Raw genomic sequence first — 103,927 nt, 5'->3', positions numbered from 1 at the left:
CTCCCTTGCTCTTCCTCTGTCTCCGTCTGTCTGTCTGTCTGTCCGTGTTTCCGTCTCTCCCTCCCTCCCTTCGTCTCTGTCCCTTTCTCTTTCCTCCCACCCTCCCTCCTTCCCTCTTCTCTCTCTCTCCTTCCCTCCCTCTTCCTACCACTCTTGCTTTTCTTTCTCTCATTCTTGCCCCTTCCCTGACTCCTCGCTTCTATCCCTCTGCCCCTTGCTTCTGTCTTCTCTTTGACGATATTTATTGAACCCTGCGCTAGATGCCAGGTCCAGCAAACCCAGCACGTTGGTGACTGAAGGATTCTAATCTTAAATACAAAACAAAACAAAAACCCCTTATGTGCTGGTATGAAAAGGCCTCCAAAACTGTAACTAAAACAACATCAAAAAATATGAAACTGAGTGTATTTGTTAAGATCCATATATGGAAATAAATGTTGACATCTGGATGAAAAGGCTCCAGTGGAGCTGAAGTGGATTATTTTAGTTTTATGCTTCTCTCCATTTTTTGAAAAAATTTTCATGTGCATGTTAAATTTTTAAAAGGTTTTATTTATTTATGTATTTATTTAGAGAGATCAGGAGAGGGGGAAGGGGCATAGGGAGAAAGAGAGACTTTAGAGCAGGCTCCATGCTGGGTGAGGAGCCCAACGAGGGGCTCCATCTCAGGACTCTGAGATTATGACCTGAGCCAAAATCAAGAGTCCAGGGATCCCTGGGTGGCGCAGCGGTTTGGCGCCTGCCTTTGGCCCAGGGCGCGATCCTGGAGACCCGGGATCAAATCCCACATCAGGCTCCCGGTGCATGGAGCCTGCTTCTCCCTCTGCCTGTGTCTCTGCCTCTCTCTCTCTCTCTCTCTCTCTCTGTGACTATCATAAAAAAAAAAAAAAAAAAAAAAAGTCCAACACTTAACTGACTGAGCCACCCAGGCACCTCAATGTTAACTTTTTTTAAATAAAAGGAGAGATACAATTTAGAAATTAACTTGAAAAAAATGATGAAAATGGATCTATTGGATCTATACCAAGTGAGGGTCCAGGCTAACACCATTGCCCTGTAGATGGATATCTACTCCTTGATGCTGTTTTAAGCCTTTCTCATTCACACTTATTCTCTGGTGCTGAGTGCCTACTGGAGAGATATCCACATTTCTGTTCATTGGCATTAATATATTTTTTAAAAGACTTTATTTATTCACGAGAAACACGCACACACACACACACACACACACACACACACAGGCAGAGGGAGAACCAGGCTCCATGCAGGGAGCCGGACGTGGGACTTGATCCCGGGTCTCCAGGATCACGCCCTGGGCTGAAGGCGGCGCTAAACCGCTGGGCCACCCGGGCTTCCCAGCACTAATATAATATTTAGATGTGTTTAACACATCCAGGGATGATGGCTGCAGGGAAACAATATAATGTTGATTTTTTTTCCCATGTGACAACCTCATGAACTAGGAAGCACAGAAAGATTCTTACTCCCATTTTGCAGATGGGGAAACTGATTCCCCAGGGAAGTGAAGGAGGTTTCTAGATAGTGATAAAACCTGGATTCAAATTCAGGTTTTCTGAATTTGAATCACATACTCTTTTTACATGGAATATGGTGAAGATGTTTTGCCTGTCTCTACTTTGAACCTTATGATGCCCTGTGTATTTTCAAATAAACCCATAATCACAACCTTCTTTCAGGAAAGGATCTTAGACATTTATACTTTAGTAAGAATTTGGACCTCTGGATCACACCTCCCAGGAATGTTTGTAGCTTTAGTTCGGACTCCAGTAGTAAAATGGTAGACTTGTAGTTCAGGACCCTATGGTCAGAGTGTGACAGAAATCTGGTTTGAAGTATTTCAAGCAAACAAAGAGATTTCAAGTAAGAATATTTGCAAGTAAAGCTTGAGGATGGGAACCAGGAATTTGATGCTGTTTGGTATCTTTCTCTTTCTTCTTTGTCTTGTCTCTGTGAACATCGGGCTCCACCTCCTCCCCCCACCCCCAATATGGCTGAAAACATAGTTACCAGTAGCTGCTTCCTGATTAATGGGACAATACTGTCTTCTCTGTCAGCTTCACCCAGGAAGAAATGGCAGAGAAGGGCCCTTTTTGGCTTGGGTTGGGTCACATATTCTACCGGCCAGGGAATGGGAGATTGTTCTAGCTTGGGTACCAAGTTTACCACATGGCCAAGAGGAGTTGGAGTCTATGATGGCCAGGCCCCACAAGACCCTGATGTTTAGCCAGGGAAGATGAGATTCCTCAAATAAAGGGAGCTGCTTTTTCATGAAAGTTAAAAGCATGTGTCTGTTGCCTCCCTGGCATCCGTGGGGTGGAGTCACAGTGGGGGAAGAAGGGTTGTATTGGGGAAGAGAAGTTGCTCTGAGATCAAGCCACCATTGCCCACTACGTATAGAGCAAAGCTCAGTTCAGCTTTTCAGCTATTGGCTATAATCTTTTTGCTTTAAGGGGAATTGTGATGCCAACTCCCCTGTGGGTCTGGCCTCTGCTGCGGTGTGCCTCACTCCAGGTAGAACCTGTGAGTTTACCTCTTCACTTCCTGTCACCTGGTGTGCTTCCCCAGAGAAGGATCTGGTCTCATTGCCTTCGTTTCCATAGCACCCAGCACAGTGACCACTACTATGCAAATGCCCCTCAGAGCCAGCTCACTCTGTGTGTGTGTGTGTGTGTGTGTGTGTGTGTGTGTGTCTTTTCTCTGACCAGCCTGGCATGGAGTAAAAGGGTCTAGTTAACTATTACACACTATGGAGTGAATAACTGCCCTCCTCCCCTCAACAGAGATCCTTCATAGGTCCCAAAGTGTTCACGGCAGTGAAAAATGAGGAAGACCCTGAAGCAGAAAACACCTCACAGAAGTTCCTGGGAGATAGAAACCCTGATTAATCCAATTTTTAAGGTCCCTGCCCCAGGACAGTGTCTGGTACATAAAAGGCACCTGAAAATGCTAGTTGAACAGGACCTTGTTGTGTAGTGCAGACTCTGCAGTGACACCAGACACTCCTGCCTCCTGGTATTTATGCTCTCCACCTGAGTGTGGAAGTGTCTTGAGACTTGTTTCTAGCCAAAAGGATACGGCAAACGGGATGAGATGTCACTTCTGTGATTCAGTTACTTAAGATTGTGACTTCTGTCTTGCTAACCAATTGCATTGCCTTCTTGGGTCACATGCTTTGAGGAAGCAGGGTGCCATGTTGGAGGCGCTCACCGCAAGAAACTGAAGGCAGCCTTCAGCCAACAACTGGCAAGAACTGAGGTTGTCAGCCCCGTAGCCCCGGAGCCATTCACCCTGCCAACAGTCGCCTGAGCTTCAAAGTGAATCCTTCCTCAGTGGAGTGTTCAGATGAGAACTCAGCCCTGCCTCACACCTTGATTGCAGCCTTCAAGGGATCCTGAAGCAGACCCAGGTAAGCTATGGTCAGACTGTGGACCTGCAGAAACTGTGAGAAAATAAGTGTATATTTACTGAAACCATCAAGTTTTAGGGGAATTTGTTACACAGCAATAGATAGCTTATACAAATATTATCCTAAACAGGGAACTTTCTGAGCCTGCTGCATATCTCAATAGGGACTAAAGTGACAGCAAGGGAACAGTTGTCTGTGTAGGGTACTTGGCTGGAGTGTTGCACACACTACCTACCTCTTTTCATCCTTCTCCCAGCCTGAGGAGAGGAACACTCGTCTCTGTCCTACAGGTGAGGAAACTGGGGCCTGAGGAAGTCAGGTGGCTTATCCAAGGTCACACAGCTTGCCTAGGATCTGAATCCACACCTGCCTACCTCTAAACCCTACATTCTAATCACGAGGCCACACGGCTCTTCAGAAAAGAGCCAGAAACCTCTGAAGCTTCTCCCTCCATGTTTGGAATAGTGTCAGATGGAAACACATTCCACAAGAGGATCCGTACGCTCATATAAAACATGCAGGCACAGATGTTTGTGTGCTAAGAGGATCAGAGGATAAGTTAAAGCATGGAAATAGTTGTTATTTGCTGTTTATGGATTTTTGGGTCCTGGGAGGCTAAATGAACAAAGAGAACCCAGACAATGAAAGATGACTGCTGAACTTGTGTAATAGTGCTGTAATGGAGTTGCAGGTTTTGTGATACTTGGGTGAGGGGCACTTCAGACCCGGGCTGTGAGGGAGGCCTCTTGGCAGGTGCTAGTTGTCCCCCCTAAGGTGATGGGGCCTTCTCTCTATCTTGCTTTCCTATTGGCTAAAGAGGAAGAGGACAGTCTCGGGAGAGGACAAGGCAGATTCTATACTTTGCTTAGTCCCACCCAACTCTTTCCTACATCTGGGGGCCTCTGCCACTTACTTTTACTCCACTTTGCTGCAGCTGTCATGGATGCAGAATGGGCACATTCTCTTTCCAAGGTGGACTGATGCATTTCACCCGGCCCCTAGAACACAGCCACCAAAGCTTGGGGGATGAGTGACTGCTCTAACACCTGTTGGACATCTGCCGTGCACCCACTGCCAGCCCGTACCCTTGCTCCACGTCCTCCTCGCAGCCCCCAGAGGAGGATATAGTACGTCCATCTCAGAGGTTGGAGCTGTTGGCAATGTCAGGACCAGACTGGAACCACACAGCTAGTAGGTGAGAGTTAGAAGTGGAAGCTAGGCCTCCCTCTGAACATCAGGATTGGAGTAACATTACAGCTCTGGAGTGGGACAGACTGGCTCGTCTGGAGCTCACAGTCTGCAGCCGTGTGACCTTGGGCACATTGCGTCACCCCTCTGAAACTCAGTTGCTTGTCCTGGAACAAGAGGTGTGGCAATCAGGCCTACCACTTCATAAGGTGGTTGTTAGGACGAAAGAACATAATGTGGTCAAAATGCCAAGTATGAGACCAGATGTAGAGTAAGTGCTCAATAAATGCCAGCTGCTAATATTAATTTTGAAATATTTTGTGATCCTTTATTTTACTTTTTTAAAGACTTTATTTAGTTAGTTGACAGAGAGAGAGAGACCACAAGCAGGGGGAACAGGAGAGGGAGAAGCAGTCTCCCTGCTGAATAGAAAGCCCAATGTGGGGCTTGATCCAAGACCCTGGGATCATTACCTGAGCCCAAGGCAGACACTTAACTGTTTAACTGACGGAGCCACCCAGGTACCTCTTCTGTGATCCTTTAAAAACATAGTTGAGGTAATGTCATTGCCCTGCTCAAAACTGTTTCATGGATCCTCATCTCACTCAGAGTCAAAGCCAAATCCTTATCTTGGTTTTCAAGCCTGATCTGGCCCCCATTATCTCTCCAGCCCCACATCCTCTCACCCCTACCATCACCAGGGCTGGCCACACTGCCCTCCTCACTTACTTCTGACATACAAGCCTCCTTCTGCTCCAGGACCTCAGCCTCTGCCCTTTCCTGTGCCTACAGCACTCTCTCTTCAGCTATTGGTCTGGCTCCTGCCCTCGTGTCATCCTGATCTCCCCAGGTGACTGTCTGAGAGAAGCTTCTGGACCAGTGATCCACATAGGAGCACCTCTGGACTCCTCACCTCACGTGGCTTTGCTTGTGTTCATGGCACACATGACTAGCAACACCATGTTACATAACTCTTACGTTACATGTCCGTGTGTGTGTGTGTGTGTGTGTGTGTTAGTTCACTGTCCCCTTGGGACTCCCAGCTCCCTGAGGACAGAAATGGGGCCCACATCACTCATGGTTGTGTCCCCTACACCTACCACAGAGCTGGGCTCAACGCAGGCCCTCAAGATATATTTGTTGGATGAATGAATGAATGAATGGATAATTATACTGTTTGCGATGGGAATCCCCTCCCACTTTCTTCCCTGAGGGTCTTTTGGCTGGGGACAGGAAGTGATGGGTGGCCTCCCAGGGAGTCTGAGGAGGAGGAGGAGGAGAGAGGCAGTGAGAAACACTGGCCACGGGTCGGGGGATGACATTCCCAGGAAATAGCCTCTGCTCATCTCTCAGGGCCAGGCCTGTCTGCAGAGGACTTGTTGCCTGGTGGCTGATGTGAGGCCGTGGCAGGCCAGGCCCTTAGCAGCCCTGTTACCCTGAGGTGTTCCAGGCTTCCCCCACCCCCAGCCGGGCCTTTGGAATTTGGTGCCCCTATGGAGAGGGTGCTCTGGGGCACAGCTGCCGTCCTGGACACCTGACCCTGGAGGAGAGCGTGGCCTCCCTGGTGGGCAGTTCTGAGAGACCCAGAGGAGACTCTTCTCAGGCCTGACAGATGAAAGAGGCTTACTGGGAAGCAACCCCATGATCCCGTCAGGCTGAAAGCCCTGAATATCAGGGGCCTCCGAGACCCCCACCACTGCCCTGCTGTGTTCCTCAAAGCCCCCTCGTGCAGCTGTGAGGCCGGGCAAGGAACTCCTAAGGCCAGTTGTCCACTCACAATTACTTCTTTTGTCCTCCTTTGTGTGAATCTCAGCCTTCTCTGAGCAATGGGCCGAACCAGCCCTGGGCACCTGTGTGGTTGGCACGAGGGTCAGGGAAAGTGAGAGATGATGAAGGCCTTCCACAGCTGGAAGAACAGAAGGGAGGGGTGGGAAAGAGCTAGTTCTCCTGGATACTTCAGGGTGAAGAGGGGGTTGGGGGCACTGTACCCTCCGTCCCAGGGGGAAGGGAAGAGAGGGGGCATTCCCTGAGCCTGGGCCCTCAGCAGCTACAGCAGGTGGCCTAGTTTAGGGAGCACGGGCAGGGCCGACTGGCACTAGCCTGTTTGCATGGTGCAGAGAGGCCTCGAGGAGGCCGAGGCTGGGTCACTGGGCAGCTCTTTGGGGATGCAGTGGCCTGAGGTGATTCCCTGTGACAGGCTGTTGACAGTGCAGCTCCCGGGGTTGCTCATGATCACAGGTGGTGCTGCCCCAGCTGTCTGCCTCAGAGTGAACAAAAGGAAGGCTGCAGATGGCAGCTGTCCATGTGGCGGGCCTGTGCCTCCCCTCCCCTCATGGCCTTGGAGCTGTTTGCCGGAGGGCACTGGGCCCAAGCCATGGTGCCCGTTGCTGACAACCGGAAAAGTTATTTGGACTCAGAATCTACCAGGACAGAGAGAAACTTGGAGCCCCTGATCAAATAGGAAAGAGGAAACAGGAGCCACCTTCCTCCCTCCCTCCCCCTCCCACCCTCCCTTCATCCTATTTTCTTCAGTGCCAGGTGCTAGAACACAGTGGACGCCAAATAGACATGGTCCTGTCCGCATGAAGTTCACAATCTGGTGAGGGAGACACACACTTAACGGGTGATTGCACAGATCCATGTAGTTGACCCTTGAGCAACATGGGTTTGAGTCCATGGATCTACTATGTGCAATTTTTTTCAATACGGTATAATACTGTAAAAGTATTTTCTCTTCAGTATGATTTCCTAAATAGTTTTCTTCTTTTGAACTTACTTTGCTGTAATACATGTGCATAAATACACTTACAACTATGTGCTAATCGGTTGTTAATGTTATTGGTAAGGCTTCCAGTCAACAGCAGGCTACTCATAGTGACGTTTTTGGGGAGGACCCAAAAGTTGTATGCAGGTTTTTGACTGCTGAGGTGGGAAGGAGTCAGCACTCTTAATTCCAGAGTTGTTCAAGAGTCAACTGTATTTAGCTGGTTTTACTCATTGTTACGAAGGAACACGACAGGGTTGTGAATTGTTATGCTGTTATAAGACCCTCACACAGCCTGGGGGTTCAGGGCTCCCCGCTCAGGAAGCCACACTTGCCCTGAAGGTTGCATTTTAGGTGGGGTACCCTAGAAGCTGTTGGGGCAATCTGTTGTTGGGAGTCTGTTGGGGCACCAGAAAACATCTGGAAGGGAGTGCAAGTATCAGGGTAGGGCAGGGCAGAAGCACTGCGAGGTTGGAGCCTCAGCTTAGCCCAGTCACCCCCAGGTAGTGCAGGGAGGTGGGGTGGAGTGGGATGTACTCCGCAGAACAGCTCACTGGACTAAAGGGTAGCCCAGGTCAGGAGGAGAGGTCAGCCAAGTGGTCTTCCTGACCCCCCCAGAGCCATTCTAGTCCATGCAGGGCAATCCTCTGAAGCTGATGGTGGCTGCAGGCCCTCAGCAACCAACACTGACAGCTGCTGGAGGTGACATGACATGTCCCTGGGACAGGTGAGCTGAGGGATGCACCAAACAGCATCCACTAGCTAGGCAGAGGGATCAGCATATGCAAAGGCAGGGAAACATTTGCTGCATTCAAGGAAGTGGGAGGGCCAGTTCTGGAGCAAAAAAACCCAAAAACCAAAAAACAAAACACCCCCCCCCCAAAAAAAATGAGGGAACGCTGGGAGCAATGCCCAGAGATGAGGTTGGGCTGGGCGGGACCTCAGGAGGCATGGCGGAAATGTTCAATTTTATTTGGGGCACCACAGAAGACCGTGGAAGTGGGCACACATCCAGGTTTGCATTTAGTCAAGAGTGCTTTCTGAATGGAGAAAGGACTGTGGGTTTAGGAGACAGGGCAGGGAGAGCTAGGAGTCGAGGTGGACTTCACGATGGAGGGCTGCTGGTGGTGGCTCGGACTGCGTGCAGGCAAGGGGCTGGCGCAGTGGGATAATTTGAGAGTTATATAGGAGGAAGAATCTAAAGATGCCTGTGAATGACCCAGGAGGAGATGCTGAGCAGGAAGTTGAGTGCCTGTGTCTGGGGCTCAGGAGAGATGCTAGGTCTCCGAGGAGAGACTTTTGGTCTAGAGATGTCTTTGGAACCTCAGGAGTGAGTCAGACAACCCAGGGGGAGAAAACAGAGTGACCAAGAAGATAGAGCCTTGAGGACTTTTAATATCAAGGTCACTGGAGGATGAGGAAGCAGGAAAGGAGGCAGAAGAGTGCGAGCAGTGTGGGTGGGAGGAAGGCCAGGAGAGTGGGGCATGCCAGGAGGATGCCAGCGCCACAGCTGGCTGAGGGCATGTGGGGGAGCGAGTGACGCCAGGCTGCAGGGAGTGTGCAAGCTCTGCAGGGGTCTGTTCAGGGCTGGAAAGGGTGGATCAGATGAGTAGAATCATGCAGGCAAGAACACTGAGGTGGCGGGTGTTGGGGGTGATAGTCAGCAGCTCAGAAATAGTCCTGCAGGCGTAGTCCACCATCACTCCTGGAAACCCTGCTCTGGGAACAGAGAGTCGCTGTGTGCTGTGGCTGTGGGCTTACTCTGTGCCACTCAGATCTCTAAGTTCCCTTAGTCCTGGCTCTGCAAAAAAACAGCGTATGTCCCTTCTGCTTGTTATTTGCAGCTGCAGAAAGACTAGGCTGCTTCCTTTCAAACTTGGTTGGTTCTGGGGAACTACTTCTGATGTTGTGTCAGTGACTGATCAGGTTTTATTTTATTTTATTTTATTTTATTTTTTTTTAGGTTTTATTTTAAATATATGTGTATGTGTTAGGTTTTTCTTGACTCAGTTATTGAATTTTAAGCTTCACTCTTTCTTAATTTGCATTAACATGCCAGTTATAGATAAAATTGAAAATACAGATAGGCATAAGGAAGAAATTTTATTTTTATTTTTTTTAAAGATATATTTATTCATGAGAGACACACAGAGAGAGGCAGAGACACAGGCAGAGGGAGAAGCAGGCTCCCTGCGGGGAGCCTGGTGTAGTACTCAATTCCAGGACTCCGGGATCACACCCTGCGTTGAAGGTGGATGCTCAACCACTGAGCCACCCAGGCGTCTCATAAGGAAGAAAATTTAAATTGCTTATATTCCCACCACTGTCTTTAACATTTTGGAATATGTCATTTGAGATATTTTCCAAACCGTTTTCCAATTAGAGTTTGGTAGACATTCTCATCTTGCCTCAGGAGGTATGTTCGTGATGCTCCATTATTGCATATTCTAAAGCCTGGCTACGCAAAGTATGGTCTGTAAACTAGCTGCATTGGTGGTACTGGGGAGCTTGGGAGAAATGCAGAATTTCTGAGCTCCCCTTCAGAACTATGGAATCAGAACCTACATTTTTAACATGAGCCATGGAGATTCATATGCATGTGTTAAAGTTTGAAAGGTGCTGTCGTAGAACATTGGTGTATGCCTAGGCTTTTTATTTTCTTGGACAAGGAACAGGAAGCCTCTAGGTTAGAACAATTAGACACACACACACACACACACACACACACACGCACACACAACAATTAGACACCAAAAGGAGAGCTTTCACAAAGCCAGATATATACCTGTGTTTGTTTGTTTGCTTTTGGTTGTTGTTGATTCTTTCAGATTTTCTTTTTTTTTTTAATTTTTATTTATTTATGATAGTCACAGAGAGAGAGAGAGAGGCAGAGACACAGGCAGAGGCAGAAGCAGGCTCCATGCACCGGGAGCCCGATGTGGGATTCGATCCTGGGTCTCCAGGATCACGCCCTGGGCCAAAGGCAGGAGCTAAACCACTGCACCACCCAGGGATCCCTCTTTCAGATTTTCTACATAGATAATCATGTAAATCTGTGAACCAAGACAATTTCTTCCTTCCCAATCTGTATTTTCTTTTCCTGTCTTACTGCATTGGCTAGAACTTCCAGCATGATGTTGAAAAGGAGTGGTGGGAAGGGACAGCCTTGCCTTGTACCTGGTCTTAGAGGGAATGCTTGAGTTTCTTACCATTAAGAATGCTGTTAGCTAGCTGTAGGTTTTTTGGTAAGTATTCTTTATCAAGATGAAGAAGTTCTCCTCTATTCCTCTTTCCTGAGAGTTTTTTCTTTTTCTTTTTCTTTTTTTATTTATTTTTTATTTATTTTTATTTTTTTTCCTTTTTCTTTGTTTAAATCATGAATGGATATTGAATTTTGTCAAGCACTTTTCTGCTTCTACTGGTACGATCATGTTATTTTTCCTCTTTAGACTGCTGATGAACTACATTAAGTGATTTTTGACTGCTTAACTAGCCTTGTAATCTTGGAAAAATCCCACCAAATTGTGGAGTATAATTCTTTTATACATTATTGCATTTGATTTGCTGATATTTTGTTGAGGATTTTTGTATCTATGTTCATGAAAGAGATTGGTCTGCAGTTTTCTTTTCTTTTCTTCTTTTTTTTGTAATGTCTTTGGTTTTGGTACTGCTGGCCTCGTTGAATGAGTTAGGAAGTAGTCCCTCTGTTTCTATCCTCTGAAATTATAGAGGATTCTATATTTTTTTTTTCTTAAATGTTTGATAGGTTTCAGCAGTGAACCCATCTGGGACTGGTGCTTTCTCTTTTGGAAAGCGTTTTTTTTTGTTGTTGTTGTTGTTGTTTGTTTTGTTTTGTTTTTGTTTGTTTATTTTCTTCAGTAGGTAAGGGGCCTATTCAGATCATCTGTTCCTTCTGTGTGAGTTTGGCAAATTGTGTCCTTCAAGGAATTTGTCCATTTCATCTAGGTTTCAAATTTGTGGGAATAGAGTTGTTCACAGTATTCTTTTATTATACCTTTAATGTCCATCGGATCTGTAGTGATGCCCTCTCTTTCATTTCTGATATTAGTAGTTTCTGTCCTTGCTCTTTTTTCCCTTAGTCTCACTAGAGGCTTATTGATTTTCTTGACCTTTTCAAAGAGCTAATTTTTGTTTTCATTGATTTTCTTTGTTGATTTCGTATATAGCTAATTTTTATACCTTGGAAACAAATACATCAAAATTTGGATCTTCATTGATTCTAAAAGGTAAATGTTAAACTTTTAACTGAAAAGATAAAACACATTTGTACCAACAAGATACTGCTTTTGTTTCTTATATACAGGAGTTTTGCTTATGACTTCTTTTGAAATGAGAAGTTGCTAAAGATCTTTGAAAACCATTCCATGATATGATCTCCAGGGGCCCTTTCATGGCTCTGTGATTCAGTTAGATAAAATACTGTTGTGATCAAATGTTTAAAAAATCTCTCTCTCAGTAAACCATATAAAGTCATGCAAATTAGTCAAGTTTGGGTGTGTGGTTGGATAAAGTCATCTAGAATACAATACAGGATAAGAGCACAGCACTAGAATTCAGGATGCCTGGTTCCTACCCTTGTATCACTCAGCTTCCATTCGATAGAATGCTTTTGTTTGGTAGTATCTGAAACCTACCTCTGATGAGGCTGAGCTTCAGCTAATGCTACATCCAGGATTTCAGACTTTCTCTATCTTTTGGCTTGCTTCCTATGCACTCATCTTATTTTGAGACAGGCTCTAATGGCCCCTAACAGCTCCAGGCTGACATCCTCATAGATCCAGTTCAGAGAAAAAAGAATATTTCTTTCCCCAGTGGTCTGGCAAAAAGTCCTGGGGTTATTTGATCAAGCCAATTTAGATCTTGTGCCCCCTCTGAACCAATCACCATGAAATGGTGGGGTGGCTATAATAGTAGTAGAATTCAATGACAAGCCAAATCTTGTCTAGCCCTGGAGCCTGAGTAGGGGGTTGGCGCCACCTAAACCATATGGCCTAAATTGAGGTACCAAGAATAGTTAAGATGCTGTTACCACAGGATTGGAGAACGAATGCTGGATAGGCAAAGCAACTCAGTAGAAACAAAAACAGTTTCTAAACCCAACTCTCTACCTGTCTTGAGGGGACTTCAGTTATGAGGGCTGATGAAAGAAGGATGTGTACAATGGCGGGGGGAGAGGGGAGACTAGTAGCTGCTCTGAGATGGATGGAGCCCAGAGACACATTGCTTTGTAAACTTGGCCAGCAGGCAATACCTGGTTGAATAAAAACACATGGTATTTAACAAACACAACAGGCTTCACAAAATGTGAACTCTTGCCTCTCATGAGACTGGTCACCAATAAAGAGCAGGCAGAGAGACTCTTTCTGACTCATCACATTCTGGTTGGCCTGGTTGACTCTTGCCCTGCTCATCCGAGAGGCAAATGTGCCCATTTGCTTGGGGAAATGCCACCGGGGAAGCTCTTTCTGCTTCTTTCTCTGCTGTGATCTTGTCTTTCAGAGGCCAGTAGGGATCAGACTTGGAACTGCTGACATCGTTAGCCTCAGGAGAAAATTTGTGAGGCTCAGCCAGATCTATTTATACCAAATTTTACCATGTCATTGAGTTATTCACACTTGGAACTGCTGATGGTCTGTTGTAATTGTTTAACCCTACATGTAGGTAATTTGGAAGGTGCTGATTAATGAATGGCCATCTCTTTCTGGTTCCTAAGGCAGAAAAAGGAAAAACAAAAGTTTTCCCCTTTATTCAGGGGAGAAAAGCTTGGATTGGGGGATACAGGCTTCTCCTTCATCCCTGCCTGGTCAGCTTTCGCTTGGGTAACGTCCCGTCCTCAAAGCCTTTCTAGATGCCATTAGAAGGAAATAGCCACTCATCTGTGTGCCCTTGACATTGATTTAGCAAAAGCTACCATGTCTTTCAGCTTCCACTCTGCCCTACTCTCAATCATCCACTCTCCCCACAACAGCCAGAGGGAACTTTATGAATGTGGATGAGCTTAGCCTGTACTGTTGTCCTGTTCACAGCCCTTTGGTGGTCTCCCTTCACACTCAGATAAAACCTGAGCTTTTGTCCAGGCTCCAGGCCCCCCTCTCTGACTCATCTTGCACCATGATACCCTTGGACTCATGACACTCAGAAATAATTTTCCTAATTTTAGTCCCTTGAACGTGCTTACTCTTCTACCATGCAGGACCTCCATACAGGCTGTTCCCTTACTATGGAATGCTCTTCCCACACTCTTCATATGGCTCGCTCCTTCTCGTCTTTTACTATGTCAGAAAGATAACTCTCCAAATGAGTTAATGCTTAAATGAGTCTCCTTTTAGTTTCTTTCATAGCGCTTTATACATTTTCTTTTTCCTTTAAACATTGCATTTGTAATTACCTATTTGTTTATCAGTCTACCCATTAGACTGAGAGCTTCATGAAGGCGAGAGCTGTGTCTATTTTTCTGGTTTGTTCAGGTGCTGAATCCTCTGCACCTGACACTTAGCAGGTACATATGCACTTTTGATTAGAGGGTTGAAATGTTCTCTTATGGTAGGCAAGACTTACTTCTGTGTTCTTCTTTCTGGCCAAAACTGATTTCTTCTCCCAAGAAGGGAGTAGGGGGGTAGGGGGTTGTGTCAGTCTTACCTCTGGTTCCCTCAAAGCACTCATCACGGTGTTTAGCCCACAGTAGGGGCCTGGGGGGTGGGTGTTGCTAAGTGAATTCACATTACATGTACTCTTCCTCTCTCTCCTAAGGGAATGGCCAGCCACTCCTGAAAGAGGCATAAATAATGATCTATAGGACAAGACTTCAGAGTTGCCAAGCCACTGCTAATCTAAAACTCTCCTCTGCTGCTGTGCTGTGGTCTCTGTGTTTCTACCACAACAGAGCCAGGACAGGCTCTAAGAATCATCTTTCAAGATGCAGCACATCTGGACAGCCCTTGAGCCCATGCTCTCACTTCAAGAGGTCTTCATTAAGCAAATAGTGATTGTGTTAGGTCTGTGTGTGTGTGTGTGTGTGGGGGGGGGCTCAGACAGGAACAAGACACAGCCCCTGACCTTAGAAGGCTCAAAGGTTAGTAGAACAGGAGCACAACCTGCCCCTTTCTAGCTGTATGGCCTTGGACCCATACTTCTCCAAAGCTTCGGTTTCCTCATCTATAAAATGGGCTTAAAAATGTACCAACATCATTGCTTATAATTCAGTGAGTTGATGCGTGGAAAGTGCTGAGGACAGGGTGGGGCTCCATAAGGCGTGGCGGTAAGGACGGCAGTAGGTCTCAGCTGTTCAGGTTGGGACAGGAGTCACCTACCTGCAGCCCTCTGACCGCCTCCTGCTTACCATCATCCCTAGGCAAGGCTGCCCTCTGGTGGTAACGACGCAGAATGACCACCCGGCCTCGGCACCTGTCCGGCTCCATCCCGCCAACCATCCCAGTTTTGGCCTTTTGCTTGTCTGGTCCGAGACTCTTCCCAGACCGTCCCCTTTGCTAGGTTACCAAGGTGGCCCTTTATGGTCAAGGGGGTTCTCAGGTTGCCCAGAGCTAAGAGGCAAGGCAGGACAGAAGCAGAGCGAAGCCTCAGTGCTCAGTGGTTGCTCAGACCCATCTAGCACCAAGTTCCCTCTTTCTCAAAGAACAGGACCCCGAGTTCCGCCTGAGGCGCCTCTGTCCCCCACATGACCCAAGCCTGCCAATGAGGATACCACAGCTGCTCGGGCCAGTGATTGGCTCAGGGGTAGGCATCTGACTGGGGTCTGGCCAGTGAGAATATCACAGCCCCTGACTTAGTGATTGGTGCAGAGGTTGGGCACGTGACTAAGGCTCACCTGTGGTGGGAGGTTTTGGAGAAAAGGTTTCCTGTGAGGTCCCTAAGCTTGTAGGATGTGAGCCTAGAGCTTCTGGGGCCTGAGAATAAAGGCAACGTGGGAAAAGCAGAGCCTAGAGCCAGTATCCTGGTGACAGTACTGGAATTCCGGGATCATCAGCATCTTAGACTTTTAAATACGGTGGGAAAATAAATTTCCCTTTTGAGTTTGGCTACTTTGAACTGGATTCCTGTTATTTGCACCTCGGAGTACACACCACATGCCACACACACCCCCGACACACATCCACACTTCATTCATTGCCTCTTCTCTGGAAACTGAGCCCTGCTTATTCCCCCAGAGTCTTAGGAATGGGGGTAACAAGGCTGGCTACGCTTTCGAGAGCAGCAAGACCAGCTACATCATCTATGGGGTCCAGAGCAAAATGAAATCATGGGGTCCTTTGTTTAAAATTATTAGGAATTTCAAGATTGTCATAGCTGAACATTAAGCCAAGTGGGAATGCCTGTGTCACTGCACAGGTGGCTCGCTCATAAAAGCAGCCCTGGTTCTCAGTCCATGGCCATTTAGGCTTTTATTGAGGAAACTGCCACATAAGCCACTGTAAAATAGTTCTAGTTTAAGATGTTCTGAGGGGCCAGGGCCTTGCTCCTTAGAAATAGAATCTTTGGCAGGGAACCAGGTTTGATGAGTGCTCACCATGACAAGACCCTTGAAGGGAGGCAGCAATGAGTGGGAAATGGCACCATGTGCCCGTGGTCACAAAGGAAGACTGTCTTACCTGGAAGGGAAGAGAGGTCCTGGGACTGGAAATATCTCAAGCTTGGGCATGTGAATGGGAGCAGAGGGAAGGTGCTGGTTGGGCTCCCTGTCAGTTTTAAGGAGGAAGGAGGAAAAGATGGGGGTCCACATTTTGTAAAAAGCAGAATCAGGAGTCAAAGAAGCTTGCCAGGAGGCTTGCTGGTGTTGTGGCTCTGCCACCAGAAAGACCTGGGGTTGACTTCCACTTTGACCAGTTAGGAGCTTAGTGATCTTGGGCAAGTCACTTGACCTTTCTAAGTACAGTTTTGTGTAATGGAAAACAACAATGATATTGCCCCTAACAGGTTTGTAGTGAGCGCACAGTGGGATAATGTCTGTGAAAAACCCTTTATAAACTAAACTATAAAAATGTGGCCACCATATATCAATTCTAAGATTTTTTTTAACATTTCATATTTCTGAAATTGGGATGAATTGCAATCTATGGTACAACATAATTTAATTGGTGACTTTTGGTTTTTCTTGGTGATTCATAAAATAATTGTGTATTGGAATCAGTGGCATCTCATGAACAGATTTGATGGATCATAGTTGAAATAGTAATCAATGTCCTTTCCTCCACCTCTGCTACCCTTGCCCATGAACTCTCAGAGAATGGAAATGACACTTTTCATGTGTGTGTGCCTCCTTTGAGCCTGGCACAACATCTGGCAGAGTCAGTGCTCCATTAATGCTTTATATTCTGATAAGGGCAAGTGCCCAGCTAAAAGTTTTGGCTGGGAGGACTTTGGACAAGCCAAAGGCAACCTTCTCACCTTCCAATTCATTTGGCAGTGTGGGCATAAGGAACGGTCATTGGCATGTTTTTCTTGCCACCCAGTATCTATTCACCTTTCTTTTTTTTTTTAAGTTTTTATTCATTTATTCAAAGGAGGGAGGGAGGGAGAAATAGAGATAGAGATAGAGATAGAGATAGAGATAGAGAGAGAGAGAGAGAGAGAGAAAGGTGCAGAGGGAGAAGCAGGCTCCCAACTGAGCAGGGAGCCCAATGTAAGGCTTGATCCCAGGACCCTGGGATCATGATCTGAACTGAAGGCAGACAATTAACTCACTGAGCCACCCAGGTGCCCCCACTGCATCCTTGACACCCCTCATGCCCCCACTCCACCATCTCCCCACTTCAAACTAATTCAATTAGCAGAGGACATGCCTCTGGCCTCAGTGATAGGTCCAGGGACAAACATGATCCAATCAGAACCTTGGAGATGCCATGAGATTTTTGCTGGTGTAGCAGCCTCTGTCTGTGCCCCCACCATAGCCCTTTGGCATTTGACATTTCCATGAACACTGGCTGAGATTCCAACTGCCAGTCCTTGGGACTCTGCCTGAGGGCTCTCTCAGGCTCCTTGACCCCTCTGTGTTCAGGCATGCAGCAGGCCAGAGGGTCAGGGGGTCAGTGCCATCAAGGAGAAGCCAGGGCTGGGGCCAAGGTGAGGCAAATGAAGTGCCTAGGGTGCAAGATGTGAGGAGTCCTGGATCCCATCTGGAGCAGCCCTCAAGCAGTGCCGATGGAGACTGGTGGATAAATGCTGTGATTCCCTTTGGGGTGCATGCCTGACCCGGTCTCTCATAGCTCCCTGGTGTGATCAGGCTCTGGCCGCCCACACAGATAACTGGCTCCAGAGCACACCCTTTATTGACTTCATTCCCTACCAGTGTTTCCTGTGATCACGTCCCAGCAAACCACTCGTCCTCAAATCCTTGTCTCAGTGTTTGCTTCAGGGCGGGCCCAAACCAAGACACAAGGACTCCTCCTGTTGGCTGTGGTTAAGGAAGGATGCAGCTCTAGGAGCTGCCAGCAGCTGTCTTGCTAGCCGTGAGGGGCAACACCTCCAAGAATATGCTGACATGGAGGAGAGCAGAGCTGAGAAATGGCAAGTGATGTGATTTTAATGAAGTTTTGCTCTAAGGATCACACATTGCAGTTCAGACACTTTATGAAATGCCCCATTAGATCTCTCTGTGCGACTGTTTTGTTTTTTTTTTTTTTTTCTCTTATAGCCTCACGACAGAATTAGTCTCCTTTGGGATTCACCGTTTTGGAAATCGTTCAGATGTGGGTGGGGAATTGTAAAGAAAAAGTAGAAAAGAGTGCATGCATGTTAGGGTGGGATGTGGTGTGCATGTGTGGCATGTGTGTACGCATGTTTGTGCTTCTTGGCCAGACTCATCTCATGGGCTCCAAAGTCAGGAGATGCAGTACAGCCTTGTCTACTGGGAAATCACATGGGAACCCAAAACCCATCAGTGGAGGCCTCCTCCCCCTCTCTCATCTTTTTTTTTTTTTTCTTGCAGCAACTTTGTGTCTGTCTCATCTCTGCTGTTCTCACTCATCTGTCTCTTTCTCCTTCCCTCTGCCTCCCTCCACCACTCTTTGAGGCCAAATATGATCATCAATCCTCACTGCCTGACAGCTTGACCCCCAGTTCAAATTCTCCGCTGAGAACCTGACAGGCTCTGTTCATCTGCCAATAGATAAGCTTCCCTAGTGCCACGTCCTACCCCTTGTCCAATCAGCTGTGGCCATGGTGCTGGGGCAGGGCCTCAGGGAGCGCGGCCAATGAAATATCCCCCACGGCTCCACCCCTTACAGGTGCCTGCTTCGGAAGCCTCAGGGCAGCATCTGGGAGGGAAGATAATAATGATAAAAATAAGAGCCATTTCTTTAAATCAAGCAAAGTAGGCATGAGACACTTATTACCTCTTTTATAATAAAATTTTATTTAAGTATAACAGGTGCACAGATCTTAAGTGTACAGCTGAACACGTGTATTACTTTTTTTTTTTTTTTTTTTTTTTTAGCTCTGATGTAGCCTCAGGATACAGGTGTAGTTACTATCGTCTCCGATGTGCCGGCCTGAAAAGAGGCTCCATGCAATCCATCGACTCCCCTACGTAGTGGATCTAGGATTTGAATCCAGGCAGTTCAGCCCTAGCATCTGAGTGCACAACCCATCACTGCATGCTGCTTGTGTCACAGGTCACCTTCAGGGATGGGCATAATGTGTGGTCCCTGGGCAGCCGCAGGGAGACAGAGCAGGTGACGTTAACTTCCGAAGTGTGCAAGGTGGTGGGTGGAGGAACTACCTACCGAGCCCGGCTCCCCCGTCTAAGCGGTCCTTCCCTCTGCCCCTCCTGGTCACTTGGTGCCTTCCTCTGCTTTGCCCGGGGAGCACAGGCGCAGCTGGAGGCAGCCTCTGGGAACCACTGAGCGGCTTTATGATGTGCAGATGGTGTTTCCGCTGAGCCCCTCGCTTTTTATGTCGGTGGCCTCTGGGAGCTGGGCCAGGCCAGATGTCCCTGATCGTGAGAAAGCCTCCCCTGGCAAGGCTGGCATAAGATACCAGCGACTGGGGCCTCAGGCCAGCTCTGGCTCGGATTCTTTCGTGAGGGGGCTTGGCTCGATGCTTGCGAGGTGATGATTCTGTGTCATTTGTGTCCAGCCCTGTGGATTTCTATGGTGTGTCTGCAAAGCCAGGAATATCACTTCTGAGTCTACAGACAGAGATACTGCACAGCTAGCTTTTCAAAGCGACTCTACATTGATCTCTTTTTTCCATATATGTTGTTTTATCTGACTCTCAAGCTATCTATGGGCACAGACTGCCTCTCCCATCAGAGGAGGTGCCCTCCTGGGACAGGAATACCCCCCCCCCATCAGTGATAGACTGGTCCAAGATCAAGAGCTGTGTGTCTCCTCCATCAGACTGGGAATTCCACAATCAGAGATAAATGTGTCTCTCCCATCAAACTAAGAGCCACTGGTATCAGGGAAAATGTGACTTTGCTATCTGTTCTCAGACTGGAAGTTCCCCAAATCAGGTAATTGTGACTCTCCCAACAAACTAGGAGTTTCCAAGGTTGATAACTATGTCTGTCTCTTCCATCAGACTGAAAATTCCCCCTGCATCCCCCTCCAGGGATGAGATTAGTGTCTTCCCTATCAGATCAGGAGCTCCCTGAGAATGGGAGGATGGCACCTCTTTATTTCTCCCCCCCACCCTGAGTGTTCGACAAGGCTCTGCCTACAGAAGACACCTATTGTAGGAGAGAGGTCTGCTGATGACCCCAAGAGGCAGGCAACTTCCAGCCTGAACTTAGCAGACCTGCCCTTGGCCCAACTACCCGAGAAGGGTAAGGGCAGCGTGGACCAAAGTGAGTACTGCAGATACAAAGGTGAGGAAGACCAGCCGTGAAATGTATGGGCATCAGATAGTGTCTGTCTCGTGACCTACTCTAGCACCCAGCTTCTGGCTCAGGGCTTGCTCCTCTACAGGGGCTCAGTGATGGTGGCGGAATGAATGAGTGAATGAATGGGATGGGTGAATGAATTAATGAGAGAGTGAATGAAGACCTGGTTCCTGCCCTTGAGAAGCTCATACTCTATGAGGGAAGGAATGAAGTTCACTTCCTCTGTGTGCCTATATGAGTTGGACAGAATTTTCAGCTCTTTCACATATATCATCTTATCTAATCCTTAAAACAACCCTAGGGGATAAGTTCTATGTTCCCTATTTTATAAATGAGGACATTGGGGCTCAGAGAGGAAAAGTGACCTGTTCAAGGTCGCACAGCTGAGATTTGAACAGAGAAGCTTTGGTTTCCAGACATGTGCCCTCTTCCTGGAAAAATTATTTCCATTTAATTTCAGAGTTTCCCGAGACAGATGTGGATGAAATGGCTCATGAACTGAGAGAGAAGGAAGCTCAGAAAGGCTTTAAAGAAGGAGTGACATTGGGAATGGGTTCTGAAGCATGAATAGGAGTTCACCGGGTAGAGAAAGGAGGGACTACTCCAGAAGACTCTCTTCAGGGTTTGGTGGGCAGGATGCCCATTCCCACATGTGCTCATCTGTGGCCCTGCCTCTCCCAGAGCTTCACTTCCTTCCTCTCTTTGGGACGACATACAGAGGGAAGCCTAATCTCATGTTGGCACATCACTGCCAAGGTGCCAGGAAATTTCTGCTGTGAGCCTCCCACCCTGGCGCCAGCTGTGCTCTTCGGAGGAAGGAAGGGTGGTTGGGCCAGCTGTGATGGAAAGGAAACCGAGAAGTTTCCTCTTTGGACCGTCTGAAAGGGGTGGTGTGGTGCAGGAGGAGCTGGGACCCTGGTCCTGCATCTGGCCAGAGGGAAGAGGCAAAGAGAGATGGGAGTAGGTGAATTGTCCCCAGGCCTGTGACCAGTGGCCATCTCTCTCTCTCTGGTTTAGAAAGCGGATGGTGATTTATCAAATCCCCTGTGAGAATCACCATCCCTTAGATTTCCGGGTCTGCGGTTTGAGGACAGGCAGGTGTTACATTCTCTTGGGTGGGAGTGCAGAGTAGGTTTTCAATAGATACTTGGTTGCTGATGGATGGTCAGACTTTATGAGCTCATCATTTTGCTAAAACTGGATAGAATGAAGTTTGGCTCTTAGCTGAGCTCATTGGGGTCTGATGAGAATCACAGATTCAAGGAGGTCAGAAAGAAGGAGCAGGCCCTCTTGACCTGTGGCTTTTAAACAATATGTGCGTTTTAATCAGTAGGACCTTAAAAAAAAAAAAAAAGTTGGAGATTTTTACCTGAAGCCTGATGTGTAAGAGCTGAAAGCTCTGTGTGAAGGGAGGTGGGGGACCCAGAGGAGTACCTGCTTCGTCTCTCCTTGGCCCCTCAGGAATGGTCATGGAACCCCATCTCTCCCCAGCACCTGAATATCTCTGGAGTATTCCAACTCCTGAATGTCACCACGAGGATGGCTGAGGCACTGAGAGGGGAATGATTTGCCTGAGGTCGTGTCACTAGTAGGCGTGTGGGGTAGGGCCCCCCCAGATTCCTGCAATGAAGCTCAGGTTTTAGGGTGTGTCTGTTCAGTTGTGTTGCTGGCTCTGCAACCATCGCCTCCAGGCTCCCGTCCAGGCCGGAGGAGCGCCTATGACCCAAAGCTTCTGGCTCTGGGCACTGCTCCCCAATAGGATAAGAGAGACTCTGCCCATGAGCATGGACTAGGTCTGTTTTGTAGGAGGGCAAACCGAGCCCAGCAGGGGCCAGGCTCCAGGTAACACGGGGCAGGTGGGGTGTGCAGGCACGGTTGGGTCAGAGCCGCCTTTGGTTCTGTCCCTCCAGGGTCTTTGCTCGTGGCAGGCTCAGTCAGCCAAGGGAGAGCCTCCCCGGGGCCCCGGCAGACAGCCGGAAGCCGCGAGAAGCAGGTTCCGATATGGAAGCTGCCAGGGCGTTACTAACGGGCTGTCGCTTGCAATTAGGGCCTCGGCCTTTCATCTCCCTGCCGCTCCCCTCCTGCTCAGGACAGCCTCACATCAGCTTCCGGGCCTGATTCAATCTGGCCGGTGTCAGGCGCCTCTGCTGAGATGGGACACCGGGCGGTGGGTGGGGGGCCCCGAGGCCAGCAGCCAGGGCCCGGCTCTGGGATCCAACGGTTGAGTTTCCCGGGGCTCATGTCCAGAGGCCTCGGGTCCATCCCTCAGCCCCCGGGAGCCGCCGGGGCCCCTCGCTCCCAGCCTTGTCCCCGGAAGGCTCCGTCCGCTCCGTCCGCTCCAGCGAGGCCTGCCCGAGATGACCTAGGTGTTCTGGTGACTTCTGAGGGCCTGGCATGAAAGATAACACCCAAATCAACCGATCTGCCATTGTGGCTTTGAAGAGCCAGTCTCCATCACTTTATTTTGTCTTTCTGTCAGGTTTGCCAGATGGCTTGGGTCTTTCTGAGGCCCTGTACCGAGGGGGCGCAGAGAGAACTGGTACAGCTTCAAAGCTCCTTTTTAATCTTTAGCAACATCACAGCGGCTGGGAAACTGCCTGGGTTCCCACAAGTCTCTCCCACAAAAGAGGCGCGGCCGAGGCTCTAATGAAAGCCACATAAAGGGATGGCTGGAATCAGAAACAGAGGGAAGAGACCAGTCGCTAGTCTTTCTTGTAGCTGTTTCAAAAGAAATTCTAAGACAAATTATGGCTTTGGGTGTTTTTCTAAAAGGACTGACAGAGTGAGGAGCCGGGGGAGGATGCTTTGACCCCTCGGCACCCTTCCCCTTGCATAAAAGGCACAGGAGACTGAACAAAAGGCCGAAATACAACAATAAACTTGCGGCGTGCGCGCGTGGGGATGAAAGCCTCGCTGGCATAATTATGGGCGAGGGTGCGCCGGAGCGGGCGGGTGGCTTTACCTTGCCGCCAGCGCTATTAATGATGAGGCCCCCTCCTTTCTCTTCTCTGGAAGGGGTGCCTTTGGTTTTCGGGGACGGGTGGGGGGCGCTGCGCCACGCGGCTGACATCTGGCGCAGGCAGTGGTTCTGGGCTGCGACGCTCCCCAGCGCCCTCCCCGGCTGCCACCGCCCAGTCATCCGTTAGCCGGGGACACGTGTGCCACGGGTCATCCTCCCTCCCCACCTGGCCTCCTGGCAGGCTGCGCGTCTGTCTCTTGGGATCTTGGGAACCTGCGGTTCCAGCACCCCGCTGATCTTTTGCGGATCAGCCCTAGTCTACGGAATCAGGGGGGTGGGGAAGCCCGCACGGTCTTAACCCCCCACCAATGGCCAAAAGGCCAGGCCCGTCTGGTGCCGCTGTGTTCTCCCGTAGGGGTGGCACCGTCTGTCGCACTTTCTGCCTCCCCGCTGGTCATCTTACTAGTTTGCCGGGATGGCTGGTCAGCTTTTCGTAAGGCCTGGAGGCAATGGGACAGCTAAGATTTCTAGAAAGAGGTGGGAAATTGGACAGGACAGGGGGCCTTCCAGAAGAAGGGCCAGGTGGACAGTTGGGGGTTGCTGAGCAGCATCCTCGTGAAAGCACCACTGCCTCACCACTGGTGAGGACTAGCAGAGTCACAGGACCGCAGAGATGGCAGACTGAGGTCTTTGAAAGGGCAGAGGGTAATCAAGGTCAAAGCCAGACCTCCAGTTCCTGTTCCACAAGAGGAATCAGATATCCTGAGAGAACGGGGGTCTTATGTGAGGTGGGCTCAGAAGAGAATTCAGATCCCATGGCGGGAGATGGGCAGGGCCTGGCAGGGATCCCTCTGCCTTCTTTTGCCACTTTGCAGGGCTCAGTGGCCATGGGCCTTGGCTTCTGGAGCTTGACTGGAAGGTATTCCTGGGGCTCTCTGAGTATTGGGCCCGTGGCCCAAAGTAGGGTCAAGTGAGGGGCATCCCCCATGGGAGTCTCTCTTCACTCACTTTGCCTCTGGAAGCTCTTACTCTGCATCAGGGGCTTGAGGGGAATTTTAACTGAAGAAATACAGCTGCAGAACTCGCACTGCCTGATTGGTGAGGTCATGTCACCTCCCCTTCTTGCTTCCAGCTCTGGAGAGGAGAGTTAGATGTGTTGACAGTGGGTGCCTGTGGGAAGGGCAAGGGAGGACACGCCCCTATCTCCATCCCCTGCTTTCTGCTTTGCTCTCTTTCTGTGTGTCTCCCACTTTCTTCTTCTTTCTGTCTGCCTGTCTGTCTGTCTTCTCTCTATGCCTCTCCAGTGCTGGCCTGGCCTGGGGCTCTGGTTTCTGCTCTTGTCCCTGGAGGCCTTCATGGCCTCCTGTCTCCTGCAGGCCCCTGTTGCCTCATCTCCCTGTCACATCTGTCACTGGGTGAGGAGCTCAGGGTGCCTAGGAGTGGAGAACCCTGGCTGACCGAGGAGTCGAGGCGAGCTGGTGAGGGCTGGTGAGCTGATAAGGGTTGGGTGTCATATCATCATATCATGCTTTCCTTCCTTGGGGCAGAGCCAGGCAGAAGCTGCCTGCCAGGCCCTTGGGCTATTTTAATGAAGAATACCTTGGGCAGATTGGAGGTTGTAACCACATGGGTGCAGGTTTCTCTGGCTCTCCTATACACCCAGTGTGTGCTGTCCACCGCCAAGCTCCCCTTGTCCAAGGCATTGTGCAGTGGGGAGGGCATAGGTTCTGGGACTGTGCTCCTGAGTTTTCAATCCTGGCTCCTCATCTTCTTAGCCTGGGAGCCTTGGGCAAGTGACTTACCCTTTTGAGGCCTTACTTTTCTCACCTGTAGAATGGGACTCATAATTGTACTTAGCTCAGTGGGTTGTCATGAGAAACAAGTGAGTTAATACACAGAAGTGCTTAGAATGGTATTTGGCACACTCAACAAACGTGAGCTATGTTGTTCTCCCCAGCCAGATCTCTTTAGCTATCATTGCCGGCAACAACGAAGTGGCTATTCCACTACATGGACCAGTCCTCATGCTTGGGTGTTGTGGGGGTTCTATGGCTAATGATTGTCTTTTTTTCTTTCTTTTTGTCTTCTGGCAGCCAGCACTCTTTCCTGGGTGTGTGTGTGTGTGTGTGGGGGGGGAGGCGGCTATTACATGGAGCTGTAAAGATGGGGCAAAGGTGGGGCAAAAGTGAGGCAGGTGACCTTGGCCATGTGACACAGGCCTGGCCAGTCAAGAACCCTATTCCTCAGGCCACAGGGATTGATTGGCTCTGGGAAGGTCATATGACCTGAGGCCAGACAGTGACCTCCTCAGAATTTTGCTGCCTGAAGTGTTAGGGAAGATGGTTTTCCATTCTCCAAGATCCCAAATTCTAAGGGTGACCTAAGCTGGAATCACTAGAAGCCTCCTTCTCCAGCTGCATGAAGGAAACTACAGTATGAAGAAGGGAAGCCATTACATCAAGAACAGTAGAAAGAAGATAAGAAGAGAAAGGGGAGGGGTGGAGAGAGAGAGAGAGAGAGAGAGAGAGAGAGAGAGAGAGAAAGGTACCTTGAATCCAGTCATGCTGGCACCTGTTCTGTGTGTGCTTACTGCTCAGCCAATGACCTGTTGCACTTAAAGAGGTTTGATGTGGGTTTTTTGCCATTGAAAGGATCCTGATCAATGGTGAGACTAACTTGATTACCTGAGAGGTTTGCTCTTGGTCTCACAAAACTCCTGCTCACAGGAGCTCAAACTCTCCTCAACAGAGAAGCCACACCAGGAGGAGGTTGCTGAGGAGGACCTGCTGATGGATCAAGAGGCAGAGGAGTGGCTGGGTTGGGAACCTGGAGTTGGTGTGGATTCAGCAGAATATGTACCTTCCTGGGGGTGGCAGGCCATCAAGCTGGGTTTGATTTTGGGATCTTGGAGAAAGGGAAAGGGGAGTGGGCAAGCATTCCAGGCAAGCTATTGGCTCAGAGGAGAGAAAACAGGAGATGTATTAGAAGACCAGCAACTATATTCTGGTTTGGCTGAAATGTCAGGTAAGTGGGGGAAGAGAAACCAGGGGCAATGAGGCTGGAAAGTTCTCTCAAATTCAGAGCAGGGTGGGTCTTTAGTTTCAGGTCTAGGAGCTTGGATTTTATGGACCAGACAACAGGAAGTCATTGAAGTTCATTTGTTTGTTTTGTTTTGTTTTTAAGTGGAAGTTGAAAGATTCATTGCTATGCAGAGGACGGTTAATATGTGGAGGCTGAAGTTAGTGAGTTGGTTAGAAACCACGTGAGAAATACTGGGAAGCTGGCATTGGATGGTGCTCTAGAATGGAGATGTGCACCTTGGGAATTTGTTGTCTTTATGCTCAGCATCCACTCTCACTTCTGGCAAGAACTCGTTTTCCATGGGGAAAGCACTGCTTCCTCAAACTCAGTCTATATAGTCTGGGTGAGACTGACCCCCCACCCAGACCTCGGGTATGGCAGGTGACCTTGGCCTCAGTCTATATGATCCAGGCATGCATGTGACCTTAGCCTAAGCCAACCCATTCTCCATCCCTCGGCCTCAGTCACAATGGCTGTGGGTCCCAATGAAAGTCAGGTCCACTTTTTTTTATAGGATGAGCTAGAGAAAGGAAATCCTATTTTCTAGTGGAGTTGTGGATGAGAAGAAGTGAGTCCAGTGCTTCCAAGCCCCCAGGAGATAGAATGGAGTCACACAGAAAGAGGCAGAGTGACATATGGAGAGTGAGACCAAGTCCTGGCACAAATTACTTAGTTGTTTAAAAGATGACTCCAAGATCACCAGGTAGGAAGAGGTGGGAAGCATTCTTGGCTGAAGTGAGAGCAGCCCCAGAGGGAGGTAGGTGGAGTCACAGGCTCTGATGTCAACTGGCAAGTCCTTCAATCTCTCTGCCTCAGTTTGCTCATCTGAAAAGTGGACCCAGTGATGTCTACCTTGTAAGGTCTGTATGAAAATTATTGGCAGGACTTTTCTCCAAAGTGCCTGGCACATAGTTAATGCTTAAATAGTTGCTTTCCTACTGTTATTTTTGAGTGATTTATTATTATTTTTTAAGGCATGGAGGCATGGAGGCCCATGGGATATGGGTATATTAGTCATCTTTCATTGCAAATAAAAGAAACCCAACCCCTAGTGGCTTAAGAAAAACAGAAGGAAATTGTTGGCTCACATATGAGTACAGTCCAAGGGACTAATGGATTTCAGGCATGGCTAGATGTAGGGGCTCACATAGTATCACCAGAATACTGTCTATCTCTCCATCTTTTGCTTCTGTTTTCCATGGTATAGGTTCTATTTCAGCGGTGTGCTAGAGCCAATTGTAAAACATTCAGGAATCTTGAATAGTTAAATCATTGGTAGCATGAAATGCCCATGGTAGGAGTATTTATGTCATGGAAATTGGCAAACACTACAAATCAGGGCCTTTTTTTATTTTTATTTTTTGTGGGAGAGCTAGTTCACTAGCACATGACTGCTCCATTCTCCAAAAGGCAGTTCCCTTGCCTCAACAAGATGGCTGCTTGCAGCAACTGGCTGACATCCCACCATCTATGCAGCCCAAATGCGAAGCAAGTACTTCTTTTTCAGGAATTCCAGCAAATGTCCCAGGGTTGGGTCTCATTGGCCTGTCTTGGACCACAGGCCCATTAATGGAATAGTGACTTGAGCCAGAGTACCAGGGTGCTATATGGATTGGCTATATGGATTGGCACATGTCTTCTCTGGAGCTGGGAGATGGGGTCAGCTCCACCTGAACCATGTGGATTGAGTGGGTGGAACCATGTGGATGGTTCCCTTTATTGTAACAACCACAGAACCTGGCTGCCTAGAACGGGAAGTGTTTATTGCTTGCACATCTGTGGTTTGGCTGGAGGGTCTGGCCAGGCTGAGCCTGTCTGAGGCAGTTCACTGGAACAGCTCTGCTCCCATTCTCTGTTCTTCTCCTTCTGGGACCAGCTGATTAGCCCTGAATGTCCTCCTCAGGGTGATGGCAAAGTCACAAGACAAGAAACAGTGATGCCTGTGAGAGGCTGAGGCTCAGACTGGGCACACCATCACTTCTGCCTCAATTTTTTCTCCAAAGCCACAGAACTGAGCCCAGAGCCAAGGGGTGGGGACATAAACTTTGCTTCTTTAGCGAGATAAACCATAAAGTCCAATGGTGAAGGGTTTAGATGCAGAGAAGAGAGAAGGATCGGGAGCACTGAAGAAACCTAGCACCTTCTCTAAAGAAAACCAGGCTGCTGTCAGTAGTGGAACAGATGCTGAGCGGGTATGAACAATGAATGCATACTGAGGTGTTGGGGAGACTGGGGATGGGTTTGGCTGTCCTATGGGGGGGGAGTGGAGAGGGTCAGAGGGAGCGCTGCCAGAGGAGAGAAGGCTAGAGTATAAGGTAAAGACATGACTGGAAAGGGCCTCCTGCCTCTGTGACACCACCTGTGTGAGCTAGATAACGGTTTTGGTCTGCAGACACAAGGGAGCTATCTTAATTTTAGTGTCCCCAGGAGCAGATCCTGAGCAAGGGTTTGAGTATACATTTATTTGGGAGGCAATGCCAAGAAACAATGGTAAGAAAGTGGGAAAATGAGCTGTAGTGTGTTGGCAAACTGGTTCTCTGAGGTTATGATTTTTCCCTTTTTTGAAAGAAAGAGAGAGAGAGATAGAGAGAGAGAGAGAGAGAACACGAGTTGGGGAGGTACAAAGGGAGAGGAGAGAGAGAATCCTACAGGCTCCATGCTTAGCCTGACTGAGGGCTCGATCTCATGACCCTGAGATCATGACCTGAGCTGAAACCAAGAGTCAGACGCTTAACTGATGGAGCCATCCAGGCGCCCCTTTAACTGGTTCTCTGAAAAAACAAAACAAAACAAAACAAAACAAAAACACTATAGTGTCTGTCAATTTCATGGTGTAAGTGTTGCCACCGTGGTTGGTTTCAAGCTACCCGCATGACACAGCTGAATGAGGAGTTGGGAAGAGGTGGGTAGAAGAGGCTTTCTTGGCCTTGTACGAGCCAGCTGCAGCAGACTATGGCAAGTGACACAGACAGAAGGTGGCTGGCAAAGGGGGCATAGTCAAGCCAGCTGTCGCTGTAAGCCACTAGAGCTCCACACCACTAGGGGCTGCCGGCAGCGGTGTGTAGCAAACACCTCTGCATTACCACTGTACAGGCAAGAACCTGGGGTGCTCCTTCACCAATTCCCCATCTGCCATTGGCAGGCTATTCCCCAGGGCTTGGTAATTCCATGGCACTTTGGCCAGGGCCCTGATTGTAGAGCAAGACCCATAGGGCCTTGTGTGTGAGTTGGGCTGCTGTGTGTGGAACTGGTAAGGTCTGCCACAGGAGCCCTGGAGGATTGGCAGCGGAGAGTGAGGTCTTCTCACTGAATCCCATATAACCTTCTCTGACAGGCCAGCCTTTGGGGTCCCTCACCAGCTTTTGGGCTATTCTCCTCCAGCATACTACTCCTTCATTGAAAGAAATGTTATTGGGATGTCTGAGTGGCTCATGGGACGCCTGGGTGGCTCAGCGGTTAGGCGTCTGCCTTCGGCTCAGGGTGTGATCCTGGGGTCCCGGGATCGAGTCCCACATTGGGCTCCCTGCATGGAGCCTGCTTCTCCTTCTTCCTATGTCTCTGCCTCTCTGTGTGTGTGTCTCTTATGAATAAATAAATAAAATCTTTAAAAAAAAAGAAAGAAAGAGGGCAGCCCAGGTGGCTCAGCGGTTTAGCGCTGCCTTCAGCCCAGGGCGTGATCCTGGAGATCCAGGATCGAGTCCCACATCCCTGCATGGAGCCTGCTTCTCCCTCTGTCTGTGTCTCTGCCTCTTTCTCTCTCTCTATGTCTCTCATGAATAAAAAAATAAAAATCTTTAAAAAGTAAAAAAGAAAGAAAGAAAGAAAGAAAGAAAGAAAGAAAGAAAGAAAGAAAGAAAGAAAGGTAGGTTACCTGCTTCCCTCAACAGGAAATGGAGTAAACATCTTTAACTTTTCCAGTGATGCCATTTTGATATTCTCTGGATGTGGAGGTGTTTCTCTGGAATATTATCAGGCCTGTCTTTGTTGGAGGTGGGAATGGTGTCATAATTTATGTTTATTTCTTGTTTTTTTATGGACCCTCTGGTGTTTTTTTCTTGGGGTTGGGAAACTTGGAGAAAATTATCTCTCTTGTGTTGTTAAATTGTTTTTAATAGCTAAAATCCATCCATTTCTCGGAAACCACTCATTTTGGTGATTTGCTGCATGGAGCAGACATAGTGGATGCCTTTGCCACTCACAGCTCCCACCTCTGACTTCTCACTGCAAAGAACTGCAACTATCTGGATTCATTCTCTGCATGCACTAGGGTGACCCACCCGCCCCACATGGGACAGCTCCAAGTATCCCAGGAGCAGCCCTTAGCAGAGAACCATCAGGAAATGGTGGATGAATCCTTCAGCTTTACTATCCCTTGGGTGGGACACTTCAGGCATGTCCCAGGGTCTAGTCAGGATTTTTTTTTTTCCTAGTCAGGATTGAACCCCTTTTGCCCACTTTCTCCTCCTGCCTCACCTCCTCATGTCCCTACAGGTGCCTCCTGGGACCATTTCCCTGATAAGCTGCTTATGCTCACATCCTTATCTCATGTGTGGCTTTGGGGGAACTCATACCAGGGCACCCCTCTTGACTTCTGAACTAGACTATACATTAGGGTTAAAGTGATGTCTGATGGTGGTTTCTGGCTTCCCAAAGGGGCTCACCAGGGTTTCAACATCTGGTCGAAAAATCAAAGAACATGAAAATCCAAATCCAAGGAGGCCAAAGGGGAGACATGTGCTGTGACCTCTCAAATCTATATCTCCTGAGCCCTAGATCCAGTGGGCATCCTCCTGGATGGCTCCAGCTGGACCCCCAAGCTCACAATGTAGCTTATCAGTCTTCCCCACCCATATACCCAGCATGCCTCCTCTCCTGTCATCCCTATCCTGGTCTTGCCTCCCTATAGCCCCTCCTTCTGAAGCAATCCGTTGCTTCCTGCTGTAAAGTCCTGGCTGTGACTCCCCATCGCCATAAAGAGGAAATCCACACTCCTGGCGGAGACGTCACAAGGCCCTGCAGAAGCTGCTCCATGTCTAGTCTGTGGTCTCCACGCTCTGCCCTTGGAACCAAACTGCCTTCAGCTCCTGGAATCCACGTGCTCTCACCTGCAAGGCTTTAGTGCAAGCTGTTCTCTCTGTCACAACCCTCCTCCTCCCTTTTCCCCCTGGCTGGACACGATTTATCCTGTAGGTGAAGCCTAAATGCCACTTCCATGGAGTGGAAGCCTCTGGATCCCAGGCCTGAGTGATGAGAGCCTGTTTTCTCACGAACCACGGCGGTTACATGGATCCCCTGAATTACAGTCGCTTCCTCTCTCTTAGGAAATGCAGACTTTCCTGGGTCAGGCCCCATCTGATTTGTTCCTGGGCACGCATCCCTGGCACTTAGGGCTGAAGCTGCCCGGTGAATGCCTGGCCAGTGAAGCAGGGCGCCAAAGGGTGAGTTTTGTCCAGCTTGCCCCGGAAGCCAGCAGCCAGGGCCCTTGACTTTGAGCTCTCCAGGAGGAGACAGAACTTTTGCCGGGCGGCCTCTGTGTTCCCCGTGACATCGTCTTCAGGTCCTTAACAGGAAGAGAGGGGAGAGAGGGGCGGAGAGGAGGAGGCAGGGCAGAGAAGAAAGCAAGCCCTAATCCGTGGCCCAGAAGGAATGAACATTTCCAACCTCGCTACATCTCTCATCTAAGTAGGTCACACGAAAGAACTCGGAGTCCCTGTCAAAGTTTCAGGCAAAAACAATAACTTGGTTTTGACCTTGCTCTCTTCAAAAAGCAACTTGCTGCTGAGCTGCAACATCAAAAAGAATAAATAATTGTTTTTCTTTTTTGTTGTTATGATATGGATCATCTGAGCGGTTAGTGGTAAGCAAGCGGCTTTGATTCGACTCTGGCTCCCCAGCGCTCCAGCCTCTATATGTCAGCAGGCTCCTGTTTCCACCCCAGGATAGCAGAATCCCTTGATTAAATTCATATTTGTTTTAATCTTTCCCTGTGTCTGATCTCGAGCTCAAAGATGGTCAGGAGAAAAAGCCGGCTGCCCCGCTGCGGCCACGGGGAGGGCCCGTGTCAGGCCCCACGCTGTTTGTTCTGTCCGGCGCGATAAGGCAGCCAGCCCGCGGCGCCCGTCGTGCCCACTGCGCACCCGGCTCCCGCGCCGCTGCCGGGACAGCCCACGGGGAGGCCGGGGAGGCCTGGGAGGCCGGGGAGGCGGGCAGCGCGGGGGCGCAGCCCAAGGCCTCCGCTCGGCCCGGAGCTGCACTGGGGGCGCAGAAGTCTCTCTGAAAACTTGAAAGCTGGAAAAATTCTGCATCTTAGGTGCACGGAGTGGAGTTCATCACCCTGCCCGGTTCGTAGCGGGCTGCGATCATTTGTCCTTGTTGGACACCTCCCTGCCTTCAGCAACCCCCCACCCCCAAACCCCCATTCCCCCAGCCTGGAGGCGGCCTTCACTCGCTGGGTAAATATCCTCAAATACATGTTGTTGCTCTGTATGTGGATGTGCATTTCTTTCTTTCTTTCTTTCTTTCTTTCTTTCTTTCTTTCTTTCTTTCTTTCTTTCTTCTTTCTTTCTTTCTTTCTTTTCTTTCTTTCTTCTTTCTTTCTCTCTCTCTTTCTTTCTTCTTCCTTTTTTTATTATGGTAAAATGCACAGAACACAAAGCTTACCTTTCATTAAAAAAAACAATATATTATTTATTTATTCATGAGAAACAGAGAGAGGCAGAGACACAGGCAGAGGGAGAGGCAGGCTCCATGCAGGGAGCCCGACATGGGACTGGATCCGGTGTCTGCAGGATCACGCCCTGGACTGAAGGTGGTGCGAAACCGCTGAGCCACCCAGGCTGCCGCTTACCTGTTTTGTTGTATGTGATCTTAGTATACAGAGAGACGCTGCGCTCTGTACAGTGTGGCGGTCAAGAGTATCGGACTTTGGACTCAAACTGCTGTGCTCTGCCACTTGCCAGCAGTTACTTACCCATTGAGTGTCTCAGTGTCTCCATCTGTGAAATGGGATGGTATATTCCTTCCTGCTTGGTAGAGCTGTCCAGAGGATTAAATGAGATCATACTTAAGCACTCAGGTTGCTGCTTAAATTCTAAATGCTCAAAAAAGATGTTAGCTGTTTTTATTATTCTCATTTTCATTTTTAATTTTCTCTCACTTAGCCCCTGTGCTTTTGAGAATCCCCCATGCTGCTGTACATGCATCTGATTCCTTGCTTTAAACTGTATTCCAGGGGCACCTCAATGGTTCAGTGGGTTAAGTGTCCGACTCTTTATTTTGACTGGGGTTGTGAGATCGAGCCCCGCATTAGGTTCCACATTCAGTGGGGAGTCTGCTTTAGATTCTCTCTCTCCTTCTCCCTCAGCCCCTGTCTCTGCTCATGCTCTCTCTCTAAAATAAATAAATAAATAAATAAATAAATAAATAAATAAATAAATCTTTAAACTATATTCCATAGTGCGCACTGCCCACATTTTATTCTTTGATTCCTCAGAGATGAACCCCTAATTGGCAATGCAGCAATGAGTTCTGTTCCTAGCAGACCGGTAGGAAGATTTCTGCCCACAGGAGTGGGGTCACTGGGTCCTATGTTGGGACCTGGCAAACTTTCGTAAAGGTGAGATAGCAAGTATCTTTGGCTTTGTGCATCATACAATTTCTGTTGTAATGACTCAAGTCTGCCGTCATAGCATTAAAGCAGCCATAGGCTATATGTTAATGGGTGTGCGTGGCTGTGTTGTCATAAAATTTTATTTACAAAAACAGTGGGGGAACAGATTTGGGTTACAAGTTTGCAGACCCCTCCCCACTAGTCACAAATATGTTTAATGTCACTGAACACCACCTCTTGCTCCTGGATTGGCTGCACGGCCTATTCTCCAAGCAATGCCCATGAGTTCCTGTCTCCCATGCCCTCCTAACAGGATTCTCCAAGTCACTGATTCAGAGGGCAGAAGGATCCAAGAGGTCTCATCCCTCTGCCCTCATCCTCTGACTGCCTCCTTGCTCTCACTCTCTGGTCATGACTGTCTTTCATTGTGAGGTGAAAGGGCCATTTGCATCTTTTGGTTGAGACATTTCCCTACAAAATTTAAGTTAATGTGTTCTTGGGAGATTTGAACCATTGTCGCTGCAATTTATTTATTGTGCCAGGTGCTGTGCCTAAGCTCTTTACATATATTAACCCCTTTCAACCTCCCAAGAATCCTGTAAAGTAGATACGATAGAACTTCCTTTTTCAGATTTCAGAAATTAAGTCTCACAGAGGTGGAATGACTTGCCTGAGGTCACACGACTAGAACAAGGTGGAACAGTACATGAAAGCACATCTGTTTCATGTCAAGTCCAATTTTATTCTAGTTCCTCTCATGCGGGCTCTGGGAGGCAGGTGGGGCCTGATAGAGGAGGTCTGAGAAGCTCAAGGCGGGTGGGGTGGGACACTTAGGGAAAGAAGGGGAAGGAGCTGAGAGCGAACTTGACTCTTATACACCTGGCAGGGGTGGGAGCATCCATGGCTAGGAGCCTGCTCTGGTGGTTTGGATACTCATGTTCATGGTGGAAAACCCCTCTGCTTTCAGTCACCAAAACCCCTTTGTTTTGAGTCAGCAGCTTGAGACTTAGGTCTGGGCCAGGGGAAGGACTTGGATCAGAAAGGGCAGAGGCTCAGTCACCTGTGCCAAGTGCAAGGCTTGACCTGAACCCCGTGTAAGGGTGGGCTGTGTCTGGACCACCCTGGATCCCCTCTGTAGTTAGTGCTGTGCCTAGCATTTACTTGGCAAAGCAAATACTGCTTGAACATGAATTCATTAAAAGTTTCCCAGCCAATCTTTATTGACATACTAACACACGTATAGAAAAGTATGCAAATCCTGATACGATGCATTTTTACGAAGTGAACATATCCCTCAGTACCCAGATCAAGAAATAGAACTTCACCAGTACCGCAGAAACTCTTCTCATGTCCCCTCCCAGATGTGTCACCTCCCACAGGCAACCACTCTTCTGGCTTCTAACAGCATAAATTAGTGTTGCCGGGTTGTGAACTTGAATGTTATATAAATGGAATCATCAATGAGTATCTTTTTTTGTTTGGCTTCTTTTGTTCAACAATGTGTTTGAGATTCATCCATATTGGTTGAATGTAGTTTCAGTTTGCTTATTCTCATTTTTGGAGAAGTATTTCATTATACATACATTATATACAGTTCTCATTATGTATGTGAGACTATTTAGCCTATCTATCTCGCAATTTATTTACCTATTCTACTGTTGTTGGGTATTGGGTCCCCTTTTTGGGCTATTCCACATAGTGCTGTTGCTTACATTCTTATACATATCTTTTGGTGACATGAATATCTATTTGACATATATGTAAGAGTAGAATACGTTTGTCCTAGACAAGCAGATCTTTAGTTCTGGTTAGATACTGGCCAACAATTTATATTCCCAACCCCGTGCATGAGAGTTTTGCTTGCTCTAGACTCATCATTACATCACAGCTTGCCAACAACCATTGAGTTTACAACTGTTCCAAATGTCTCTAAGCTTCACCAGATGGGTTCAAATGATGGCCCCTACCATATCCAGTAGGCTTTTTCTGATTGAACAGCTCCCTACCCTTCCCACCTTCCTCCACAGAGCTATCGGTATTAAAACAGTGCACTTCTTAATTGCTAACGATGATGGCATTTATTGAGTTCTTGCTATGTGTGCAGTACAAGTGCTGCTCAAGAATTGGTCGATTTAATGACCATAACAGCCCTTTGAGATAGGTACACTTAATAGCAGCCCATGTTACAGATGAGGAAACTGACACACAGAGGGGGGAAATTACTTGTGCAAAGATACATGACTGGTGAATGGCAGTGCCAATGTCAAAGTCCAAGAAGTCTGGCTTCAAAGCCTCTGTCTTTAACTCTTGTCTCACGTGCCTAGTAGCTCAGTCTTCTGTGCCATAGCTTGTGAGCCACTGCCACCTCCTCCCATGGCCGCCCCCCACCCTCCATGAAAGGCACGCTCTTATTGTTCTGCTCAGACAGCTGTCCTCAGTGTATCGTTGGTGTCCAGGCCACCATCTGGTGCTGGTCTGGGCTCCCCTCCTCTGGCCTCCCTTAGGCTGTCGTCTGGGAGCTGTGGCTCATGTCCTGTGGGAAATGAGTAAGGCAACGGGCTCTGTGCTGTGTCAGAGGGATCCCACAGCAGACTGGCATGGGCTCTGGGTGTCTTAGCTCTGGTGGCCACAATCACAGGCTCAGGAGAGGCTTGACTAAGAGCCAGCAGGGCCAGAACTATTATTCTTCCCCCACTTGCAGGCTCAGGTGCCAAGTCTGGCTCATAACAGCAGACTTTTCTTTCTTTCAGGAGGATTTATACTTTAGGGGTCCCCGTTCAGTCTGGGTTCTGGTTTTATATGATACAACGGGAGATGGCAAGCTTAAGCACAAGAGGAATGGAATGAAAGAATTCTGGGTACCAAGAGAAGATTGGAAAGTCCTTTGAAGTGTTGCCCAGACTCTCCCAGGATTCCATAGGGGATGTTCCTCCAAAATAGGAGGAGTGTTTAGATGCTGGGGAGGATGGCGAGACAGGGAGAGAGAGAGGGAGAGAGAATCTCCTGGATTCTGGCCCTCACCTAGGAAGTCCTTCAGCCCCTACCCTGACCCCATGTAAATTAGCTAACACCAAGAGGGTGACTAGGAAAGCTGGTGTGGGATCCCCCCCAGGCACTGCAGAATGCCGGGGGTAAGTCTGCATCTGGAACTCTTTTCTTCATCACAGTGGCTTCACTGCCAAATGAAGGGCTCGGCCCTTTTCTGACAATGATTTGTCCAACTGAAGTCATGGCGCCATCCAACAGTGAGGAACACACAGGGTGAGAGCTACAGCCACGCCTCTGCTGAATGGAATGCTGAATTGGAAATGATTTATGCAACAATTTCTCACCTCCTTGTTTCACATTCCACTCTTAAGATAACAACTTAAACTCTTTGAGGGGAACAAACCATAAGAAACTCCTAAGGATAGAGAGCAAAGTGACAGTTGATGGAGGGAGGTGGATGGAGGATGAGCTACATGGGTGATGGGGATTAAGGAGGGCACTTGTTAAGATGAGCACCGGGTGTGGTATGTAGGTGACGAATCACTGAATTCTACTCCTGAAACCAATATTGCACATATATTACCTAACTAGAATTTAAATAAAAATTTGAAAAGAAAAGAAAAACATTTAAAATCTGAAGTGTTGTTTTCAGGAACATCTGGTAAAAAATTGTTTGTGTGGTTGTCACTGTTGGCTGTTTTGTTTTTCTTTATGAAAACTACCTAAACACAAAGTCAACATGTTATATAAAGGTGAGGCACATTGCTAAATATGTAAAGTAAGCAGTATTGGATTTAATTGCATTTACAATTTTAAAGTGCAAAAATAGATTGCAGAAAGTAATCCTGAGATCAATTTTAGAAAGTTTTACTTACTTACTTTACTTACACCAAAATGATCAGTGAAAATGTTCATTTTGACCAAATTTGATATGGGCATTTCACTTAGTACCGGAGACAAATTTAGGTATTTATGACATCGTTATAAAGCTACTGGGGCAGCCAAGATTGCCTGATAACGTTTCTGTATTAAAAAACAAAAACACTGACAAGTGCCTTAAAAAGAATGTTGCTGTTGTACGAAAGTAGGAATCAAAGAAACCAGAAGCTTCCCTGAAACCTGAAAACCAGTGGAAATAGCTTGAATTGTGGCCAAATTGTCAAAGAGTGGAAAAATGGATCCACGAGATATTAAACAAAAAAGAAAGGAAAATTGGTGACTAATTCTGACAATTTGTTGCTTTGACCATAGTCCCATCTGCCTACTTGCCTGGGGTTGTGGTTATCTATCAAACAAATGAAAGATGCTGGTGGGTCTTGGGGAGATCCAGCATCCACACACTGCTTGTCCCTTAATCGTGTCAGGCCCCACTTCCCCTGCCAACCCACTCCTGGGGTCCAACTTCTAGTTCTGGATGTTCTGTCAAGATTGCTTATTACGTTTGAATATTTATGCTCCCATTATGGTGTGGCCAAATGGCCCCAGTTGAGGAGGGAAAAGCTCCTCTTTATGGAACAATACCAGCTAATAAATAAAGAAAAGAGACAATTAGAAGATGGCCATTTTGCAACTATTAATACATTTTTTATAATAAATTTATTTTTTATTGGTGTTCAATTTACCAACATACAGAATAACACCCAGTGCTCATCCCGTCAAGTGCCCCCCTCAGTGCCCGTCACCCACTCACCCCCACCCCCCGCCCTCCTCCCCTTCCACCACCCCTAGTTCGTTTCCCAGAGTTAGGAGTCTTTATGTTCTGTCTCCCTTTCTGATATTTCCCACACATTTCTTCTCCCTTCCCTTATATTCCCTTTCACTATTATTTATATTCCCCAAATGAATGAGACCATATAATGTCTGTCCTTCTCCGATTGACTTACTTCACTCAGCATAATACCCTCCAGTTCCATCCACGTTGAAGCAAATGGTGGGTATTTGTCATTTCTAATGGATGAGGAATATTCCATTGTATACATAGAGCACATCTTCTTTATCCATTCATCTTTCGATGGACACGGAGGCTCCTTCCACAGTTTGGCTATTGTGGACATTGCTGCTATAAACATTGTGGACATTGCTGCTATAAACAGTGCAGGTGTCCCGGCGTTTCATTGCATCTGTGTCTTTGGGGTAAATCCCCAACAGTGCAGTTGCTGGGTCGTAGGGCAGTTCTATTTTTAACTCTTTGAGGAACTTCCACACAGTTTTCCAGAGTGGCTGCACCAGTTCACATTCCCACCAACAGTGTAAGAGGGTTCCCCTTTCTCCACATCCTCTCCAACATTTGTGCACAGCAAAGGATACAGTCAACAAAACTAAAAGACAACCTACAGAATGGGAGAAAATATTTGCAAATGACGTATCAGATAAAGGGCTAGTTTCCAAGATCTATAAAGAACTTATTAAACTCAACACCAAAGAAACAAACAATCCAATCATGAAATGGGCAAAAGACATGAAGAGAAATCTCACAGAGGAAGACATAGACATGGCCAACATGCACATGAGAAAATGCTCTGCATCACTTGCCATCAGGGAAATACAAATCAAAATCACAATGAGATACCACCTCACACCAGTGAGAATGGAGAAAATTAACAAGGCAGGAAACCGTTAATAAAATTAATTGACACGGGCAAGGTTCATCAGTGTTGTTGAAAGCATTAGGTGGAATGTTGACCAAGAATGGATTTTTGCACAATGCCAGGGTACCGACCCCATACTCTACCTGCAAAAAGAAATATGTAGGGATCCCTGGGTGGCTCAGCGGTTTGGCCCCTGCCTTTGGCCCAGGGCGCGATCCTGGAGACCCAGGATCGAATCCCACATCGGGCTCCCGGTGCATGGAGCCTGCTTCTCCCTCTGCCTGTGTCTCTGCTTCTCTCTCTCTCTGTGACTATCATAAATAAATAAAAATAAAAAATAAAAAAAAAGAAATATGTAATTGCATATTGGCAAGATCTGGCTTTTGCCCCTCTATCTAGGAATTAAATTTATCTAGCATCACTAATGTAGGAATTCTGTTGTCCTGGGCTTCCTGATGGGATATCATGATGAAGCCATAGCTTCACCTTTGAGGGATCCCTGCTAAAGATGTTGTACCCACTCGTAACCAAGCCTTTAGCCCTAATTTTGGTTTATGGTAAATACAGAACAAAGGGACAGATTAAATGATGCCACAAGGAAACAATCAGATAGACAAATACAAGTTGTGCAATATTCCTTAAGATAAAAGGTCTAGTATCTTCAACAAACTCAATGTCATGCAGAAAAAAGTAAGACTGAGGAGGGATTGTTCTAAAGAAGACCTACGAGACACAAGTGCAAGATGTGGCCTTTGGATTCTAGCTTAGACAACTCTAAAAGACATTTTTGGAACAAATGAGGACTTGAATATGGACTGATTATTAGATGCTACTAGGGAATTAGTGTTGATTTTGTTAGATGAGATAATGATACTGTGGGAAAGTATCCTTATTTTTTGACAATGCCTGCTGAAGTTCTATTGTCATTCTGTTTGAAATTTACTTTCAGATGGTTCAGCAAAACTAAAAAATACGGATAAGCAAATACGTTAAAACTAGGGAAGTTCACAGTCTATTTTTCTATAACACTTTTCAGTTTATTCAGACATGTCTTCAAAAAACTTGAAAATAAAAATATTCCAGTGCATATGAAAACCTTTAAATCTCCTAATAGTATGGTCGCAAACGGTGAAAATACAAGAGCAGGGACTTATTCAGGAAAAAAAAAGGGGTAGGCCATAAAATACTGACTTTATGGCTCTCATAGCAACAGTAACTTGCAGGAGACGTGGGTGGTGGAGTCTGCATGTGGTGGGTGGTGACTTTGCCCTAGTGCATGAGATCTCCCACCCTGGTGGCTCGCCAGCCATTGCCAGGGTTTATGATTGGGTTTACGAAATTCATTCAATACTTTGGCACCTGCACAAGAAATACATGTGTGCCCTTGGAAAGGTAAGTGTGCCCTTGGAAAATTTTAGAATAAAACCAAAAAACCAAACAGCCCACTAGGTCTATAAAATCCGTGTGGAGTCTACAAATTGTCTCTCACTTCTCCCCTATTCCCTTGATTTTACTGTCACTTCCCATGAGGCTGAGGTGGACCAGGCTTGCCTTTAGATTCAGAAGCTGTGATTCTTGACTGCTAAGAAAGGCATAGGTGACCTTGAACAAGTTACTTGGCCCCTGGGGCATTAGATTTTTCATCAGTAAATAAAGAATGACAAAGTCTGTCTTCTAGATTTTTTGGATTTTGGGTTTTCTTTTTCTTTTCAGGTGGACTTCGCAGAACATAAATTAACCATTTGAAAGTGAAGAATTCAGTAGCATTTAGTGCATTCTCAAGGTTGTACAACCGTCACCACTATCCACTATCCCAATGCAGAATTTTTTCGTCTTCTCAATGGAAGCTCCGTAGCCATTAAACAAGATTTCCTCACTCCCCTGGAAACCACTAAACAGCTTTCTGTCTCTACGACTTTACCTATTCTGGATATTTCAAATGAATGGAATTACACAATAAGTGGCCTTTTGTGCCTACCTTCTGTAGCTTAACATAATGTTTAATTCATAATATCGTAGCATGTATCAGTACTTTATTCCTTTTTATGGCTGAATACTATTGTATTTAAATACCACTATTTGTTTATCCATTCATCCATTGATGGACATTTAGGTTCTTTCCACCCTTTGGCTATCGTAAATACTGCTGCTATAAACATATGTGTGTTTGAGTTCTTGTTTTCAATTCTTTTAGGTGTCTAGCTAGAAGTGAAATTGATGGGTCATCTAGTGATTCTATATTTAACTTTTTGGAGAGCTGCTAATTATTTTCCGTAATGGCTGAAACATTTCACATTCCCACCAGCAAAGTGTGAGGGTCCAAATTCCCCATATCCTTACCAACACTTTTATTATTATTATTATTATTATTATTATTATTATTATTATTAAATGTAGCCATCCTAGTGGGTGTGAAGTGGTTATCTCAGTGTGGTTTTGATTTGCCTTTTCCTAATGACCAGTGGTATTCAGCATCTTTTCATGTGCTTATTGGCTATTTACATATCTTCTTTGGAAAAATGTCTATTCAAACCCTTTGCCCATTTTTGAATTGGGTTGTATATTTTCTTACTGTTGAGTTGTAGGAGTTCTTCATATATTCTTATACTAATTCCTTCTCAGATATAGGATTTGTAAATATTCTGTCCCATTTTGTGCGTTGTCTTTTCAGTCTTTTGATACTGTCCTTTGATGTACAAAAGTTTTAAAAGTTGGTGAAATCCAATTTTTGGTTTTTGTTGTTGTTGTTGCCTGGGCTTTTGGTGGTATGTCTAAGACTCCACTGCCAAATATAAGGTTACCTCTGTGTTTACCATGGGGGTTACAATTAATTTCTGAATTTATATCCATCTAGTTTGAATTGATTCCAAGTTAGCTTCCATAGCACACAAAATCTTTGTTCCTATACATCTCTGTCTCTTCCCTCTTATGCTGTTATTGTCATAAATTATATCTTTATATGTGTGTGCTTATTAACATAGACTTTTATTTATTGTTTTATGCATTTTTCTTTTAAATCAGATAGGATTTTATATATATAAATATATAAAATTACATATATAAATTTATATATAAAAAATATATATAGGTGAGGATATGAACAAATTGGAACCTTCATGCATTCCTGGTGGCACATAAAATGATGCAGCTGCTGTGAAAAAGTTTAGTGGTTCCTCAAAAATTATATGTAGAATTAGTGTACCATGTCTGATGCTTAACTGATCACACCACTGCCCCTAATTTACATACATATATTTATATTTTAAAAAGATTTTATTTACTTATCTGAGAGAGAGAAAGAGCATGAGCATGAGCAGAGGGGAAGGGTAGAGGGAGAAGCAGGCTCCCTGCTGAGCAGGGAGCCCCACATGGGGCTCAATCCCAGGACTCTGGGATCATGACCTGAGCCAAAGACAGATGCTTAACCAACTGAGCCACCTTGTTGCCCCTTACATATTTTTTTATAATAGTCTTCCTAATGGGTATGAAGTAGTATTTGATTTGGAAATGCCTAATGACTAGTGATCTTGAACATCCTTTAATTAGTGGTCATTTGTAGATCTTTAATTAGTGGTCATTTGTAGATCTTTTTGGGAGGAATGTCAATCTTTTGTCTATTTTTCAATTTGGTCATCTGTTTTCTTGCCCTTGAGTGTAGGAGTTCTTTCTGTATTCTTGATATTATTCTCTTCTCAGATATATAACTTGCAAATATTTTCTCCTGTTTAGTGAGTTGCCTTTTTACTCTCTTGATGCACACAAGTTTTAATTTTTATGAAGTTCATTTTACCTAATTTTTTTCTTTTGTGGCCTGTATGTTTAGTGTTATACTTAAGAAACCATCACCAAGTTTAAGGTCATGAAAATTTTCTCCTGTGTTTCTAATAGTTTTATAGTTTTAACTCTTAAATTTGGGTCTTTGATCCATTATGCCTTAACTTTGAAATTGGTAAGGGTCCAATTTCATTACTTTGCATGTGGATATCCAGTTTTTCCATGACAATTTGTTGAAAAGATGGTCCTTTCCTCATTGAATGGTCTTGGTAGCCTTGTCATAAATCAATTGATGAAACATGGGTTTATTTCTGGGCCCTTTATTCTGTTCCATTGGTCTATATGTCTATCCTCCTATGCTAGTACTACAGTTTTGTTAACTGTAGCTATAGTTAGATTTGAAATTGGGAAGAGTGAGTCTTCCAAATTTGTGCTTTTACAAGACTGTTTTAGCTATTTGGGGTCTCTTGACATTCCATATAAATTTTAAGATAGATTTTTCTCTTTCTGCAAAAAAAAAAAAATGCAGTTGGGATTTTGACAGGGAGTGCATTGGGTCTGTAGATTGCTTTGGGTAGTATTGCCATATTAATGATATTATGTCTTCCAATCTATGAATTAATTTATTTAGGTCGTCTTTATTCTTTCAGCAATGTCTTGTAGTTTTCAGTGTACAAGTCTCTCACTTCCTTGGTTAAATTTACACCTAAGTATTTTATTTTTTCAGCTGCTGTTGTAAGTGGAATTTTTTATTAATTTCTCTTTTTGGATTGCTCATTGCTAATGTATAAGATTCAGCTGATTTTTGCATGTTGATCTTATATTCAGCAACTTCGCTGAATTTATTAGTTCTAACAGGTTTTTTTGGGGTGTGGAAACTTTAGGGTGTTCTATATTATAAGATCACGTCATCTGTGAGTAAAGATAATTTTCTTTCTTTCCAATTTGGATGTCCTTTAATTGTTTTTCTTGCCTAATTGTTCTGGTTAGAACTTCTAGTGCTGAATTTCAAAGAAGTGATAAAAGTGAAAAAGATAAAAGAAAGGCATCTTATCTTGTTCCTAATCTTAGGAGAAAAGCTTTCAATCTTTCACCACTGACTATGTTAGCTAAGAGTTATTATTTGGAGCATCTATCACATAGAAGTTCTGTTCTATTCCTAGTTTCCTGTCTGTTTTTACCAGGGAAGAATGTTGGATTTTGCAAAGGCTTTTTCTGTATTAATTGAGGTCAAGGTGCCAGCAAGTTTGGTTTCTTTCTATTGGCTTGGAGGTGGCTGCCTTCTCACATGTGCTTACATGGTTTCTTCTGTGTGCCATGTGGAGAGGCTGAGAGAGAGGGAGGGGGACACAACTCTGTATCATTGCAGATTGGAAAATTTCAATTGTCTTATCTTCAAGTCTGCTGATTCTTTCATCTGCCTAATCATATCTGTTATTGAGGGATGCCTGGGTGGCTCAGTGGTTGAGCCTCTGCCTTTGGCTCAGGTCGTGATCCCCAGGTCTGGGAAATGAGTCCCACATTGGGCTCCCCGGAGGGAGCCTACTTCTCCCTCTGCCTGTGTCTCTGCCTCTTTCTCTCTCATGAATAAATAAATAAAGTCTTAAAAAAAAAAACCAAATCTGCTATTGAATACTTATTGTGAGCTTTTCATTCCAGCTCCAGGGTTCTATTAGATTTTTAAAAATATTTTCTACCTTTTTATTAATATTCTCTATTTGTTCATACTTTGTTCTTCTGGTTTCCTTTTTGTTTGTCCATGGTTTCCTTTAGCTCATCGAACATATTTAAGACAGTTGATTTAAAGTCTTTATCAAGACTTATAATATCTGGGCTTCCTTGGGGACAGTTTCTGGCAATATTGTTTCATCTTGTGAATGGGCCACATTTACCTGTTTCTTTGTATGTCTTGTAATATTTTTGTTGTTATAAGTGGGCATTTTGAATATTATAATATGGTAACTCTCAAAATCAGATTCTCCTCAGTTTGCTGTTGTTGGTTTTTGAGGGTTGCAGCCATCCATTTGTTAATGACTCTTCCAAACCTTTTTTTTTTTTTTTTTTTGCAAAGACTGTATTCCTTGTTGTATATGGTCACAGAAGTCTCTGTTCCTTTATCTCAGAGGTTAGCTGGTGATGTGAGAGATTTTCTTAAATGCTTGAACCAAAAAGAAGAAAAATACTCTACTACTCTTCGCATATTGGTTCTGAGCTGGGACATTCCTTCAATGCTAAGTCAGGCCATACACATCTGCCTTGGCTTTCACTTCTTCCTTGTGCAGACCCCAAAGGTCAGCCTAAGGTAGAAGCCTTAGGTCCTATCAGATCTTTTCTGAGCATGTGTCCATCCCTGGGAATGCATGTTGTATTCCAGATTCCCTGATATATATATAGGGGCTCTTTGAAGTCCTTAGTGTCCCAAGGATCTTCCTCTTTAGTCTCTCCCTTTCCGGATTTAGGGGTCTGTCTGCTGTTTACCTTGTCTGTCCTACCCAGAAAGTGGCAGGCAAATGGCTACAGGTAGTGTAATGCTTTCTACAGATTCCGCACAGAAAACTACTCCAGCCTGAGGAGGACAAAACAAAGGTCAGCCTCTGTGCTGGTCTCTCAAATCAAAATGTATAACTACAGTTTTTTTGAGAGCAAGATATGCATTATCCTCCAGCCTCAGCAAGTTACACCAGGAATGCAGGCTGCCATCCCCATGGCTGCCACTGAGCTGGAGAATTATGGATGGTAGACAAGCAAAAATGCTACACAGTTTTTGAAATTTAGCAGCCTGTTTCTTCACTAAGAACTCCCCTAGTTGCTGTAAATTTTTCTTTTTAAATTCTAGCATTCCAAAAGAATTGATTTTGTTAGTTTTTACAGTTTAATTGCTGCTTCTGCGGAGGAATCAATTCTTGGAGTTCCTTACTACTCCATTTCTGTGCCATCACTCAACCTTACCCAGGTTAAAAGAATTTCTTTTATAATAAAAAAATTTAAGCATACACAAAAGTGAGGAGGACATTTAAATAAATCCCCATGAATTCATCAATTTAAAAAATATTCAGAATATTATTTATATTAATATTTTAATATTTTAAAATATTTTAAAAATATTTTAATTTTTTAATTAAATTTTTATTTTTTATTTTTTTAATTAAAAAAATTTTTTTAATTTATTTATGACAGTCACACAGAGAGAGAGAGAGAGAGAGAGGCAGAGACACAGGCAGAGGGAGAAGCAGATTCCATGCACTGGAAGCCCGACATGGGATTCAATCCCGGGTCTCCAGGATCGCGCCCTGGGCCAAAGGCAGGCGCCAAACCGCTGCGCCACCCAGGGATCCCTAATTTTTTAATTAAATTTTTAAATTTTAAAAAATATTTTATTTATTTATTCATGAGAGACACAGAGAAAGAGAGGCAGAGACATAAGCAGAGGGAGAAGCAGGCTCCCTGCTGGGAGCCTGATGTGGGACTCAATCCCAGGACCCCGTGATCATGACCTGAGACAAAGGCAGATTACTCAACCAATGAGCCACCCAAGTGCCCCTCAATCAGTCTTTTTTTTTTTTTTTAAGATTTTATTTATTTATTCATGAGAGACACAGAGAGACAGGCAGAGACATAGACAGAGGGAGAAGCAGGCTCAATGCAGGGATCCTGGGACTCCAGGATCATGCCTTGAGCTGAAGGCAGATGCCCAACCACTGAACCACTCAGGGATCCTGTCCCGCCCCTCAATCAGTCATAAAAATGATCAACTCATGGCCAATCTTGTCTCATCTCTGCCATCAACCATTGATCAAAGACTTAGTGCTGTGCTCAGAGTCCTGCACTCATTGTCTTGTTTTCACAGTAACTCTATGAGGTAGTCACTAATATCTCCACACCACAGATCAGGAGGTTGAAACTAGGGGGTTTCCCTTTCCCAAGATCACTTCCTGAACCAGGACTGGGACTGGGATCAGAATCACGGCTCCAGCTGATTCCCCAGTTACTATTACTTGGAAACCCATTGGATGCTGACAGCACCCTGAGAGGCAGGTGTGAGGGACAAGGCTATCATTCATTCCAATCTACTTTTATCTGCTTCTTGGTAGGCAGGACTGTGATCTAAAATTTTGTGCAGTTAGGCAGGGTCCAGTGGCAAGTTGTGTCAATGAAATGTAGGCAGCAGTGACATATGTCATTATTAGTTGCTGGTGCTTTGCCCTCCATCCTTCTCTTTACTTGCTGTGGGGAAACTGTGAGGCCTTGCTCTGAGATGCTGGTTCTAGGTATAGATTGAGAAGCCTCTGTCACCTTGGGTCCTTGAGGAATGACTACAATAGGAGAGCACAGCTCTTTGCCAACCTTCATTGTACATGTAATGTGTGCGAGAAATATACCTTTGTTGTGGTAAACTGTCAAGCTTTGGGGCTTATTTGTCACTGCAGCATCACCTAGCCTATCCTGACTAGTAAAGCCAGGGAACGCTATCATGCCTGTTTCATACATATGGAAACTAAGCCCCAGGAGCTTGCCCAATGTCAAATACCTAATTTAGTTTTAGAAATAGGGATGGAATCCACATCCCTAATCCCTTGTCTAGATTCTCACCTACTGAGTTCTGGCAGCATGTGTAGCTATCTGAAAGGGGCTGACCTGACATGGAGTCCTTATGTGATGCCGGCAGGATCTTTTTTCTCAGAGTACCTCTCTCATGCCATGGCTTCTGTGTCTGAAATCCTGCATTTTTAAAAGCATTGTTTCATTCATCCTGGAGATGGGTTGTTGGTGTGTGGGTGCAGCCTATTTTAGAGACCTCACCTATTTTGCCATGGTTTTGGAAGACGTGACTTTTCTGACAATGTTTTATGAGACTAGGGAACATGTGTATGGCCCAGAGTTAGTCTTTCTTTCTTTCTTTCTTTCTTTCTTTCTTTCTTTCTTTCTTTCTTTCTTTCTTTCTTTCTTTCTTTTTCTTTCTTTCTTTCTTTCTCTTTCTTCCTTCCTTTCTTCTTTCTTTCTTTCTTTCTTTCTTTCTTTCTTTCTTTCTTTCTTTCTTTCTTTCTTTCAGATTTGTTTGAGAGAGAGAAGAGAGCACAAGCAAAAGAGAATATGAGTGGTGGGGAGGGGCAGAGAGAAAGGGAGAAGCAGGGTCCCCACTGAGCAGGAGCCTGATGTGGGGCTCCATCCCAGGACTCTATGGTCATGATCCAAGGCAAAGGCAGATGCTTAACTGGCTGAACCACCCAGATGCCTTGGCTCAACGTCTCTGTGCATGGTTTTCAATAGGAGATCCAGGTTTGAATCCTACTTACTCTCTGTAAGCCAATTAATCTCTTTAAGCCTCAATTTTTCTCAGATGTAGAATGAGGCCAATAAGAAAGAGGTTGTATTAAATTAGTTAAACCATATAAAACACAACACATGACTGAAATAGAATAATAATAGTTGCAACAGTCACTATTACCAGGGAAAGGCTGAAAGTTTTAGTGCCAGGGTGTTGGTTTCGTAGGTGGCTTTAGAGCAGCAGGATGTTTCAGGATCATCTGGCTGGTGGTCTTGGGTAGTGCGGATTAGGGAAGAGGGCAGAGGAAGAGGCGCCAGTGGGAAGGCAGTTGAATTAATGCAAGTGGGAGCAGAGACAGGTCCAGGCCAGGATGAGGACAGGGAGTGATAGGAAAGGACAGTCACCAGATCATCGGAGAAGGGAGAGCTGGGTAGTCGTGACAGTTGCTTTGAGTGTTCTCAGCAGGTCTCAAGCCACTTGTACTGACCGATTGGACAGCCCAGGCCCTGTTTTGAGTTCTGCGTATTTATCCAGGGCCTCCAGACCAGCCGGTGGGCTGAGTCATCCCTTTGCACCTTAACGCCACCTGGAGTCACCTCCTCTCCCTGAGAACACAGAGAGGAAACCTCCTGGGACCATCCCAGATGCCAAGGGCAGGAGCTGGCAGCCGAGGCCATGCTGGGAGCTGGCTCTTCCCTTTAAAGCAAGGCTACTGGCTTCAGACTTCCTGGCCCTGGGCACTGCTGGGGTCCCCCTCCTGCTTCCCCGGGAATCAAACCTGCTTGGTCTCTTTTTCCAAGTCAGCTGAAAAGTTTCTAATCTCTTTGCAAAGTGTCAAGTATCTTCCAGTGCCTTGAAAGGTGATTTTCTAAAAGCAGATCAAACAGTTCTGACATTTGCTGCCGAGCCATTTTAAGTCCTACTACAGGCTTGCCGCTGGCCTCTGCGGCTCAACTGGCTACAGATAAAGGTTGAAGCGGCATCTCTCGTCACAGACACGAGGAGCCTGCTTGTGGGAGCCACATCCTGGAGAGAAACATATTCCGTAAAAGTTAATCTGCTGCTTTGTCTTGGCCAACAGTTTATTCTTTCATGAAAGCCAGGCTCTGGCCCCCAATTGAATTCTGCGCACACATTTTTTTAATTTGCTGGAATTTGCGAAAACACATCAGTGGCCCTGCTGCTTTTTGGGTTTTTATGTTTAGCAAAATAATCCCACGGCACAGCCTTCAAAGGGCTCTCAGCATCCCTCTCTCCCCAGCTCTATTTTGGCTTTCCAAAGAGGGAGCAGAACAGCGCTCAGAGCCCGTGAGGGAACGCGGGGCCCGGGGTCACTCACCCACTGTACTGTGAGGGGCTGCTGGCCAGGACCATCCAGAATGGGCTTGCCAACTCAGGTGCCTGCAAGGGTCAGGCAAATAAAGCAGAGGGCCAAGTGAGCTGGTTGGGGCCGGGGGGGGGGGGGGCAGCTGGGAAGCAATGAGGCACAGTGGAGACTGCAGCAAATGAAGAGCATGTGCTCTATCTACAGGGGGCAGTCGGCCCTAGCACAGAATGGGGACTATCATGGGGAAGGTGGGGCCGGTGCCCTCAGAGCTTCCTGTTTCCTCAAAGAAACAGGCGTTTGGCATTTTCAGAATGTGAAATCTGTCCATTTTTAAATGTTGGCCCATATTCTCTTCAAACGCTCTGCAGGCCAAGCCAAGCATGTCTGCTGGCTGACTCTGCCTTGCAGGACTGCCTGTTGGCAATCTTTGATCGAGGAGGCAGAGATAAGGCGTGAGGAGGGCAGACTCACCTTTTCTCTTTAACCTGGGAGGTCATCCAACTGCATGGCCTCGTTCCACAGGTGGGGAGACTGAGGTCCATCATTCAGAGATGTCACCGATCTTTCCTGTCTGCCTCTAGCCTTTCTCCTCCAAGACTTAAGAATGTTACTTCCCAAGATATAGACTTAAGGGGTGACACCTCCCCAGGATCTGCATGTTAGTAGGGAGACCACAGAGGCTTTACCATTCAGAGAAGTGCCTCTCTTCAGTGGTGGAATTTCAGACTAAGTGACAGGGTGGTGGGGTGAGGGCTTTCCAAAAGTCTCTCGATTGCTAGGTGATTTTCCATATTGCCTTGTCCCAGATGGTTCCTGGGGTAGGTCTGCCCCTGGCAATATTTGCCACAGGTTCCTGCTCTCCCACAAACCTGCTGGAGGCACAGGCTTGTGCCCATGAGGAGCTGGGCTGCTGGGCTGCTGGGGCTCACACCTGCAAGGCTAGCATGCAACTCCCAAGGTGGCTCTGGCTCTGGCTCTGGCTGGCAGGGAAGGCAGTGCCTCCGGCCCTGACAGCTCAGTAACACAAATCCAAGCAGCTAGTATTCTTCTAGGACCTCCTCTGGGCTTGGCCAGAGCAGAAGCAGTTCACTGCGAGGAAAGGGTGGCCTTCTCACCTTTCCATCCTGCTGGCATGGTCAGCGAGATGTCTCTCCTGCCCCATGCTCCCAACCATGTCCTCGTCCTGCCCCCACACCTCCTCATGCTCAGTCTGTCAGAACCATGACCACCAAATTAGCCCTTTGTGATTTCATTTGGCTTTTATTGGCTCAAGCTGGATGTTGGAGATGAAGCCAGATGTGAGGCCGTGGGACCACTTGAAAGGCCAGGTAATTAGCAGCATCTGCCTCTGACTTCTTATCTTGACAGGCGGACACACAGGGCAGTGACCTGGGAGCTGGGAGGCAGTTGCCTTCTCCACATTAAATGAGGCAAAGGCCAAAGGGGAGCCTTAGTCTGCCTGGAATGCTGCCATCTGTGTGTGCACGTGTGTGTGTGTGTGCAAGCACGTGTGCACACATGTGTGTAAGCATGCATGTGTGCAAACATGTGAGTGTGAGCATGTTGAAGAATCATCCCCTCCATCCATTGCTCTCTTGCCTCCAGGTCTAGGAAGAACTGTCTGCCAGTGTCTAAACACCTGAGGGTAGAATTAGCATTATTTTTAAGTTGAGGAATAATTTACATATGATAAAAGGTATAGATTTTAAGTATACAGTTTGAGGAGTTTTCACCAAGGAGCAATATTCATGTAATCCATACCCTTAACAAAGATGAAGATGTAAAACATTCTCATCACTCCAGAAAGTTCTTTATGCTCTTTTCCAGTGAATTCTCCTCTGTCCCGCACACAGGCAACCACAGTTCTGATTCCTATCACCACAGATTCAGTTTTTTCCTGCTCTTAAATAACATGTAAATGGAATCATGGAATATAAATATAGAATTACAGTCTTTTTTGTATTTGGCTTCTTTTGCTCAACATAATGTTTCTGAGGTTCACCCAAGCCATGATATGTACCAGTGGCTCATGCTTTTCTGTTGCTGAGTATGATTCCAATTTTAGAGTGTATTGCAATTTTTTTTATTCATTCTTGAGTTGAAGGAAATTTGGGCAGTTTCTGGCTTTTGGCTATTATGAATAAAGAAGCATAATAAATTGCCATAAATCGAATGGCTTAAAACAACACAAATCTATGATCTTACAGTTTCTGTGGGTCAAGTGTCCAGTCACAGGCTGGGGGGCCCCTCTATTCAGGGTCTCACCAGGCTGAAAGCAAGAACGTCTGCTAGTGCTGAGTCTCATATGAACTCTGGGCTTCTCTACTGAGTTACAGAATTGTTGGTGGAATTCAATTTCTTGTGGTTGTAGGACTGAAGTCCTCAGCTCCCTGAGTGCACCTTCTGTTCCCTGTCATGTGGCCTCCACAATATGGCAGTTTGCTTCTTCAAGGCCAGCAGGGATATATCTGTTGCTGCTTCAGATCTCTCTGACGGCTTCCATTTCTGGCCTCTAGGCCCTCTTTTAAAGGGCTCACCTGATTAGGTCAGGCCCACCCAGGATAATTGTCTGTTTGATTAATTTAAGGTCAGCTGAACAAGGATGTCTGAGAAATTCCTTCACTCTTGCCACATAATGTAACCTAAGCACAGGAGTGGTATCACATCATATTCACCCTCAGGACATGTATACAGGGGATGAGACTCTTGGAGGCCATCTGTGTCTACCACAAGGAACCATGAACATTCTGGATTTTTTTTTTTTTTTTTTTGGTTACTCAAGTGTGCCTCTTTAAAAGATGAGAGCATTTTCTATTGTGCTAAAATAACATCATCGCACTTAATGAAGTAAATCATTATTTCTTTTTTTAAAATTTATTTATTCATGAGAGACACACACAGAGAGGCAGAGACACAGGGAGAGGGAGAAGCAGACTCCCTGCAGGGAGCCTGATTTGGGACTTAATCCCAGGACCTCAGGATCACGACCTGAGCCGAAGGCAGATGCTCAACCACTGAGCCACCCAGGTGCCCCACGGTGGGGTCACTTCTGAGGCAGAGCTTTGGGCAGGTGATGGTGAGGGCTGTTTCTTGGGGGCATGGTGGGTTCCAGACTGCTGTTGGACATCCAAGTAGAGCTTCCAAGTAGACAGACAGTTGGACACTGAGTCTGGAGGTCAGGGAGCAGCTAAGGGGGAGACAGCCAGAGAGGGGGAGAGAGGAGGACTTCTGAGGGCGTCTCTGCAGACTGGCCCTGCACACCTCCCTGGCACAGGCTGGTCAATCATGGGGGCTGAGCCACCAGGCGTCCCTAAATCATTATTTCTAAATATCATCTGATACCCAGCCTCATATTTGGTAAGGAAATCTGCTCTCTTAGCAATGTGTTGTAGCCAGTTTGTGTAAGTGGAAGACCTTGCAGTGCCTGGGGGCACCTGTCCCTTGGATTGCCTTCCATCTAGCACAGTACCCTTTGTTGTGGCTGGATGAAGGAGTGGCTCATGGTTAGTGGGGTTCTTCCTTTTGTCACCATTCAGCTTGTTTTACATCCTCTTAACAGGAATTCAAATTGATGGACCCTAATAAACATCTTCTGGCTGGAGCATATCCTGTGATAGCTCAGAGCTTCAAATGGTATCAGTGGGCAGATAAAAGCTCGTTGGTTGTCCCACTGTTTCTCACTTATGACTGACTCCTGGGTTGGAGTGGGGACCGCCTTACCCTTTCTGGTTCCATTTTTTTCCTCCTGGGCCTGAAGGAAATCTGTAAGGTCTTATTTTGTACAACGTGAATGTTCAGTTATGCATTGACAATTCACCTAATGGTTTTTAACACATTAATTGATCATCCTTACCTGAATCAGTGGTTATATTAGGGGCCAAGGGTAGACTTTTGACCCAGCATTTCAGCTCTGCAAAACTAGGGTTCAGTCTGAAACCAGCGGGGTCCATATGGTATAGTAGACCCATGCCAGGCCTAGGGGCAGAGGTGGCCTGGGATGGGAGGGGTCGGGAGCCCCAGTCCTGTGGCAGCCTGCACACAAGTCAAGCTTCATGCCTTACTTCCCTGAAAAGTCCAGGAGGCCAGGCTGTGTCACTGCTGAGTCCCAGACCCTGGGGCATGTGGTGGAGCTCCCAAATTATTCTCGACAAATGAATGTATGAAAGCATGGTAAGTGTATGACTGAATGTTCATGTAGCCCAAACACAGGGCTCCTGAGCCTCCTGAAATCTGTACTTGGTTCTGGTTTCCTGGTCATTTCTCAGACCAGAGGCCATTCAGGAGGCCCAGCCATGCACCGGGAGACCTCTCAGTGGGTCTCTGGTGGCCTCCCCATCTCTCATGGGGAGCACACCTTGATGTACCCCTCTTCCACCCACTGTCCCAGCGAGCCTGCACTGGGGGTTATAGCTTCCTGAAGCAGGGCTCTGCCCGCCTGCTGGATTGGAGTCTCCTTGAGCCTGTCTTCTTTCCCAGGGCCCCATCACAAGGAACCAGCCTGGCCAAGCTACAGCTGGAAATACGGCCAGGCAGCACTGGCAGGGCCAACCACCTGTAAGGTGCCCATCAGATAGCAAACACGAGGAACACTCAGGCAACTTGGGGTGGGGTGCATGCACTCCCCAGACACTATTCCCTCCACTCTGGCCTCCCTCCCAGAAAATGGCTCAGCAGCTGGGTTCCGGCTTCAGGCCAGCTGCCCCTCCTGCAGAGAAATCTGCCTTTAATTTAGAAGTTCTATTTCTTTCTCCGTGGAAAAGTCTTTGTGGTACCAATTAAGGAACTCTTTTATCCCCTCCGGTTTGGGGAGTGAGGAATTTGGAGACTGTCTAGGAAGGGCTCCTTTCCTCACTAAATCCCAAGGCAGGGTGACTTTTCCTTGGGAAGGGCACCTGGCAGGAGGCTCTGGGAGAGTCCTCCCTGGCGATCTGGAGATGGACAGGTGTGGAGGGCTTGCTCTGTGCTGGACACTGACCACACTGCATGCGCTGCCCCACAGTGTCTTCCCATCCACAGGAAAGCCTGCTGTCATTGCTAGTTTACAGAGGAGGGACCTGTGGCTCAGAAAGGTCACTGTCTTACTCCAGGCTAGTTGGGTATTTGATGGTGGAGCCAGAATATGAACCCAGCTTGGCCTGATTCCAGGGTCGTGGCCCACAGTGGTTCATTATATTGACAAGAGTATGTTATTTAGTGTTTTTATTACAGGCCATCAGATCCAGAAAAACGTACACTTGGGTCAGACATGGCCACATTTTGCACAATTTAGAACTTATTCTTCTCTGTGGAGTCTCCAGCATGTCTGTGTGAAGTCCCCAGATCAGGGTGACAGCTCCTAGGAAGAACCAAGGCATGTGTGTACACACGTGCGCATATGGTGTGTGTGTGTGTGTGCATGTGCACGAATTTGTGGGAAAGGCTCTTCCTTATCCACTCCTTTCAGGCTTCCCAGCCTTTTTTTTTACCCAGGCCTTCCATTCTGGCCACACCAGATGGTCCTCCCGTTCTGGTCTTGAAGCATTTACTGGGCTTGGATGTTCCTGGGGTCTGGAATATTGTCCCTAGGATTCCACCTATGGATTCCTTCTCTCTTGATCCCCCAGTGAACACTGCACACCTTCATGCTTTTCAGAATGCTGATAATACTTTATTGTATCAAAAAACCACCCTATTCATTTATTTCCCTTGGGAAGGGCGCCCTATTCATTTATTTTCTCTTGAGAAAGGGAGAATCTCAAGCAGACTCCTGCTGAGCATGGAGCCTGAAGTGGAGCTCGATCCTACAACCCTGAGATCATGACCTGAACCGAAACCAAGAGTTGGGCAGGCCCCCTGTATTACGTTTTTTAAAGCTTGGCAAAAATTTCAATACAGAAAGCTAGAGGAAATCAATATGACAAATATGCTCAACTACCCAGAACTAACATATGACTAAATTTTGTCATCTCTGTTTCAAATTTTTTTAAAAAATCAGAAGAAAAAATATATCACTTAAAACATTAAAGTCCTTTCTGAAGCCCTTTACATTCATTTTCTTCCTCTCCTCCACAGAAGCTGCCACTATGATAAATTTAGGGAGCCAGGGCAGCCCTGGTGGTGCAGCAGTTTAGTGCTGCCTGCAGCCTGGGGTGTGATCCTGGAGACCCGGGATCGAATCCCACATCGGGCTTCCTGCATGGGGCCTGCTTCTCCCTCTTCTCCCTGCTCTCCCTGTGTCTCTGCCTCTCTCTCTCTCTCTGAATGAATATAAATAAATCTTTAAAAAAATTTAGGGAGCCAAATTTGTGTTTTAATATCTTCATGGCAGTTACATACAATAGCATATAATATTGTTTCTTGTGGATAACATTTTTACATGTTCCTATCTTCATATCAGTTTCTTGTTTATTTTTCACACAAGTTCATATTTGTTACATTTTTTTCAGTATTGTTGACCTACCTCATTCGAGTTCATTCCTTTTAAAAGCTGTATGGAATTTCATTTATGAATAAATCACAGAGCCTAAAATTTCCCCCACTGAATCCATTTGGCTTGGCTTTCCAGGAAGCGGACTTGGAGACAGGGATTTGTGAGCAGCAAGTGTGCTGGGGAGTGTTCTCAGGAAGACCACGTGTGAAGGAGCGAGGGAAGCAGAACCAGGCGGAGAGAGAGGTGGGAGTGTGATGTGGTTGGGACAGAGACCTCAGCTGATCCCTACAGGGTGCGCTGGAATGGGGTGAGCCTTTCAGAGTTGTCCTCCATCAAGACAAGTTTCCAGATGTTTATGCTCCCTCATTGTCCAGTCATTGGATGAAGGCTGTCTCCGGGAAAGGGCCATAACGTTGGGTGAGGTAGCTCTGTTTGTTGAAGGTTAAGTCCCAGAGAGGACTCATGTGGAGACCACCTGCAGCTAACACTTCTGGCAGTTGGGGAAAGAGGGGAGTGCCTCTGTCCTCAGGGGGGATCTGGGCAGCTCAGCGCAGCATCCAATACAGTCCAGATCTTGCACTGCTCAGATCCACCTGCTTCACATAGTAAATTCACCACCTCTGGGAGTAGTTTCTCCAGTATTCTGGGAAAAATGACAACAGGGAAGTTAGTGGGACATCTGTAGCCCCTGTCACCATGGCTGGTATTGAGGCCATGTCAGATCTCATCATCTCCCATTTATGCTGTCCATTCGTGTTCCTTTCATACCCATTCTATGTTCATTTCATCCTCTGTTAGCACCTCTACTGGTCTAGGTGGCTTTCCTGCTGGTTGCTGGTGTGACTCTGCCTTTCATCATTGAGGAGCTGTACTCTTGTTCATTATATTCTTCCCAGACCATAATTACTGTTGGTGTCCATTTGCTGTCAGAATTTGGAAATACTAAGGGACACTCAGTTGATTACCTGGTTTCCTAATGTATTTTTTTCTGCTGTCATTATATAATGGCAGCCCTACACCCTTCTGCTAATAAGGATGAAGTTATACTTGCCAGTATAGTGACTTAACTCCTTGCCTATTAGCCTCTTGGAATGAGGAAGCCAAAGTAACCAGATGATGGCTATAATTTTAAGTTTAATGTGTCCCCTGGTGGAAGTATGTCTCCTCTGGAAGTCGGAACTTCTAGATCCACAAAGTCTAAAGTTAAAGGAATGAGAAACCCAAATCCCCCAGTTAGATTATGGTAAATGACGGTAATTGGGCCACACCCACTTCTGACTGTGGTTCCTGGACCCAACTACTTTATTGGGAATGCCATGCATAGTAGTCATTGCTTTAGAGTTTATTCACATCCTGAAGGATAGTGTACCATCCTCACAGAATGTCCTCTCCAAGTTGGCATCTTGGCTACACCTTTCAGGCCAGTAACTTCTAAGTGGTGTGGTTTGTGATAGGCAGCCTATGGTCATTTACCCACCATTGCACCTCTTTTGCTGTTAAGTGGGTTTCTTAATCTGAGGCATTGTCATCCCAGATGGCAATAGTAGATATCTAGTAGATAGACCACTCTGCAAATCCTAGGGTAGTGGTACTGACTGGATCCTGCAAGCAAGAGAGGCAAATCCATATGCAGAATACGTGTTGACTCCAGCCAAGAAGATTTTCTGACTCTTTTAGGGTGGTAGGGGTCCAAGCAAGTGACTGGTTGTTCTTTTTAAGCAATAGTGTCATACTGAGGGCTCGATGTTGGTCTGTGTTGGCATAGTGGACATTCTTCAGTGGCAGTAGCTAGATCCACCTTGGCAAGTGGCAGCTCACCTTTTTGGCCCATATGTAGCCTTGATTCCTGCTGCTGTGGCTACTCTATTCATGAGCCCATTTTACCAGCGTTGAGGTGGCCAACTACAGAGACTGGCAGACATTGACTGGCCAAGTTGTTCTGTCTACTTGGTTGTTTTGCGCCTCTTATATGGCGGCTGCTCTCGGATGAGAGTTAACACAAGCCACATAGATCTTTACAGTTGATACTCACTCTCTTGTGTCTATCATGTTCCTCTTCCCCAGACCTCCCTGACACCAATCTCCTGCTTTTTTTCCTTCCAAGCCTCTGACTAAATAGCGTATGGATCCATGTAGAGTCTTACCTCAGGCTACTTCTTTTCCTGCACAAATGGAATGATCAGACATGTCCCCCAAAGCTCTGACATTGGGAAGATTTTCACTTACCTCTTCCAAGATGGCAAAATAACAACAGATCATTTTTGGCTTGTACCACATACTGAAATGACCTGCCTATGAATCGAGCTTGGGCTTTTTCCTTCTCCATCAGCTGGTCAAAAGATTTCCCCCAACCCAAAGGCCATTGGTGTGAGTTCAAAGAGAGGAACCAGTGATGGATGACATGGCAGTGTGGGCTCCCCAATCATGCAGCTTCCTTATACTTTCAGGCCTTGCTTGTTCCTGATCTGAGATGGTCTACTTTCATTGTATGGTCGTTGCTCTTGGGCCTAGTCAACCTTTTGACTTAGCAGGTCTGATGGAACTCAGCTGTGTGGTCATTTGAGGTTCAAGATCAGATGGTTCATTTCTAACCAGGTTCAGTAACACTTTGGGAACTATTTTATAAAAGACGTGTGTTTTTATTTAAAAATGTGTATATTTTATAAAAGGTGTATACTTTTCTGTTGCAAATGGTACATTCTTACCCTTCTGTTGGGGATTGCCAATTCTACATGGCATCTTTTTTCTATCACAAATACCTCTAATACCATAGGGTCTGCTGAGTCATATGACCCAAGTAGCAGGGTTACTCACAATACAGTCTAGATCTTCCTGTACAGCATTTTCCTGCTCTAAGTCCCACTCAAGACGAGCAGCCTTACATATCATGTGATATATAGACGGGAGCAATATTCCTAGGTATGGCGTATGCTGCCACCAGAACTTGAAAAGTCCTTTTAGACATTATCCTCTGTGGTAGGAGGTACAGTTTTCAATAATTTGCTGTTTTATTTTTTAACTTTGGAGGGGATATCCCAGACCACTGGACTCTTAAAAAACTTCACTGATACGGTGGCATCCTGCATTTACCATAAGGTTTGAATCTTACTCTTGGAAATACATATATCTTACAAAAGCCTCCAAAATACTTGCCACTGCTTGTTCATCCAGTTAGCATGATGTCATTGATATAGTAGATCACTGTGATTTTCTGTGGGATGTCCAGCCAGTCTCTTTGGACTAGATTATGATAGACAGCAGGAGAGTTAACTTAGCCCTGGGAAAGCTGAAAATGTATACTATTGCTCTTCTTCCATGAGTGGGAAATCTTTCTGATCCTTTTCCTGAAAGGAATAGAAAAGAATGCATTTGCCAGATCAAAGGCTGCACACTATGTACTTGGGGCTGTGTCTAGCAAAGATTGCACATCATCGGGCAGCTGCAAGTGAGGCTACTACTTGCTTGAATTTACAATTGTTCACTGTCATCTTCTAAGACCACCTGTTACTTAGGAGCCAGACGTTTGAATTAAATGGGAATGTGATGGAAATGATACATCCTTTAGGTTTTAAGGGTGGCACTGATCTCTGCCATTCTCCCTGGGAGGCAATGTTGTTTTTGACATACTATCCTCAGCTAGAATGGGAGGGTGGTGTCAGCGGCTTCTCACTTGGCCTCTACCACTGGCCCTGGAGCCAGTGCGGGTAGGGAAGTTGTACCACGTATGTCTCTTCCTATCATATATTCAGGGCTGGGAGAATGACATTGGTTGGGTCTAGGGTCTCAGTGAACCCATTGTGAATCAGGTGTGAATCAAGCCAGGATATCACATATTGCCCCACATGTCCCCATTGTCCCCACATATCCTTCTTTAAAGGTAGGGGGCATGATTCTGCTTCAGTTCCTTGAGTATCAGTGTCAATTCAGATCCTTTATTTGAAAGTCACTGAAATGTACAGGACACTTTTCTTTCTCAAGTGTGTGGATGTACATGTAAAGGACTGTACATCCCTTTGGAGAAAATCTGGGGGGATTATGACCATATATACTTGCCATGGTGTTGCAGGGTTCTTCTTTGTGGCAACCTAGTTTCTCCTTTAGTCAGTGGTTCCTGGGTCTGAGAATGGGCCCAGGTCCAGAAATTCGCCAAGGAACCGTGACTTTAGTAAGCTGCTGGGTGGCTACTCTTGGCTTTCTGATAATCCATCCTTGATTTCTTTTGGTTGTATAGATTGAGCATTACCCTGTTAGCTGCCCATCTATCTTCCTCCTGAAGATGTCTTATTCTATTACTAATTTCCTTAATCTTTATTTTTGGATCATGCTCTCCTGGTTGCCATTGCAGATTTGCTTTTCATTACGGTGATTGTACCATTCTGCTTCCAATGGTTAAGTATCTATTCAAGACCTTATCATCCCCATCGTGAGGAGGGAGTCTGTTCTATAACGCATCTCCTACCTTGGGCTGGTGTCCTAGGTGTGAGCTCCTTAGTGATGCTGGGGCTACCTCACTACATTATTCCCTACTATGTTGGGAAATGCAGTGCCCTTTGGGCTGTCCATGGAACATAGCCAGCTGGTGGGTTAGTTTGCCTTTGCATAGTATATCCCCTCTAGGCATGCCAGAGTCTATGAGCATTCCTTCCTCCACCATCTGCTGTGACAGCTCTGGCATTTCTCCTTCACTTTGTACAGTCCATCACTTTCTCTAAGCTTATAAGATCCATTCTATACTGCATTAGTACCATTTCCCAAGGTCCTTGCCAGGGTGTTCAATCTCATCATGGGAGAGCGCTCTCATCAATATACTCTCCTTTATCCAACATTATAGTCCATCTCCCTCCGTTAAGAACCCTCAGGACCTAATTCCGTTGTGTTCTCCTGGCTCTTGTCAGTGTAGATTGATAAGATCCCACAGAATCTTCAGGATATAATCCTCTCCCTCTTTTGTACACTCAGCACTGGGGCCAGGCTATGATCTGATCCTAGTTATTGGTGGTGGCCAGGAGGAGAGTTAGGAGTCAAGTCTATTTTACAAGATCGAGGCCTATGCACCATTTCTAAGCAAAAGGAAGAACCTTTATTTAAAAAATTTTTTTTAAATTTTTATTTATTTATGATAGTCACACACAGAGAGAGAGGCAGACATAGGTAGAGGGAGAAGCAGGCTCCATGCACTGGGAGCCCGACGTGGGATTCGATCCCGGGTCTCTAGGATCGTGCCCTGGGCCAAAGGCAGGCGCCAAACCACTGTGCCACCCAGGGATCCCTAAAAAAATTTTTTTAAAGATTTCATTTATTTATTTGAGAGAGAGCACAAACAGGGAGAAGGGCAAAGGGAGGAGGAGGAGCAGATTCCCCTCAGAGTAGGGATCCCAATGTGGGGCTGTATCCCAGGACACCAGGATCATGACCCAAGCTGAAGCCAGATGTTTAACCAACTGAGCCACACAGGCACCCAGGGAAGCATCATTAAAGGGGAGGAGGGGCCATTTCTGTGGGGCCAGAGGGTTCAGGAAGATCTAGGGTTTCATGATTCTTGAGCATCCTGACCCCATCTTAAGAGCCAAGGTCCCACCCCTGACCAACCAGGGGGCTAATTTGGGCATAAGCAGATTTGTCAGAATCAGTTGAGAATTCTGCTTTCTTTGGAGTGCTGCTATTTTTATGAGTAAGTCCTGGGCTCGATGTTGAGCTTTTTATGCCCTCTTGCTGTAGGAGATGAGAGCTGTACTTCACCATAAGCTGGTGATTAATCGCCTTCAGCCTTTCATTGTCTTTCCCTGCTGCATTTATTGCACTCAACAAGAGCCATCCAGTCTCTCTCAAATGCCTGAGAGGTTGTAGCACCGATGTGTTCCCTTCTGCCAGTTTCCTATCCCAGTTCACCCTCTGTGAGAATGTTAACACCTCCCCATGCCAGGTGCTTGTGATTCCACCTATCTCCAGTGATGGGTCCTCTCAGTCATCTGGCCAGGTAGGGATTTTGGATCCAGCTCCAAAATCCCAATTTAAGGTGCCTATTCTTGGACCACCTCTGTTACACATAGGTTTCTAGAGAAACAGACTCTGAGATGGAGATTTAAATGCAGGTGGCTCATGAGAGTGCTCTCAGGACCGATTTGTGTGAGGGACTGTGGGAAGCAGGTTTGGATGGAAGAGAAGGTGGGCTGCAGCACAAATGCATCATAAGCCTTAAAGAATCGTAGAGGGAGTGCGGCTGGAGCTGGGGAAGCCCTACTGACTTGTGCTGAGCTGACACTAAGGGGCTGGGTGTCTATACCTCTGCATAGATCTGTCATTGGAGGTAGGCTTCCCCGGGGAAAGCGTATAAGGTGAGCAAGGCAGCTCCCCTTGACTGAAGGCCATTCTCAGAGAAGAACTCAGTTATGAGCCATTAGTAGCCAAGGCTCCCAGGAGATGGGGCAGCGAGTACGGAAGGTCATCTAGGCAGCTCACCACAGCATCCATTATAGAGAGGTACATGGTCTCCGTGTCCCCCTATTATGACAATGCTGTAATGGCCATCTTTGCAATCTCTGACCTGTGCACAGGTATGAACAATACTTCCCTGCCTGCTTCACATCTTGCAGCCTAAACAGAGTATGATAATGCACCCATCTCAGGGTAAAGAGGATGGAGTTGAGAGCCCGGGGGTAGGCTGCTTGTGTTGCAGCTTGCAGCGGGCCCATACTGAGTTAGCCTAACCCCCGTGGTTGCCCCCAGACCTGGAAAGGATCAATATTTCTGTCCTACACACCAGGGTTGGAACTCTCTATCTGGTACATACATACCTAGATGGAGAACCGCTGGAGGCAGGGTATGTACATCGCCAGCTTTCTACATTTTGGCATTTGTTTTACAACACTTCAAAGAGATGCCATTTTCCAGGGTTTGGACTTTAACATTGTCACTAAGCTGTTGAGTGTGAAAGGGTGTCTAATCAGTCATCTTCTGACTCACCAGTGTGTTGCGCATCTCTTGGCCGGTTTTTTGGCCATTTGCTTCCCTCTGCTGTGACTTGTCCATCACCACTGTTTCTGCTGGGTCGTCAGTCTTCTCCATATTGACTGTGGGAGTCACTGCTTCGCTCCCTGGCTGCCTCTGCTAATTTAGTGTCCCTGCTGTCATGGGCACAGCCTCCCACCCAAGAAAGTCTCCGATTCTCTGCATCTTTGAATCTGGAGAGGTCCATCTGGTTGCCTGAGAGAGAGTTCAAGTCACATGCTTGCACCTTTGCTGCTAGAGAGTCAGGAAAGCAAGCACCTGGCTCCTCCAGCTTTGCTTCTGCAGTTGAAGGCAGGAGTGGCTTGTCACTGAGTCCTGGAAGGAGAGGAGTTTCTCAGAAAGGAGTCAGATTTGGGAATCCCTCCTTCAAGAACAATAAACACCTATCCCAGTTAACAGATTTATACCACGAGGTTACTGAAACATGGACTATGGAAAAATGTTCAGCAGGTGCTCCTAAGATATTGTGGGGATGCCAAATTAAGTGCATTTGCATCATAACGGCATTTAACTCCTGCAAATTCCCCACTCCCCCTTAACTTTATGCTCCTTGTTTGCAGAAGAGAAAGCTAGCAGTTCATCCAGATTGGGTGGGTTTGCCCCACCATTGACGGTTCTATTATTCTCAGGGAGAGAACATGGGGCTTTGGTTTTGCTTTGTCAAGCTCAGTCCCCAATGCATCTCTTACTGCCCTGAGGAAGTGTAGTTTTTAAAGACAGGCATTTTCTTTTTTAAAGATTTTATTTATTTATTTGACAGAAAGAGAGCACAAGCAGGGGGAGCGACAGAAGGAGAGGGAGGAGCAGGCTCCCCACTGAGCAGGAGCCCAATGTGGGGCTCCATTCCGGGACCCTGGGATCATGACCTGAGCAGAAAGCAGATGCTCAACCGACTGAGCCATCCAGGCGTCCCAAAGACAAGCATTTTCATAGACTCCAGACCCCCAGACACATTGAGCCCAACCAACAGCACAGTGATCTGTGGGAAAAACACCTGGGTCAGATCCCTTAGGAGTCTGAGCTATCCTGTACTTTGAGATTTAGGAGATTCGATTCCCTCCCCTCTCCTCTGTTTTCCTCTCTTCCCCTTCCCTTCCCTCCTCTCCTCTTGCCTTCTCTTTTTAGAGACAGAGAGAGAGAGAACTAGAGGGAGCAGGAGGAGGGGCAGAGGGAGGGCGAGAGAGAGAGAGAATCTCAAGCAGACTCTGTGCCCAGCCCAGAACCTAATGTGGGGCTTGGTCTCACGACCCAGAGATCATGACCTGAGTCAGAATCAAAAGTCAGATGCTTAAACGACTGAGCCATCCAGGAAGCCCAAGGAGATTTTTAAGAATGATCTTTGACACTCTGGAATTTTCCTTTTGTGTGAAGACTTTAGATCTATCTGCCATCAAAGTGATAGCCCCTGACAACAAGTGGAGGTGTCATCTCAGGTGCTGCATGTGATGGATGGATGATGACGGTCTGGAGGATTGCAAGAAAGAAAGTGAGGTGGCGACAGCACTGCTATGTCTGCCAGGAGCCCAGGAGCCCAGGAGCTGTGGGGTGGGCCACTGGGGCTGGGCATCTCTGAGGAGTCTGAAGCTTGTTTCCTCTTCCTCCTATAGAATCCTTCCCTATTCCCTTCAGCAGCACCTGGCTCTGCCCCTCAGGAGAGCAGCAGTTGAGGGGCACAGAGCTGTCTGTTAGCCCAAAGGTAATGTTGGTCTGTGTTCCGGACTTAAATGTGTCTTGTCCTCTGTGAGTTTGAACAGTGCGGGAGTTCCCAGAGCCTAGAGACTCAGGGGCGAGTGATACAGCTGGGGTGGGGCCCTGCTAGGCTAGAGAGGCCAACCACCGGCCTGGGGAGCTCTCTGGGCCAGCCCACCCATGGGGACTGGTCGCTTCCAGGATCTCCCATTGATCTGCTTGGCATCTTAGAGCATCTCTGCTGCAAAGGCCTGCAGAGAACTTCAAGCTCTGTCATTGTGCAGGTGGCAAACACTGGGGCCTAGCAAGGAAGAGGGGGCCTTGGGGCAAGCTGGAGACTTGAACCCAGGTCTGACCCCAGCCAGACCCCAGCACCCCTTCTTAGCAGTGTGTGGCACTCTTGGGTCCCTCTTCACCCTGGATCCCCATGGCCTGCTGGGAAGACCACTCCCCAATAGGCTCAGAGCTGGTTGCCCTTAGCTGGCACATAAACAGCCTCCAGAGGCCCTCCCTGGCCTGAGGTGGGGACCCAGCACCCAAGGGGGCCACTTCAGAGGCCTTGTGGGGGGTCCCCAGGGTGGACTCTCTTCAGTGGAGCCTTCCTGGTCGCGCTGGATGATGGCCCTGATATTACATGTAATCTAGAACTATGGGAAGAGGGATTTGAGTTGAGGACTGGGCAGTCCCTGTACCCATCCTAGAACAAGGTGGAAAGGTGCCTCCTAGGCCACCCAATGGCTCCCCCCACACCATCAGGGACGGCCACTGTCCTGGGGGCCCAAGGACTAGAACTTAGAGCATAAAGAGGATGGGTGAGGTGTGTGTGTGTGTGTGTGTGTGTGTATGTGTAGGGATCTAGGCTGTGTCTGGGGACAAGAAGCCTCCACTGAGGGCTGTGGCCACCCAGGTCCTGTGCAGAGACTCCCCCACCCCAGCAGCACCCCTCGCCCAGCCCCAGTACTGCGGTCCAGGACTCACTTCTCAGGGCTGCCTCTGCAGCCAGCCAGATGAGCAGTGGGGGGAGCAGTGCCTCCCCGTCTGATAATTCTGGGGACAGACACGGGATTAGGAGTCAGATGCCTAAATTCTAGTCCTTTCTCCATGTGCTGGGGAGAGAGGAGGGCATTTTTGACTGGCTGCATATGTCCTGTGCACATACATACCACACACAGACACACACAGACACACACACACACACACACACACACACACACACACACGTTTCCATTAACATACAGAGAAACTTCTGTCTGGCCTGGGTGTGCGGTGTTTGTAGAAAGAGGGATCCAGGGAAGAGGGGATGAGGAGCTGCAAAGTGTCTGCCCTTCTGGGCTCTCCTGAACTCTGGGTTTCATGGGGAGCTAGAAGTTGGAGGTGCAAGCTGGTGAGGCCCACAGACTCAGGGTGACCCCAGGCTGAGGAGACAGGGCTCCCCACCTCCCCACTGTGGGCCTCCTTGGCTACCTTCTCGTGATTGGCAGTTCCAGGGGCTCTGTGGGCAGGTGGGAGCCAGAGGGCATGGGCAGGGCCGCACGGCGCGTGGCTGATGCACCCACACATCTTGTGGGGGCCGCTGTGCCGCCACAGGAAGGAACTCCGTGTGAGCTATCCCGGTGTCAGGAAAGGAGCCAAGAAGCAGTAGCTGCTCACTAAATGCTTCACTGACAGCCTCGGGGGCTGGGCCGGGGAGGCTTGACTAGAGCCCAGGAATGTCCTGAGGACGCTGTGGACTGCTGTCCCCGTGGGAGGGGTGACCGTGCTTCCCCTTTGTAGGGGTGGCATCATGGTGGTGTGGCAGACGGGGACACTGCTCGCGATGGGCTGCGAGGAACGGGGATCGGGGATCCGGCCCAGGGCAAGGAGCAGGGTTTGCTCGCGGGCCCCAGCTGTGAGCTCCCTCGGGAGCCGTCCTAGCTCTCCAGTCCACTCCCACCATTCTGGGTGGCCCCTGGCCGGTGACTGAGCCGGGGGTGCTACGACACCCAGGTCACCCCCACAGTATTCTCTGGAGCTCCCTGCAGGGCCAGTGGAGCTTCCGTCAGGAGGGACTGTGGCCTGAGGCCTCCCGGGTCCTGCTTCCCTGCCCCACCTCTCCTTCCACCGCCTGTGCTCCTCACGAAGCTTTATTGGATAAGTTTTGTTGAAATGCAGTCTGCATACCTGCAACTCATCCATTTGAAGTGTGCAATTCAGTGGTTCCTAGTATATTCACCGAGTTGTGCGACGGTCACTACGGTTAATTTTAGGACATTTTCGTTGCCCTGAAAAGAAAGCCCATACTGGGGAACAGTCACGACCCTCATTTCCTCCTAGCCTTCCAGGCCCTGGAAGCCACGAATGTTCTTTGTCTCTATAGGTTGCCTATTCTGGGCATTTTGTGGCTTCTTTCACTTCACATTTTGAGGTTCATCTATGTCACAGCCTGTAGGAGCCCTTTATCCCTTTCTCTGGCCAAGTAATATTCCATCATAAGGCTCTACTCCACTCTTTTATCCATTTGCCAGTCCATGGACATTTGTGTCATTCTGCTTTTTTTTTTTTTTCCAGTTGTGAAGAACATGGCCATGACACTCATGTACAGTTTTATTTCTCAAGGAGTAGGATTACTGGCTGGTATGGTAACTCTTGACCTTTTGAGAACCTCCCCAGGCTGTGTTCCGTCCAAAGCATCTTCTTTCCTCTGACTTCTGCACGTGCTCGCCGACACTTGTCCCTGTATGTCTTTTTCATCCTGGCCAACTTCCTGGGTGACAAGTGCTGTCTCACTGTGGTGCCGATTTGCGTTTCCCTAAAGGCTAATGATGTTGAGCATCTTTTCGTGGACTTCTTGGTGGGAATAAAGATTCTGTGTTTCTAACTTCGCCTCAGCTCTGCTTGCCAGAGGGCCCAGCTTGCAACAGGGGGAGGGACGTATCGGGTGGAGGGTGGAAGAGGAGCCGAAGTCCCTCTCTTCCTCTGTTCCTCTCTCTGTTTCTTTGCCTGTCATCACTCCCTTCTCTTTGCCCACAGTTTCTGGAACACACTGGGTATGCCGGACTGTTTGCAATTCTTTCTTTTCAATTAGAAGCACAAAAATGTCAGCTGGACACCACCCCATGGCAACTACCCCATAACAAGTTACGTTTTTTTTCCGTGGAGCATTCCAGAGACCGCCCAGCTCAGCTGGACCTGCAAGCCCTCAGTCACCGAGGGGCAGAGCTGGGCTTGACCCATGGTCATCTTCTGGCTCTCAGATTCTGCATTATCACCATCCTCGCTCTTCCATTTCGGGTTTCTCCTTTCCTCTGTGCCAGTCTTTTCTCTCCAGCCAAGGGGTGCGAGCTCAGAAGGGGCAGGGACGATGTCCCTTCCTCATTGCCACCACGGGGCTGGAAGTTGGCAGAGACTCACTGCTGACAAGAGGCTTTGTGGCGAGTGGGAGCTGGGGATCAAGTCTGATGGCCCGGGAGGTGTAGGAGGCTGGGGTCCCCTCCGGCTTGTTCACCCAGTGCCCAGGATAGTGACAGTGGGTGGCAAGCTGTGGTGTAATTAAGAATATATCTGGTCTTTGTCCGAGGTTCTTGACACAGAGCTCCTAAAACCCTTTTATTTCCTGAGGGACAGGAGTGTCTTTTCTTAATGAGCCCATTCGAGCACACCTGAGTTTATGCCCAGGTGACCCAGGGTGGGGCCCCAGGAGGCTTCAGGATGGGGTCTGGTCACCAGAAAGACCAGCAATTAGAGGTGGGAACTCTCAGCCCTACCCCAGTCCTCTCCAGGGGTGGGGGTTGGAGGCTGGGTTGTTAGAACTCTTGAACTAAGACAATCAGAGGGCTTTGGGACTGGGGGACACACTGAGCTGTTGGGAGGGGGGGCGCACCCCGGGTGGGGGGGTGGAAGCTCTGTACCTGCCTCAACTCCTACACCTTCCCCTGTGCATCTCTTGCATTTGGCCGTTCCTGAGTTGTGTCCTTTAAAAATAAACCAGCGATCACGGGGTGCCTGGGTGGCACAGTTGGTTGACTGCCGACTCCTGGTTTTGGCTCAGGTGGTGAGATCGAGCCCTGAATCAGGCTCAGCGCTCAGCTCAGAGTCTGCTTGAGATTCTCTCTCCCTCCTGCTTGTGTTCTCTCTCTTTCTCTACAATAAATAAATCTTAAATAAAACAAACCAGTGAGGGATCCCTGGATGGCGCAGCGGTTTGGCGCCTGCCTTTGGCCCAGGGCGCGATCCTGGAGACCCGGGATCGAATCCCACATCGGGCTCCCTGCATGGAGCCTGCTTCTCCCTCTGCCTGTGTCTCTGCCTCTCTCTCTCTCTGTGTGACTATCATAAATAAATAAAATCTTTAAAAAAAAAAAAAAACAACAGTGATCCTAAGTAAAGCCCTTTCCTGAGTTCTATGAATTCTAGAACCTGCGGAGGAGGTGGTGGGAATTGCTGAATTTTGGTGGCTGGGGCAGAAGTGTGGGTCACTGGGGGACCCCACCTGTGGCTGGCATCTGAAGTGAGGACGGTCTTGTGGGACTGAGTCCCTTAGCCCACGGAGTCTGCTGCTAACTCCAGGTAGTTAGTGTCAAAATCATAGGGAATCGTTGGATACCCAGCTGGTGGCAGAGAATTGGTGTTGGAAAAAAACACACACAAGCCCTCAGTGAAAGTTTGTTGAATAGACAAGGAATAATAGCTCACATAATTTAAGCACTATATCCTGTGTCCTTTGCTGAATGCTTTCCACTCACTCATTCAAGAAAACACTTTTGAATAAGTAGTCCATGCCATGTGCTCAGCTTGGCATTTGGGGACAGCTGTGAATAATTAAGTCAATTTAACAAATACATTTTTAGCAACTAGCACACACCACACACTGTGCTGGGTACTGGGACTACAGCTTTGGGGCAATTCAAGTCTATACGGCACCTACCTACTGAGTCCCTACTATGTGTCAGGCACTACTCCAAGCCCGAAAGATACGGCAGTGACCAGACGGTCTGAATTCTTACCCTGTGTGTATTTTGCAGAGGCCCTAGGCGGTAAGGCCTCTGACTTCGTTCATTTTACACTTGAGGAAATTGAGGCTCAGAGAGGTTAATTGTCTCTCAAAAGGTCACACAGCCGGGGTGGTGAGGCTAGACCCAAGCCCTGGCCCATCAGACCTCAAGCTTGAGTTCTTACTCAAGGTGTAGACTGAATGTTAATATTGGGGTGGGGAGTCCTGGGTCCCACCTTGCTCAGTACTTCGGGGCTCCTACATCCTCCGTGCATGCCTCCCTCTTCTGGGCCCCCTGGCCCTGCTCCCTCCTCTCTGATACACAAAATTCCGACCGCGGCTGGCGGTGTTCCTGAGAGACACCCCCAAGTGCTGTAATGTGTTTTTGTGCACAAAACCTCGTGTTCAGCAAATTGCTGTGACCAAGACCCTATCCAGTTACCTGCCGCATCAGAGGTATGTTCTGTGGCGGTGCCAAGCAAAGCAGAGAATAATACCTCTAAGAATTTTAACCATTAGATAGAAAAAGTGCAGCCTTGGCCAACTCTGGCGGGCGCTGCCGCACAGGAACCAGATACAAAGCAAACAAGAAGGGCCTGTCCCGCGTGTGGGCCGAGGCCTTTCCTGGAGGGTCGGCTGCCCTGGTGCCACCGTCACAGTCACATTGTCAGAGTCATCGGGTTGCTGGCTGGCTGGAGGCAGGTGGCGCTGGGGTTTCCAGGCCCTGCGATGGCCCCGCCCCGCCAATTCCATCCGTTGCCTTGGTGACTTGTGGGCTTTGAGGAAGCGACAACCTTGCCGAGCCTCACTGGGGAAGGTAATACCCCTGTCACTTGGGAGGACCAAAATGAGTTAATATAAGCAAAGAGAATGGAGTGTGACCACCCGTGGGCTCTGTGGCTGTCACCACGAGTCAGACAGCCAGCTCCCGATTCTCTGGGAGCACCTGCTAAGGCCTTGCCCGGTACATCCCAGTGAGTAGGGCAGATGAGGTCCCTGCCCTTATGAAACTTACAGTCCAGCGGGGGGCTGGGTGGCATTATCACACATGACATTTGAACTAGGTTTATGACAGAAGGTTTTCCCTAGGTGGGAAAGTCAGAGAAATCACGCTGGCGGATTCTGGGGGTGCCTGAGCTGAGACCTGAGCAATGAGGAAGTCATGAGGGTGGAGGAGGGAGGGACATGCTTTCTAGGTAGAGGGAACAGCACTTGCAAAGGCCTAGTGGCAGGAGGAAGACTGATGACCCCAAGGACCTGAGATAAGGCTGATGAGGCTGGAATGCAGAGTGACAAGGAACTGGAAGATGGGGCTGGGGAAATGGGTAGGGACCAGGTCTTGCAGCACTTTGTAGGCCCAGTGGAAGGTAAGAGCAATGGGAAGCATTACAGTGTTTGAGTCAGGTGGTGACTGGATGGGATGGGCATGGTAATAAAGCTCACTTGGCTGCAGTGTGGAACATGGGGCACAGGGCACTGGGAGGGGAGGCCAGAAGGCTAGCGAGGGGGTCTTCACAGTAGTCCAGATGAGACAGGGTGGTGGCTTGGATTAGGATGGTGGCAATGGGTGGAAGGAGGTGACAGTGTTGTGAGGTCTTGTTGCTGTGGTGGGCGAGGTAGGCTGGTGGGACTGCCTCGAAAAGTAACATTGCCATCCGGAGTTCCTATGGATGGGACAGAGAACCAGCTGGGGTTGTTCAAGCCATACTTAGTTCCCTGCAAATCTTTGCCCCGAAAAACCACCGAAGACCAAGAAATCTCTGAGCTGGACACAGCTCTTCCTGTGTGCACACCTCCCAGAGTCTCTCCAGATGCCCAGGCGGGGTCATGTCAAGTCTCCTGAGGATAGATCTGCTGCTGTTCCCACCCAGGCACTGCAGGGACCGGGGGTGGTGGTGGTAGTGATCTGACCCTGTCTCCTCCACACTTATGGCCAGCCTCTCCCGGCCAGAAGCTAGTCTTGGCATCTGGTGGTTTTGTGCAGTGGTTTTAGACCTGGTTTCGAAGTCGGACAGACCTAGGTTTGGAGCCAGGTTCCACCAGTTACCAGGAGCTGTGGCCTCATGGGACAAGTTACCTCTCCATATCTGTTTCCTCATCTGTGGAATGAAGGGAGCACCTAACTCGTAGGTTGTGGTGAGGATTTAGAGGAGTTATCCACATAGAGTGGATATCCACTTATCCACTTATCCATAGAGTGGATCCCAGATAGCTTTAGAGGAGCTATCCACATAGCAGGGGCTCAGCTCAGTAAATATGAGGTCTTATTATTATTACTAGCTGTAAAATGGGAACAATGATCGCAAGGCTATTGAGAAGACTGTGCCTACTGCTGTGCCTGGCGCGTGGTCAGTGCTCCCAAGGTCAATGTTATTGACCCTTGCAACAGTGCTAAGTCAGAAATAGCTTCCGCCTCTGCCACTGGATTCTGGATACTCATACCATAGGATGAGAGGGAGCCATTGAAAAGGATGCTATAGGGAGCATCTGGGTGGCTCAGTGGGTTGAGTGTCTGCCTTTGGGTCAGATCATCTTCTCTGGGTCCTGGGGTGGTTGGATTCCCTGCTCAGTGGGGAATTTGCTTCTCTCTCTCACTCTGCCCCTCCACCATGCTCAAACTCTCTCTCAAATAAAGAAATAAAATCTTTAAAAAAAAATAAAAGGATGCTATAGGAGAATGAGGTGGGAACTTGGTTATCCTATAATGTTAAGGATCAGGATTCAAAAATTGCTGTGGCCTGAACATATCCCTATAAAAGTTAAATGTTGAAATCCTAGCCCCTAAAGGTGATGGGGGTTAGAAGGCGGGGCCTTTGGGAGATGCTTGAGTCATGAGGGTGGAGCCTCCACGAATGGGATTAGTGCCCTTATAAAAGGGACCTAGACAGATCCTGTGCCTATTTCACTATGTGAGGACTGGCCATGGGAGGAGGTGCTGGCCATGAACCAGGAAGCAAGCCCTCGTTGAATGACAACCATGCCGGCTCCTTGACCTTGACTTCCCAGCTTCCAGAGCTGTGAACATCACGTTTCTGTTGTTTATAAGCTAGCCTGGTTTTGTAAGTGGTATTTCGTTATAGCAGCTCAAGTAGACTAAGGCAAAACTGTTCAGGTGGCAGATGGGATAGTGGTGATTTTTATTTGTTGTTTAGTTTTGTCATCATTAAAAAAAAATTTCAATTATGAACACGTGTTTATTTTAGAGCCTGAAACACTATTATAATAGGATGTTTACAAAGAGTTTTCAATGACAAGAGAACATACTTGTAATCCAATGTGAAATTTAAAAAAGAAATTAGATCACAAAATTGTTTGTAGTGTTGGCTCATCTATACAAAGTGAAGTCCCCGGAAGGAAATAAATCTGCCATGACATCATTGTTTGGTATCTTGGAGTGAGGGTGTAGTCATTTTATTTTTAAAGATTTTATTTATCTATTTGAAAGAGAGCCTGAGTAGCGGAGAGGGAGAAGCAGACTCCCCACGGAGCAGGAAAGCCCAACGTGGGGCTCGATCCCAGAACTCCAAGATCATGACCTGAGCTGACAGCAAATGCTTAATCCACTGAGCCACCCAGGTGCCCTGGATGTGGTGATTTGAAAACAAGGCCTTGAATCCTTTGAGCTTCTTCCCACTGAGAATCGGAACCTATGGCTTGTCTCTCCCTTGAATCTGGGTGGGCTTATGACTGCTGTGGCCACTAGAACATGGTGGAAGCCACATTACATAACTTCCTTCCTTCCTTCCTTCCTTCCTTCCTTCCTTCCTTCCTTCCTTCCTTCCTTCCTTCCTTCCTTCAAGTAGTCTCTATACCCAGTGCAGGGCTTGAACTCACTACCTTGAGATCAAGAGTTTCATGCTCTACAACTGAGCCAGCCAGGCACCCCTTCACTTTGTAACCTCTAAGGCCGGATCATAAAAGCCCATGGAGCGGGGCACCTGGGTGGCTCAGTTCGTTATACATCTGACTCTTGATTCCAGCTCAGGTCATGATCTCGGGGTCCTGGGATGCAGCCCTGCATTGGCTTCCCGCTGAGCAGGGAGTCTGCTTGTCTTCTCCCTCTGCCCATTCCCCTGCTTGCTCTCTGTCTCTCTCTAAAATAAATAAATAAACCTTAAAAAAAAAAAAACAAAAAAAAACCCACCAAACAGGCCATGGAGCTTCCTTCACTTGCCAGAATGTCCTCTCTTGGTTCCCCAAGCCTTTAGGTAAAAAGCCTAACTCCTCTGAGGCCACCACATTGTGGAGAAGCCTAAGCCACATGAAGAGGCCATGAGCAGGCGCTTAGGTCACCAGTCTCAGTTGACTCATCCTGGCCCAGGAGCCAGATATGTGAATGAAGAAGCTTCTAGATGATTCCAGTCCCTAGGTGTTTGAGTCTTCCTAGCTGAGGCTTCCCATATCATGCAGCAGAGACAAGCCATCCCTGCTGTGCCCTGTTCAGAGTCTGGGAGCATGCCTTATGTGGCCACCTTCTGCCAGTAAATTTGGGGTGGTCTGTTATACAGTGATAGGTAATCAGGACAGGGGGAATATGGGAAATTTTCATCCTTTTAACTCGACTTTTCTGGAACACTGATGTTTTTTATTGTGAGCATTGTGAGCAGATGTTTTTATTATTAAGGAACTATAAGGAAGTTTTTGTTGAGTGAATAAAGAGAGCACAGAAAGAAAGGAAACAGAATGAATTAAAGGCAAGGGAAGAGAGGTAGGGAGAGAGGAGGCAGGGGGATTGTTTTTTTGGGAAGGCCCTGACTCCATCCCTCGCAGGAATCATGGAGCTCATGAAAACGTCCCATGGGCGTTTCTTCTAAGGCCCGTTCCCTTGAACTTTTCTGCCCTTGGACCATGACTGAAGGGCACAGCAGTAAATGGCTCTGAGTCAGAGAGCTTGGCTATGGGCTGTGTGTCTTTGTGCAACTCACTCAGCCTCTCTGAGCAGCAGTTCCTCACCTGCTACTCGGTGTATTCTTGGACACAGCTGGAATGTGGAAGAAGCAGGATTCAAATCCAGGACTGGCTGACACCTGCCAGGGCAGCTCTCTTCCTTCATGAAGAGGTCCAGGTAAAGGTGTGAGAGACAGTCGGGAGGAGAAAGCTGCTGCCAGCCAGCTGCCCCTGGGACCCCTCTGTGCAGGCAGGGGCCAGGGTGCTAGGCACAGAGCAGGGAGGCTGGGGGCCCAGGCAGAGGCCAGGACTGCTCCAGTCCCTTCAGGAAGCTAAGTGATCCCTCCCATAAACCTTTCACCCCTGTGTGCTTTGAATGGAGCCATTCAGAGGAGGAAACCTGACCTGCCGATGTTTTATGCATGGTCCGGCTGTGCCAGCAGCAGCAGGCCTCCTGGGAGGTATTATTTTTAGCCAAAGCATATGAGTGAGCTGGGGGCTTGAAAGAAGCAGGCTGGTCACCCACCTGTCCAGCCCCCTCACCCAAGGACCCCTTCCCTTGCTGGGTGGCCAGAGGCAATGTTAACACAATCTGTGCCCAGAACCGGGGGCGGGGGGGGGGGGCGCTGGCTCGAGCCGGGCAGCCGCTGGGGGTGTGGGAGGCTCATCGTTCCAGGCTGTCTGTTGTGTAGCCAAATAAAGCAGCTGGCCACCTCTGACACCTGTGTGGCCACCTCCCATGGGGAGCTCCCCCCCTCCCCTTCCAGGTATTGGCTCTGAGTAAGGCTGAACCCAGGGGAGGGGGGCGAGCACGTGTCTGAGACTCCGTGTGAGGATGTAACCTTTGCAGCCTTTTCAAATTCCTCTGCTGCTGCAAAACATCATCTGGCTGCTGGGGGTGCCAGCTTTCATCACTCCCAGCCTCTTCTGGGGCAGTGTCCCCAGCAGGTAGGGTGTCCGTCACAGGGTAGATTGGCAGCAGATCCTGGGTAATTAACATCTTTTTTGGTCAGGTGTCCACCAGCTTCTCTACCCCTCCTGCCTTGCTTCCAACTGAGTTTCAGCGTCAGGGTGGCTATGTTTATGGAGTGCCTAGTCTGTGCTCAGTGCTTTTTGGTCCATTTCTTCTTCTTCTTTCTTTTCTTTTTAGTTATTTATTTGAGAGGGAGAGATTGAGAGCAAGCAGGAGCAGGAAAGGGTCAGAGGCAGAAGGAGAAGCAGATTCCCCACCGAGCACAAAGCCCTACACGGGGCTCGATCCCAGGACCCTGGGATCATGACCTGAGCTGAAGGCAGACGCTTAACTGAGTGAGCCACCCAGGTGCCCCAAGCCCATCACTTAATCTGCACAACCTTTGGGGGCAGGAACTGCTGGGCTTTATTTTGATGGAGAAACAGGGAGTTAGGGCAGAGCCAGGACCTAGACCCTGTCTGAACGGAGTATTTTCTGTATGCATGGAGGCCTGACTTGGTGACTTCTTCGGGTTAAGAGCCAAAACCCACAGCTCAGGGGTGTTTTCTCTTTTCCCTTTTTCTCCTCTTGCTGAATCATTAGAAACAACAACATGTGGACGTGGAAGGAACAGTGGAGATCACCTCTTTCAAGCTGTTCATTTCTCAGATGGAGAAACTGAGGCTGAGAGAGAGGCATTCTCAAGATCACTTGGTTGCCCAAGGGCAGTTCCCAGTGTGCAGACCTCATTCCATGGCTCCTTCTGTTCCAGCCCAAGATCTTCTAGTATCTCATCTTCCTGGGCTTCTGTCTGCCTGTCAATAGGACCAGTCATTCCAACTGAACACACATGCTATCATGGATGTGAAGGTGCTTGACGGACAGATGGCTGATTCCCCAATGCCAGCCCTCCGAGCACCCCTGTCCCCTATTTGTCAGGCTGGTTGCAGGCCAGCTTGTAACCCCTCAGGTAGGCATCCACCTGAGGGGTGAGGACAGGGCTAAGAGAGATTGCTAGATTGGTCGCTGCATTAATAATGCTAAATGACCAAGGTCCTCACCAGCCAGAAATCTCCCCAGGGCTTTTTATTTTTAAAAATATTTTATTTATTTATTTATTTATTTATTTATTTATTTATTCATGAGAGACACACAGAGACAGGCAGAGACATAGGCAGAGGGAGAAGCAGGCTCCCTGCAAGAAATCTGATGCAGGACTCGATCCCAGGACCCCGGGATCACAACCTGAGCTGAAGGCAGATGCTCAACCACTGAGCCACCCAGGTGCCCCACCTCAGGTCTTTCAGTGAGAGAGAATTCAATAGAAGGCATTGACTAGATAAGACAGGTCAGAGCAAGATAAGATGTCCAGGAGCTTTGCAGAAGCCAGAAGCTGCTACCACCCAGGGCTGGGGGCAGAGAGATGAGCTGGCCTTGCCAGAGCCCCGGGGGCTGGGGCAGGGGCTAGAATCTAGTTGGGGGCTATCTGGTGGGAGCAGGACCATAGACCTGATGAGGTTTTTGTGGGAGACACCACAGGAAGCAGAGATGCAGGGGAGAAGGGAGAAATCCCTGGGCTTTTCCCTCCTCGCACTCTCTGCTGTGCCTCCAGTTGGCCAAACTGACCCAGAAGCCAAGGGAAAAGCCAGGCTGGCAAAGGAGTCTGGGAAATGTAGTTCCAGGGATAAGGGGCCCCAAACAGGAGGAGAGGGAGGACAGGATCTGCGATCAGCAGGTAGTGAGTGGCCCAAGCTCCGAGGGCCCTAAGGCTGTAACCGCGGCCACTGGTTAAGCGCTCGCCAGCTGTTCTAGTGCAGCAACTGCTTCTCCCCCCGCGGTAACACTTCTACCGATGAGGAAGCTGAGGCCCAAAGCGATGAAGTCAGGAGGTGGGAAGAACTGGCTTCAATGCTGGCCTCATGCTGGGACCCTGCCCTCCTCCTGCCAGACACCCCCAGCGCTGGCCTCCACCTGCTTGGGAGCATGCGCTCTGGGCTCGGTGGCCCCTCTCTCAGTAGCGGCTGGTTGTTACCGTTGTTACCGCGGTCTTACAGCCCATCTTACAGCCCAGGACATGCAGACAGGTTACAAGAACCCCCGGGGGGGTCACCCAGCTCGTCCGTGGCCGTGCTGGGGGTTCCGACCCTCGGCTTCTGGCTTCAGAGCACACGCCCTTCAGAGCGCAAGGACCCCTGCCCCTGTCCAAGGTGCTCCCTGAAATCCCACTCTTGGGATCCCCGGGGCCCTCTAGCTCATTAACTCTGCCCTGTGGCCGGCCTGGCGTGGCTCAGGCATGACCCGCACGCCCAATTAGAGGAATTCAAAACGTCGTTTATTTATCAATGACTTAAGCTTATTTGATCATGAAGGATGGAGCCCAAACTGTTCTCCGAAGCCACTGTCGTCCCTCAGCTGTGCCAAATCCGCCTTTGATCTGCTAATCCTGAGTTTATAAGGTTAGGAGATAAGTGGGCGGAACGAAATTCTTTTCTCTTTTGGTCCGTCTAAGCGGCCTGAAACCCCCAAACATCATAGACCTCCTGGGCCCCAGCCTCCTCCCCGGGGATAACTCAGATGGTGTGTGAAGGGGGAGCTCGTGTCCGGGCGCACACAAGCTATTTGGGGCGGCAGGCACTCTGCACTGGGTCTGCCTGCTTCCTCCTCCTCCTCCTCCTCCTCCCCTTCTTTTCTTCTGCTCCTCCTCCTGCACTGCCCTCCTCACACTGACCTGGGGCTCGGAAAACCCAGGAAGCCAATCTGGCCAGTGACCTCATCAAACTGCCGGGACCTGCTCCCTCTTGCCCTCTCTTTCATTTTATACACAGATCTGCCCTTCCATCTGGAGCCCTCCTGCCTGGTACTGACCCTGGGAGGCAGCAGAGATCCTATCCCTAGGAGAGGGATAAGACTTCAGGCCAAGTAAGCTCAAGTCAGATTTATGGTGCCCTTGCAGGAGAAAGCCCCCAGGGAGTGTTTATAACTCAGTGCAATGAAAAGCATGAGAGATTTGTAGTCAGACAGTTGTGATGTAAATCCCAGCTCAGGCCAGTTATGTGACCTTTGGGCAACCAGTTAACCTCTCTGAGCCTCCGTTTCTTTATTCATAAAATGGAGGATAATGATGGTAGCCACCATCCTTAATTGACTTCTCCCTGGAGAATCAAATGAAGACACCTGCATCTTGGTGCAGAATAAGTGCTTCATAAAGGGCACTGGTGGTGATCACTTTTGTGGTCCTCTGTAGGAACTCGTACAGCCTGCACCTGTGCAGTACCTCCCACTCACACATCTGGTGGTGGGTCTGTGGCTGCTGTCCGCCCCCACAGACCTGGAGACAAGTGGTGCGGCCCTGGCCACGATGCTGAGGCCAGTGGTGGGGGAGACGTCCCAGGAAGCAGGACGGAGATAACATGGCCAGTGCTTCGAGGAAGATGGGGACAGTGGGCAGGTGCTCTGGTGAGCAGCTATAGCTGTGACTCTGAGGGCCACGGGAGAGAGGTTGGCAGGTCGGAAGGGGCCACTTCGAGATGGACAGGGGAAGAAGTTTCGTGGGTCCTCAAGAGACTTGGAAGGCAGTCGTCCTGACCTATTTTATGCCCTTTTGATGTAGAGAGGTTTCAAAGGCAAGGACTGATCCTAGACCAGGGGAAGGGATAGGCTGAGGCAGACCAGCCTGCTTCTCTTCCCCCGGGGAGCGAGAGAAGCAGGGCCACTGCTTTGGGAATCTGGAGGCTGTATTCTCACCCTACTTCCCACCAGCTCTGAGTCGTGAGCTAAGGCCCTTCATGGGGAAGACATCACGTGGCTTCTTGCCTGCCTCTCCGTTTTTAAACTGTAACCTGGGAGCTCCCTGCAGCTGAGGCTCTTCCTTATTTACCTTTGAGTGACCCACCCATCAGCGGAGGGCACTGCCATTTATAACATGTACATGAACTAGGTCAGACCCTATGCTCACATCTTGCAGTGGGGGTGGGTGGGCTACCAGGCTCTCCTGAGATTTCTGGAAATTCTAGGTGCCAGCAGTTCCACGGTCACTGCTGGTGCTCACCCCCTGCCCCCCACCTCCCCTCCCACTTCATCTCTCCCCCATGACTGTGTCCTTGTCCCTGGACCAGTCCCAGAGCGCACCCAAACTCATTCCCCTACATCCCCCACAAACGCCACTCACACCAGTCCCTCCTTGCCACAGCAGACTTTGCCGGTTGGCGGTTTCAGGAGGGTGAAGGTTACATTATAGACACGGACCAGTTCAAATCCATGTTAGTCATCCTTACCTGGAAAAGCCCCTTAGCCCTGGCCCCTAAAGAAGTCTTTCACTCAATACCTCTCTTTGTGAGCTCCTGCCATGCCAGCCCTACTATTTTTCTCCAGCTTACCCTTCATCCCTGCTAAGCTCCTATGCAGAGTGATTCAGTTTATTGCTGTTTTGTGAGCATGCACTTCAAGGCTTTACCTCCACACACAAAGTGCCCCAGCAAGATGTTTTTCTAAACAAATATTTCCCTTTAAATGGGACTTTGGAACTAACTGTGAAATAGCTCCCTCCTCCTCAATTAGCTTGCATGCCAGTGCGTCCCCTCTCTGGGTCTGTCTTTCCCTCCTTTGTCCATGGGGATCACCATCTCCACTTTTCCATCTCACAGCCCTGCGGTTCGGGTTCAAGACAGAATAGCACACAAGGAAACAAAAGGACCACACGAATGTTCGAATCCTCCTTGGAATAAATATTCCCTGGTAATAAAAACGGTGCTATAAAACTTTGGAAGAACTTTGGTCTTTTTGGTTTGGATCCCCAAGTAGGAAGTTTTTGACCTTGCTGACAAAATAGCTCTTTGCTCTCCCCACTGCTGAGATTTGCCAAATGCTGGAAGGATGGCATGGCCACTCTGAGGTTCCCTGTTAGAGAGGAGAAAATATGTCCATCTCCTCTTATTTGGTCCCTCTGTGGGGAGAGGGTCTGTTTTATTCTCTCTCTCTCTCTTTTTTACCATTTGCAAATCTTCCTCTTGGCTTCCCTCACAGCTTGATAAGTGATTGGTTCTTGCTTTCAACATCAATAGCAAGGCATATATTTTTTTACTTATGCGCGATTCTGTGTCTAAGTTCTCGGGCATTCAGAGAAAACAATATAGTTCTCCTGCAGGAGGTAGACTGTGTAAATATATATTAGTTTGGGGAGAAGGAATGAGGAATGATAAAATATTCAGAAAGCAGTCTGTTCTTGAGGGATGTTATTCTGCACAGCCAGGGAGCAGATTAATGACACCGTTTGTGAGGAAGGGAGACCAGCCCCATAAAATATGTATTAGTGGGGATGGTGGTGGGATGAGCGGGGCTGTTTGGGGTTGGATGTACAGGTCCCAGCCTCAGAATCTGGTGCCTACCCTTGGTCTCCCTCATCAGAGCTCCCAACAGCTGGCTCCAGGGCCTTGGAGGGCAAAAGCTCCAATATGGGTGGGTGCTGACCATACCTAGGTGGCCATGGGGGACAGGATGGGATTGTTTGGTAGAAGTACTAGGTGAAGAGTTGGGATGCTTGGTCCTACCACTAATCTGCTGTGTGGCCTTAGGCAAGTCACTTAATGTCTCTGAGTTTTTGTTTCTTCTACTATAAAGACAGAAGATTCTTAATAAGGCTTCAGTAGCAGGAGGATGGGTGGAGGTTTTACTGGAAAGGAAGCAAGATGGCAAAGTCCTACTTGCTAGGCCTCACCAGCAGGAGTGCATTGTACATGGCATGAAGAAATTCTATGATAAGCCAGTTGAGGGTGTGGGGAGGATGGTAAGACCTCTAAAGACCCCACCTGAGTAACAAGGGATGGCCCTCAAATTGCCTTCTGAAGTGGACAGTGCTGGGGTGCCTGGGTGGCTCAGTCAGTTGAGCGTCTGCCTTTGGCTCAGGTCAAGGGTCATGGGATTGAGCCCAGTGTTGGGCTCCCTGCTCAGTGGGTGGGGGAGGGGGGCCGCTCCTCTTGCTCCCTCTGCCCCTCCCTTGCTTTCTCTCTTATGCTCACTCTCTTGTGCATGCTCTCTCTCTTAACTAAATAAATAAAACTTTTCAACAAATATAAAGTGGACAGTGCTGTTAAGGTTAGGGTTTTGTTGGGCTGAATAGGAGTGCAAGTTTGGGGCCAGAGCTGAATTACTTGGAGGAATGGCAGAGAGGGGGAGGCTGAGGGTGGCTAACACTGTTTGGCCTGTCTGCTAAGTCAAGAGTAGATAAATATTTACACTCTGTCGGCCTGCCTGAGGGGCCTGGGTGTGTTGGACCAGGGCTGATCCTTTGGGTTCCTTCTACCTCAGATACCGCAGGTTCCTTTGTCCCGTTTCTACCCACCCCCAAATCAGGTCCTTCCCCAAGCTGAACTCTGCTGGATTTTGCTTTAATTACAAAGGGTGACCTCTTGTTACTCCCTGGGATTTCACGTAGCAATAGTAAAAAGCTTGTACAACCCATCGCATGTGCTAGGAATTGTGCTACAGGTATCATCTCATTTCACCCCTAGAATAACCCTAATCAGGTAAATACTATTATTGTCCCATTTTATAAATGAGGAGGCTGAAGCTCAGAGAAGTCAAGGAACTAGTCCAAGGTAACACAGCAGCAGGTCTGATCCAGAGGCCAAAGCTGCAACCACTGCGCTAATTGCCTATGGGTCTATCTCCTCTGTTACGCTGAAGCTTCTCGGGGGAAGATTCTGGTTCCACAGGCCCTGTGAGGTAGAGCCCAGACTTGGCTGCAGGGCGCTTGTCAGACCCCACTAATTGATTGATTTCCTCCCACTAGGCCTTCCCAGCCTCTCTTTGGCAGAGTTCTTGTCAAATCACCAGGTCTAGGTGAATCCTGTGGGACATCAGCTTAGGGGCATGGAGGCTCCGATGTCTCGGATTTAGAGGACACTCCCAGTGTGTTTGTCAGCAAGGACTCACTTACGGCTGGCTGTCCTCTGAGCACCCCATGCTGCCTTATCTGTGGTTTCCAGCAGCACGTGGACAAACCTGGAGACTAGCTTGTGAACCTCTGGATCATTGATGGAGCTTCTAGCTCAGAGCCCAGGAGTTCAATCCAGCCCCCATGGGACAGGGGAGGAACCGCTCAGACTTTAACTGAGTCAGAACAAGTGGCCACCTACGAGACAAAAGGTGCCACAGATAACTGGGGGTAAATATTTATTTGCATGTAATTGAAATGCATTCCTACCTGCACCATCTAAACAATCTACCAGGTATAAGAAAGAAGGCAAACAACCCAATAGAAAGTATAGGATAGGGACAGGCAATTTCCAGGAGAGGTGACTTATAGGGCTGATGAAGCAGGGCAAGATACAAAATACTTATGTGTGGGCACCTGAACAGGTGCAGCCTGGCTGGGTCCCAGTGTGCAGTCAAGGTATCTGAAGACGCTCCACCTGCTTGTGATCCAGGGAATGCATGGCATGGGACCAATGTGGTAGAGCTCTGACAGGCCCTCCCTGGCCCTCTGCTCAGACCCAGCCTCCATCCCAGGGTCCCTCCCACCCCAGATTCCTCAGGGAATATTCAGCTCACCAGGTTATGTTTTTCTCAGGAGCCAAGGCTGAAAGGTGTGAGTTGGTCTTCAGGTTCTGAGAATACATTCCCTGCAGATTCTCTAAAATGGGACCCTTCCTTCTTACTCAAGATCAGATCCCTATTCTGGGAGTTGTCCATGGGAAGTGACAGTAAACCGGAAGATCAGTCCCCTGCCATCTTAATCTGATTTGGTACAGTCATCAGAGCAGGGATGGACGAGACATGCCATCTGACATCATCCGGGATCTTCAGCAGGACAGGAGTTTCCTCCCAGATCTCCTTCTCCCCTGCAGTGACCTTCGAAGGGGGATGGATCCCTCTGTCTTGTGTTGTTAGAAGAGGCCCAGAGCACTTAGAGAGTGCCATGTGCTTCTGGCTTCTCGAGCAGCTGGAGGAGGGCCTGGGAGAAGGGCTCATTTTAGCACTCAAAGGTGGATGAGGCTGGATATCTTGTCCTGTTGAGCAGACGGGAGAGGGCCCTGCCCTCCACTTTGTGAGGATCTTGGAAGTATGACGAAGCTGCCACCTGCGTGGAACATTTCCCCTGGATACTGCTTTAGGTGGTGCTGACAGTCATGAGCTGCGTGAACTTGTAGAGGCACAAGGCTCTGGCCTTCGCCCCATAGATGTAACAGGTACATCCCTTGCCCCTTCCAAATCCCCCCACATTGCACCTGTTCAGGCTGATGCTATGGCTCCCTACTGCACCCTCTATGGCTCTTTCTGGATGCTTTCTCTGGCTGCTGAGACTTTGCAGTAGAAGTACAGGGAAGTTGGTAGCCCTGGGATCACATTGCAACCAGAGACTGACAGCTTTCTCACCCCCCTGGTGGGACACCTGAGGCATGCTGTATGCAGTCCCTGGTAGGAGTGAGCCTGGGCTGCCCACAGGTGACCTGCTCACGAATGCCCCCTGACCAGCTTCTGTGCCTCCCATCCCCATTCCCCTCAGGTGCTTCCTAGGACCACCCTCTCAATGAACTCTCTGCTTCAAAACCTGGTTTCAGGGTCTGCTTCTGGGAAGCCCCACTTAAGACAATAGCTGTAGCAGAATTAAAAAAAATATATGGGTTGAGGATGTAATCCACAGAAGCTGTTCACAAACGTTCTCAAAGTAAGAGAGCCTCACCCTGGGACACTAGTGAATCCAGCCAACCTCTCCTGGGCACATAGCTCTTTTTTTTTTTTTCTTAATAGAAAAAATGTGGTTTCCCCTGTTGATAAACCACTTGTAATTTTCACACCATAAAACATAGACTTGTGGCTTGAGTTTCACAGTTTACTAGATAGTTCTCCATGCCTCTGACAGTTCTGATGTGTTTTTCTCCATGCCTCTGACAGTTCTGATGTATTTTCCTGTTATATCTATATATCAGGAAGGGGAGGCATATATAGCTTCCCCCTAAAGCTGTATTTGCTCATTCTCTCTCCCCCAGTCCATATCAAGCTGTCCCCAGAGGGAGCCCCTGTCACCTCTTCCAGTCCTAAGTCCAAAGGAGGATCATCTGTGGAGAATGACTATCAGGTTGGGCCAGCACGAGGTGACTAAGGGTCAGGGGTGATGAAGGGGATTCAGAGATCTTTCCCAGATCGACTGTTGGCAAGTCTAAGACTTCACATGTGAATTGTCTGGTGGCACACAACTGAGTGGAGAATCTCACGGGAAAGAGGTAGGACAAAACTTGAGATGGTTCATGGGCATCCAGAATGGGAGGAGAGGAGCAGGCCATGGCTACATTTGACCCCTGGGCCTCTAGAAGGTATGGGGTAGATGTGCAGGGTGCTGGGCTGGAGAGTAAGAGGTCACTGCCCAGAGGGCTAAGTCCTATGACTTTCTGTAAGATGAACAGGCAGGGGAATTGGGAAGGTCCCAGAGTTCCCTCTGATAGGGGCTGAGCTTACCTCCACCAATCAAGCATCCATGGCCATATCGGACTCCTGTGATGAGGAATGGGTTTAGTAGGGTGTCACCTGTGGGATACCTCCTGGCAATGTCTCTTGTGATAATGGCAGAACCATGTGATACTGTGTAAGTTGGTTTCCTGTAGCTTATCTGGAAGATGATCCCAGGAAACACCAGCAAAGGGGCAGGACAGGGATATGGTGGGCAGGGGGAGGGGGCAGCAATGTGACAAAGGGAAGGGCATGCTCTCAAGCAAGTTAGGACCCCGGGGACGAATGGGACTTACCCTGCTGGGAGCCCTATGAGCCAGTGTAGAACATGCACTTCTGGTGATCCCATTTCCCGCGCGAGAGGGAGCCGGGGTATTTACACACCACCTCCCCTCTGACACAGATCCAGAGCTGCTCTGGGGCACTGTGGATTTCTCAGCACTGCTGGCCTGTGGCTGGAGAAGACCTGTGGGACTCTGGCCATCAGAGAAAACCTTCAGGCAGGGCAGCATGGATGCTAACAGCGGGAAAGACCTAGAGGTTATGGGCTGGGCAGCAACAACCTCTACTACATGCTGGCCCCAAACCTCGCCATTGCTTAAACAGAGCCAGCCCCAAGCTTCAAGGTCCTGATCACTCTGCCAGGCTCACTCTCATCCCGCAGCCCCTGTTCACAGTGGTCCTTTATCATTTCTGCTCTCACACATCACTGTTCTTCTCCATCCTCCCACTTCTCCTGCACCATCAGCTGCAACCCCTCCTCCTTCAGCCAGCGCCTCAGCTCTTAGCACCCCAGAGGCCTCCGGGAACCCTGACCGTCTGCAGCACTCACTTGGTCCCAACCCAGGCGGGTCAGGCAGGTGTTTTCTTTCCCGGCTTGGGTTGGTTGGTATGGCTTGTTTCCTCAAAGAGATAGCACCCTTGTGTCTACTACAGCTCTGAGTCACAGTGGCCAGAACAGCATCAGACGCATAGTATGTGCTCAGTAAGTGCGTATTGTTTTTGCTGATGACATGGGGATGATGGTGGTGAAGACGATGGGGCCACCAATGAGCTGCTCACAGGTCTCACTCTGTAGCTAACTTGCTCTGTTTCTTCTGACAGGTCATGTCATCTCTCTGATTACATTCTCCTGTAACAGACTCTTTCTTGCTAGTTGTTTTAAATGGTTCCCTTTCCTCCTGGGAGCTCAGTGAACCCACCCATGCACCTCTGCAACCTTGGCGGTTTGGATTAGCTGTGGGACTGAGCAATGAAATATGGCAAAAGTGACGCTCCCACCTCTGGGCTTGTGCTGTAAACCGTCCCAGGCGTGACCCTTCACTGCCTTCCTCCATCTTCCACTTCGGTGGCATCACCGAAGAAGAGCTGCCCAGGAGTCCCCCACTCACGGACACCGCCATGGGGCTACCGTGTGGGTAGGAAAGTGTTACTGTGGCAAGTCACTGACGTTTAAGGACAATTGCTTCAGTCTAACTCTAATGTGGAAATGTTTTAAAAATGAGAATAGTATCAATATCAATGGGCTGTCGCCAACATGAATACTATAGCCTGCTTAGAAGATGCTATACTAGTTTCCTAGGGCTGTCATCACAAAGGACCACAGGCTGGGCGGCTTAAGCAACAGAAATGTCTTTCTTAGTTCTAGAGGCCGGAAGTCCGAGATCAAGGTGTGGGCAGGGTTGGCTTCCTCTGAGGCTTCTCTTCTTGGCTTGTAGATATCTGCCTTCTCCCCATGTGTCTTCACCTCGTCTCCCCCCTGAGTGTCTGTGTTCAAATTCTCCCCTCTTATAAGGACACTGTCATATGGATAAGGGCCCACCCTCATGACCTCACTTCACCTCACCTCTTTAAAGATCCTATTTCCAAATAGGGTCACCTTCTGAGGTGCTAGGGGTTAGGACTTCCAACTATGAATTTGGGGGACACAATCTGACCCATAGGAGGAGCTCAGGAAATGTTCCTTGCTTTCCTCTCCAGGAAATTCTAAGACACTCCAGTAATTAATAATGATGTCAACAGCCCATCCAACTTGCTCTGAAATATAGTGTCTAGGAATATCGCACTGGCCCTTCATCCAAAGTCTAATTGTCTGAAAGAACTGCATCCAAGATGCTGTGACTCCGTGAGATGAAACACAAGTGCGAGGCTGCTCGGGAAGCAAGTGTTCAAGGTAGGTTTGGTGCTGGTGGTGGTGGGGTGCCAGCGAGATGGACCATGCAGCGGGCTCGCACTTGACTTCATCTGTATTTCCATAGGGCTTTAAGGACCAAGTCACAGTAATGATGTCAACCTCGAACAATTTCTTGAGCGCTTACTAAGTGTCAGCCACTTGTCTAAGCATTCCCTGCGAGTCATGTCACTGGGTTCTCTCTAAATGGGTTCTCTGGTTATTTCCATTGAAAGAGAGGCGCAGAGCTGAGGCAGCTAGCTCAAGTTCACGCAGCAAGGGAGAGGCAGGAATGGTGGGTGGGGCCAGTGGCTGTGGGTTGCCTGGAGAACGCGTTTGCTCGTTTGCTGAAAGATGCAGATGTTGCTTCTTTGATCAGGTGCCGGTCACACCAACCACCCGGGCCCCTGACATCCCCCCCCCCAAATCCCCCAGCTCCATGGCTGGGGTTGGAGCCCTGCCCTCTCCTGCCTTCAGGACAAGAAAGCCCCCTCCAGCCTCCTTCAGTGTCATCCTGCAGTCTGGCCACCCTCCCTGTCACCGCGCCAGCGGCTGGGAGCTTTCATTCAAGTGGAATTGAGCCGAGGACTTTTGTAGCACTTCATTTACATGTATGCCAACAAGCTGAAATGTGCAGCAACCTTGGAACACTTTCAAAGGCAGGAATAATTCCTCTGAAATAGGTCTTCCGAAAGCTTTATCTTGTCCTTTCTTTTTTTGTTAATCTTGGAGCCCCTTAGCATGTCAAAGCAATTTTTCTAATGTCACATCTCTTAGACATTAGCATGAAAGGGCTTTAAGAGATGATTTGAAAAAGAATAAATGTTGAATGAGCATTTATTATAGAGTCGCTTATGCTACATTTACATTTTGACTCTGTTTCTGCCGTGTGGGCTGGAGAAGCAGGCTGATTTGAAAGTCAATGGTGTCTAAATAGGCGTTCGCTACAACTCTGTTTACACTCAGCTGTTTCCTCTGTGCATTAATTTACAGAAAGAGAAGATTTCATTAGGCTGATTTGTCCCGGGGAATGAGATTAAGCAGAGCGTGCGCACCTCACACGGAGGTGGGATTCCCAGCAGGAGTCGACCCCATCGTCAAGAGGCCATGGGGCAAAGGTAAGGGAAGCCCATGCTAAGGGCTTTCTGCACACCTCTTAGTAAATTAATTAGCAGGGTCCTGTCCTTTCTTCAGGAAGCTGGCCTGGCCCAAACGGCATAGTGCAATGGTTAGAGCCCAGCCTGGGAACAGGGCACACCATGGGGTGTGACCACACGCTCTGTCACTCCCTGAGACCCAGGGCAACAGATTTGAATCTGTTTTCTCATCCAAACCACGGCCATAATCTCTGTCCACATCTCACAGGGCTGGTACGAGAGCAGAATGGTGATGGAAAGTGTCTAGTGCTGGGCCGGGCACCTGGGAAGTACTCAATCAATATTGGCTGCTTTTATCATTTTGATTGGGTTTTTTTTTGGTCTGTAGAACTTGGCCAAAGTTCCAGACAAATGACTCTGGTTTGTGGCAAGTATAGATTTTTTCCACCTTTGCGTCATTCTGTGGGTTCCAACCACAGGCAGGTTGCTGGGTGTGAGTGGGTTCTGGGGCCGATGGGTATTGCAAAGACTGTTAGACCCTTTGTGTGAATGCACGTGTGTGTGTGTGCGTGCGTGTGCGTGTGTATGATTGAGAGAGAGAGGGTGAGAGAGGCAGAGAGGTCAGCTCAGTACACGGGGACGTTCCCCCAGATTTGAGCACCCAGCCCCAGCAATTCCCAGCCCTGGGTAACCTCTGTCACTCCACTTCCCTGCAAGTTTCTCTCTGCATTTGTCACTGCGCTGGACCTTATGCTCCTCGAGGGCAGGAAATGGCTCTTAGTAACTTTCGTCAAAATCAGCCCTTCAGTTAACGCACAAAGAATTCACGCTCAATCAAGTCTGTGGTACTTTTTCAAGCTTGGTTTCTCGAAGCCACCTCACTCTTAGGTGGGGGTCCAATCCGTGCCGGCTCAGAGGGCAGTGCTGGCTGCAGCAGGGGTAGGGGGTGGGGGACCAGATCCCTGTCCTCTGAGCAGGCCTTCTCCTGGCCCCAGCACTTTGGGGCACAGGAGCAAACCCCCTCTCCCCCAATCTGCCCCAAACTAGATCATCCCCTTCATTTCACAGGTCAAGGAAGCTGAGCTCCATTCAGAGGGGGAGGCTTCACTTACCCTGTGGTCACACAAGCTGGCTGGTTGAGTTCGGCCTAGTATCCAGGTCCAGTGAGGCTGGCCCAGCGCCCTTGGCAGCCTGCCAGGCCTCCTCTCAACCGTGTTCCACCTCCCCTGTGGGGCTGGATTCTTTCTGGAATAGTCCCTAAAGCCAGCCAGAGGCCAGGTGGCTCAGCCCGCTCTGGCTCTCATCCTGAGCCTCCTGCTACTCCATGTTCCATCTCTGAGTCCTGCCCTCCATCTGGCAGTGCCCCCAACTGCTCTCTAGGCCCCACGGGGCTGAGACTTGGGCCCTAAATAGATTTCTCACTCCCCTGTCCCTGTTTTCTTAATTTTAAAAATTGTTTTATTATTTTTATTTTTATAAAGCAGTGACAGCTATAGTGCTTCTTGAGCATCTACTACGTGCAGGTGCTGCCCGAGACCCCATTCCTGCAAGGCAGACACTGTTGCCCAACATCTTGCAGATGAATGTGCAAGGTTACACAGCTCAGCCCCAAAGGCAGGATTTGAACCCAGGTTCAGCAGTCTGGCTCACTCTAGGACTCCCTAGTTGTCAGGTGGCCAGGCCACTTCCACACAAGTATCTCCTACATTTCCCTAATCTCTGAGCCTTCTGAGGGTGGCATCTGCCCTGCTTGATCTCGTTCCCCAGGGCCTTCTGAGCTCAAGGTTGAGAATGTCCCAAAGTCCCTCAATTCAGACTCACCGGCTTGATTTGAAGAGGTGATTATTTCCACCACCATCTCCATCTTCTGAAGGACTCGATCCCAGCCACTGCCCTGAGTGTGATCCCTACACTACACACAGAGTGCCAATGAGGAGAACCCAGGACCATAGGATGCCACTCAATGTCCCACTGAGTCTGGCAGAGCTGGGACAACCAGCTCTGTCACTAACCAGCTGTGTGATTCTGGGCAAGTAACTTAACCCCTCTGAGCTTCATTTCCTTCTTCAAATGGGGATAATAAACAAGTTGTTCCTCATCTCTGGGTCTCTGTTTCTTCTTTTATAAAACTGAGGTTGGATGGTCCATTTCTAAAGTCCCGTTTGGCTTAATGGGTCTCAGACCCCCTGGTGCTGGATTGGGATTTGCTCTTCTCTTAGCGTCTAAGAAGAGAAAACAGTCCTACCAGGGCTCCCAACCCACAAGAAAGCCCCAGCTGTCCTAGAGCAGATCTGCAACCCGGAGTGCATCCTCCTTGCTCTGTAGGAAAAGAAGGAAAGGTGCCAATCAGAAGCTGCTTAAAAATGTAATCGTAAGTTTTGGCCTAGGAGGGGAGATTGAGGTGGGGGTGGTGGAGAGGAAGGGAGAGATTGAGAGAGAGAGAGAGAGAGAGAGGGGAGAAGAAAGCCCACTTCAAGGCCAGTTCCCCTCCCCTGGCTGGAAACCTGTGTGTATGCACGGATGAAGGGAACAGAGCAGAAGCAAAGGCTGGCCTTCTGATGGAGCATGTGGTGCCCACTTTGAACGATGGCCTTTGTGCCTGCCTATTCAGGGCGGCCTCAGGACAATGGGGGGCAGACACGCAGGGGAGCACAATGACAGGGACATTGCTGCCTGCCGCTTTGCATTCCCTTTGAAGTGGCTCTGCCCTGGGCCCCCGCAGGCTCCAAAAAGAATGCTTTTGTTGCCCGCTCCAAAGATGCTGTAAGATGCTGAGCAAAAGTAACCGGAGGGGATCTGCTCGATTAAAAAAAAAAATTAAAGATAAGAAACAAATCAAGCTGGCCACGTGGGGGCTGGCGGCAGCTTTGAACCCTGAGAAGAGAAGGGACATCGTGATCCAATCCTATCTCCCCTCCGGGGAAGTGACTGACTTCTGGGGGTCACTCTCAATGGAGACTGGGGGCCAGGGTGGGCAGTCCTAGCTTGCTGGGGTCTCCTAGAAGTTCTCCAAAGCTGGAGCTGGGACTCTGAGAGCCCACTCCAGTGCTGGTGCTTGGGCAGAAAAATGCTGGAGGCAAGACCCACAAGAACTATACTGTTTACTGTGTGCCAGGCATGGGGCTAAGCGCTTGCTTTATTGTCTGTGTGACTACCTTAAAAATGCTTCGCTATTAATCATGTGATGAACGCGTGCACACACGATAACTCCACATCGTAGTGGGGGAGGTCAGCGTCAGAACTACCTGACTCAGGAGACTATGTTGTTGGATCCAGGGCTGTGGGGGTGTAGGCAGAGCAGGTTGAGCGTTGCAACGTTCTAGGGGGTGCCATTTGTCCCAGGGTCTTGTTGTGGTACCTCCTGGAGTTGTGCAGTGTACAACCTGTACCTCTGTACATGGTGCCCCTGCCAGGGATGGTAAAGTATTGTATGAAGGGTCTTTATCAGGAATCCACACCTTCAAATATTGTTATCAAAATCAACACGAAGGATGTGTATTAGTGCGAGGCTTGTGAGAAGCAGTCTTTTCCTTGGTGACAAGAATGGAATTCGATGTAGGTGGTTGGTTGGTAAGGTTGGATAGGCCCTACTGCCTGAGAAAACTGAGGTGTAACCCCTGGGAAGCCCAGCAGTCTAATACTGGCTCAGCACAGTGTCTAGGTCATTTCAAGCGCTCAGTAGTTGTTATAATTACCCCCATCCTACTGCTGAGGGGGCTGAGGCTCGGGAGGTGAAACAGCTTGCCCAAGCACACACGGCAGGCAAGGGTGGTCTTGGCCCTCCTGCTGTGGCCTAGCTTGACTCCGAGAGGATGCCCTCTTTGGGGGTAACAGTCAAATCAGGGCTTTGTGAACCTCAGGCCACATGTATAAGGGCCCCCAGCTCAACAGTATCAGGTGCCTTGACCTTGAGTCCCTGGTCCATCAGACCTTTTGGACCTGCCCTGAACATCCAGGGAACTCTTTGTGCCTGCCATGCCCTGGGTGCCCCAAAGGTACTTCTTCCACAAACGTGCAGAACCAAAGAAGATCTTGGATTAGTGGGCAATCATCTAGGGCCCTTTATATCATTTCTGGGCCCCCAGCCCCGCTTCTGTGCTGGCTCCTCTTTGGAAGACTCCGTGGGGTGGCAGCTCTCTTGGTCTACATGGTGGGAGCCTGGGAGCTTGCCCTCTGCTAGCATGGGTGTGTGAAAGCTCCCCTGCGGGATTGGGTGGAAGCTGCTCTCTGTGGGGCTGAGCCCGAAATCACACATTGCTTGGTCCTGCCCTTCCCCGCCCCATTTCCCCCATTCCCTCGCCAGTCTTTCCCCGGAGCACCCCCTGAACATACTGCACGCGCCCGGCCCGAATCCTCACCTTGGCGTCCGCTCCGGGGGATGCTGACCTAAGACTGCCGCACCCCCAGAAAGCCCACTTAGCACAAGAAGTCCCAGTGTGCACCAGCGGCAAGTGGCCCAAGGCCGCACGCTCTGCTTGGGGGGCCTCCAGGAGGTTTCGATGCCCTGACTGTCTTCCTGATGCTCTCAGGGAAGCCCTTCTTCTCCTTCCCCTAGTGAATGGCTGGGTGAGGACTTGAACCCCAGGGTTCTGTCACAAGTCTAGGGCTTAAAAACAAACAGCACCTCTTCCCCCGCAGACACCCCAGCACATCTACTGTCTGTAGGCCCTGTGCCTGGGACTTTCCTGATGACCTCCTTTTCCTAGTTCTTCCCACTGGCCCACAGGTGAGCAATAGGCCAAGAGAGACACAGAAGCCACATCATGGACAGAGACTGAGATGACAGGAAACAGAGGGCCTGGGAGCCCAAGAGGGGTCATGGGAGCCCAGGGGTCAGTGCTTTTTCTGTCTGTCTGTCTGCCTGCCAGCGTCTCTGGGTAACCAGTCCCGTTCAGACTCCCTGGAAAACCTGGCAGCTCTGGCTTTGCTGGCCTCTTGGACGGGTGTCCAAGCCTTAATCCCTAGGGCTGCTGTTTTGGACTTCCCCAGGGTTCCAAGAAGTCCTTGGTGGCTCTCAAAGCCAAAGGTCTGGTTACCTTCAGTTCCTGGGCACTTAGCAGTCCACAGGCGAGCATGGGTAGGTGGCCTGTGACTCCTCATCACTCCCACCCACCCCAGGCTCGTGGCAGTCCTAAAGGCTCTAGCCTAGCACCTGAGTGGCCTATCTGCTAGCCTGAGCTCCCTCCTGGGCACAGCAAGAGCCTGAAGAGGGACCCTCATTTACTGGATCCAGTGTGTGCAACATGCTACATAATGTGCCAGGCACTGAAGGGGAGAAAAGATGCACAGTGCCAGCTCCCTGCTCTCTGGAGCACGGGGCTCAGTGTAGTAGCCTGGCAGGCCCCAAGCAGCCGGAGCCACTGGATGCCAGTAGACTGAGTCAGACAGGCAGGAACTCAGCAGAAGGAGAGGAAACCTGTTCTCAGGAGGTCAGGAGGGCTTCCTGGCAGAAGGAGCAGGAGCTGTGCTTTGATTCCCGGAGCCACCATTTGTACCTTTTTGCAGGCTGTGGCCCAGGCCTGGCCTTGTATTTGACCCATCTTATTTCTCATAACCCTGTGAAGGGGATCTTGTCCTTTCTTGATTCTAGGTGACAAAATTGAAGCTCAGGCAGGTTACAGAGCCACACAGCTGGTGACTAGTAGTGTGCAGGTTGGAGCTGTCAGTCTTGGGGGTACACAGACCCTGCAAAGGAATAAATCACTGCCATTCAAAGCCATACGTTCTCTAGTAGGAGGGAGGCGCCCTGTGGATATAGGATGGGGCCTGAAAGAGGTGGGGAAGAAACTCTGAAAACCTGGGCTCTTGCAGGGTGAGCAGGAGTTTGTTGGGGGGGGGGGGCAGGAGCGTACTCTGGGCTGAGACAACAAACGCTAAAACCTGAAGGTGAGAGACAGCCAGTAAGGAGGAGCTTGTGAGCGGCCTGGGTGTGGCCAGAGAGGGGCGCCGGGGGAGCCGAGCCGGGGACGGCGTTTAGCACCGAGGGGTCTGTGGGTGGACGCGAGCGTGCGTGCGCGAGCCGTGTCCCCACTGCAGTTCAAGAATTTGTCGAATGAGCGCGCGGGCGGGCGGGCGGGGGGAGGGCGCCCTGAATTTCCTCGGCCCCGCTCGCACCGGGCGCGCAGCGGCTGCTCGGCGAGTTCACAGCGGGCGGCGGGGCGGCGGGGCGGCGGGGCGGGGGCGCGCCCTCCCCCCGGCCCGGGCCCCCGCCCCGCCCCGCCCGCCCCGGCCCCGGCCCGGCCCGCCCCGGCGGCGCGCGCTGCCCTAACGCGGAGCAGATGGCGGGCGGGGCGGGCGGCGGCAGCCGGGCCTCATTAGGGCCCCTCCCGCGGGCGGCCGCGGGCGCTTTGAAGTGAGCCGCTGCCGGGCCGCTCCGGCCGCCGGGCCGTCCCTGCCGCCAGGCCGTGGGTCCGGGGCCGGCGGCGGGGCTGGCGGCGCGTGTTTATCCAGGTGCGGGCTGGGGGCTGGGCGCGGGGATCCTCTTTCCTCCCCGGCCCATCTGGGACTTCAAAGCGCGGCGCTGGGCTCAAAGGCGGCCTCGGGTGGGGGCGGGGCGGGGCGGGGCGGGGCGCGCGGGCTTCCTGCGCTCGGCCGGGCCCCAGGCGGGCGCGCAGGGGGAGGGGAGGGGAGGGAGGGGGCTCGCCCCGCGGTCCCCGCCCCCGCCCCCGCCCCGGAAGGCGCGCGGTGGAGCCCCAGGGGGTGCGGGGCGCCCTGCGCCGTCGGGCCGTGCGCGAGCGATGCCGGACTTCTCGCACCTCTAGGGACAGGCGCTGCGAGGCTCCCCGTTTTCCAGGCGAGGAAGCGGGCTCAGGAAGGTCAAGGGCTGGCCCGACACGGCTCGGGCCACCTGGCTCCCGCGGCCTCTCCGCAGCCCTGCCTCTAGGAGCAGCTCTGGGTTGTGGGCACAGTGGTTATAGGTTATCGTAAAAGAAGCGGCTGGGGGGTCCTGAGCCCCTACCGTGTGCCAGGTGGTCACCAGGCCTGTCCTAGTGCTTCCTCTGCCCACAGCACTCGCAGGTGGGCGTGGTGTGGCCCTCACTTCGGAGTGGTCAAGAAACCTGCCCAGCGCCACACAGCTAATAAATAACACAAGCAAGATTTGAGCCTAAGGCCAGTTGGCTCCAGACTTCTCCCTCTTTCCATCACATTCTACCCTCCGCCTCCGAGGAGCCCTCCCTGCTAGCCCCAGCTCAGGGCTCTTTGGGTCAGCAGAACAGCCAAGAGAAGTTTGCGGTCTACACCCTTGATACAAATCATCTTGATCCTCAGACACCAGCAGCAGCAGCAGCGCTGGCATTGGCATCATCAGAATCTCGTTGGGAATTCAGAATCTCAGGCCCCTCCCCAGGCCTGCAGAATGAGACCTGGGTTTTAAAAGATCCCTGGTGAATTGGACATGCATGAACGTTTGAGGAGCAGTGGACTGTAAGAACACTTTGACTAAAAGTCTGCTACTGTTACTGTGTGGGAACTTGTCTTGGGGAAGCTGTGCCTCCCTTGTTAGACTGGGGGCAACCAGGCAGCAGCTGAGCCGTCTCCATCAGACCAGATATGCTTCCAGGGCAGTGGCTGTGCTCTCCCCAACAGACTGGGATCTCCCTGAGGACAGGGATTGGTTTTCCCCATCCACACTGGGAATTTAGCAGAAGCAGAGAGCATCCTCGGTCCCATGCCAGGAGCTCGCCTGAAACTTGTGGTGCCACCCCCATCAGACTGGGAGTCTCCAGGATCCCGTATGAGACTTGGTTCTCCTATGGGTCGGCAGCCACCTGCAAGGAGATGTACATGGTATCCATGTTTTCCAAGAGGGTGCAGCAGCCCAGGACGGAGGCGTGCCTTCACTCCAGGATCCTCATGACCCGTCATCGGGCCCAAGGTGTGCCTGCCAGAGGGTTCTGGAGGGATGGGGGCAGGGGAGAGGGCAGATGCCACAGTGGGACCTTGTGTGCTGCCTGACACCAGGCCTCTGGGCAAACATTTGTCCTTGTGTGTCACCAAGGGACCATTCAGGCGGCAGGAAGCCCGCAGGCGGGTGCAGGAGTAAGCCTGTTGGCAGCGGGAGGGTATTTTTAGAGTTTTGACTGACGGCCCTTTCTTAAGCTGTCGCTGCCTCTGCCCTGGCCCCCAGCCTCTTTTGGCCTGGACAGAAAAGAAAGCACATTGTCATTTTGTTAAGAAGAGGGTCCTGGCAGCCCTTCTGTGGTCCCTCGCCAACTGGACAGGTTGTTTCTCGCTGTGTCTGGGGCCCGTGCACCCCCGCTGGCACTCCCAGCGGGCCCCGCAGCCTGACCCTTCACACATCTGGCAGTGATAAATGGCTTCAGCATCGCTGCCATCACCTTGCACCCTCTGATCCCGCTCACTTTGTTCTCCCTTTAAAGCCAGTGGGCGGGTGGCGGGCGGAGGAGGGGGGATCTCTCTCTTCTTCCCCTTCTCCATCAGCCGTCTCCTGGATACTTGCAGGCCTGTGCTCTGATACCACTTGAAAGGGACCGCAACAGTCAGTTATCTGGTCTGGGAAGTCCGGCCGTGAGTTGTCTTTGCTGACTTGTGGAGTATGTGGGGTGGGAGTGCATGGCTGTGTGTGGATGTCTGCGTGCACAGGAGTACTGCAAGGGTGATTGTGTATGCTTATGTGTGTGTATGTGTGTGTGTGTGTGTGTGTGTAGATTTGAGGATGTGCTAGTATGTGTGCCTTTTAATTACTATATGTGCTTTATCATGTACTTTGATCTCCAGGTCAAGACCACCCCATCCCCATCCCCCACACAAACATCCTCTGACCATTTAAACAATTTTTCTTGATAACCCAGTAGTTCCAATCTCAGGAATATGCCCGACAAATTTGTGCATGAATGTGGATCAAAAGACAAGTACCAGAATGTTTTTTGTGATATCTCCAAGCTGGAAACTACCCAGATGCCTGTGAAGAGTAAAATGGATAAATATATGATGAGATAGTCATACATTGGGACGTTACCTAGAAATGGGAATAAACAATTGATGGACAACTGAGGTAACAATATGGATGAGTTGCACAATCATGATGTTGAGGGAAAGAAACCAGATACAAAAAAGTACATGTGGTATGATCCTATGTATAGAAAGTTGAAAACCAGGTAAAGCTTGTTTATTAAGATAGAGACCAGGAGAGTGGGGTATCCTTAAAGGTGATAGTGACTGCAGGGAGATAAAAGGGCAGTTTCTGGGGTAGGATTTTGTTTCTTGATCTGGGTCTTGGTGGCCTGGGTATGTTCACTTTGTAAAATTTGGTTATACACCTATAATTTATGTACTTGAGTGTATGCTATTCTTGTACTATAGTCCTCCATAGGAATTTTAGAATGAGCTTAGTGAGTTCAGTGAAAAATGCTATTGGGATTTTGGTTGGAATTGCATTATATTATAGATTAATTTGGGAAGGTTTGTCCTCTTTAGGACATCTTTTCCTCCATGAACATGGTATATCTGCACTTACTTGGATCAGTTTTCACATCTCCCCAGTAAAGTTTTATGGTTTTCTCCAGAGTCCTATGAATTTCGGATGGGGTTTATTTCAAGGTGCCTTGTATTTTGTTGTTGTTGTGAAGAGGACTTTTTTTCCCCTCTTGTGTTTTAAATTCTTTTTAAAAAAATTGTAGTAAAATATGCGTAACATAAAATGTACCATTTTAACCATTTTAAAGTATCCAGCTCAGTGGCAATCAGTGCATTCACGATGCTGTCCAACTATCCCCACATTCGTCTCCAGAATGTTTCATCTTCCCAAATTGAAACTCTGTGCCCTCTACGCATGATCCCCATTCCCCTCTCCCCCCAGGACCTGGAAACCACTACTTTATTTTCTGTGTCTGTAAATTTGCTTATTATATATGTACCTCATATAAATGAAATCACACAATATTTGTCCCTTCATGATTGACTTATTTCACTTAGCATAATATCTTCAAGGTTGATTCATGTTATAGCAGGCGTGAGAATCTCATTCCTTTTTAGGGCTGAATAATTTTATTGTATGGATGTAGCACATTTTGTTTATCCATTCATCTATCGATGGACATTTAGGTTATTTCCACATTGTGGCTCTTGTGATGTGTGCTGCTGTAAAGGTTGGTGTGATCAAAACTCCATTTGAGTTCCTGCTTTCAATTATTTTGGGTATATACTGAGAAGTAGAATTACTGGATCACGTGGTAATTCTATGTTTAATTTCTTTTTTTTTTAACAGAAAGATTTTATTTATTTGAGAGAGAGAATGAGTTGCGGGGGAGGGAGGGACTGAGGGAGAGGAAGAAGCAGACTGTCTGCTGAGTGGGGAGCCTGCCACAGGGCACAATCCTAGGACCCTGAGATCATAACCTGAGCCAAAATCAAGAGTTGGATGCTTAATCAGTTGAGCCACCCAGGCACCCTTCTGTGTTTAAGTTCTTGAGCCTACTGTTATCCACAGTGGTTGTGCTATTCTACTTCAAGTTATTTTTGCTGGTGTGTAGGAAAGCAGTTGTGTTTTTGAGAATTAATCTTCCAATTTTTTGCCCATCCTCAAGTGTATGCATACATAGCATGTGTATACACATGCTATACACATACGTAGTGTGTGTATAGCAGTCCTACTAACAGGAGCATGGTCCTTAGATAACTTGGAATGCTCTGGCTGCAGGCCCCCACCCTCGCCCCAGCTGGCTTCAAGAGCCAGGAGCTTTATTATTTCACCCACCTAGAAGTCTAGAACTAGGGTGGGCTGTGCTCATGCTAATCAGCAGCTCAATGATATCATTTGTCTGTCTTTCTACCCTACTACCCTTGAGGCCAGATGATTGTAAGATGACTGCCAGTGACAGGAGGACCAGGCTTCTTTGGCCATGTGCAGCAGGACAGAGCAGGCTCCGTGCTAAGCATGGACTATGGCTCCCTTCCTTTGCAAGCAAATGACTCCAGGAGCCTGAAGGTGGGCCTCTGAAGGAAGCTGCAGGTGTGAGCCAATAGGAACAAAATCCAAAAGCCAGGAGTGGGGCATAGCTGCACGAGACTGTCTAGGAGGGTACCCATGCTGTCCCTATAGTAGTATTGACAAACCCAGAGTCCTCTGCTACATGCTCAGGCTGGCTGGTTTCACCTGTACAAGATGGCAGTCACAGGCCCTGGCTCCCTCCCAAAAGTGACATCTGGCCCATGAAAGGGGCTGTCTCTGTACATCTCATTTCATCAGTGAGGAAACTCTTCACAAAAACCCCAGCCCTCTTGCCTCAGGCCTCACTGGCCACAATTGTTATCGCATGCCCATCCTAAAGTCAGGGAAATGAGTTCACCATGGCTGATTTGACTAATCTAACAGATCTGGAGAGAACACCTTCTGGGGGGGTTGGCCACATGGAGGGTAGACACCTGTTGAGACAGAGGTGGGAAGAAAGTTGCTGAGACCTTGAACCTTCCCTTCCAATTGGTCTGTCCTGACCTCCAAGAACCACAGTTGCTCTTTGGGGAAGAGTGTGTGTGTGGTGGGGGGTAGTATTCACATAGTCAGGGAAGACTTCCTGTAGGAAGGGGAACTCAGCATTATGGGAGGGAGAGCAGGGGCACATTCCTGGACTGAGGGGAAGTGTGGGCAAAGGGTGCAGTCAGAATGAGTAGAGGTACCTCCACATCCAGCAGGGAAAATGCTGGTTACACCTGATGTGCCTTTCATCTGTACATTTCTTGAGTTAGAGGAACTACCTTTTAAATTTAGCTCAAGGCTGAATCCAATGATTCTTTCATTCATTCACCAGATGCATTTTGAGGACTTACTCCATCCAGTCTTGTGCTAAGTGCAGGTGATCCAACAATAAGCGAAGCAAAGCCTGTGCCCTCATGGCGCCCCACTATAGAGGAAAAGTTTGCCTGCTTGACCTTCTGCTGTGGCGTGTGTCGAGGTCTGCCCAGCTCAGATGGTCAAGTCATGTCTGTCTCCCACAATGTTGATGGCCCTTGATGGCACAGGGCCCCAGCTGCGTGACTCTGGACCTTTTCCAAATGGACCTGTCAGTGTCCACCCCAGCCCAGAATCTCCCACTCGGGACACAAAGTTTCCAAGGTGTCTCCTTGCCAAGCAGCAAGACCAGAGTAAATAAGATGGTGAATCTGACTTTATAACCGTCATCCCTTAGTCTTATTTGATATAAGTAGATTAAAAACCTTAGGGTGTAGTGGATGCTGTGGTGTGCTGCCCAGAGGGCCTGCAGGTAGGCTGCTCGTTCCCTCAGCCTCAGAGTGCTGGCGCTGGCAGCTCCGGTGACACCCTCCTCCTGATGGGGGGTGGGAGCACCCTTGCCCCTGTTTATGCCCCCTCCCTGGGGCTGGTCCAAATATACAGTGAGCAGGCCAGGTGCGGCACAAAGGCCAGATCCTGCTTATGGCTGGGACAACTCTGAAGGGCCTTTGGGATGGCAAAGCTCCTCCTAGGGTTGTCAGAAGCCTCAATTCAGGTGTGTGGCAGCCCTGCTTCTCCCTCCGCCCAGCCCCGACCTGTCTGCCTCGGGGTGGGGGCTCTGGGACAATTCCTGACAGCACCCCATGCACGGATCTTCCTTCCTTCCTCCCTCCCTTCCTCCCTCCCTCCCTCCCTCTTTCTCTCTCTCTTTCTTTCTTTCTTTCTTTCTTTCTTTCTTTCTTTCTTTCTTTCTTTCTTTCTTTCTTTTCTTTTCTTTCTTTCAGATTTTATTTATTTATTCATGAGAGACACAGAGAGACAGGCAGAGACACAGGCAGAGGGAGAAGCAGGCTCCACACAGGGAGCCCGACACGGGACTCGATCCCAGGACCCCGAGATCACGCCCTGAGCCTAAGGCAGATGCTCAACCGCTGAGCCACCCAGGCGTCCCCAGATCTCCATTTCATAGCATGGTTCCTGGGACCCAATCTAAGAGAGACTGTGCTAAATTTAAATGAACCATTTAAGGATTTTCAAATTTCTCATTTTATATGCATGTACATGCATACACGTGCATGAACACACATTTGGGGAAGCTTTAAAATATTGCAGAGTGAGGAGGAGGTGTTGTTAGTTTAGATGATGACAGAGCAAACCAGGTGTCTTCAGGATCTTTCTTTCTTCACATTTTAACAGATGCACGTGCAGCTCCCATTTCAAAACACGGCAGTTTTAGAGGGCATGGCATTTATTGAGCATTTGCTACATGCCAGACCCTCCGCCAAGCACTTTGCATGCCTTTCCCATCTTGTTCTCACTCACTATAATCGTAGGAGGTTATAGTGTTATCATTGACATTTTAAGACAAGGGAAGGAAGGCTCAGGGAGGTTAAGTAACTTGTGGAAGATCTCACAGATGTGTTAGGGTCTCATCAGGAAGCAGAACCTCTACGAGTGATACAGAAGATGGATTTACTGTGGGTATTGGACAGTAAGCATCACACAGGCTATTGCCTCTGCATCTGGGGCTGAGCCCAAAGTCACTCTCAGGGTGCCTCCCGGGAAGGAAACCTGAACGTGGATGCCAGCAAGGGCAAAGTGGAAGCAGCATCTGTCTCCCACCTTCTCCGACCTGGGTGTCGTGGATGACCTCTAGGAGAAGCTGGTGAGCTTCACCACGGGCTCACACACAGCCCTGCCCCACACTGGGAGACGCTGAAGGACGTCTGGCAGTTGCTGGAGAAGCCAGGTGTGGCCCCTGCCAATGAGCTGGGGTGGTGGGTCAGGGCAGCCTGAGTAAGCTGCCACAGCCCTGCACTTGCCCTGCACTCACCTCCGGAGCAGGGAAGACACGGACTTCCCCCTCCGCATCTCAGACATAGGGTCCGTTTGGGCCAATGCTAACTCAGAACCGTTTGGAAATTCTGGGACGACTGGTTCCAGCTCAGCTGAGGTGACATGGTGCCCAAGCAGTGCAGAGGCTAACGGGTCGGAGAGCCAGAGTCTGGACTTGCTGGTCTTATGCCAAAGTCCACGGTATATGATTTTCACTTCGTTTAGTCAGAGTGGGTGGGTAAGAGGTCGCACTTGATGGAGGTGTGGGGTCACACCCACAAATGTGATCTCAGGATGGTGAGATTCATATAAGGTGGGTTCATATAAGTGGGTGAAGTGATGGGGAAGGAGTGGGGAGCCGTGGAGACTGCAGCAAACTGAAGAGCACACGCTCTGTCGCAGTGGGGGCCACTCCCCAGCTCCAGTGCACCATCGCCATTTAGGAATGTGGGCATGGGATGGTCAGATAACCTGATTTTTTTCACTACAAACTGGAGATACTAACTTTGGAGTGTGTGTGTGCATGTGCATATATGAGAGATGGAGGGAGAGAAACCTGCCGGCTGAAAAGTGTTGGCAGGCAACGAATCTGAATTTTTTTGTTGCTCTGGGCACCCGGTTTGTGACCTTTGACCCTAGTAACTTCTGGACTCCAGAAGATTCTCCCCAACTTGCTGGATAAGCTCTTGAGCTGCCCACTCGAAGGCTCCCCATTTTCTGCACCCTCTGGTTCCAGCTCCCACTCCAGGATGGTTCCTGGAGTCCAGTTACCTTCCTCTCTCCTTGTTTTTAGCCACTTCTCAATGGGGAAGATGTCCTGACCAGACTCAGCCAGATAGAGGGGTGTGTGATTGGCTTTGGGGCAAGGACTAGATTTCCTGTATCCACTCCTGGTGCTTGTAGCCCTTCTCCCCTGTGGCCACTGCTATGTGAGCACCTTTTTTTCCTCTTGCAATAAGGAGGACAGGTTTTATTCTCTAATATGGAAGCATTTTTATGTTTGCATCTGCCATTCATCAATGCAAAAATGTACTCCTGTACTCACTGTTTGGTGATGCGCTTTTCCATCTTATTGTCTGGCCTCTCCCACCTTCCTTCGTCCCTCTCCCTTCCAACTCATGCTTGCAAGCTAGAAGTATCCTTCCATGTTTCTCTGCGTTCCCAGGGAACCATCTGTACACATAACACACATGCACGAACGTGCACAGTACACTCTGTACTGTTAGAGGATTTTCTCGATCATTGTTTAGATTACCAAAACGAGGTATTATGTGTGCTGCTCTGCGTGCCACTTTTCTCCTTCTAGGCAGTGGAATTCCCTGGGTCTAGCTCGAATTCATCCCTCATATGGGCTCAGCCTAGCGTGTGCTGTGCCGTCATTCTGTCCATCGGTTCCTATGGATGGACACTCAGCCCGCGTACTAAGGTGCGCCAGGCTCTGCTACATGGAGGCCCAGGAACGGCAGCCCTGCTCGCCACCAGAGTTTATTTCTTGTTCTGTCCCAGGACAGTGTGGCCGGGAAGCCCTTGGGGTGCAGGGCAGTGTTCTCCAAACAGGGACTCAGGGATCGGCCTCCTTCCATGGCCAAATGTGGGGTCTCAGCCGTTGAGGGCAAAAGCAGGGAGACAGAGGAGGGGGTCGCATGGCGGGCTTTATGGCCACACATCACTTTCCCCCCCTCAGCCCACCAGCCAGGACCTGGTCACGTGGTCCCAACCAAAATGCCA

At 48.7% G+C, this 103,927-nt stretch overlaps 3 long non-coding RNA genes across 8 annotated transcripts; 2 read left to right on the top strand and 1 right to left on the bottom strand.

Annotated features, from left to right (window-relative positions):
- The first annotated feature begins 2,713 nt into the window (after nucleotides 1–2,713).
- Nucleotides 2,714–90,553, top strand: LOC112660206 (uncharacterized). 2 transcript variants are annotated; one of them, XR_004813885.2, is made up of 5 exons: nucleotides 83,290–83,930; nucleotides 84,732–84,965; nucleotides 87,169–87,361; nucleotides 88,352–88,476; nucleotides 90,223–90,553. It is a non-coding gene; the product is annotated as an uncharacterized LOC112660206 (long non-coding RNA). The 2 variants fall into 2 exon arrangements; XR_003136759.3 differs by lacking the exons at nucleotides 83,290–83,930; nucleotides 84,732–84,965 and adding an exon at nucleotides 2,714–3,427.
- Nucleotides 38,603–51,014, bottom strand: LOC112660207 (uncharacterized). Of its 3 annotated transcripts, none has more exons than XR_004813887.2 (4): nucleotides 50,302–51,014; nucleotides 49,843–49,904; nucleotides 39,607–39,774; nucleotides 38,603–39,205 (listed from the first exon to the last, which is right to left on the bottom strand). It is a non-coding gene; the product is annotated as an uncharacterized LOC112660207 (long non-coding RNA). The 3 variants fall into 3 exon arrangements; XR_003136761.3 differs by lacking the exons at nucleotides 38,603–39,205; nucleotides 39,607–39,774 and adding exons at nucleotides 48,339–49,108; nucleotides 49,282–49,529; XR_003136760.3 differs by lacking the exons at nucleotides 38,603–39,205; nucleotides 39,607–39,774 and adding an exon at nucleotides 48,339–49,529.
- LOC112660205 (uncharacterized) lies at nucleotides 51,121–80,494 on the top strand. Of its 3 annotated transcripts, none has more exons than XR_004813882.2 (6): nucleotides 51,122–51,158; nucleotides 56,375–56,482; nucleotides 76,348–76,614; nucleotides 78,114–78,200; nucleotides 78,570–78,663; nucleotides 80,388–80,494. It is a non-coding gene; the product is annotated as an uncharacterized LOC112660205 (long non-coding RNA). The 3 variants fall into 3 exon arrangements; XR_007407552.1 differs by having other exon boundaries at nucleotides 76,348–76,714; XR_003136757.2 differs by lacking the exon at nucleotides 56,375–56,482 and having other exon boundaries at nucleotides 51,121–51,158.
- Nucleotides 90,554–103,927: the final 13,374 nt, after the last annotated feature.

This window comes from Canis lupus, chromosome 2 (genome assembly GCF_003254725.2).
Source record: "Canis lupus dingo isolate Sandy chromosome 2, ASM325472v2, whole genome shotgun sequence".
NCBI classification, from domain to species: Eukaryota; Metazoa; Chordata; class Mammalia; order Carnivora; family Canidae; genus Canis; species Canis lupus.
The sequence above is the reverse complement of the archived record's forward strand: the minus strand, read 5'-3'. Positions and strand labels throughout refer to the sequence as shown.